This window comes from Oncorhynchus mykiss, chromosome 7 (genome assembly GCF_013265735.2).
Source record: "Oncorhynchus mykiss isolate Arlee chromosome 7, USDA_OmykA_1.1, whole genome shotgun sequence".
NCBI lineage: Eukaryota > Metazoa > Chordata > Actinopteri > Salmoniformes > Salmonidae > Oncorhynchus > Oncorhynchus mykiss.
Genome location: NC_048571.1, coordinates 83,230,045 through 83,374,223, shown reverse-complemented (window position 1 = coordinate 83,374,223; position 144,179 = coordinate 83,230,045). Strand labels below are relative to the sequence as shown.

General features: G+C 43.7%; 1 protein-coding gene across 1 annotated transcript; it reads right to left on the bottom strand.

Annotated features, from left to right (window-relative positions):
* Positions 1-63,851: 63,851 nt before the first annotated feature.
* On the bottom strand, positions 63,852-108,688 carry LOC118965370 (repetitive proline-rich cell wall protein 1-like). Its single transcript, XM_036984464.1, has 3 exons — positions 108,669-108,688; positions 108,229-108,373; positions 63,852-64,355 (listed from the first exon to the last, which is right to left on the bottom strand). The coding sequence occupies exons 1-3, from the start codon at positions 108,686-108,688 to the stop codon at positions 63,852-63,854; spliced, it is 669 nt and encodes a 222-aa protein (XP_036840359.1).
* Between the last annotated feature and the right edge of the window lie 35,491 nt (positions 108,689-144,179).

Sequence of the window (144,179 nt, the reverse complement as noted above, 5' to 3'; positions counted from 1 at the left end):
CAGACCTACAGACACAACTCAGCCATACCTAACAACACAGACTAACCTAAGACAACTCAGCCACACCTAACAACACAGACCTACCCCATACAATTCAGACCTACCTAACAACACAGACCTACCCTATACAACTCCGACACACCTAACAACACAGACCTACATACACAACTCAGCCATACCTAACAACATAGACCTACATACACAACTCAGCCATACCTGGGGCGGCAGGTAGCCTGGTGGACAGAGTGTTGGGCCAGTAACAGGTAAACATATTTTGTTCTGCCCCTGAACAAGGCCCACTGTTCCTTATACAACTCAGCAATACTTAACACAGCCCTACCCTATACAACACAGACTAACCTTGTACAACTCAGCCATACCTAACAACACAGACCTACAGACACAACTCAGCCATTCCTAACAACACAGACTAACCTCACACAACTCAGCCATACCTAACAACACATACTAACCTAATACAACTCAGCCACACCTAACAACACAGACTAACCTTATACAACTCAGCCATACCTAACAACACAGACCAACAGACACAACTCAGCCATTCCTAACAACACAGACTAACCTCACACAACTCAGCCATACCTAACAACACATACTAACCTAATACAACTCAGCCATACCTAACAACACAGACCAACAGACAGAACTCAGCCCTACCCTATACAACACAGACTAACCTTGTACAACTCAGCCATACCTAACAACACAGACTAACCTTATACAACTCAGCCATACCTAACAACACAGACCTACAGACACACCTCAGCCATACCTAACAACACAGACTAACCTTATACAACTCAGCCATACCTAACAACACAGACCTACAGACACACCTCAGCCATTCCTAACAACACAGACTAACCTCACACAACTCAGCCATACCTAACAACACAGACTAACCTTATACAACTCAGCCATACCTAACAACACAGACCAACAGACACAACTCAGCCATACCTAACAACACAGACATACCCTATACAACACAGACTAACCTTGTACAATGCAGCAATACCTAATAGGTTTCACTGTGTTGTTAGGTATCAAGATCTGATTTCTGTTTTTGTGTAACAGCACACCAGCCTGGCCACATCATTGAGTTCTGACCAACATATTACTGGCCATATAATGGAGTTTAGACCAACACCAGCCTGGCCATATTGGGGAGTTACGACCAACACCAGCCTGGCCATATAATTTAGATCAGACCAACACCAGCCTGGCCATATAATTTAGATCAGACCAACACCAGCCAGGCCCTATTGGGGATTTACGACCAACACCAGCCTGGCCATATAATTTAGATCAGACCAACACCAGCCAGGCCCTATTGGGGATTTACGACCAACACCAGCCTGGCCATATAATTTACATAAGACCAACACCAGCCTAGCCATGGCATTGAGTTCAGACCAACATATTCCTGGCCATATCATTGAGTTCAGACCAACACCAGCCTGGACATATTTGGGATTTACGACCAACCAGCCTGGCCATATAATTTAGTTACGACCAACACCAGTCTGGCCATATAATTTAGTTACGACCAACACCAGTCTGGCCACATCATTCATTTCAGATCAACACCAGTCTGGCCACATCATTCATTTCAGATCAACACCAGTCTGGCCACATCATTCATTTCAGACCAACACCAGTCTGGCCACATCATTCATTTCAGATCAACACCAGTCTGGCCACATCATTCATTTCAGACCAACACCAGTCTGGCCACATCATTCAGTTCAGACCAACACCAGTCTGGCCACATCATTCAGTTCAGACCAACACCAGTCTGGCCACATCATTAATTTCAGATCAACACCAGTCTGGCCACATCATTCATTTCAGACCAACACCAGTCTGGCCACATCATTCATTTCAGACCAACACCAGTCTGGCCACATCATTTAGTTCAGACCAACACCAGTCTGGCCACATCATTGATTTCAGACCAACACCAGTCTGGCCACATCATTCAGTTCAGATCAACACCAGTCTGGCCATATAATTTAGTTCAGACTAACACCAGTCTGGCCACATCATTCATTTCAGACCAATACCAGTCTGGCCACATCATTCATTTCAGACCAACACCAGTCTGGCCACATCATTCATTTCAGACCAACACCAGTCTGGCCACATCATTCACCACCTAACCCTAACCCTGTGATAATGCCATGGAGTTCAGACTAACACCAGCCTGGCCATATCATTGCCTGTGATAATGCCATGGAGTTCAGACCAACACCAGCCTGGCCATATCATTGCCTGTGATAATGCCATGGAGTTCAGCCTCAGTTCTAGTCTGCTGTACAGGAGAAAGACATCAGAATGTAACTACTGTTCTATTTAGTTCCATAACAACACAAATATTATAGTTGCACTTTCCGCTGTCACCGGTGCACATTTCTTTAGAAATATCTCACCGCACCAAAAAACAACATTCCTTTCATTGACACTGCCTGTGATAATGAACCAACTCAAGGCTTCGTTTTGTCTTGTGTATAATGGAATAACATGATGATGTGCCTACGCTGTTGTTGCTTCCCTTGGACCCCACTTTCAGATGGAAAAGGCCATACAAACGGACAGACAGCGTTCTATGTCGTTACTGTTCTACTGAGACAGTGTTCTATGTCCTTACTGTTCTACTGAGACAGTGTTCTATGTCCTTACTGTTCTACTGAGACAGTGTTCTGTGTCATTACTGTTCTACTGAGACAGTGTTCTGTGTCGTTACTGTTCTACTGAGACAGTGTTCTGTGTCGTTACTGTTCTACTGAGACAGTGTTCTGTGTCATTACTGTTCTACTGAGACAGTGTTCTATGTCCTTACTGTTCTACTGAGACAGTGTTCTATGTCATTACTGTTCTACTGAGACAGTGCAATCTATGAAATCTATGTAAATACTGTTTGGTTGGAAGCTTGACATTTTATATTTCCAATCGATTGGACATGAATTCATTATTTATTAGGACATGTAAGTGGATCACCAGTTTAGGTTGAGCCATCAGCCTCGGCCACATTGGCTGAAGCGCCTGGTACTTTTCCAGTGCTTTTCACTCAGCCACTACCAAAGGAAAGGTACGTGGAGGTGTTTGAATCATAAATGCTGGTCCAGGTGATTTAAATCACGACAGGGCTGGTATGTCACTTCTCCGGAACACAAACAAACACACACTATTATGAGTTACTAGAAGGTCAGACGGGAGATGACTCTGGGTAGCTCTCCGGCTGGCTAGTTCTCTGTACTCTGGCTGGTAAAAACAGCTCTAACAGCAGCCTGGTTGAAAACTTGGAAATATAATAAGGTCAGAGAGGCTCTGGGACCTTGTGTCCTGGCTGTCTCTATAACACTCCCAACACCCCAATCTAACCATAGCTAAAGTAGCCAGTACAACACTCCCTAAACTCCTTGTTCTAACAAAAAAACATTCTTTACTCCATACCACAATATTTCTCTGGTTCTCTGTGCCCTGGCTGCAAAAAATTATAATAATAAAAAATGTTTTTTATATACAGTATATACAGTTTATATGTATATATATATATAATTACTGGAATGGTCAAAACTTCTCAGACCACAGCAATTTGATTGGAACACTGATTGGTACTAATTCCATTTCTATGCTAATAACAACATTTACAATATCCTTGTCGAACCATCTTTACCAAGGCCAGAGACATGAAGAGATTAGTTCAGACTAATCAGAGAAAAGTAGGGGCTCTATTCAATCCGCATCGCCGAAGTTCAACTTTACAGCAGGGGTTTTGAAATTTAAAGGCAACGTTCCCATGGTAGAGGAGACCTCGTTCACCGTAAATGCTGCATACGTCGGCTCAATCGGAAAATCCCTTTAACGTTACTGTGGTGGAATCTGTAAACGCTTCAACTTCACAAACTGAATAAAGCCCTACACTATGTCTGATTGGGTCAGTAGGACATGGACTTCAGAGCGTCTTCATTCCTGCTTTCATAATGAGACCTGCGATAGGTTTGGTGACAGACAGTCCAGATCACAGAGCTGTTGTGTGGAACGAAGGATGCCTAGAATAGTTCTAATGTATCCCTCCCTTTAGGAATATTTCATCCTGCTCGCGTCTCCCTCTCAAAAACCCACAGGAGGAAAAGTTCAGAGGGAAAGGAACCTCTGGCTTCCTCGTCCAATGGATTCTGAGAAGGAGTCGAGGAAAGACGAGAGAGGACACGAGGAGGATGCAATTTGAGATCGTCCCTGTGTGTATTGGAACAACCCCCCAACACTCCAAGTTGAGGAACTTCAGAAGGCAGCATTGTAAGGATCATTGGCAATAAGACATGACTTTTAATCAAACGTGTATCCTTTTTGATTGAGAAGTCTGTCATGTCTGTCAGCTCTCTGTGTAAAACATCAACCTTCATACTCTAGATGTTAGTGAGATGATGTAAAGAGAGGCACTGCGAGAATGAATAGAATAATTGATCGATCCAAATATGCGATTAGTTCGGTGAGAAATCAATATCTACTGTGGTAAACACTGTATACTTTATTTACATAGTATGTTTGTCTTCTTTAAAAAGCTGAAAGGAGTTGGTGCTTTCAGCTTTTAATAATCAAAGTGTTGTCTGTGCTCAGTAGGACGGACACTCTTACATTAGGATGATAGTTATAGCTCATGAGCAAACAAAATATGATTGGATGAGGGGACAACAAAAATAAAAACTACTGGGCAGAAGTATGGGATATGGCGTCCTCTTGAACTGTTCAGTTCTCAACTTTGGTATAGTCAGTCGATTTATAGTCAGTTGATTTACAGTAAAATGTCAATAGTCAATTTATTTTTGGTCAGTTGATTTACAGTTTGTTGATTTACGGTCAGTTGATTTACGGTCAGTTGATTTACGGTCAGTTGATTTACGGTCAGTTGATTTACGGTCAGTTGATTTAGAGTAAGTTAATGTATGGTCAGTTAACTTATGGTTAGTTGATTTATGGTCAGTTGATATACAGTCGGTTGATTTAGTCGGTTGATTTTTGGTACGTTGATTTAGTCAGTTGATTTACAGTCACACACACATGCACACACGAACAACCCCCCCCCCCCCCCCCCACCACCACACGCATACACGTACACATACACACACACAAACACACAACCACTAAATTCAGCTATACCAACCAACAAACATACACACTCTCTACACTGCTATCATGGCTCTGCGTGTGTGTGTGTGTGTGGATGTGCATACCTGCATGCAGGCGTGTGTAGTGTTTCTGCATTTGTGTGGTTGTGTGTGTTTCTGCGTGTGTGTGTTTTCTGTGGCGCAGAGCGGTGGGTTCATAGAGTGGCGTTTTTGATGGGGAGAAATTGTCCCTGCTCTCCGGTACGGTGCAGACCACGGGGTATATTTTTAGACATGGTTAATATAGGGAAGCTATTCACTCAGTCAGTCATCTCTCATTCCTCCGTGCAGACCGGGGCTTGTGCAGGCATCGAGGCAGACAGGCCGATCTCTTCACGATGGAACTCGTAAAAATTATAATACCGTGATGATGCTGCTCAAATGGCCAGCAGTTAAATTGAGGATGACGTGAGATAAGGACAGAGAGAGAGAGAGAGAGAGAGAGAGAGAGAGAGAGAGAGAGAGAGAGAGAGAGAGAGAGAGAGAGAGACAAATAGAGAGAGACAAATAGAGAGAGACAAATAGAGAGAGACAAATAGAGAGAGAGAGAGAGAGAGCGAGAGAGAGGGAAATAGAGAGAGAGAGAGAGAGGGGGAGAGAGAGAGGGAAAAAGAGAGAGAGGGAAATAGAGAGAGAGAGAGAGAGAGAGAGATAAAGAAGAGAGGTTGAAGATGGCAGTTGTCTTCTTCTCAAATGTCTTTTATAGTATTTACAGTGTTGGAACACGTGCAGAGAGAACATTAACATTAACATGTCGGTGTGTTAATGGAATGAAGGGAGAGAAAATGTATTTGAATGGAGCAGTAGAATTCCACGTGATGGGAGTGCTCGGAGTGACAGAACACTGCAACGGAGACACTCTGTACCTCACACCACTAGAGAAACACTCCTACAGATCTATAATATCTCTGTACCTCACACCACAAGGGAAAACACTCCTACAGATCTATAATATCTCTGTACCTCACACCACTAGAGAAAACAGATCTCCTATAATATCTCTGTACCTCACACCACTAGAGAAAACAGATCTCCTATATATCTCTGTACCTCACACCACTAGAGAAAACAGATCTCCTATAATATCTCTGTACCTCACACCACTAGAGAAAACAGATCTCCTATATATCTCTGTACCTCACACCACTAGAGAAAACAGATCTCCTATAATATCTCTGTACCTCACACCACTAGAGAAAACACATCTCCTATAATATCTCTGTACCTCACACCACTAGAGAAACACTCCTACAGATCTATAATATCTCTGTACCTCACACCACTAGAGAAAACACATCTCCTATATTTCTGTACCTCACACCACTAGAGAAACACTCCTACAGATCTATAATATCTCTGTACCTCACACCACTAGAGAAAACAGATCTCCTATAATATCTCTGTACCTCACACCACTAGAGAAAACAGATCTCCTATAATATCTCTGTACCTCAAACCACTAGAGAAAACACATCTCCTATAATATCTCTGTACCTCACACCACTAGAGAAAACACATCTCTTATAATATCTCTGTACCTCACACCACTAGAGAAAACACATCTCCTATTATATCTCTGTACCTCACACCACTAGAGAAACACTCCTACAGATATATAATATCTCTGTACCTCACACCACAAGGGAAAACACATCTCCTATAATATACGTAATGTCTCTGTACCTTACACCAAGGCAGCACATGGCACAGATATCCCAGCAACCTTCAAGCCTACCGTAGCACAGGGTAGTTTAAATCCGTCTCCGCTATAGGTTCTATAGAGGGTCTATGAGGTAAAAAAGAAATGACCTGTGCACTTGTTGCATTCATTCTTAGGTATTCGACAACTAGACATAACAGGTATTTGTGATTGGTGCCATTGTCTTGCACCATATGCCATTATTCTAACACAAAGCATCTCTAGGAGCCATCTGTCTGACCAATCATGAGCTTGCTCATCTGCCTAACACTACGACAAACCGTGCTCGATCAGCTGAGCAAACTTGTTCCAGCTAGCAGCCTCTAGTGCTACCTTGTTGGAATGGCCATTAGATAGATCGTTGGCCAGCTTGTTGTTGAGGTTGTATGGCACTTAAATTATGGGTACTGTTCTCAGAAATCAACATATTTGACTCTGACAGCTGGCACGGTGGTTCGCTACATTTACCGTAACATCAAAGCTAGCGCAGAACTCGGCGAACTAAAATTACGACAGAACAGAAACTACCTGACAGACACACCAGTATAACACACCAGTCTAATACACCAGTCTATCGACTTCCAACATTTACTAAACAACTTCCAGAGCAAAGAGGACTTCAAGGTGAGTCTGACCTGTAGCTCACACTTCCTCCGGGATACAGTACACTTCCTCCCGGTTACAGTACACTTCCTCCCGGATACAGTACACTAACCTCCCGGATACAGTACACTTCCTCCGGGATACAGTACACTTCCTCCGGGATACAGTACACTTCCTCCGGGATACAGTACACTTCCTCCCGGATACAGTACACTTCCTCCCGGATACAGTACACTTCCTTCCGGATACAGTACACTTCCTCCCGGATACGGTACACTTCCTCCCGGATACAGTCCACTTCCTCCCGGATACAGTACACTTCCTCCCAGATACAGTACACTTCCTCCCAGATACAGTACACTTCCTCCCGGATACAGTACACTTCCTCCCGGATACAGTACACTTCCTCCGGGATACAGTACACTTCCTCCCAGATACAGTCCACTTCCTCCCGGATACAGTACACTTCCTACCGGATACAGTACACTTCCTCCCGAATACAGTACACTTCCTCCCGGATACAGTATACTTCCTCCCAGATACAGTACACTTCCTCCCAGATACAGTACACATCTCCCTTTTATAGACACACCTCCATCCATCCCCCTTTCATAGACACACCTCCATCCATCCCCCTTTCATAGACACACCTCCATCCATCCCCCTTTTTATGTTTTTTCTTCAAATGATTCAATTCAAGATGTATGTGTTATGATGTATTGCTGGTCTACATAAAGCATGTGGAACAGAACCTCGTTCTCTCTATCATCAGACAGGATGGAAGAAAACATGTTCTTAATCCTGGATGCTAACTTTAGACTGGTACCCAGGCTATGACTGTAGACTGGTACCCAGGCTATGACTTTAGACTAGTACCCAGGTTATGACTTTAGACTGGTACCCAGGCTATGACTTTAGACTGGTACCCAGGCTATGACTTCAGACTGGTACCCAGGCTATGACTTTAGACTGGTACCCAGGCTATGACTTCAGACTGGTACCCAGGCTATGACTTCAGACTGGTACCCAGGCTATGACTTTAGACTGGTACCCAGGCCATGACTTTAGACTGGTACTCAGGCTATGACTTCAGACTGGTACCCAGGCTATGACTTCAGACTGGTACCCAGGCTATGACTTCAGACTGGTACCCAGGCTATGACTTTAGACTGGTACCCAGGCTATGACTTTAGACTGGTACCCAGGCTTTGACTTTAGACTGGTACCTAGGCTATGACTGTAGACTGGTACCCAGGCTATGACTTTAGACTGGTACCCAGGCTATGACTTTAGACTGGTACCCAGGCTATGACTTTAGTATTGTTTTATTACCCCCTCTAGCATCATAGTGACGACAGCCCAGTGTCTGTCCCCGGCTCTGACCAACAACTTCACCGAAGCTGACTTTGATTTCAAGGTTTGTGATTTTGACAGAGTGACACACACACTCACACACACACACACACACACACACACACACACACACACACACACACACACACACACACACACACACACACACACACACACACACACACTCTCTCTCCTCTCCTCTCCTCTTCCCTCCTCTCCTCCTCTCCTCTCATTCCCTCCCTTTCCCTCCATTCCTCTTCTCCTTTCCTTGCCTCCCTGTCAAAGCCCCTCTCCTCCTCATCCTCATCCTCATCTCCTCCCCTCCTCTCCTTCTCCTTTCATTTCCTTTCCTTTTCTCCTCTCTACTGCTAAGTGATTAGTGATTTTTGAGCTTGGTTCGCTTTCAGTTAAATTATTAAAACAATATCATGGTTTGCAATTTTGATAATTGTGGGTTGAATGCTGTAACTACACAGACTAAAACAATATAAGTCCCATGATGGTAGTGACTGTCCATTACTGCTCATCACTTATTAGCCATCATTTCTTCACATTACTTTAACAAAATATTTCAGTTGTTGTTGATTTGTTTTATTTGATAACTTTATTATGTTATTTCCAAGTCATCATCTCATCTCTATAGAGCTGCTGTCTGACAGAATCACTAAGTCATCTCATCTCTATAGAGCTGCTGTCTGACAGAATCACTAAGTCATCTCATCTCTATAGATCTGCTGTCTGACAGAATCACTAAGTCATCATCTCATCTCTATAGAGCTGCTGTCTGACAGAATCACTAAGTCATCTCATCTCTATACAGCTGCTGTCTGACAGAATCACTAAGTCATCTCATCTCTATAGAGCTGCTGTCTGACAGAATCACTAAGTCATCATCTCATCTCTATAGAGCTGCTGTCTGACAGAATCACTAAGTCATCTCATCTCTATAGAGCTGCTGTCTGACAGAATCACTAAGTCATCTCATCTCTATAGAGCTGCTGTCTGACAGAATCACTAAGTCATCTCATCTCTATAGAGCTGCTGTCTGACAGAATCACTAAGTCATCTCATCTCTATAGAGCTGCTGTCTGACAGAATCACTAAGTCATCTCATCTCTATAGAGCTGCTGTCTGACAGAATCACTAAGTCATCTCATCTCTATAGAGCTGCTGTCTGACAGAATCACTAAGTCATCTCATCTCTATAGAGCTGCTGTCTGACAGAATCACTAAGTCATCTCATCTATATAGAGCTGCTGTCTGACAGAATCACTAAGTCATCTCATCTCTATAGAGCTGCTGTCTGACAGAATCACTAAGTCATCATCTCATATCTATAGAGCTGCTGTCTGACAGAATCACTAAGTCATCTCTATAGAGCTGCTGTCTGACAGAATCACTAAGTCATCATCTCATCTCTATAGAGCTGCTGTCTGACAGAATCACTAAGTCATCTCTATAGAGCTGCTGTCTGACAGAATCACTAAGTCATCATCTCATCTCTATAGAGCTGCTGTCTGCTGTCTTACAGAATCACTAAGTCATCTCATCTCTATAGAGCTGCTGTCTGACAGAATCACTAAGTCATCTCATCTCTATAGAGCTGCTGTCTGACAGAATCACTAAGTCATCATCTCATCTCTATAGAGCTGCTGTCTGACAGAATCACTAAGTCATCTCTATAGAGCTGCTGTCTGACAGAATCACTAAGTCATCATCTCATCTCTATAGAGCTGCTGTCTGACAGAATCACTGAGTCATCTCATCTATATAGAGCTGCTGTCTGACAGAATCACTAAGTCAACATCTCATCTCTATAGAGCTGCTGTCTGACAGAATCACTGAGTCATCTCATCTATATAGAGCTGCTGTCTAACAGAATCACTAAGTCATCTCATCTCTATGGAGCTGCTGTCTGACAGAATCACTAAGTCATCTCTATAGAGCTGCTGTCTGACAGAATCACTAAGTCATCTCTATAGAGCTGCTGTCTGACAGAATCACTAAGTCATCTCATCTCTATAGAGCTGCTGTCTGACAGAATCACTAAGTCATCTCATCTCTATAGATCTGCTGTCTGACAGAATCACTAAGTCATCATCTCATCTCTATAGAGCTGCTGTCTGACAGAATCACTAAGTCATCTCATCTCTATAGAGCTGCTGTCTGACAGAATCACTAAGTCATCTCATCTCTATAGAGCTGCTGTCTGACAGAATCACTAAGTCATCTCATCTCTATAGAGCTGCTGTCTGACAGAATCACTAAGTCATCTCATCTCTATAGAGCTGCTGTCTGACAGAATCACTAAGTCATCTCATCTCTATAGAGCTGCTGTCTGACAGAATCACTAAGTCATCTCATCTCTATAGAGCTGCTGTCTGACAGAATCACTAAGTCATCTCATCTCTATAGAGCTGCTGTCTGACAGAATCACTAAGTCATCTCATCTCTATAGAGCTGCTGTCTGACAGAATCACTAAGTCATCATCTCATCTCTATAGAGCTGCTGTCAGACAGAATCACTAAGTCATCTCATCTCTATAGATCTGCTGTCTGACAGAATCACTAAGTCATCTCATCTCTATAGATCTGCTGTCTGACAGAATCACTAAGTCATCATCTCATCTCTATAGAGCTGCTGTCTGACAGAATCACTAAGTCATCTCATCTCTATAGATCTGCTGTCTGACAGAATCACTAAGTCATCATCTCATCTCTATAGAGCTGCTGTCAGACAGAATCACTAAGTCATCTCATCTCTATAGATCTGCTGTCTGACAGAATCCCTAAGTCATCTCTATAGAGCTGCTGTCTGACAGAATCACTAAGTCATCTCTATAGAGCTGCTGTCTGACAGAATCACTAAGTCATCTCATCTCAATAGAGCTGCTGTCTGACAGAATCACTAAGTCATCTCATATCTATAGAGCTGCTGTCTGACAGAATCACTAAGTCATCTCATATCTATAGAGCTGCTGTCTGACAGAATCACTAAGTCATCTCTATAGAGCTGCTGTCTGACAGAATCACTAAGTCATCTCATCTCTATAGAGCTGCTGCCTGACAGAATCACTAAGTCATCTCTATAGAGCTGCTGTCTGACAGAATCACTAAGTCATCTCTATAGAGCTGCTGTCTAACATAATCACTAAGTCATCTCTATAGAGCTGCTGTCTGACAGAATCACTAAGTCATCTCATCTCTATCGAGAACAGTAGTTCTTCAAAGTAGATAAGTTACTTTATGACCGCTGGATACCAACTGTCAATCACTTAGATGATGTATTTTCAGGTAGAGATACCTCACGGAGAAACTGCTTTCCATCCCTGTCAATCACTTAGATGATGTATTTTCAGGTAGAGATACCTCACGGAGAAACTGCTTTCCATCCCTGTCAATCACTTAGATGATGTATTTTCAGGTAGAGATACCTCACGGAGAAACTGCTTTCCATCCCTGTCAATCACTTAGATGATGTATTTTCAGGCAGAGATACCTCACGGAGAAACTGCTTTCCATCCCTGTCAATCACTTAGATGATGTATTTTCAGGTAGAGATACCTCACGGAGAAACTGCTTTCCATCCCTGTCAATCACTTAGATGATGTATTTTCAGGTAGAGATACCTCACGGAGAAACTGCTTTCCATCCCTGTCAATCACTTAGATGATGTATTTTCAGGTAGAGATACCTCACGGAGAAACTGCTTTCCATCCCTCTCAAAGGCGTGTTCTCTCAGACCAGACAAGTAGAAGGGCACAATTGATCATGGCTATTGTAGTTAATTACCACCTTTTCTGTGCTAAACTAGGCATAATATTGTCATGCTGGAGACTAGAACACCCTACTACAGATCATTGCACATTTCGAGCTTGATCTGATTTATCTTTAGAGAAACGGTGTATCGAGCTTACAGAAAAGAAAGAATGAAATTGAATTCAATTATTTGTTTCATTAAAAAACTAAAAATAACCAACATTTTGGTTAATCGCTCAACACTACTCCTCTCCTCCTCATCCCCCTCTTCTCTCTTTCCCTCCCTCCCATCCCCTCCCCTTCTACTCTCCCCTTCTCCTCTCCTCCTCTCATCCCCCTCTCCTCTCCTCTCCTCTCCTATCCTCCTCATCCCCCTCTTCTCTCTTTCCCTCCCTCCCATCCCCTCCCCTTCTCCTCTCCCCTTCTCCTCTCCTCCTCTCATCCCCCTCTCCTCTCCTCTCCTATCCTCCTCATCCCCCTCTCCTCTCCTCTCCTATCCTTCTCATACCCCTCTCCTCTTCTCTCCTATCCTCCTCATCCCCCTCTCCTCCCCTTCTCCTCTCCTCCTCATCCCCCTCTTCTCTCTTTCCCTCCCCCCCTCCCTCCCTTCCCCTCCCCTTCTCCTCTCCCCTTCTCCTCTCCTCCTCTCTTCCCCCTCTCCTCTCCTATCCTCCTCATCCGCCTCTCCTCTTCTGTTTTCTCTCAATCGCTCTATTTTTCTCTCTCTCATTCGCTCTCTCTGTCGCTCTCTTTCCCTCCCTCCCCTCTCTATCTTTCCCTCCCTCCCCTCTCTCTCTTTCCCTCCCTCCCCTCTCTCTCTTTCCCTCCCTCCCCTCTCTCTCTTTCCCTCCCTCCCCTCTCTATCTTTCCCTCCCTCCCCTCTCTTTCCCTCCCTCCCCTCTCTCTCTTTCCCTCCCTCCCCTCTCTCTCTTTCCCTCCCTCCCCTCTCTCTCTTTCCCTCCCTCCCCTCTCTCTCTTTCCCTCCCTCCCCTCTCTCTCTTTCCCTCCCTCCCCTCTCTATCTTTCCCTCCCTCCCCTCTCTCTCTTTCTCTCTTAGACGGTGTGTTAAAAGCTGAGTAAAGGAGAACGGTTCAAAGGGAAGATGAACAAACATAACCTACATACAAATGAACCTCCCTGCTTAAAACAGGTCAATAACTTCAATCAACTCCTTTACATTTTAATTAGAGGAAAGAGGATAAAAACGATGCCCGAAACTTCATGAAAAAAACTGACGTTCCCATGAATTGCTGCTTGTGTTAAAAAAAAAAACACACACTTTCCATTGATCTGACATGGTATGTCAATATCAACTGAACTGACATGGTATGTCAATATCAACTGAACTGACATGGTATGTCAATATCAACTGAACTGACATGGTATGTCAATATCAACTGAACTGACATGGTATGTCAATATCAACTGAACTGACATGGTATGTCAATATCAACTGAACTGACATGGTATGTCAATATCAACTGAACTGACATGGTATGTCAATATCCAGTGAACTGACATGGTTTGTCAATATCAACTGAACTGACATGATATGTCAATATCAACTGAACTGACATGGTATGTCAATATCCAGTGAACTGACATGGTATGTCAATATCCAGTGAACTGACATGGTTTGTCAATATCAACTGAACTGACATGATATGTCAATATCAACTGAACTGACATGGTATGTCAATATCCAGTGAACTGACATGGTTTGTCAATATCAACTGAACTGACATGGTATGTCAATATCAACTGAACTGACATGCTATGTCAATATCAACTGAACAGGAAGTAGGGTCACGGATCCCTCTGGAACTTTCGTTGCGAACTCCTGGCTCCTATTCCCACCGATTGTATTTGTATATATGTGCCGTTTGTTCACCATGCGCCTGTCGATTATTGCCCCGATGCCCGTTGATCGTGTGACCACCTGTATTTCCTTTACGTTGATTAAAAACCAAATTTACTAGAAAAAGATTCACCGTCCATGGCTTTATAGTGAGAACGTACATGGCTCGAATGCAACGCAATTTCGTCTGCTATTATCAGAGAAGAGAATATATGATCCGTAGGGTGGTTCCATGACGTTTATTAAAACAGCACAGTACAACGGTGAATGGACATTCCCTCTTTCTACGTGGATCTCTATCCAGCTCCTGATAAATGTTTGGATGTGCGTAAAACCCTCCGTAGTCTTGCCACGTCTGTATTGTTTGCCCACAGGGAGCAATTATGGTGCCTGTTACTGTATTCTGACACAGCCTACTTAAAACACGTTGTTGTTTAGTTTTATTAGAATTTTAGGCCAATCGATGAGGAGGCAGGGTAGCCTGGTGGTTAGAGCGTTGGACTAGTCGCTGAAAGGTTGCAAGTTCAAATCCCCAAGGTACAAAATCTGTAATTCTGCCCCTGAACAGTCAGTTAACCCACTGTTCCTAGGCCGTCATTGAAAATAAGAATTTGTTCTTAACTGACTTGCCTAGTTAAAATAAACTGATATCTTTCTTATTGTCTATATTTGGCAGGTCCATGTCCAGACTGTAATTTACAGTAGGCCTAGACCCTATATCCGTGTGAATACTATTGCCCATGTTTAACCATGTATTTCCGTATCTAAGCAACCCATTTAGAGCAATGTGGACTGCAAACGTTCAAAATATTCAGCAAATATGGGACACGCTATTTAACAAACTTTGCTGTAAAGGACTAAGATTCAAAATGGCGTTGGTGAAAAGGTAACACGTAATAGACCGTAAATACTCAACTTGAAGCAGCCACATAGTTAGACATGGAGCTCGTTCTGATTGGCCAGTTAGAGGCAATGCTTCGACAGAGCCACAACTTGTTTATTTTTCAAAACTCAAGTCTTTAGCAACACCGACCGCATAATTCCAGTTGTGAAAATAGGTCAAATATTATCTGATACACCCTCGAACCTATAACACTAACCTGTAACGCTAACCTATAACGCTAACCTATAACGCTAACCTATAACGCTAACCTGTAACGCTAACCTATAACGCTAACCTATAACGCTAACCTATAACGCTAACCTGTAACGCTAACCTATAACGCTAACCTGTAACGCTAACCTATAACGCTAACCTGTAACGTTAACCTATAACGCTAACCTGTAACGCTAACCTATAACGCTAACCTGTAACGCTAACCTATAACGCTAACCTATAACGCTAACCTATAACGCTAACCTGTAACGCTAACCTATAACGCTAACCTGTAACGTTAACCTATAAGGCTAACCTGTAACGCTAACCTATAACGCTAACCTGTAACGCTAACCTATAACGCTAACCTGTAACGTTAACCTATAACGCTAACCTGTAACGCTAACCTGTAACGCTAACCTGTAACGCTAACCTATAACGCTAACCTGTAACGTTAACCTATAACGTTAACCTGTAACGCTAACCTATAACGCTAACCTGTAACGCTAACCTGTAACGCTAACACCAGCGCTAAAATGTACCATCGCCTTACGTTTGCTAAAATAGATTCCTTTTACTCAAGTGGTAGTTTGCTGGGTGATTTTCACTTGATTAATTTTCTATTAAGGTATCTTTACTTTTACTAAATTATGATAATTGGGTATTTATTTTACACCACTGCCATATTACACCGAATAAAAAGATAAACGCAACATTCAACAATTTCAAAGATTTAACTGTGTTACAGTTCGTATAAGGAAATCAGTCAAGTGAAATGATTCATTATAGGCTGGCGTGGTTTCACGTCGTTTGTGGTTGGCCGGTTGGACGCTAAACTCTTTGAAACGACAGGCGGTTTATGGGGAAAGGAAATGTGAAGAGAGGAGAAAACATGGATCTGAGGAAACACCATATGCAGCTGGACCTTCATTCTTCCCAGCATGCACACCTTTTTGACTGACAGTTGATGGACAGATATTGTCATAATATTGTCATAATATTTATTTACTTCTGTACCAACAGAGGTAACAAAGCCTTCACTCAACAGAACTGCCTGAAGCCTACACAAAAAAAAGGCATTTTGAAATGGTCAGTCTACCCATGTCTCCCTTTACCCAAGGGGCTTCCTCTCTGGCCATAAAGAAAATAACCTATTTTGTACAGAGCCCCTTGATTTAATACCATAGATGATGATTATTTTGTTATTATTATTTCACAAATTATTTGACTGGAGTCTGATGTGACACGCCACTGCCTAGCTGCAGTTGGGATTCCTATCGTAATAGTCTATTATATCAGCCAAAAGAACAACAGTGGCAAAGCGAGGGGACATAGAGTTTTTATATGCCATAGCAGAGTAATTGAGTAATTAGCTGATATGATACAGGAGAGTCATCGTGAATAGATTTCTCCATCTAAATCTCACATTCTTTTGGACTGACTCAATTTACCTAGCTACATTTCCAAAACAGCTGCCATAAATGGCACATCTGGTGACATATAACTAACAGTGGTTACATTTTACAATTTTTTTTTTCATATTCGAATGAAAACACGTCTTCTTTCTAAATCGAAATCTAGAAGCAAGAAAGAAAAAAACAAACTAATACATCCCTCAGATCACCACCTTTTACTTTTTTACTAAAACAGTGCTGAAGCACGTCTAGGTAGTGCACTCTCATTCTATTACGATAAAAACAGCTACATTTATCTCTTACTTAGAGCAGCTTATTGTAGATCAATGAGAACCGGTCTAATCAAGGTCTCCATCTTTTTAAATAGTATTATTTGCTGCTTACACGTCTACTGTGTAACAATGATATAGGCGAATCCACCCTGCAATTTACTATTGTCACCAACCCCCCTTCAGCCAGCAAATTACTGATGTTTTATTTGTATCAAACTTTTTAGCACATCCTGTTGTCTGTCTTTGTGAGGGGGTTTCCATAGTAACCACAGACATATAAAGAAAGTAGTCCCTGTCTCTTGGTGACTTGGTGGGTACTGAGATGAGGTGAGGCATGGTGAAGCACAGACCAACTGATCTATTAATCGCCTAAACTTCTTCCAAACAACAACGTTAACACTTTACATTTATGAGAGAGGGAGATGGGGAGAGAGAGAGAGAGAGAGAGAGAGAGAGAGAGAGATGGGGAGAGAGAGAGAGAGAGAGAGAGAGAGAGAGAGAGAGAGAGAGATGTGGAGAGAGGGAGATGGGGGGAGAGAGAGATGGGGAGAGAGAGAGAGAGAGAGAGAGAGAGAGAGAGAGAGAGAGAGAGAGAGAGAGATGGGGGAGAGAGAGAGAGAGAGAGATGGGGAGAGAGAGAGAGAGAGAGAGAGAGATGGGGGAGAGAGAGAGAGAGAGAGATGGGGAGAGAGAGAGAGAGAGAGAGAGAGAGAGAGAGAGAGAGAGAGAGAGAGAGAGAGAGAGAGAGAGAGAGAGAGAGAGAGAGATGGGGAGAGAGAGAGAGAGAGAGAGAGAGAGAGAGAGATGTGGAGAGAGGGAGATGGGGGAGAGAGAGATGGGGAGAGAGAGGGAGAGAGAGAGAGAGAGAGAGAGAGAGAGAGAGAGAGAGAGATGGGGGAGAGAGAGAGAGAGAGAGAGAGAGAGAGAGAGAGAGAGAGAGATGTGAATATATCTGCACAGCACCTACGTAATCCGAGCCAAGGTCTCATGCAGAGAGGCTATTCATCAAGGGCTTTCTCTCTTTCTCTTTCTATCTCTGTCTCTCTCTGTCTTTCTCTCAATCAAGACAATATATTTTATAAAGCCCTTTTTACATCAGCAGTTGTTGCAAAGTGCCATACAGATACCAGCCTAAAACCCGAAACAGCAAGCAATGCAGATGTAGAAGCATGGTGGCTAGGAAAAACTCCCTAGAAAGGCTGGACCTAGGAAGAAACCTAGAGAGGAGCTAGGCTCTGAGGGGTGGCCAGTTCTCTTCTGGCTGTGCCGGGTGAAAATTATAAGAGTACAGAGCCATAGAGGCCATTCATGTTCAAGTGAAATAACAGCCACCACTTTACTTGGGCGTTGTCTCTTCCTTTTCAGTGCCAGCTAGATATGTCGGCAGGAAGTTAGGTTCTATCAGCCCTCGCTGTTCGTTCAGGGTGAACAAAGAATCTCCAGCTGTGTTGTCAGTTGGGTTCTATTTTTCCTCCCATCCTCCCCCTCTTCATCCGTGGCTTTTTCACTGTGCTGTTAACACACAGGCTGTTAGACTTGGCAGTACATTCTGTCCACTTTAACTGCTTCAGTTCTCAACCAGATTATCCCAGTAGGTGAGTGGTGAGGTGAGCTGATCAGAGAGAGGAGTGTGTCTGGACTAGTGAGATGAGAATGGGGTCTTCTCATCCAGAATAATACAACATCTAGAGCAGGGTTCCCCAATTGGCAGCCCCGCCAGTGTTTTTTAGGGGGGGGATATAAAAGACTGTAAAAACACAAGGAAATCTGTTCACAAATACTCCAACACATAATAGACACGTGGTCGTATTCAAATGTAAGCCAGGTCAAATATGATATCTGTTTGGGCTCCTTACGGTCAATTTGCAGTCTGAAAATTATTTGCAATTATGTTCTGGTCCCCCTACCATCCGCTAAAGAAAATAACTCTAGTTGAGACGGAGTATTGTTCCAGATTTAAAACATATTTTAAATACGAAAGAAGAAGGGCTACTTTCTTAAAGATGACATGGGAATGTTGGTTTTCAAAGGAGGTTTGGTTTGTGACACTGAATAAATAAGAGAATAAGCCTAAAGCCTAAAATAGATGTTTCTAGGGGATGGCATAGCAGATAAGACACTCCGAGAGAGAATAACACAACAAAACCCTAGTTCAAAACAACTATACCTTAACAAGATGGGGCTACCTCTAGGGGTTTGCAGATTGATAGTGGGCAAAAGTGGTTTGTGAAATAGAGGACTGGACACTCAGAGTCCTCCTGTAGCCAATTCTGTCCATTCTGTCCACCATACTTAATCGCCTGGCTAGGGACTTAACTTAGTGACCTTCCGGTTCCTCATGAGGGTCTCATGTTTTGTACCATGTACTCTTTCAAAATAGGTAAACCACTCTTACATCTGAGTCGGCTTGCTGCAGGTGTGTGGGAATAGTTTGATGGAATCTTTGAAGAAATGAAATAAAGTGAAAGAATGTGGATTTTTCTTTTCTCAAAGGATTCAATAATTTTGAAAATGTTCTTGACAGGCAGTAAATGATGGATAATGACTTCTTTCACTCGTCTTAATGTACAATGGCAATGAGAAAAATGAACATGTTATTCAATCCCGATAACCTTGAAAGTAAATTCATTGCCAGCCTAAAGTTCTTTACCTAACATCTCTCAATAACCACTACTTTACCTAACATCTCTCAATAACCACTACTTTACCTAATATCCTACACTAAAGTTTAACTTAACTAACATCTCTCAATAACCACTACTTTACCTAATATCTCTCAATAACCACTACTTTACCTAATATCTCTCAATAACCACTACTTTACCTAACATCTCTCAATAACCACTACTTTACCTAATATCTCTCAATAACCACTACTTTACCTAATATCTCTCAATAACCACTACTTTACCTAATATCTCTCAATAACCACTACTTTACCTAACATCTCTCAATAACCACTACTTTACCTAACATCTCTCAATAACCACTACTTTACCTAATATCTCTCAATAACCACTACTTTACCTAACATCTCTCAATAACCACTACTTTACCTAATATCCTACACTAAAGTTTAACTTACCTAACATCTCTCAATAACCACTACTTTACCTAATATCTCTCAATAACCACTACTTTACCTAATATCTCTCAATAACCACTACTTTACCTAACATCTCTCAATAACCACTACTTTACCTAATATCTCTCAATAACCACTACTTTACCTAACATCTCTCAATAACCACTACTTTACCTAATATCTCTCAATAACCACTACTTTACCTAACATCTCTCAATAACCACTACTTTACCTAATATCTCTCAATAACCACTATTTTACCTAATATCTCTCAATAACCACTACTTTACCTAATATCTCTCAATAACCACTACTTTACCTAACATCTCTCAATAACCACTACTTTACCTAATATCCTACACTAAAGTTTAACTTACCTAACATCTCTCAATAACCACTACTTTACCTAATATCTCTCAATAACCACTACTTTACCTAATATCTCTCAATAACCACTACTTTACCTAACATCTCTCAATAACCACTACTTTACCTAACATCTCTCAATAACCACTACTTTACCTAATATCTCTCAATAACCACTACTTTACCTAACATCTCTCAATAACCACTACTTTACCTAATATCTCTCAATAACCACTACTTTACCTAATATCTCTCAATAACCACTACTTTACCTAATATCTCTCAATAACCACTACTTTACCTAACATCTCTCAATAACCACTACTTTACCTAATATCTCTCAATAACCACTACTTTACCTAACATCTCTCAATAACCACTACTTTACCTAATATCTCTCAATAACCACTACTTTACCTAACATCTCTCAATAACCACTACTTTAACTAACATCTCTCAATAACCACTACTTTACCTAATATCTCTCAATAACCACTACTTTACCTAATATCTCTCAATAACCACTACTTTACCTAATATCCTACACTAAAGTTTAACTTAACTAACATCTCTCAATAACCACTACTTTACCTAATATCTCTCAATAACCACTACTTTACCTAATATCTCTCAATAACCACTACTTTACCTAATATCTCTCAATAACCACTACTTTACCTAATATCTCTCAATAACCACTACTTTACCTAATATCTCTCAATAACCACTACTTTACCTAATATCTCTCAATAACCACTACTTTACCTAACATCTCTCAATAACCACTACTTTACCTAATATCTCTCAATAACCACTACTTTACCTAACATCTCTCAATAACCACTACTTTACCTAACATCTCTCAATAACCACTACTTTACCTAATATCTCTCAATAACCACTACTTTACCTAACATCTCTCAATAACCACTACTTTACCTAATATCTCTCAATAACCACTACTTTACCTAATATCTCTCAATAACCACTACTTTACCTAACATCTCTCAATAACCACTACTTTACCTAATATCTCTCAATAACCACTACTTTACCTAATATCTCTCAATAACCACTACTTTACCTAATATCTCTCAATAACCACTACTTTACCTAATATCCTACACTAAAGTTTAACTTAACTAACATCTCTCAATAACCACTACTTTACCTAATATCTCTCAATAACCACTACTTTACCTAATATCTCTCAATAACCACTACTTTACCTAATATCTCTCAATAACCACTACTTTACCTAATATCCTACACTAAAGTTTAACTTAACTAACATCTCTCAATAACCACTACTTTACCTAATATCTCTCAATAACCACTACTTTACCTAATATCTCTCAATAACCACTACTTTACCTAACATCTCTCAATAACCACTACTTTACCTAATATCTCTCAATAACCACTACTTTACCTAATATCTCTCAATAACCACTACTTTACCTAACATCTCTCAATAACCACTACTTTACCTAATATCTCTCAATAACCACTACTTTACCTAACATCTCTCAATAACCACTACTTTACCTAACATCTCTCAATAACCACTACTTTACCTAATATCTCTCAATAACCACTACTTTACCTAATATCTCTCAATAACCACTACTTTACCTAATATCTCTCAATAACCACTACTTTACCTAATATCTCTCAATAACCACTACTTTACCTAATATCTCTCAATAACCACTACTTTACCTAATATCTCTCAATAACCACTACTTTACCTAATATCTCTCAATAACCACTACTTTACCTAACATCTCTCAATAACCACTACTTTACCTAATATCTCTCAATAACCACTACTTTACCTAATATCCTACACAAAAGTTTAACTTACCTAACATCTCTCAATAACCACTACTTTACCTAACATTCTATACTAATGTTTACCTTATCTAACATCCTATAAAAACATTTACCTTATCTAAAAATCTATACTAACGCTTACCTTTTCTAACAACCTATACAAACATTTTCAGTTTTTGATTTGTTAAAAAAGTTTGAAATATCCAATAAATGTCGTTCCACTTCATGATTGTGTCCCACTTGTTGTTGATTCTTCACAAAAAAATACAGTTTTATATCTTTATGTTTGAAGCCTGAAATGTGGCAAAAGGTCGCAAAGTTCAAGGGGGCCGAATACTTTCGCAAGGCACTGTACCTTATCTAACATTCTATACTAATGTTTGCCTTATCTAACATTTTATAAAAACATTTATCTTATCTAATATTCTATATTAACACTTACCTTATCTAACATCCTATACAAACGTTTACCTTATATAATATCCTATAACATTTACCTTATCTAACATCCTGTACTAATGTTTACCTTATCTAACATCTTGTATTAATGTTTACCTCATCTAACATCATTTATCAACGTTTGCCTCATCTAACATCACTTCCAAAGAGTCCGTTCGTAAAATATCTGCCCTACTAGAACTGCCCCGGTCAAATGTAAGTGCTGTTATTGTGCAGTGGAAATGTCTTGGAGCAACGTCGGCTCAGCCGCATAGAGGTAGGCCACACGAGTTCACAGAACGGGACCTCCGAGTGCTGAAGAGCGTAGCGAGTAACAGTAATCTGTCCTCGGTTGCAACATTAACTACCAACTTTTAAACTGCCCTTGGCAGCAATGTAAGCACAAGAACTGTTCGTCAGGAGCTTCATGAAATGGGTTTCCTTGGCTGAGCAGCCGCACACAAACCTAAGATCACCATGGGCAATGCCAAGCTTCAGCTGGAGTGGTGTAAAGCTTGTCGCCATTGGACACAGGTTTTCTGGAATGATGAATCACACTTTACCAACGGCTGTCCAACGGACGAATATGGGTTTGGCGGATGCCAGGAGAACATTACCTGCCCAAATGAAGAGTGCCAACTGTAACGGTTGGTGTATCAGGAATAATGGTCTGGGGCAGTTTTTCATGGTTAGGGCTAGGCCCCTTAGTTCCAGTGAAGGGAAATATTAATGCTCCAGCATACAGTAACATTCTAGACGGTTCTGTGCTTCCATCTTTGTGGCAACAGTTTGGGGAAGGCCCTTTCCTGTTTCAGCATGACACATCCCCCATTTACAAAGCGAGGTCGGTACAGAAATGGTTTGGTTGAGATTAGTGTGGAAGAATTTGACTGGCTTGCCCAGAGCGCTGACTTCAACCCAATCGAACACCTTTGTGATGAATTGGAACGCCGACTGCGAGCCAGGCCTAATCGCCCAACATCAGTGCCCGACCTCACTGATGCTCTTGTGACTGAATGGAATCAAGTCCCCGCAGCGGTGTTCCAACATTTAGAGGAAAGCTTTCCCAGAATAGTGAAGCTTGTTATAGCAACAAATGGGGGGACCAACTCCATACTAATGCCCATGATTTTGGAATTCAATTTTCGATGAGCAGGCGTCCACATACTTTGGTCATGTAGTGAACTTCACTGTATACCGCAAAGTACTTCCTGGAGTATGAAGGACAACAGTTATACAAACATACTTCATACATACATTTATTGCATGTCTTTTATGTCTTTTATAACTGCTGTCGGATGTGGAGTTCATTCATTTGACCGATTGTTCATTCATTCGTTCGTTCATTCATTCGTTCATTCATTCATTCATTCATTCATCCATTCAATCATCTATGCATTCAATAATGAATTATTCCGTAAATGTGTGCATTAATTCATTCATAATTGCATTGATTAACAACATCTGTATGGAGATTATCTTACAGAGGTGTCTATCCTTTCATGGGGCGGCAGGGTATCCTAGTGGTTAGAGCGTTGGACAAGTAACTGGACGATGGCAAGATCAAATTCCAGAGCTGACCAGGTAAAAATCTGTCGTTCTGCCCCTGAACAACCCACGGTTCCTAGGCTGTCATTGAAAATAAAAATTTGTTCTTAACTGGCTTGCCTAATTAAATAAAGGAAAATATATATATATTCCCCCTCAGAACCTCGGGAGCTAGATATTTGTATATATCCCCATAACTAAGCACAAGAACTGCTTACTTGCTCCGGTGACCTTTCAATATATCCGATTCTAAAACAGTCTGCTCTTTGTGTGAGTTAAGTTTAGAAGACCACTAGAAGGTCTGCATCAGTGTTTCAACTAAAACAGAACAGAGCTACCGTATGGCTTGAGTCAGAGGGAACGAGAGAGAGAGATGGAGTCACTGGGGGAGGCAGAGATCTAAAGCTGTCAGCTGTTGTGTCCCAAATGGCACCCTATTCCCTATATAGTGCACTACTTTAGACCACTAAATAGGAAATATGGTACCATTTGGGATGGATGCAGGGCTGTGTGGGCAGGCTTGTTGCTGGGAGGTAACAAACTCTAAACATTCAACAGCTCTCTGGGTCTCCATGGAGACAGGGTGCCCCCCCTGTAGAATGCCTTGAGAGTGACGGACGACCCTTGTTCCATTCAGTTCCTCCCTGCCTCCCTACAGTGTCACTCAGCCTCTTAACCCAGAGCCCCCTGCCTTACCCCTGCACCCCGGTCTTACCCCTAACTCCCCCAGGACACTCGCTAGTCAGGCCCTATTCCCATTCAGCTCCTACCTTCCTCCAACTACCTCATCCCTGCCTCCCCCAGCCTCCTCCTGCCTCCTCTAGTCCCTGCCTCCTCCCTGCCCTCGCTGCCTCCCCCAGTGCCTCCTCAACAGGCTCCCACAGTCATGACGCCAGCTCAACTCTGACTCCATCCTCACAGACAGCAAAGCCAGCTTGGGTAAATCAGATTGGTTCTGGAAACAAAGGGGGACTGGGAATCTCACGCCCTCGCCTTAAGGAGATTACACTAATGGGTTGTGATTCCAAACCAATATAATGGTTATGGCGTGGACATGAGTAAGAGGGAAAGTTGAGTGTGTGTTGGTATGTGTGTGTGTCCATCCCTTATCACATGTGACAGTGCAAAAAATAAACTTATATATCCAATGGTGAAAAGTACTTAAGTAAAAATACTGTAAAGTACTACTTATTCAGTTTAGGGTATCTGTACTTAATTTTACTATTTATATTTTTGACAACTTTTAACTTTACTTCACTACATTCCTATGTACTTTTCCATGACGCCCAAAAGTAGTCATTACATTTTGAATGCTTAGCAGGACAGGAAAATGTCCAAATTCATGCACTTATTATGAGAACATCCCTGGTCATCCCTACTGCATCTGATCTGGCGGACTCACTAACACAATGCTTCGTTTGTAAATGATGTCTGACTGTTGGAGTGTTCCCCTGGCTATCCGTCAATAAAACAAGAAAATTGTGCCATCTGGTTTGCTTAATGAAGAATTTGAATTGATATAATTTGAGCAATTACATTAACTTTTGATACTTAAGTATATTTAAAACCGAAATGCTTTTAGACTTTTACTCAAGTAGTATTTTACTGGGTGACTTTCACTTATACTTGAGTCATTTTCTAAGAAGGTATCTTTACTTTTACTAAAGTATTGTCACGCCCTGACCATAGAGAGCCTTGTTATTCTCTATTTTGGTTAGGTCGGGGTGTGACTAAGGGGGTGGGGTGTTCCTATCTAGGTAGTTTAGTTCTATGTTGGCCTGGTATGGTTCCCAATCAGAGGCAGCTGTTTATCGTTGTCTCTGATTGAGGATCATATTTAGGCAACCATTTCCCCACTGTGTTTTTTGGGATCTTGTTTTTGTGTTGTTGCCTTTAAGCACTTCAATTACATCACAATTCGTTGTTTCTTTATTTTGTCTTGTTCAAAGTTTCACTTCAATAAATATGTGGAACCGAGATCACGCTGCGCTTTGGTCCGAATGTGATTACGATGATCTTGCCAGAAGATCCCACCACAACAGGACCAAGCAGCGTGCCCAGGAGGAGAAGGTATCCTGGACTTGGGAGGAAATCCTGGCAGGACAGGATCGCCTTCCTTGGCGGCAGACGCAAGGAGAGAAGGGAGGACAGCGACATCGCCGGGGTTCGCGGCCACTTAGAAAACCCAAAAAACAGCCTGAAATAATTTTTTTGGGGGGGACACATGGGGTGGTCGGCGGAGTGAGCCAGAGCCTGTGTGGAAGTAGATAGAGGAAGGTAATGAGAGATACCGGAGAGAGGTTTTGGCAAGGAGTATGCTGCAGTGCAGGCGCGCTGAAGAGCGCCTTCTCAGGCAGGCACCATCTGTGCCAGCTCCACGCACCAAGTCTCCAGTGTGCCTCCGCAGCCCAGTATGTCGTGTGTTTGCTCCCCGCACTCACCGTGCAGAGTGTGTCATTGTTCCGGTACAATTTGTGCCGGCTCTACGCACCAGGTCTCCAGTGCGCCTCCACAGCCCAGTATGTCCTGTGCTACCTCCCCGCACTCACCGTGTGGAGGTTGTCATCTATTCGGTACCAGTTGTGCCGACTTCACGCACTAGGCCTCCAGTGCGCCTACCCAGTCCGGTACGTCCTGTGTCTCCTCCTCGCACTTGCCCTGAAGTGCGTGTCACCAGTCTGGTGCCACCTGTGTCGGCTCCACGCAACAGGCTTCCGGTGACGGTCCCCAGTCCAGAGCTTCCGGCGACGGTCACCAGTCCAGAGCTACCGGCGACGGTCCCCGGTCCAGAGCTTCCAGCGACGGTCCCCTGTCCAGAGCTTCCGGCGACTTCAGGGCAACACTTCATGTAATTGTCAATAAAAGCCTCTGACACTTATGAAAAGCTTGTAATTATACTTCAGTTTTCAAAAGTAACGTCTGATACAAATATCTAAAGTCAATGAAGCAGCAAACTTTGTGGAAATTAATATTTGTGCAATTCTCAAAACCTTTGGCCACGACTGTACAGTATATGAATTGAAAAGCTGTGTAGAGCCATAGTTATATAGGATGACCCTCAACTGGAATACAGTATATACATATAAAGTAGGTAAAACAGTAAGTAAACATTGTAAACATTATTAACGTGCCCAGAGTTCCATGACTTAATGTACATTGGGCACAGCAGTCTCTAAGGTGCATGGTTGAGTATCGGGTGGTAGCCGGCAAGTAACAGTTACTAAGGTTCAGGGCAGGGTACTGGGCAAGGGCCGGCTTATGGTGACTGTTAAACAGTCTGATAGCCTGGAGATAGAAGCTGTTTTTCAGTCTCTTAGTCCCAGCTTTGATGCACCTGTACTGTCTCCACCTTCTAGATGGTAACGGGGTGAACAGGCACTGGCTCGGGTGGTTGAGGTCCTTGATGATCTTCTTGGCCTTCCTGTGACACGTTTGGCTAACCATATCACATGCTGGAGATCTCTTCGGTTGCGGACAGTGCAGTTGTCGTACCAGGCAGTGACACGATGCTCTCAATGGTGCAACTGTAAAATTCTGTGAGTCTTAGGGGCCAAGCCAAATTTCATCAGTCTCTTGAGGTTAAAGAGGCACTGTTGCCCCTTTACCACACTGTCTTGTGGATGGACCATTTCGGTTTGACATTGGTGTGCAGGCTGAGGAACATGAAGCTTATGATCAGGGCCTAAAAATGTACTTTTTGGTACGCCAGCCACCATGGCAGTTAGACTTCAAAATCCATCAGCCAATCAGCTCCTTAGTTTTGTTGACATTGAGGGAGAGGTTGTTTTCCTGGAACCACTCTTTCAAGCTTTAAACATCCCAAGGAGCACTGTGCAAGCGATAATATTGAAATGGAAGGAGTATCAGACCACTGCAAATCTACCAAGACCTGGCCGTCCCTCTGAACTTTCAGCTCATACAAGGAGAAGACTGATCAGAGATGCAGCCAAGAGGCCCATGATCACTCTGGATGAACTGCAGAAATCTACAGCTGAGGTGGGAGACTCTGTCCATAGGACAACAATCAGTCGTATATTGCAAAAATCTGGCCTTTATGGAAGAGTGGCAAGAAGAAAGCCATTTCTTAAAGATATCCATAAAAAGTGTTGTTTAAAGTTTGCCACAAGCCACCTGGGGGACACACCAAACATGTGGAAGAAGGTGCTCTGGTCAGATGAAACCAAAATTGAACTTTTTGGCAACAATGCAAAACGTTATGTTTGGCGTAAAAGCAACACCCTGAACACACCATCCCCACTGTCAAACATGGTGGTGGCAGCATCATGGTTTGGGCCTGCTTTTCTTCAGCAGGGACAGGGAAGATGGTTAAAATTGATGGGAAGATGGATGGAGCCAAATACAGGACCATTCTGGAAGAAAACCTGATGGAGTATGCAAAAGACCTGAGACTGGGACGGAGATTTGTCTTCCAACAAGACAATGATCCAAAACATAAAGCAAAATCTACAATGGAATGGTTCAAAAATAAACATATCCAGGTGTTAGAATGGCCAAGTCAAAGTCCAGACCTGAATCCAATCGAGAATCTGTGGAAAGAACTGAAAACTGCTGTTCACAAATGCTCTCCATCCAACCTCACTGAGCTCGAGCTGTTTTGCAAGGAGGAATGGGAAAAAATGTCAGTCTCTCGATGTGCAAAACTGATAGAGACATACCCCAAGCGACTTACAGCTGTAATCGCAGCAAAAGGTGGCGCTACAAAGTATTAACTTAAGGGGGCTGAATAATTTTGCACGCCCAATTTTTCAGTTTTTGATTTGTTAAAAAAGTTTGAAATATCCAATAAATGTTGTTCCACTTCATGATTGTGTCCCACTTGTTGTTGATTCTTCACAAAATAATACAGTTTTATATCTTTATGTTTGAAGCCTGAAATGTGGCAAAAGGTCGCAAAGTTCAAGGGGGCCGAATACTTTCGCAAGGCACTGTATATCCCCTGAATGCAGCTCACTCTCCCGAAACAAATCACCTGAATTCTGATCACCTGTTCACACACATGTATGTCATTATCACACACTATTTAGTTCAGTTATTTGCACCCCATCTTTGTGAGATATTGTTTTTTTTGTGACACACTTCTATTCGGAGATCTGTTTTTCCCGTGCTTTACTCCTCCCGTGTATGATCGTTTTTTGCCCGCCTCACTAATGCTGCCTTTTGCCTGTACTTTAGCATATCGGATTTCCTGTTATCAACCTATTGTCTGACCTCCCGGTCGACGTTACTAGCCTTTTCCCTGCCTGTACTGTTGCCTGTTTGGACCCCCTGTGTATGACCTTCTGCCTACCCCTGAACCCAGCTACCTGCCTCCTCCTGTGTTCCTTCACGGATAAACACCTGCTGCATCCCTGCGCTTGAAACCAGCTCTCTGTCTCATTACAGTAGCTATAAAAAGTGATTTAGGCTGCATAGATTTCATGACTAGAAGCTCAAAAGATGAAAATGCAGTCGTTATTTATTTTATTTGATGTCATAAATGTTAGCAACAACTCTGCCTTTGCAGCAGGCCTGGGGGATATGGTCACTAGGGTAACCAGGAGGAAAGGCCTCATTTAACACAGTAAACTCATCAGGCTTGAGCAATGTTTCAGTCCAATCACATCAAGATTATGATCAGTGATTATTTCATTGACTATGACTGCCTTGGAAATGAGGGATCTAACAATAAGTTACCCTATTTTGAGATGTGATATATCACAATCCCTTTTCAATAATGACACGAGTGGAGGATGTCTTTGTTCCAGTGAGATTGCTAAGGAAAACACTGCCATGTTTTACTCAACCTAGATCGAGGAACCGATACGGTCTCAATGGGGATAGCTTAGCTGACTACACTGACTGTGCTAGTGGCAGACTCCAATAACCTGGCAGGCTGGCTAACAGCATGCTGCTTGGCCTGCACTCTACCTTATTGTGGAGCTTGAGGAGTTAGAGCCTGTTTATGTTCATAGATAAGATGAACACTCCTCGGCAGGCCAGTCGTGGTCCTGTTTGTGGGTGAGTCCCAGAAAGAGGGCCAATTATCAAAGAATTTTCAACCCTATACACTCTAAACTCGCAAGTTTTAGCCTTAGCCAGCACTGTCTTCAAATTGGTCTTTACGTCGGTAGCACAGCCCCCTTGTTAAGAGTGTATGATTGCTGGATGATTATTTTTAAGTCTAATATTGTGGATAATAGAGTCGCAAATGACTAGGGTTTTCAATTTGTCATAGCTAATGGTGTGAGGATCTTCATCAGATGACACTCATAGGACTTCATGTTACACAATACATGTATGCTTTGTTCGGTAAAGTTCAGATTTACAGTATATCCAACAATCTGAGTTTACATTGGCGTGTTATGTTCAGTAGTTCCAAAACATCCAGTGATTTTGCAGAGAGCCACATCAATTTACAGAAATACTCATAATAAACATTGCTAAAAGATACAGCTGTTATGCATGGAATTTTAGATCCACTTCTCCTTAATAATAAACAACTTGGAAAATTCAAGAAAATTAGGTCATTACTTTAGAAGCTTCTGATAGGCTAATTGACATAATTTGAGTCAATTGGAGGTGTACCTGTGGATGTATTTCAAGGCCTACCTACAAACGCAGTGCATCTTTGCTTGACATCATCGGAAAATCAAAAGAAATCATCCAAGACCTCCGAAAAACTATTGTAGACCTCCACAAGTCTGGTTCATCCTTGGGAGTAATTTCCAAACGCCTGAAGGTACCACGTTCATCTGTGCAAACAATAGTACACAAGTATAAACACCATGAGACCACACAGCTGTCACACCACTCACAAAGGAGACGCATTCTGTCTCCTTGAGGTTGAACGTTCTTTGGTGCGAAAAGTGCAAATCAATCCCAGAACAACAGCAAAGGACCTTGTTTAGATGCTGGAGGAAACAGGTACAAAAGTATCTATATCCACAGTAAAACAGATTACTGCACCTGTACATAGCAGATCTATAATTTAGCACAAACAACTACCTCTCCCCCTACTGTATTTATTTACTTATTTAGCTCCTTTTCTCCCCATTATTTCTATCTCCACTTTGCACATTTTTTTGCCTTTACCTCCCTTATCTCACCTCATTTGCTCACATTGTATATAGACTTATTTTTCCACTGTGTTATTGACTGCATGTTTGTTTTACTCCATGTGTAACTCTGTGTTGTTGTATGTGTCGAACTGCTTTGCTTTATCTTGGCCAGATCACAATTGTAAATGAGAACTTGTTCTCAACTTGCCTACCTGGTTAAATAAAGGTGAAATATATATATATATATATATATATATATATATATATATATATATATATATATATGTGTGTTTTTTTAACCTGAATGGCCGCTCAGCAAGGAAGAAGCCACTGCTCCAAATGCAATTGGGTCTTCCAAATGGACAATGACCCCAAGCATACTTCCAAAGTTGTGGCAAAATGCCTTAAAGAACTTGTTAGGGCCCATTTTTCAGAATTTCTGCCTGACTGACGTGCCCAAAGTAATCTGCCTGTTACTCAGGCCCAGAAGCCAGGAAATGCATATAATTGGCACCATTGGAAAGAAAACACTTTGAAGTTTGTAGAAATGTTAATAATGTATGAGACCATAACACAATTGATATGTAAGGAGAAAATCCAAAGACAAAGACAAACCAACCGAGAAAATAAAATTGAGATCCCATACTCTTATTGTCATGTATTGTCATGTTGTGTCTTTCTGTCCTTTCCTTTCACCCTGTCTCCCTCTGCTGGTCGTATTAGGTTACCTTTTCTCCCCCGCTTTCCCCCAGCTGTTCCTTGTCTCCTCCTAACTACCCATTCACCCCGTTTCCCACCTGTTCCCTTTTTCCCTCTGATTAGGTCCCTATATCTCTCTCTGTTTCTGCTCCTGTCTTTGTCGGATTCTTGTTTGTTGTGTTTCATGCCTGAACCAGACTATCGTCATGTTTGCTGTAACCTTGTCCTGTCCTGTCGGAATCTGCCGGTCTGTCTGAACCTACCTATGTTTGGTTATTAAAGAAGCTCTGTTAAGTTAATTCGCTTTTGGGTCCTCATTCACTCACCGTGACAGAAGAATCCGACCAAGAATGGACCCAGCGACTTCGGATCCTCTCCACTCAGCCGTCGAGATCCAGGGAGCGATGCTAGGCAGACACGAGCAGGAATTGTCTGCTGCTCGACATGCCGTTGAGACCCTGGCCACCCAAGTCTCCAACCTCACAGAACAGGTTCACCATCTCCGCCTCGATCCACCGGCCACTTCCAGGGCTTTCGAATCTCCGGAGCCCAGAATCAATAACCCGCCGTGTTACTCTGGGGAGCCCACTGAATGCCGCTCGTTCCTCACCCAGTGTGATATTGTGTTTTCTCTCCAGCCCAACACTTACGCCAGGAGCACTGCTCGTGTCGCCTACGTCATATCTCTCCTTACTGGACGGGCTCGTGAGTGGGGCACGGCAATCTGGGAGGCAAGGGCTGAGTGTACTAACCAGTATCAGGACTTTAAGGAGGAGATGATACGGGTTTTTGATCGATCTGTTTTTGGGGAGGAGGCTTCCAGGGCCCTGTCTTCCCTATGTCAAGGCAATCGATCCATAACTGACTACTCTATTGAGTTTCGCACTCTTGCTGCCTCCAGTGGCTGGAACGAGCCGGCCTTGCTCGCTCGTCTTCTGGAGGGTCTCCGCGCAGAGGTAAAGGATGAGATTCTCTCCCGGGAGGTTCCTTCCAGCGTGGATTCCTTGATTGAACTCGCTATTCGCATTGAGCGACGGGTTGATCTTCGTCACCGAGCTCGTGGAAAGGAGCTCACGCTCTCCGTTGCCCCCCTCTCCGCATCACTACCATCTTCCTCTGCCGGCTCGGGAGCTGAGCCTATGCAGCTGGGAGGTATCCGCATCTCGACTAAGGAGAGGGAACGGAGAATCACCAACCGCCTCTGTCTCTATTGCGGTTCTGCTGGTCATTTTGTCACTTCATGTCCAGTAAAAGCCAGAGCTCATCAGTAAGCGGAGGGCTACTGGTGAGCGCTACTACTCCTGTCTCTCCTTCAAGATCCTGCACTACCTTGTCGGTCCATCTACGCTGGACCGGTTCGTCAGCTTCCTGCAGTGCCTTAATAGACTCTGGGGCGGAGGGCTGTTTTATGGACGAGACCTGGGCTCGGGAACATGACATTCCTCTCAGACAGTTAAGGGAGTCCACGGCCTTGTTCGCCCTGGATGGTAGTCCTCTCCCCAGGATTCAGCGTGAGACGCTACCTTTAACCCTCACTGTTTCTGGTAATCATAGCGAAACCATTTCTTTTTTAATTTTTCGTTCACCTTTTACACCTGTTGTTTTGGGCCATCCCTGGCTAGTTTGTCATAATCCTTCCATTAATTGGTCTAGTAATTCTATCCTCTCCTGGAACGTCTCTTGTCATGTGAAATGTTTAATGTCTGCTATCCCTCCTGTTTCCTCTGTCTCTTCTTCACAGGAGGAGCCTGGTGATTTGACAGGGGTGCCGGAGGAATATCACGATCTGCGCACGGTGTTCAGTCGGTCCAGGGCCACCTCTCTTCCTCCACACCGGTCGTATGATTGTAGTATTGATCTCCTTCCGGGAACCACTCCCCCCCGGGGTAGACTATACTCTCTGTCGGCTCCCGAACGTAAGGCTCTCGAGGATTATTTGTCTGTAGCTCTTGACGCCGGTACCATAGTCCCCTCCTCCTCTCCCGCCGGAGCGGGGGTTTTTTTTGTCAAGAAGCAGGACGGGTCTCTGCGCCCCTGCATAGATTATCGAGGGCTGAATGACATAACAGTGAAGAATCGTTATCCGCTTCCTCTTATGTCTTCAGCCTTCGAGATCCTGCAGGGAGCCAGGTTTTTCACTAAGTTGGACCTTCGTAACGCTTACCATCTCGTGCGCATCAGGGAGGGGGACGAGTGGAAGACGGCGTTTAACACTCCGTTAGGGCACTTTGAATACCGGGTTCTTCCTTTCGGCCTCGCTAACGCTCCAGCTGTCTTTCAGGCATTAGTCAATGATGTCCTGAGAGACATGCTGAACATCTTTGTTTTCGTTTACCTTGACGATATCCTGATTTTTTCACCGTCACTCCAGATTCATGTTCAGCACGTTCGACGTGTCCTCCAGCGCCTTTTAGAGAATTGTCTTTTTGTGAAGGCTGAGAAGTGCACTTTTCATGCCTCCTCCGTCACATTTCTCGGTTCTGTTATTTCCGCTGAAGGCATTAAGATGGATCCCGCTAAGGTCCAAGCTGTCATTGATTGGCCCGCCCCTAAGTCACGCATCGAGCTGCAGCGCTTTCTCGGCTTCGCGAACTTCTATCGTCGTTTCATCCGTAATTTCGGTCAGGTGGCAGCTCCTCTCACAGCCCTTACTTCTGTCAAGACGTGCTTTAAGTGGTCCGTTTCCGCCCAGGGAGCTTTTGATCTCCTCAAGAATCGTTTTACATCCGCTCCTATCCTTGTTACACCTGACGTCTCTAGACAGTTCGTTGTCGAGGTTGACGCGTCAGAGGTGGGCGTGGGAGCCATTCTTTCTCAGCGCTCCCTCTCTGACGACAAGGTCCACCCATGCGCGTATTTTTCTCATCGCCTGTCGCCGTCGGAACGTAACTATGATGTGGGAAACCGCGAACTGCTCGCCATCCGGTTAGCCCTAGGCGAATGGCGACAGTGGTTGGAGGGCGCGACCGTTCCTTTTGTCGTTTGGACTGACCATAGGAACCTTGAGTACATCCGTTCTGCCAAACGACTTAATGCGCGTCAGGCGCGTTGGGCGCTGTTTTTCGCTCGTTTCGAGTTCGTGATTTCTTATCGTCCGGGCTCTAAGAACACCAAGCCTGATGCTTTATCTCGTCTCTTCAGTTCTTCAGTAGCCTCCACTGACCCCGAGGGGATTCTCCCTGAGGGGCGTGTTGTCGGGTTGACTGTCTGGGGAATTGAGAGGCAGGTAAAGCAAGCGCTCACTCACACTCCGTCGCCGCGCGCTTGTCCTAGGAACCTTCTTTTCGTTCCCGTTCCTGCTCGTCTGGCCGTTCTTCAGTGGGCTCACTCTGCCAAGTTAGCCGGCCACCCTGGCGTTCGGGGTACGCTTGCTTCCATTCGCCAGCGTTTTTGGTGGCCCACCCGGGAGCATGACACGCGTCGTTTCGTGGCTGCTTGTTCGGTCTGCGCGCAGACTAAGTCCGGTAACTCTCCTCCTGCCGGCCGTCTCAGGCCGCTTCCCATTCCCTCTCGACCGTGGTCTCACATCGCCTTAGATTTTGTCACCGGACTGCCTTCGTCAGCGGGGAAGACTGTTATTCTTACGGTTGTCGATAGGTTCTCTAAGGCGGCTCATTTCATTCCCCTTGCTAAGCTTCCTTCTGCTAAAGAGACGGCACAAATCATCATCGAGAATGTTTTCAGAATTCATGGCCTTCCGTCAGACGTCGTTTCGGACAGAGGTCCGCAATTCACGTCTCAATTTTGGAGGGAGTTTTGCCGTTTGATTGGGGCTTCCGTCAGTCTCTCTTCCGGCTTTCACCCCCAGTCTAACGGTCAAGCAGAACGGGCCAATCAGACTATTGGTCGCATCTTACGCAGTCTTTCTTTTCGCAACCCTGCGTCTTGGTCAGAACAGCTCCCCTGGGCAGAATATGCCCACAACTCGCTTCCTTCGTCTGCGACCGGGCTATCTCCTTTTCAGAGTAGCCTTGGGTACCAGCCTCCGCTGTTCTCATCTCAGTTCGCCGAGTCCAGCGTCCCCTCCGCTCAGGCTTTTGTCCAACGTTGCGAGCGCACCTGGAAGAGGGTCAGGTCTGCACTTTGCCGTTATAGGACGCAGACTGTGAGGGCTGCTAATAAGCGTAGAACTAAGAGTCCTAGATATTGTCGCGGTCAGAGAGTTTGGCTCTCCACTCAGAACCTTCCCCTTAAGACGGCTTCTCGCAAGTTGACCCCGCGGTTCATTGGTCCGTTCCGTATTTCTCGGGTCATTAATCCTGTCGCAGTTCGACTTCTTCTTCCGCGATACCTTCGTCGCGTCCACCCGGTCTTCCATGTCTCCTGTATCAAGCCCGTTCTTCGCGCCCCCGCTCGTCTTCCCCCCCCCCCCCCATCCTTGTCGAGGGCGCACCCATCTACAGGGTCCGCAGGATTTTGGACATGCGTCCTCGGGGCCGTGGTCACCAGTACCTCGTAGATTGGGAGGGGTACGGTCCTGAGGAGAGGAGTTGGGTTCCCTCTCGGGACGTGCTGGACCGTGCGCTGATCGAGGATTTCCTCCGTTGCCGCCAGGTTTCCTCCTCGAGTGCGCCAGGAGGCGCTCGGTGAGTGGGGGGGTACTGTCATGTATTGTCATGTTGTGTCTTTCTGTCCTTTCCTTTCACCCTGTCTCCCTCTGCTGGTCGTATTAGGTTACCTTTTCTCCCCCGCTTTCCCCCAGCTGTTCCTTGTCTCCTCCTAACTACCCATTCACCCCGTTTCCCACCTGTTCCCTTTTTCCCTCTGATTAGGTCCCTATATCTCTCTCTGTTTCTGCTCCTGTCTTTGTCGGATTCTTGTTTGTTGTGTTTCATGCCTGAACCAGACTATTGTCATGTTTGCTGTAACCTTGTCCTGTCCTGTCGGAATCTGCCGGTCTGTCTGAACCTACCTATGTTTGGTTATTAAAGAAGCTCTGTTAAGTTAATTCGCTTTTGGGTCCTCATTCACTCACCGTGACACTTATAATGGAAAGCTATGGGTTCTATGCAATTCCAGCTCACAGATTTCAATTCCAATGGCGTTCACTAGATGTCAACATTCTTTGTTCAAGGTTTCATGCTTGTTCCACAACTAGTAAGAATTTTGAGTTTTGCACCAGGGTGTCACACTTGGAAATCAGTCTGTGGGAATTTGACGAAGAGGACGCGCAATTGCTAATTTGACTTTTCTATTGAACATACTTATTTCCATATGAAATATTATAGTTAATTTATATAGGGTACTTGAGTGTTAAATAGAAACATAGTTTGACTTGTTTTAAGTCACAAAGTTTAGCGATAGCTTTTTGGATTCATGTTGTCTGCATGTTGAACGATTACTGAAATGGATGGCGCCAACTAAACAGATTTTTAGGATATAAAGAAGGATTTTATCTAACAAAACGACCATGCATGTTGTAGCTGGGACACTTTGGATTGCAAACAGAGGAATATTTTCAAAAAGTAAATGAATATTTAATCGGTATTTTTGATTTATGAAGCTTGTGCAGGTTGAAAAATATGTTGATATGAAGCACCATCGTCAAACAATCGCACGGTATGCTTTCGCTGTAAAGCCTAATGTAAATCGGACAATACATTTAGATTATCAAGAATCTAAGCTTTTAACCGATATAAGATACTTGTATGTTCATAAATGTTTAATATTACGATTATTTATTTGAATTGCCCGCCCTCCAATTTCACTGGATGTTGTCGACAGGTGTTCCGCTGATGGGTCGCCTAACCCTAAGGGATAGGCGTGCCGCTAGCGCCCCACCTCAACAACATCCCAGCTACATAACAAATGGTCCTTTTGTTTGATAAAGTCCTTCTTTATATCCCAAAAAAGTCAGTTTAGTTGGTGTGCTTGACTCAGTAATCCACCGGTTTCCCTCGTTCAAAATGCATACAAATGAATCCCGAAAGTTACCAATAAACTCCATCCAAAACAAGTCAAATAATGTTTCTAATCAATCCTCAGGTACCCTAATATGTAAATAAACGATAACATTTAAGACGGAGAATAGTATGTTCATTACCGGAGATTAAAAAAAATGAAATACACACCCTCACCAACACTACAGCCAAAATGGGAGCCACTTAGAAAAACTACAAATTGTAGCTAATTTAAAAAAAAACAAGCCTGAAACGCTTTCTAAAGACTGTTGACATCTACTGGAAGCCCTAGGAACTACAATCTGGGAGGTATTCCATTCACATTCCTATAGACAGCCATTATAATGAGTGGTGAGCTCAAAAAAAAAGATTTTCGGATGGATTCTCCTCAGGTTTTCGCCTGCAATATCAGTTCTGTTATACTCACAGACATGATTTTAACAGGTTTGGAAACTTTAGAGTGTTTTCCATCCAATACTACGAATTATATGCATATCCTAGGTACTGAGCCTGAGTAACAGGCAGTTTACTTTGGGCACCTCATTCATCCACACTTCCGAATACCGGCCACTATCCATAAGAAGTTGTTAAAGGTATTGCACCAAATACTAATTGACTGTATGTAAACTTCTGACCCACTGGGAATGTGATGAAAGAACAACAAGCTGAAATAAATAATTCTCTACAATTATTGACATTTCACATTCTTAAAATAAAGTGGTGATCCAAACTGACCTAAAACGGGGAATTATTAATTGGATTAAATATCAGGAATTGTGGAAAAAAACGAGTTTAAATGTATTTGGCTAAGTTGTATAGGTGTATGCAAACGTCCGACTCCAACTGTACATGATCTAATCAACTATTAAATAATATTAAATATATTAAAATAGTTCATTAATATTAAAAAACCTGAATTCAATTATTTTAATGAACTAAAGTACAAAATACAAACCCTCCAAACCAAAAAAGTCCTGTGGTGTTGATGGTATCCTCAATGAAATGATAAAATAACAGACAACAAATTCCAATTGGCTATACTAAAACTTTTTAACATCATCCTTAAGCTCTTAGCATCTTCCCCAATATTTGGACGTGCATATTTATTCACCGCCATTGATATGAAGCGCCTAAATAAGATCTGGTGCAACCAATTACCTTCAGAAGTCACACAATTAGTTAAATAAAGTCCAACTTTGCGCAATCTAAGTATCACATGATTTGTCTCGTGATCTCAGTATAAATACACCTGTTCTGAAAGGACCCATAGTCTGCAACACCACTAAGCAAGGGGCACCACCAAGCAAGCGGCACCATGAAGACCAAGGAGCTCTCCGAACAGATCAGGGACAAAGTTGTGGAGAAGTACAGATCATGTTTGGGTTATAAGAAAACTTTGAACATCCCACGGAGCACCATTATATCCATTATGTCCATTATTAAATAATGGAAAGAATATTTCACCTCAACAAACCTGCCGAGAGAGGGCCGCCCATCAAAACTCATGGACCAGGCAAGGAGGGCATTAATCAGAGAGGCAACAAAGGGACCAAAGATAACCCTGTAGCTGTAAAGCTCCACATCGGAGATTGGAGTATCTGTCCATTGGACCACTTTAAGCCGTACACTCCACAGAGCTGGCCTTTATGGAAGAGTGGCCAGAAAAAAGCCATTGCTTAATTAAGAAGAAAATAAGCAAACATGTTTGGTGTTCGCCAAAAAAGCATGTGGGAGACTCCCCAAACATATGTAAGAAGGTGCTCGCTCTGGTCAGATGAGCCTGAAATTGAGCTTTTTGGCAATCATGGAAAACGCTATGTCTTGCTCAAACCCAACACCTCTCATCACTCCGAGAATATCATCCCCCCCAGTGAAGCATGGTGGTGGCAGCATCATGCTGTGGGGATGTTTTTCATCAGCAGGGACTGGGAAACTGGTCAGAATTGAAGGAATGATGGATGGCGCTAAATACAGGGAAATTGTTGAGGGAAACATTTTTCAGTCTTCCAGAGAATTGAAACTGGGACGGAGGTTTACCTTTCCAGCAGGACATTGGCCCTAAGCATACTCAAGCAACATTCAAGTGGTTTAAGGGGAAACATTTAAATGTCTTGGAATGGCCTAGTCAAAGCCCAGACCTCAATCCAATTGAGATTCTGTGGTATGACTTAAAATTGCTGTATATCAGCCGAATCCATCCAACTTGCAGGAGCTGAAGAAGTTTTGTTTTGAAGAATAGGCAACAATCCCAGTGATTAGATGTGCCAAGCTTATAGAGACATACCCCAAGAGACTTGCAGCTGTAATTGCTGCAAAAGGTGACTCTACAACATATTGACGTTTGGGGGGTAAACAGTTATGCACACTCAAGTTTTCAGGTTTTTTGTCTTTTTTTGATTTGTATCACAATAAAAAAATATTTTGCATCTTCCATTTCTCATCACCATTTGTCGCAATAAATAAAGTTTGACAAAAGAAAAATCCACCCCTTGTCCTATATCTGCCGTTTCCAATAAACATAATTTAATGATAATCAAATTGTTTGTCAGATGTAAAAGCTACTTGCCAAGACTGTTGATTCACTTAGTGGAGATTTTGGCTGATAGCCTTTGTTTTGTGCCTCACGAGAAGCATAAGACAAACAACATATGACAATTTACTGAAACCTAAATATGAAAAATATAAAGATGTTAGTCATGGAACGTATCATATTGACAAAAACTTTGTCTAAACTTCAATTGAAAAAAAACAAACATCCTTGACGGTAATAAACATTCTTGAGGTATTTATTTCAGTTCCTTTAAATTGGGCTGCATCACTTTCTCACTTCCCCATTCATCAAATCAATAAATCAATTTCATTTTATAAAGCCCTTTTTACATCAGCAGTCCTAGAATGGCAGGAACCTAGGAGGAAACCTAGAGAGAAACCATACTCTGAAGGGTCCAGTCCTCTTCTGTCTATGCCGGGTGGAGATTATAAGAGTACATGTCCAATAAAGCCAGATTGTTCTTCAAGATGTTCAAACGTTCATAGATCACCAGCAGGGTCAAATAATCAGTGCTTATAGAGGGTGCAACAGGTCAGCACCTAAGGAGTAAATTACATTTGGCCTTGAATAGGTGAGCATTCAGAGGTCAAGACAGCAGGTGTGGTAGTGCGTGAGAGAGAGAGAGAGGAATATGGTCGAAACAGCAGGTCCGGGGTGAGGTACCACGCCCGGTGTACAGGTCTGTGTTCCATATCCACACAGCCCCCATACGACGGGATGTCAACAGACCGGGTAGCCAGAGAGGAGAGCATTTCAGTAGTCTAATCTTGAAGTTACAAAAGCATGGATTAGCTTTTCTGCATAAATTATTTTTTTACCAAAAGATTTACATTTTTGCCAATGTTACAGAGATGGAAAAAAGCTGCTCTTGAATGAATCTGCTTTTGATGTTTGTCCAAAAAAAAAAGAGATCAGGGTCCACAGTAATGCCGAGGTCCTTCAGCGTTACTGCCATAAAGAATGATTGTCAGATCAAATAGCAGTTCTCTTTGTTTCTTGGGACCTAGAGCTAGCATCTCTATTTTATCCGAGTTCAAAAGTAAAAAAATTAAAACAATTTGCGGCATCCACTTCCTTATGTCTGAAACTTCCAGATAATTTTGGGGCTTCACCATCCTTTATTGAAATGTTCACCTGTGTGTCATAGCAGTGAAAGTTGACTTTGTGTTTCTGAATGACATCAACTGTGCATTCGGAAAATATTTAGACACCTTGAGTTTTTCCACGTTATGTTACAGCTTTATTTAACATTAAATTGATCAGAAATACAGTGTAGACATTGTTACTGTTGTAAATTACTTTTGTAGCTGGAAACGGCAGATATTTTTATGGAATATCTACATAAGCGTACAGAGGCCCATTATCAGCAACCAGCACTCCTGTGTTAGATAATCCAAGTTTATCATTTTAAAAGGCTAATTGATCATTAGAAAACTATTTTTCAATTATGTTACCACAGCTGAAAACTGTTATTCTGATTAAAGAAGCAATAAAACTGGCCTTCTTTAGACTAGTTGAGTATCTGGAGCATCAGCATTTGTGGGTTCGATTACAGGCTGAAAATGGCCAGAAACAAACAACTTTCTTCTGAAACTCGTCAGTCTATTCTTGTTCTGAGAAATGAAGGCTATTCCATGCGAGAAATTGCTGAGAAACTGAAGATCTCGTACAACACTGTGTACTACTCCCTTCACAGAACTGCGCAAACTGGCTCTAACCAGAATAGAAAGAGGAGTGGGAGGCCCCGCTGCACATTCTGAGCAAGAAGAAAAATACATTAGCGTGTCTAGTTTTCGAAACAGACGCCTCACAAGTCCTCAACTGGCAGCTTCATAAAAATAGTACCCGCAAAACACCAGTGTCAACGTCAACAGTGAAGAGGCGACTCCGGGATGCTGGCCTTCTAGGCAGAGTTGCAAAGAAAAAGCCATATCTCAGACTGGCCAATAAAAAGAAAAGATTAAGATGGGCAAAAGAACACAGACACTGGACAGAGGAACTCTGCCTAGAAGGCCAGCATCCTGGAGTCGCCTCTTCACTTTTGACATTGAGACGGGTGTTTTGACAATAGTCATTTACGACATTAGCAATGTCTACACTGTATTTCTGATATGTTTTATGTTATTTCAATGGACAAAAAAATGTGCTTTTCTTTAAAAAACAAGGACATTTCTTAAGTGACCCCAAACTTTTGAACAGTAGTGTATAACATGTTTTTTTAAATTTTAAAATTAAAGAGGCACTTTTATCAACTTCTACGGTCCTCTTATAGTTAATACATTTCATCTTCACTGGCAAGCGAGGTAGTGGCAGTCACACGTGAATGAGAAGCAGAAAAGAGAGCGAGGGGAGTAAAAACGAGTTCAATGACCACTGGAAAATGAAATAGTCACCTGGAATGTCAATGGAGTACAAAGCCCTAAGAAACATACCATTCTTGTTTGCTAGCACTCTAAAAGTAAAATAGAATAATTAAAATCACAACAAATACATCAATTCTCTTTTAACATTGGATACCTATTGCCTCTATTTCCTGTGTATAATATATTATTGACCATCTCATCCTCGTTTACAAACCAGAGTGGCTAATTGCAACGCAGCAATAATTCTAAATACTTTAAAAGGTCAAAATGCATTATTCATCTGGTGAATTAGCAGGTTGGTTTTAAGCTGTGTGGACTAATTTACTAATTAGAGAAAGGGGAATTTGTTATGTATTTGTGGAGATTGTAGTAAAATGAGGTGGAGATGACTTGATCATAACAAAAGTTACAGTATATCAAAAGTATCTTTGATAAATATCTATAAATGTTATGTCTGAAACACATGTACAAACATGTTATTTCACTCTCTCTTCTGCTCCCCACTTTTATCTCCCGCACCGTTCATAGCCCTGAAGCCTGTAGTTTTCTCTCACTCGCCATTGAGACTTAACGAGAGAGACACAGAGAGAGAGAGAGAGAGAGAGAGGCAGAGAGAGAGAGAGAGAGAGAGAGAGAGAGAGAGAGAGAGAGAGAGAGAGAGAGAGAGAGAGAGACAGGCAAGCAGGCAGGCAGAGAGAGAGAGACAGAGAGAGACAGACAGGCAGGCAGAGAGAGAGAGAGAGACAGAGAGAGACAGAGAGAGAGACAGACCGGCAGGCAGAGAGAGAGAGAGAGAGAGAGAGAGAGAGAGAGAGATCCCAGTGGCCGGGAGGATGCAAATATTTCTCAGAACATACACTCAATATTCATTGCATTAGCATATGCCACCACCAATACTGCTTTAATTGAAAACATCTCTTAAAAAATGTTAAGTTCTGCCCTTTGAGCGTCCCACTGGCTAATTTCAAGCCTTTTGGCCTTTAAAATGACAAATTTCACACACACACAGACACACACACTTCCAAATGGAACATTTGACTGGGATTTCCCTGAACGGGGCGTTTTGGTAGATTGGTCTATAGATGATTTGGAGGTACTCATTTCCCTGAACAGGGCATTTTGGTAGATTGGTCTGTAGATAATTTGGATTTTCTCATTTCCCTGAACAGGGCATTTTGGTAGATTGGTCTGTAGATAATTTGGATTTTCTAATTTCTCTGAACAGGGCATTTTGGTAGATTGGCCTGTAGTTAATTTTGTTCTATCTATTTCTTTCTTGCTCTTTCTCTCTCCCACTATCTCTCCCCCTCTCTCTCTATCTCTCTCCCTCTCTCTTTCTCTCTCCCACTATCTTTCTCTCTCTCTTATTATAAATGTTTCTGTTTTACATTCACGGAGTCAGTCACTGAGTCACTAGTTTATCTCTCTCTCTCTCTCTCTCTCTCTCTCTCTCTCTCTCTCTCTCTCTCTCCAAGCTTCTTACTATTCTCAGTCCACCTTTGGCACTATCCCATTATTTTCTGACCACCTGCAAGTGGAGTCATGTTAGTTAGCTTTACCCTCAGGCTTCCCTGTGAGTCTGGCTGTAGTCACTTCTCTGTGAAGGCTCTGTGAAGGCTCTTTGAAGGTACTGAACCCCATACTGCACTACTTCTTTCCAGAGTCCTCTTGGATACCCTACGGGACATTCTAAAACAACCTGAAGGACTTAAGATCTTCCGCATGGCTTTCCCACTGCTAGTGACTTCTGCCCTTTCAAGAGCTCACCATCCCTCCTGACCCGCTTTCCCAACAGCACACTGAGTGTGTGTGCGCTTGTCTGTGTGAGTGTGTCTGTGTGTGTGTGAGTGTGTGTTTCAACAAAGGTTCTGAGGTTCCAGAGTTCACATCCAACTGGTGTGAAAATGAGCAGTGTTCCGCTGTGGCTGTGTTTTAGTGTGTCTCTGTTTGTGAACGTGTGTGTTTGTGTTGCATTGTGAGCCCAGGAAGAATCCAATCCAAGCTAACAGGTAGGTTTGTAGATGCTTGCCAACCGTATGCAGCTCTATCATTAACATAACACAATGTCTGCTTCAGCGAGCCCTGCAGGATGCTCTCTGTGTGTGTGTGTGTGTGTGTGTGTGTGTGTGTGTTTGTGTGTGTGTGTGTGTGTGTGTGTGTGTGTGTGTGTGTGTGTGTGTGTGTGTGTTTGTGTTTGTGTACAGGTTGCCAGTAACAGCTCTTCTCCAATGCTATCTCTGTTCTACTGAATGTGAGGCAAGCTTGATTTCCGATATTTGCTTCCTGCGGTTGTTCAGTACTGACTGAGAAGCATATAAATACATATACATATAAATACATATACATATAAATACATATACATATACATACATATACATATAAATACATATACATATAAATACACATAAATACATATACATATAAATACATATACATATAAATACATATAAATACATATACATATAAATACATATACATATAAATACATATGCATATAAATACATATACATATAAATACATATACATATAAGTACATATAAATACATATACATATAAATACATATACATATAAATACATATACATATAAATACATATACATATACATACATATACATATAAATAGATATGCATATACATATAAATACATATACATATAAATACATATAAATACATATACATGTATATGTATTTATATGTATATGTATTTATATGTATTTATATGTATATGTATTTATATGTATATTTATTTATATGTATATGTATTTATATGTATTTATATGTATATGTATTTATATGTATATGTATTTATATGTATATGTATTTATATATAAATACATATACATATAAATACATATACAGTGCCTTGCGAAAGTATTCGGCCCCCTTGAACTTTGCAACCTCTCAATTCAACGGCTCAGACACAAGAGGCGTGTGGCAGGGTCTACAGTCAATCACGGACTACAGGAAGAAATCCAGCCCAGTCACGGACCAGGATGTCCTGCTCCCAGGCAGACTAAATAACTTTTTTGCCCGCTTTGAGGACAATACAGTGCCACTGACACGGCCTACAACGAAAACGTGCGGTCTCTCCTTCACTGCAGCCGAGGTGAGTAAGACATTTAAACGTGTTAACCCTCGCAAGGCTGCAGGCCCAGACGGCATCCCCAGCCGCGCCCTCAGAGCATGCGCAGACCAGCTGGCCGGTGTGTTTACGGACATATTCAATCAATCCCTATACCAGTCTGTTGTTCCCACATGCTTCAAGAGGGCCACCATTGTTCCTGTTCCCAAGAAAGCTAAGGTAACTGAGCTAAACGACTACCGCCCCGTAGCACTCACTTCCGTCATCATGAAGTGCTTTGAGAGACTAGTCAAGGACCATATCACCTCCTCCCTACCTGACACCCTAGACCCACTCCAATTTGCTTACCGCCCAAATAGGTCCACAGACGATGCAATCTCAACCACACTGCACACCGCCCTAACCCATCTGGACAAGAGGAATACCTATGTGAGAATGCTGTTCATTGACTACAGCTCGGCATTCAACACCATAGTACCCTCCAAGCTCGTCATCAAGCTCGAGACCCTGGGTCTCGACCCCGCCCTGTGCAACTGGGTACTGGACTTCCTGACGGGCCACCCCCAGGTGGTGAGGGTATGCAACAACATCTCCTCCCCGCTGATCCTCAACACTGGGGCCCCACAAGGGTGCGTTCTGAGCCCTCTCCTGTACTCCCTGTTCACCCACGACTGCGTGGCCACGCACGCCTCCAACTCAATCATCAAGTTTGCGGACGACACAACAGTGGTAGGCTTGATTACCAACAACGACGAGACGGCCTACAGGGAGGAGGTGAGGGCCCTCGGAGTGTGGTGTCAGGAAAATAACCTCACACTCAACGTCAACAAAACTAAGGAGATGATTGTGGACTTCAGGAAACAGCAGAGGGAACACCCCCCTATCCACATCGATGGAACAGTAGTGGAGAGGGTAGCAAGTTTTAAGTTCCTCGGCATACACATCACAAACAAACTGAATTGGTCCACTCACACAGACAGCCTTGTGAAGAAGGCGCAGCAGCGCCTCTTCATCCTCAGGAGGCTGAAGAAATTTGGCTTGTCACCAAAAGCACTCACAAACTTCTACAGATGCACAATCGAGAGCATCCTGGCGGGCTGTATCACCGCCTGTTACGGCAACTGCTCCGCCCTCAACCGTAAGGCTCTCCAGAGGGTGGTGAGGTCTGCACAACGCATCACCCGGGGCAAACTACCTGCCCTCCAGGACACCTACACCACCCGATGTCACAGGAAGGCCATAAAGATCATCAAGGACATCAACCACCCGAGCCACTGCCTGTTCACCCCGCTATCATCCAGAAGGCGAGGTCAGTACAGGTGCATCAAAGCTGGGACCGAGAGACTGAAAAACAGCTTCTATCTCAAGGCCATCAGACTGTTAAACAGCCACCACTAACATTGAGTGGCTGCTGCCAACACACTGACACAACTCCAGCCACTTTAATAATGGGAATTGATGGGAAATGATGTAAATATATCACTAGCCACTTTAAACAATGCTACCTTATATAATGTTACTTACCCTACATTATTCATCTCATATGCATACGTATATACTGTACTCTATATCATCGACTGTATCCTTATGTAATACATGTATCACTAGCCACTTTAACTATGCCACTTTGTTTACATACTCATCTCATATGTATATACTGTACTCGATACCATCTACTGTATCTTGCCTATGCTGCTCTGTACCATCACTCATTCATATATCCTTATGTACATATTCTTTATCCCCTTACACTGTGTACAAGACAGTAGTTTTGGAATTGTTAGTTAGATTACTTGTTGGTTATTACTGCATTGTCGGAACTAGAAGCACAAGCATTTCGCTACACTCGCATTAACATCTGCTAACCATGTGTATGTGACAAAACATTTTTTTTTGATTTGATTTGATTTGATTTGACCTTTTGCCACATTTCAGGCTTCAAACGTAAAGATATAAAACTGTATTTTTTTGTGAAGAATCATCAACAAGTGGGACACAATCATGAAGTGGAACGACATTTATTGGATATTTCAAACTTTTTTAACAAATCAAAAACTGAAAAATTGGGCGTGCAAAATTATTCAGCCCCTTTACTTTCAGTGCAGCAAACTCTCTCCAGAAGTTCAGTGAGAATCTCTGAATGATCCAATGTTGACCTAAATGACTAATGATGATAAATACAATCCACCTGTGTGTAATCAAGTCTCCGTATAAATGCACCTGCACTGTGATAGTCTCAAAGGTCCGTTAAAATCGCAGAGAGCATCATGAAGAACAAGGAACACACCAGGCAGGTCCGAGATACTGTTGTGAAGAAGTTTAAAGCTGGATTTGGATACAAAAAGATTTCCCAAGCTTTAAACATCCCAAGGAGCACTGTGCAAGCGATAATATTGAAATGAAAGGAGTATCAGACCACTGCAAATCTACCAAGACCTGGCCGTCCCTTTAAACTTTCAGCTCATACAAGGAGAAGACTGATCAGAGATGCAGCCAAGAGGCCCATGATCACTCTGGATGAACTGCAGAGATCTACAGCTGAGGTGGGAGACTCTGTCCATAGGACAACAATCAGTACATTGCACAAATCTGGCCTTTATGGAAGAGTGGCAAGAAGAAAGCCATTTCTTAAAGATATCCATAAAAAATGTCGTTTAAAGTTTGCCACAAACCACCTGGGAGACACACCAAACATGTGGAAGAAGGTGCTCTGGTCAGATGAAACCAAAATTGAACTTTTTGGCAACAATGCAAAACGTAAAAGCAACACAGCTGAACACACCATCCCCACTGTCAAACATGGTGGTGGCAGCATCATGGTTTGGGCCTGCTTTTCTTCAACAGGGACAGGGAAGATGGTTAAAATTGATGGGAAGATGGATGGATCCAAATACAGGACCATTCTGGAAGAAAACCTGATGGAGTCTGCAAAAGACCTGAGACTGGGACGGAGATTTGTCTTCTAACAAGACAATGATCCAAAACATAAAGCAAAATCTACAATGGAATGGTTCAAAAATAAACATATCCAGGTGTTAGAATGGCCAAGTCAAAGTCCAGACCTGAATCCAATCGAGAATCTGTGGAAAGAACTGAAAACTGCTGTTCACAAATGCTCTCCATCCAACCTCACTGAGCTCGAGCTGTTTTGCAAGGAGGAATGGGAAAAAATGTCAGTCTCTCGATGTGCAAAACTGATAGAGACATACCCCAAGCGACTTACATCTGTAATCGCAGCAAAAGGTGGCGCTACAAAGTATTAACTTAAGGGGGCTGAATAATTTTGCACTCCCAATTTTTCAGTTTTTGATTTGTTAAAAAAGTTTGAAATATCCAATAAATGTTGTTCCACTTCATGATTGTGTACCACTTGTTGATTCTTCACAAAAAAATACAGTTTTATATCTTTATGTTTGAAGCCTGAAATTTGGCAAAAGGTCGCAAAGTTCAAGGGGGCCGAATACTTTCGCAAGGCACTGTACATATACATATAAATACATATACATATACATATAAATACATATACATATAAATACACATATAAATACATATACATATAAATACATATACATACAATTACATATAAATACATATACATATAAATACATATACATATGAATACATATACATATAAATACATATACATAGAAATACATATACATACATATACATAGAAATACATATACATAGAAATACATATAAATACATATACATATAAATACATATACATACATATACATAGAAATACATATACATAGAAATACATATAAATACATATAAATACAAATACATATAAATACATATACATATAAATACATATAAATACATATAAATACATATACATATAAATACATATAAATACATATAAATACATATACATATAAATACATATACATATAAATACATATACATATAAATACATATACGTATAAATACATATAAATACGTATACATATAAATGTTTCACAACTGGATTAATCCACGTTCAATAAAAAGGCATATTTATAACTGCGATGTGGAAATGAGCTAAGAAAGGCATGGAAAAGAGACAGAGAGGAGTTAGAGAGGACATAGAGAGGAGACAGAGAGAAGGCAGAGATTAGTTAGAGAGGCATAGAGAGGAGAGAGAGAGAGAGAGGATACAGAGAGGAGTAAGACAGGAGTTAGAGAGGACATGGAGAGGAGAGAGAGAGAGAGAGAGGATACAGAGAGGAGTAAGACAGGAGTTAGAGAGGAGACAGAGAGAAGGCAGAGATTAGTTAGAGAGGCATAGAGAGGAGAGAGAGAGGAGAGGGAGAAGATAGAGAGAGATACAGAGAGGAGTTAGATAGGAGTCATAGAGGCATGGAGATGAAATAGAGAGGAGACAGAGAGGCATAGAGAGGAGATAGAGAGGAGACAGAGGGGCATAGAGAGGAGATAGAGAGGAGAGATAGGCACAGAGAGGAGATAGAGAGGCATAGAGAGGAGATAGAGAGGAGATATGGAGGCATAGAGAGGAGATAGAGAGGAGATATGGAGGCATAGAGTGGAGATAGAGAGGCACAGATACATAGAGAGGAGATAGAGAGGAGACAGAGAGGCATAGAGAGGAGATAGAGAGGAGATATGGAGGCATAGAGAGGAGATAGAGAGGAGATATGGAGGCATAGAGTGGAGATAGAGAGGCACAGAAACATAGAGAGGAGATAGAGAGGAGACAGAGAGGCATAGAGATGAAATAGAGAGGAGATATGGAGGCATAGAGGAGATAGAGAGGAGATATGGAGGCATAGAGAGGAGATAGAGAGGAGATATGGAGGCATAGAGAGGAGATAGAGAGGCACAGAGACATAGAGAGGAGATAGAGAGGAGATAGAGAGGCATAGAGAGGAGATAGAGAGGCACAGAGAGACATAGAGCGGAGATAGAGAGGAGATAGAGAGGCATAGAGAGGAGATAGAGTTTCATTTCCAAAGGTTGTCAGACTGCTATGCTGTGCAATTTGACATATCATTTATCGAATAGAAAACAAATTATATGTCGAGGTATATTTTATATGTTTTTCCCAGTGGACATATTATATGTCAAGATGTTTCAATACATCTGTTTCTTCCCGTGAACACCACTGAATTATTGGCAGAGCTGTCTGTCATCATGTTCAATTCTGTTTGTTTTGGAAAAACACATACAGCTGAGAAAGCCAGGTACAATACCCTGCGTGTATGTCAATGCACATTATCAGCACCTCTCTTGGCAAACTTAATCATTGGGATTTCAAGTGTTGGATTTGTTATGGAATAGGGAGTAGTTAAGTGGGAGGCACATCGATAGACAACACACTACACTTCCACACCTCATCCCCAGGGGGCACATGGATAGACAACACGCTACACTTCCACACCTCATCCCCAGGGGGCACATCGATAGACAACACACTACACTTCCACACCTCATCCCCAGGGGGCAGTAGCACCCAGTTGAAGTGATGTGCTCTTCCAGGAAACCCGGTGTTGGTCTTAGTTTAGCCGGGCTAGAATAATAGAATCATAGAGATTAATAGGGAGATACTCTGAATGATAATTACTCAGGTGTTGGTCAATGAGGGTGATTAGCAGTCTGTGAGAGAGCGGAGGCCAGGAGCCTCTCAGCCGGCCTTTGTTTCTTTGTTTTAGTTTAGCCGGGATAGAATAACAGATTCATAGAGATTAATAGTGAGATACTATGAAAAACTATGAAAAACCACATATGTAATCATGTAGCAACCCAAAAAAAACAAGTTTTAAACGAATCAAACTAAATTGTATATTTGAGATTCCTCAAAGTAGCCACCCTTTTGCTTTGATGACAGCTTTGCACACTCTTGGCATTCTGGGGGCGGCAGGGTAGCCTAGTGGTTAGAGCGTTGGACTAGTAACCGGAAGGTTGCGAGTTCAAACCCCCGAGCTGACAAGGTACAAATCTGTCGTTCTGCCCCTGAACAGGCAGTTAACCCACTGTTCCCAGGCCGTCATTGAAAATAAGAATTTGTTCTTAACTGACTTGCCTGGTTAAATAAAGGTAAAAAAAAAAAAAAAAAAAAATTCTAATTCTAAAATGTTTAACACTTTTTTTGGTTACAACATGATTACATATGTGTTATTTCATAGTTTTGATGTCTTCGCTATTATTCTACAACGTCATGTACATTTTGTCAATACGAACGTATTAATAATCTGCTTGGACTGGCCAACCAGGAAGTCAAGACGGAGTTGGCCCTGAACTCAGTAAGTTTGTGTTTCCTGGGCATATGTACATACAACACGGAGTATGTGAGCGGGGCTGGAGTGGAGCGAGAAGGCGGATCGAGAAGGCGGAGCTGGAGTGCGTGCTCAACCCCCTCCTGTACTCCCTGTTCACCCACGACTGCGTGGCCATGCACGCCTCCAACTCAATCATCAAGTTTGCAGACGACACAACAGTAGTGGGCTTGATTACCAGCGACGACGAGACGGCCTACAGAGAGGAGGTGAGGGCTCTGTTAGTGTGGTGTCAGGAAAATAACCTCTCACCCAAAGTCAACTAAATAAAAGAGATGATCGTGGTCTTCAGGAAACAGCAGAGGGAGCACCCCCCTATCTACATCGACGGGACAGTAGTGGAGAAGGTGGAAAGTTTTAAGTTCCTCGGCGTACACATCACGGACACACTGAAATGGTCCAGGCCATAAAGATCATCAAGGACAACAACCACCTGAGACACTGCCTGTTCACCCCTGCAATCATGCAGAAGGTGAGGTCAGTACAGGTGCATCGAAGCTGGGACCAAGAGACTGAAAAACAGCTTCTATCTCAAGGCCATCAGACTGCTAAACAGCAATCACTAACTCAGAGAGGCTGCTGCCTACATTGAGAACCAGTCACTGGCCACTTTAATAAATGGATCACTAGTCACTTCATACAATGCACTCTAAATAATGCCACTTTAAATATTTTATCATTCTTTCTTACAGTACTCAGATCACATGTATAATACTGTATTTTTCACCATCTTATTGCACCTTGCCTATGCCGCTCGGCCTTCGCTCATCCATATATGTACATGTACATATTCTAATTCACCTCTTTAGATTTGTGTGTATGAGGTAGTTGCTGGGGAATTTTTAGATTACTTGTTAGATATTACTGCACTGTCAGAACTAGAAGCACAAGCATTTTGCTCCACTTACATTAACATCTGCTAACCATGTGTATGTGACAAATAAAATTTGATTTGAGAGGAGTGAGGAGTAGAACTGGAGTGGAGTGAGGTGTACAACTGGAGTGGAGTGAGGTGTAGAACTGGAATGGAGTGAGGTGTAGAACTGGAGTGGAGTTAGGTGTAGAACTGGAGTGGAGTGAGGTGTAGAACTGGAGTGGAGTGAGGTGTAGAACTGGAGTGGAGTGAGGTGTAGAACTGGAGTGGAGTGAGGTGTAGAACTGGAGTGGATTGAGGTGTAGAACTGGAGTGGAGTGAGGTGTAGAACTGGAGTGGAGTGAGGTGTAGAACTGGAGTGGAGTGAGGTGTAGACCTGGAGTGGAGTGAGGTGTAGACCTGGAGTGGAGTTAGGTGTAGAACTGGAGTGGAGTGAGGTGTAGAACTGGAGTGGAGTTAGGTGTAGAACTGGAGCGGAGTGAGGTGTAGAACTGGAGTGGAGTGAGGTGTAGAACTGGAGTGGAGTTAGGTGTAGAACTGGAGTGGAGTGAGGTGTAGAACTGGAGTGGAGTGAGGTGTAGAACTGGAGTGGAGTGAGGTGTAGAACTGGAGTGGAGTGAGGTGTAGAACTCGAGTGGATTGAGGTGTAGAACTGGAGTGGAGTGAGGTGTAGAACTGGAGTGGAGTGAGGTGCAGAACTGGAGTGGAGTGAGGTGTAGAACTGGAGTGGAGTTAGGTGTAGAATTGGAGTGGAGTGAGGTGTAGAACTGGAGTGGAGTGAGGTGCAGAACTGGAGCGGAGTGAGGTGTAGAACTGGAGCAGAGTGAGGTTTAGAACTGGAGCAGAGTGAGGTGTAGAACTGGAGTGGAGTGAGGTGTAGAACTGGAGTGGAGTTAGGTGTAGAATTGGAGCGGAGTGAGGTGTAGAACTGGAGTGGAGTTAGGTGTAGAACTGGAGTGGAGTGAGGTGTAGAACTGGAGTGGAGTGAGGTGTAGAACTGGAGTGGAGTGAGGTGTAGAACTGGAAAGGAGCGAGTTTCTCAAATGCTAGAGCGCCAGCCTTCTTGCCCTCTCCAAGTTTCGCTCCGGTGGCGCCCACTTCAAAAGCTCAGGACGCACCCGGCCCAGCATGCATTTTTGGTCTACTTGTGTGCTGCCATAGCCCCTTGATTTAGCCACTGTAATCTAGTATGCTAAATATTTTCATAAAGAAACTGATAAAACACACAGCTGATAAATCAAATTGACTTACAAAGATGAGGAGGACCGAGAGTATGAGAGTGAGTGTGGTGATGTGGTGTCCATAACTAAAGAACCATTGTGGATTCTGAAAAGACATGTGTCCTGAAATCATGACGATGTTCTTATTACCTGTACATGCTAACAGAAATTAAGGAAGAGGGTATCTAGCTGTGTGTGTCATTGTAGTATTGATAAACAAAAAATGTGATCTCTTCAAAAGTAGGCCATCATTGATTTTGGCCCAATATGCCAGGCATATTACTTCTTCAAGGAGTTTTCAGTTTTGATAGGGTTATTTTACCTAAAATACTTTAGGCATTGCTTAAAAATATATATTTAAAAAACACCAAGCAGCCCAGCACATCCTGAGGAGAGTGTTTAGCATCAACAGTGGCTCTGCAAGAGCTGAGGACATTTTCCGCTGCTGGCCCGCTCTCCTCAGGCACCATCGCATGAGCCTGAAGCCACAGATTTTGGCCAAATTCATACTTCAAAAAATGTATTCAGAAGCTAGATGGAGCATAATAAGACATTTATAATTTAATTTGAATTTAATTCAATGTAAGTCAGAGCCTATAGGTGCAATTTGTAGATCATAATGATTTAATATAATAAAATGTTTAAAAGCTGAACGTTGTCACTCCCGATCCTCCTCTCCGGCGTCCTACGTAAACACCGGTCCTGGCAACCATCACTACGCACACCTGCGCTTCACCATTAGGCACACCTGGACTCCATTACCTCACTCATTACATCCCCTTTGTCTGGCACTCTCTTAGGTTCATTCCTCAGGCAGTATTGACTATGTGTTTCATGTCTGTACGCTCTACTCGTGGTTCTTGTTATTGTGTCGTTTATTATTAAACTCACCACCTGCACTTGCTTTCCGACTCTAAGTGTATACTTTACAGAATACTGCCTCAACAAATGGAAGCAGTAGGAAATCAGGACATGTCTCAGGCTGTTGACGAACAGGCATACCTACTTTGTTATTAACACCATGACCAGCTGGCGCAACTTGGGAAGACTATGGAAGAGGTTCTTCAATGTCTCGAACATGCTCGAGAGGCATTGCCTTGATGGATACTCTGCCACCAATCGACCCAGTGAGCCAGCACACCAGTCCACTCACTAGTCCACCCAGGTCAGCGATGCCCGTCCATCCCTCCTGGATAAATGTGATAGAACCCCATATAAAGGCCGTGGCTTCTTACTCCGATTCTCCCTGTATTTTGCGCACCAGATGAGGGCCCCCACCACTGAGAGGTCCAAGGTTGCCACAGTTATTTCTCTGCTGACTGGGTGGGCGGTGGAGTGGGCTCTGACCATCTGGGAGAGGGGAGCTGGATTCGTATGAGGTGTTCATGGCTCTGTTCAGAGGTATCTTCGATCATCCACTGGGGGGCAGAGAGGGGGTTTTAAGCCTATTCCAACTACGGCAGGATGACCAGACCGTTGCTGAGCACGTGCTCACCTTCAGGACTGTAGCAGCATTCACACCACTCGCATCCATTCATCAAGAGAATATTCCCTTCTTCATCACTAGTGCAGCAGATCACAAGATCATCCTCTGCCTCCCATGGCTCCAAGGCCATAACCTCACCACTCACCATGGTCGAGGATGAAAATCATGTACTTGTCACCCGAATGCTGGAGGACCTGCTTTCCTTTTCTGTCTGGAGTCGTGGCCCTTGTGGTCTGGGTGGCAGATGTGAACATTAGGCAGGCTCTGGAGAGTGAACCCGCACCCACTACTTGTACTCCTGAGCGCATCTAGGTAAGGGAGCGGCTGCTGACACACAGCTATCATCGCTGGACATTCTGGAATCACTCGTACTATTCAATCTCTCTCTGAGAAGTATTGGTGGCACACCTTGGCGCAAGATGTTGTTTGATACATTGACTCCTTTTCTGTGTTTCTTAACTACGTAATGTTCCAGCAGGGAAGCTCCTTCATCTTCCTGTGCCTCAGTGTCCCTAGTCTCATCTGCCCATTAACTTTGTTACCGATCTCCGCTCCTCTGACGGTTTCACCACCATTCTGGTGGTTGTGGACTGATTTTCTAAATCATACCGGTTTATTCCTCACTCTGGTATCCCCACAGCTCTCCAGGTCACTGAGGCACTGTTCCATCAGGTTTTTCGGCAATTTGGCCTTCCAGAGGACATTGCCTCCGACCGTGGCCACCAATTCACGTCACGGGTATGAAGGGCTTTCATGTAGAAACCGGGGGTCACGGTCAGCCTCACATCTCGGTTCCGGCCTCATTCCAATGGGCAGGTGGAGAGGATGAACCAGGAGCTGGGGAGGTTCCTGAGGATCAAGGTTGTCCGGAGAGTCAATGAGGTGAAGTATAGGTTACAGCTTCCCAGAGACTACCATATCTCACCTTTTAATGTCTCCCTTCTCAGGCCGGTGAAGGGTACGGCCCAGAGGAGCCGGTTTCCGGTGGAGGACAATCTGGATCCCAACATCATCCGTGATTTCCATCTTTGCTTCCCGGGTACCGACAACGCTGGTTTACTAACCACCGGTCCTGTCACCCATCATTATTTCACCTGCACTTCATCAATAGGCCTGTACTCCATTACCTCCCCTTTAATCTGTTTGTCCCTTACGTTCATTCTCCAGGCCGCCTTTCATGTCTGTACGCTACTCGTGTTTCTTGTTATTGTTGTGTTTATTATTCAACTCCTGCAACTGCGTTCCATCTCCCAAGCGTATGCGTTACAAGCGCTTAATGTACCTGCCAGGCTATTGTGTCGCACTCGCAAATGCTTCAATGTATTTCTTTATACGCTACAGCCTTGAAATAATACAGCCTAAATAGTTAATTATTTAGCTCCCTGTCTGACCCTTGACCTTCAGTGTTTATATGCTGTTTAATATGACAGGTTAGTCCATTTGAAATAATGAGCGCTTCGTAAAGACATTTTTTAATGTTTATTAAAATACTTTTCTTTCAAATCACATGGTTTGGTTTCAATACTTCAAAACCAAATGGTAGATCCAGGTAGTCACAAGAGGAGCATTGCAAAATCAGCAATGAGTGGGATTTCCAACCGCTCAACACCACTCACATACTCTGACACAAGATGATCCTCATGCTGATTTCTTACATACTGTAGATGTGCATCTTAAATCAGGTTACAGACCAGTTAACTAGGTCTAAGACCACTGGACATAATGAGTGCAACAATGTTAAAAGACTAGTTAATTGGTTTCGTAACAGGTTAATTGTCGCTGGTGATAATTTCGGATATATTTTTCACATCTGTGAGTGTTCAGCTGCTTCCAGGCAGGACCAGTGTGGTGTGGTCTGTCCATCTTGTCTTCTCACCATGTAATCTGCTGTGTTTACCCAACTCTGCTCAGAGGATGAGACCCACACACACACACACACACACACATAATCACAGTACGGGAGGCAAAGCCACACAGCCGGATGTTGGCTTCTGAAGGACTGTCTAAATCCTTCCAGAAGCCTTCTAACAGGAGACAGGCCAGCACTCACACACAGAGCACCGCGACTAACAGTTAACTCCCCCAGAAACATTCTCACAGGACATGGACCAAACACCAGGCTGTGATGTGTCCCAGTCCAATGCAGATCACATGTGGCTCTGGCAGGACAGCAGTTTTTATCATTGTGTGACAAAGATATCCATTGAAATAGCTTTCTACGCTTAACATTTGCCTGAGAAACTGGCCCAGGATGTTCAGCCATTTTTAGATTAGCTTGAGATTCTGAAGAACTGCACTACTTGTATTTTATTGATGGTGTCTGTTTGATAGTTCCATCAGTCAGAGGCCCGTTAAACCCTGATAGTTCCATCACACATCGGTCTGGGTCACAATAAACCCTGATAGTTCCATCACACATCGGTCTGGAGTGGAGTGGAGTTAGGTGTAGAACTGGAGTGGAGTGAGGTGTAGAACTGGAGTGGAGTGAGGTGTAGAACTGGAGTGGAGTGAGGTGTAGAACTGGAGTGGAGTGAGGTGTAGAACTCGAGTGGATTGAGGTGTAGAACTGGAGTGGAGTGAGGTGTAGAACTGGAGTGGAGTGAGGTGCAGAACTGGAGTGGAGTGAGGTGTAGAACTGGAGTGGAGTTAGGTGTAGAATTGGAGTGGAGTGAGGTGTAGAACTGGAGTGGAGTGAGGTGCAGAACTGGAGCGGAGTGAGGTGTAGAACTGGAGCAGAGTGAGGTTTAGAACTGGAGCAGAGTGAGGTGTAGAACTGGAGTGGAGTGAGGTGTAGAACTGGAGTGGAGTTAGGTGTAGAATTGGAGCGGAGTGAGGTGTAGAACTGGAGTGGAGTTAGGTGTAGAACTGGAGTGGAGTGAGGTGTAGAACTGGAGTGGAGTGAGGTGTAGAACTGGAGTGGAGTGAGGTGTAGAACTGGAAAGGAGCGAGTTTCTCAAATGCTAGAGCGCCAGCCTTCTTGCCCTCTCCAAGTTTCGCTCCGGTGGCGCCCACTTCAAAAGCTCAGGACGCACCCGGCCCAGCATGCATTTTTGGTCTACTTGTGTGCTGCCATAGCCCCTTGATTTAGCCACTGTAATCTAGTATGCTAAATATTTTCATAAAGAAACTGATAAAACACACAGCTGATAAATCAAATTGACTTACAAAGATGAGGAGGACCGAGAGTATGAGAGTGAGTGTGGTGATGTGGTGTCCATAACTAAAGAACCATTGTGGATTCTGAAAAGACATGTGTCCTGAAATCATGACGATGTTCTTATTACCTGTACATGCTAACAGAAATTAAGGAAGAGGGTATCTAGCTGTGTGTGTCATTGTAGTATTGATAAACAAAAAATGTGATCTCTTCAAAAGTAGGCCATCATTGATTTTGGCCCAATATGCCAGGCATATTACTTCTTCAAGGAGTTTTCAGTTTTGATAGGGTTATTTTACCTAAAATACTTTAGGCATTGCTTAAAAATATATATTTAAAAAACACCAAGCAGCCCAGCACATCCTGAGGAGAGTGTTTAGCATCAACAGTGGCTCTGCAAGAGCTGAGGACATTTTCCGCTGCTGGCCCGCTCTCCTCAGGCACCATCGCATGAGCCTGAAGCCACAGATTTTGGCCAAATTCATACTTCAAAAAATGTATTCAGAAGCTAGATGGAGCATAATAAGACATTTATAATTTAATTTGAATTTAATTCAATGTAAGTCAGAGCCTATAGGTGCAATTTGTAGATCATAATGATTTAATATAATAAAATGTTTAAAAGCTGAACGTTGTCACTCCCGATCCTCCTCTCCGGCGTCCTACGTAAACACCGGTCCTGGCAACCATCACTACGCACACCTGCGCTTCACCATTAGGCACACCTGGACTCCATTACCTCACTCATTACATCCCCTTTGTCTGGCACTCTCTTAGGTTCATTCCTCAGGCAGTATTGACTATGTGTTTCATGTCTGTACGCTCTACTCGTGGTTCTTGTTATTGTGTCGTTTATTATTAAACTCACCACCTGCACTTGCTTTCCGACTCTAAGTGTATACTTTACAGAATACTGCCTCAACAAATGGAAGCAGTAGGAAATCAGGACATGTCTCAGGCTGTTGACGAACAGGCATACCTACTTTGTTATTAACACCATGACCAGCTGGCGCAACTTGGGAAGACTATGGAAGAGGTTCTTCAATGTCTCGAACATGCTCGAGAGGCATTGCCTTGATGGATACTCTGCCACCAATCGACCCAGTGAGCCAGCACACCAGTCCACTCACTAGTCCACCCAGGTCAGCGATGCCCGTCCATCCCTCCTGGATAAATGTGATAGAACCCCATATAAAGGCCGTGGCTTCTTACTCCGATTCTCCCTGTATTTTGCGCACCAGATGAGGGCCCCCACCACTGAGAGGTCCAAGGTTGCCACAGTTATTTCTCTGCTGACTGGGTGGGCGGTGGAGTGGGCTCTGACCATCTGGGAGAGGGGAGCTGGATTCGTATGAGGTGTTCATGGCTCTGTTCAGAGGTATCTTCGATCATCCACTGGGGGGCAGAGAGGGGGTTTTAAGCCTATTCCAACTACGGCAGGATGACCAGACCGTTGCTGAGCACGTGCTCACCTTCAGGACTGTAGCAGCATTCACACCACTCGCATCCATTCATCAAGAGAATATTCCCTTCTTCATCACTAGTGCAGCAGATCACAAGATCATCCTCTGCCTCCCATGGCTCCAAGGCCATAACCTCACCACTCACCATGGTCGAGGATGAAAATCATGTACTTGTCACCCGAATGCTGGAGGACCTGCTTTCCTTTTCTGTCTGGAGTCGTGGCCCTTGTGGTCTGGGTGGCAGATGTGAACATTAGGCAGGCTCTGGAGAGTGAACCCGCACCCACTACTTGTACTCCTGAGCGCATCTAGGTAAGGGAGCGGCTGCTGACACACAGCTATCATCGCTGGACATTCTGGAATCACTCGTACTATTCAATCTCTCTCTGAGAAGTATTGGTGGCACACCTTGGCGCAAGATGTTGTTTGATACATTGACTCCTTTTCTGTGTTTCTTAACTACGTAATGTTCCAGCAGGGAAGCTCCTTCATCTTCCTGTGCCTCAGTGTCCCTAGTCTCATCTGCCCATTAACTTTGTTACCGATCTCCGCTCCTCTGACGGTTTCACCACCATTCTGGTGGTTGTGGACTGATTTTCTAAATCATACCGGTTTATTCCTCACTCTGGTATCCCCACAGCTCTCCAGGTCACTGAGGCACTGTTCCATCAGGTTTTTCGGCAATTTGGCCTTCCAGAGGACATTGCCTCCGACCGTGGCCACCAATTCACGTCACGGGTATGAAGGGCTTTCATGTAGAAACCGGGGGTCACGGTCAGCCTCACATCTCGGTTCCGGCCTCATTCCAATGGGCAGGTGGAGAGGATGAACCAGGAGCTGGGGAGGTTCCTGAGGATCAAGGTTGTCCGGAGAGTCAATGAGGTGAAGTATAGGTTACAGCTTCCCAGAGACTACCATATCTCACCTTTTAATGTCTCCCTTCTCAGGCCGGTGAAGGGTACGGCCCAGAGGAGCCGGTTTCCGGTGGAGGACAATCTGGATCCCAACATCATCCGTGATTTCCATCTTTGCTTCCCGGGTACCGACAACGCTGGTTTACTAACCACCGGTCCTGTCACCCATCATTATTTCACCTGCACTTCATCAATAGGCCTGTACTCCATTACCTCCCCTTTAATCTGTTTGTCCCTTACGTTCATTCTCCAGGCCGCCTTTCATGTCTGTACGCTACTCGTGTTTCTTGTTATTGTTGTGTTTATTATTCAACTCCTGCAACTGCGTTCCATCTCCCAAGCGTATGCGTTACAAGCGCTTAATGTACCTGCCAGGCTATTGTGTCGCACTCGCAAATGCTTCAATGTATTTCTTTATACGCTACAGCCTTGAAATAATACAGCCTAAATAGTTAATTATTTAGCTCCCTGTCTGACCCTTGACCTTCAGTGTTTATATGCTGTTTAATATGACAGGTTAGTCCATTTGAAATAATGAGCGCTTCGTAAAGACATTTTTTAATGTTTATTAAAATACTTTTCTTTCAAATCACATGGTTTGGTTTCAATACTTCAAAACCAAATGGTAGATCCAGGTAGTCACAAGAGGAGCATTGCAAAATCAGCAATGAGTGGGATTTCCAACCGCTCAACACCACTCACATACTCTGACACAAGATGATCCTCATGCTGATTTCTTACATACTGTAGATGTGCATCTTAAATCAGGTTACAGACCAGTTAACTAGGTCTAAGACCACTGGACATAATGAGTGCAACAATGTTAAAAGACTAGTTAATTGGTTTCGTAACAGGTTAATTGTCGCTGGTGATAATTTCGGATATATTTTTCACATCTGTGAGTGTTCAGCTGCTTCCAGGCAGGACCAGTGTGGTGTGGTCTGTCCATCTTGTCTTCTCACCATGTAATCTGCTGTGTTTACCCAACTCTGCTCAGAGGATGAGACCCACACACACACACACACACACACATAATCACAGTACGGGAGGCAAAGCCACACAGCCGGATGTTGGCTTCTGAAGGACTGTCTAAATCCTTCCAGAAGCCTTCTAACAGGAGACAGGCCAGCACTCACACACAGAGCACCGCGACTAACAGTTAACTCCCCCAGAAACATTCTCACAGGACATGGACCAAACACCAGGCTGTGATGTGTCCCAGTCCAATGCAGATCACATGTGGCTCTGGCAGGACAGCAGTTTTTATCATTGTGTGACAAAGATATCCATTGAAATAGCTTTCTACGCTTAACATTTGCCTGAGAAACTGGCCCAGGATGTTCAGCCATTTTTAGATTAGCTTGAGATTCTGAAGAACTGCACTACTTGTATTTTATTGATGGTGTCTGTTTGATAGTTCCATCAGTCAGAGGCCCGTTAAACCCTGATAGTTCCATCACACATCGGTCTGGGTCACAATAAACCCTGATAGTTCCATCACACATCGGTCTGGGTCACAATAAACCCTGATAGTTCCATCACACATCGGGCTGGTCCCATTATACCCTGATAGTTCAGTGACACACCGGTCAGTCCCATTAAACCCTGAAAGTTCCATCACACATCGGTCTGGGTCCCAATAAACCCTGATAGTTCCATCACACATCTGTCAGTCCCATTTAACCCTGATAGTTCCATCACACATTGGTCTGGGTCCCAATATACCTTTATAGTTCCATCTCACATTGGTCTGGGTACAAATAAACCTTTATAGTTCCATCACACATCTGTCAGTCCCATTAAACCCTGATAGTTCCATCTCACATTGGTCTGGGTCCCAATGAACCTTTATAGTTCCATCTCACATTGGTCTGTCTCATTAAACCCTGATAGTTCCATCTCACATTGGTCTGTCTCATTAAACCCTGATAGTTCCATCTCACATTGGTCTGTCTCATTAAACCTTTATAGTTCCATCTCACATTGGTCTGTCTCATTAAACCCTGCTGATAATACACCGTCACATACCATTTAATAGCAGCAGACAATGGGTGACAAAAACCAAAATGCCAGTGACAACATCAGACCTGAAGCTGCCTGTTTATTTGATGTGTGTTCATGCTTGTGTGTTCATGTGTGTGTGTGTGTGTGTGTCACACATAGCTTTCCGCTGAGACTTGTCAATAGACTATGTCTGATGAGAACGATGGCCGGGTGTTTGATGGCCGGGGGTTAAATAGCCAGGTGTTTGATTGCCGGGGGTTTGAAGGCCCCCCTGGCCTTCAAACCCCCGGGAGCTTAATGGCCGGGGGTTTGATGGCCGAGGGTTTAATGGCCGTTGGTTTGATGGCCAGGGTTTTAATGGCCGGGAGGTTGATGGCCGGGGGTTTAATGGCCGGGGGTTTAATAGCCGGGGGTTTGATGGCCGGGGGTTTAATGGCCGGGGGTTTGATGGCCTGGAGTTTGATGGCCGGGGGTTTAATGGCCGGGGGTTTAATGGCCGGGAGGTTGATGACCGGAAGTTTGATGGCCGGGGATTTGATGGCTTGGGGATTGATGACAAGGGGTTTAATGGCCGGGAGGTTGATGGCCGGGTGATTAATGCCCCGGGGTTTGATGGCCGGAAGTGTGATGGCCGGGGATTTGATGGCCGGGGGATTGATGGCAAGGGGTTTGAAGGCCGGGAGTTTAATGGCCGGGTGATTAATGGCCGGGGGTTTGGAGGCCGGGGATTTAATGGCCGGGGGTTTGAAGGCCGGGGGTTTAATGGCCGGGAGTTTGATGGCCTGGGGTTTAATGGACGGGGGTTTGATGGCCGGGGGTTTAATGGCCAGGAGTTTGATAGCCAGGTGTTTGTAATCGCCAGAGTAAAGCTCTTTTGGCCTTCAGCACTGCTCCAGGGCTGGCTTCCCAGCATGCACAGGATTTTCTAGTATGCGCAAACACACTGCCATTTCACAACTGTAACTGCTCTCAGGGTGACTGGGAGGCCATCACGGTCAGAGCAAGGTATATGTTTATATGTGTGTGTCTTGGTCCGCATCTCTCACTGGGAGGCTATCGCGGTCAGAGCAAGGTATATGTTTATATGTGTGTGTCTTGGTCCGCATCTCTCACTATGACTAGCAGACGACTGATACAGAACAAGGGCACGCTGGAGTCTCACCTTTACAACTAAAAGTGATCTCTGACTGGGAACCCTGCATGGACCCAGCATGTGCCTAATTAACAACCGAAAGGTCAAATAGGGGCCCACATTCTGGAAGGTAAAGCACTGCATGTTGCCCCTTTCAACCCTAACTTTACTATACCACGGTGTCTGTTGGTTACAGCTGTTTTTCTCAAACCCTTTCAGTCAGAGCTCTCCTGGGGTTCGGTTCTTTCAGCACTGTGGTGTGTGTGCGTGCGTACGTGCGTGCGTGCGTGTGTGTGTGTGTGTGCGTGTGTGTGTGTGCGTGCATGCGTGTGTGTGCGTGCATGCGTGTGTGTGTGTGTGTGTGTGCGTGCGTGTGTGCGTGCGTGCATGTGTGTGTGTTTGTGTAACATGCCCTATTTCTCCCCTTGTTAGTCGGATGGAGGCCTTTCTTCTCAGACAACCACTGCAGGGGTTGTGGTTGTGGAAATGTCAGGTAATTGATTTCTGGTTGGCATGTTTTTGCTAAACACAATACAATCCCCTGATGGAGGAAAAAGTCAACTAGCTCTCACAGTCTCATGGCAGAATTAGATTTCTCCGTGTTACTCAAACTTTTCAAAGTCGTTGCAAATGTTCATTTCCATTTGTTTTTTTAAGGTTAAGGTTAGGCATGAACTCGTAAGGTTAGACATTAACTTTGAATGGTTAAGGTACGAGTTAAGGTTTGGGAAAGGGTTATGAATGGTTTATTTAAGGGTTAAGGTTTGGGATAGGGTTATGAATGGTTAAGGTAAGGGTTAAGGTTTGGGATAGGGTTATGAATGGTTGAGGTAAGGGTTAAGGTTTGGGATAGGGTTATGAATGGTTGAGGTAAGGGTTAAGGTTTGGGAGAGGGTTATGAATGGTTTATTTAAGGGTTAAGGTTTGGGATAGGGTTATGAATGGTTAAGGTAAGGGTTAAGGTTTGGGATAGGGTTATGAATGGTTTATTTAAGGGTTGAGGTTTGGGATAGGGTTATGAATGGTTTATTTAAGGGTTAAGGTTTGGGATAGGCTTTAAAACAAAAATCTCAAAAACAGCTTTCCATTGCTTGATTTGAATTTGCGACCTTTGGTATCAGAGGCATATGCTTATTTCCATCAATGTCCACAACAACATAGCAAAGCCAATACCCACTTAAAGATAACAGCACTCGCTGTTGCCCTTAGAGGCCAGTTTCCACATCATCACCCAACATCCTTGGACATGGATGGACTTTGAATACTGACTTGTATCATGGGGTGACCTGGGTTAGAAAAAAGAATACTGACTTGTATCATGGGGTGACCTGGGTTAGAAAAGAGAATACTGACTTGTATCATGAGGTGACCTGGGTTAGAAAAGAGAATACTGACTTGTATCATGGGGTGACCTGGGTTAGAAAAGAGAATACTGACTTGTATCATGGGGTGATACACACACACACACACACACACACACACACACACACACACACACACACACACACACACACACACACACACACACACACACACACACACACACACGCACACACACACACACACACAAAGACTCAAACACACCTGAACACACACACACAAGCACACTTCCTCCACTCTCTGAGGGTGTTCTGGGGGAGTCGGGATATGCTTAAATATCAGGGAGGCTTCTCCATTTTAAAGTCAGAGCTAGTTTAAAGTCAATGTCCCATAGAGGTCCCAAGAACATGTAGATTGGCCTTTAAAACCAGCCACTTGGGGCAACGGTGAGTGCTATTACGTTCAAAAAAGGTGTTATCTAGAACCTTAAAGGGTTATTTCGGCTATTTTATTTTGATTTGCAAAATGAAGAACCCTTTCTAAAGAGGGTTTTAACTGTAACCAAAAAGGATTCTCCCATGGGGACAGCTGAAAGACCCGTTTGGAACCTTTTTTGTTGTCCGAGTGTAAGCTGGCGGCTTGCATGAGACTTTTTCGGACAGAGATGGTGGATGGGTATAAAAGCCGCACTCTGGTGCCGAGGGTTGCGTTTTTTAATACAGTGCTTGGCAATCATATATTTTTTTCCAGTTTTAAACCCTTCCCAAACGTTAACCCTTGTCAAAACCACTCTATTTTTCCCAATCCTATTGTAAACACATTACAATAATAACAAAGGTTTCCTGATCTTACTTATATTATCTCAGATATAGAACAGATACTTCAGAAGAAAAAACATATTTTTTGGGGGGACAATCTGTTTATCCCGTGTATGAATCTATTATTTAAAGCATTTCTATGTGCTAATAGCAGTAAGGACAAATTCAATTAATTCCCCACCCCCTCCATTTTTTTTATGTACACACACACTACACTATGCAACACATGCACGCGGAACACACACGCACACACACACACTCACATACTCTAGCCGCAAAGGTCCAGATCCAATCTTAAGGAGAGAAGAGAGAGCTGTTATTATAATGTGTGTGTGTGTGTGTGTGTGTGTGTGTGTGTGTGTGTGTGTGTGTGTGTGTGTGTGTGTGTGTGTGTGTGTGTGTGTGTGTGTGTGTGTGTGTGTGTGTGTGTGTGTATGTTGTTGAAACTAACCTCCCCGGTAGTTTGTGCTGATGGCAACAGTTTTGTGTTATGAGTTTTTTTAGATTGTTGATCAGCCTAAAGCTGGATTTGCAAAAATTATAGAACTTCCATGGAAATCCAATATGCCCTAGGTGCTTTAAATTACCATGGAGTGTAGAATTTAGCAGGTATTTACTTATTGATGTTGTGGCTTAAAGAGAGAGGATAGAAGACAAGTTAACTGAACATTCTAGTAGCTGGGGAGCAAGGTGTTATGTACTGTAAATGTCAGTCACACACACATGCATACAAAGAGGAAAACACACACACACACACGTGTGTACCCCGTATGCTACAAGATCACACCGACAGACATGGTTGCCGTGTCCCCCTAGCCAACTTTGCAGTATTGATTACATTATTTGTTCACTATGTTTTCTTGCATTATTACCCTATGTACAGCTCAAAATAACCCCCCCCCCCTCTCCCTTCGGCCAATCAGTGGTCAGTCAACAGTATTTCAACCAAAAATGCATCTTTCCTGAGTTGCATCCATTCTTCGAACCCCCCCCAACCTGGAATTCAAATGGATTTTGGGGGGTTTGTATCATTTCATTTACAAAACATGCCTACAACTTTGATGATGCAAAATATTTTTCATTGTGAAACAAACCAGAAATATGACACAAAAAAAACAGAAAACTTGCGATTGCATAACTATTCACCCCCCCAAAGTCAATACTTTGTAGAGCCACCTTTTGTAGCAATTACAGCTGCAAGTCTCTTGGGGTATGTCTCTATAAGATTGGCACATCTAGCCACTGGGATTTTTGCCCATTCTTTAAGGCAAAATTGCTCCAGCTCCTTCAAGTTGGATGGGTTCCTGCTGGTGTACAGCAATCTTTAGGTCATACAGTACCACAGATTCTCAATTGGATTGAGATGTGGGCTTTGACTCGGCCATTCCAAGACATGTAAATGTTTCCCCTTATTAAACCACTTGAGTGTTGCTTTAGCAGTAAGCTTTGGGCTATTGTCCTGCTGGAAGGTGAACCTCCGTGACAGTCTCAAATCTCTGGAAGACTGAAACAGGTTTCCCTCTAGAATGTCATTGTATTTAGTGCTGTCCATCATTCCTTCAACTCTGACCAGTTTCCCAGTCCCTGCCGATGAAAAACATCCCCACAGCATGATGCTGCCACCACCCTGCTTCACTTTGGGGATAATTTTCCCGGGGTGATGGGAGGTGTTGAGTTTGCGCCAGGACTAGCGGTTGTGCGCCTGAAGGTACCATGTTCATCTGTACAAACAATAGTACGCAAGTATAAACACCATGGGACCACGCAGCCGTCATACCGCTCAGGAAGGAGATGCGTTCTGTCTCCTAGAGATGAGCGTACTTTGGTGCGAAAAGTGCAAATCATTCCCAGAACAAAAGCAAAGACCCTGTGAAGATGCTGGAGGAAACAGATACAAAAGTATCTATATCCACAGTAACATGAGTCCTATATCGACATAACCTGAAAGGCTGCTAAGCAAGGAAGAAGCCACTGCTCAACAACCGCCATAAAAAAAAGCCAGACTACGGTTTGCAACTGCACATGGGGACAAAGATCGTAATTTCTTTGGAGAAATGTCCTCTGGTCTGATGAAGGAAAAACAGAACTGTTTGGCCATAATGACCATCGTTATGTTTGGAGGAAAAATATGGAGGCCTGCAAGCCGAAGAATACCATCCCAACTGTGAAGCACGAGGGTGGCAGCATCATGTTGTGGGGGTGCATTTGCTCTAGGAGGGACTGGTGCACTTCACAAAATAGATGGCATCATGAGGCAGGAAAATTATGTAGATATATTGAAGAAACATCTCAAGACATCAGTCAGGAAGTTAAAGCTTGGTCGCAAATGGGTCTTCCAAATGAGCATTGACCCTAAGAATACTTCCAAAGTTGTGGCAAAATGGCTTTAGGACAACAAAGTCAAGGTTTTGGAGTGGTCAACCCAAAGCCCTGACCTCAATCCTATAGAAAATGTTGTGGGCAGAACTGAATAAGCGTGTGCGAGCAAGGAGGCCTAACAAACCTGACTCAGTTACACCAGCTCTGTCAGGAGGAATGGGCCAAAATTCACCCAACTTATTGTGGGAAGCTTGTGGAAGGCTACCCAAAACATTTGATCCAAGTTAAACAATTAAAAGGCAATGAAACCAAATACTAATTGAGTGTATGTAAACTTCTGACCCACTGGGTATGTGATGAAAGATATAAAAGCTGAAATAAATCATTCTCTCTGCTATTGTTCCATCATTTCACATTCTTAAAATAAATCGGTGATCCTAACTGACCTAAGACAGGGAATTTTTACTACGATTAAATGTCAGGAATTGTGAAAAACTGCAAGGTGTATGTAAACTTCCTTCTTCAACTGTATCCCAGTCCGTGTGATCAAAACAATCTTGAAGCATAGATTCCGATTGGTCTGACCAACACCAATCATATGACCACTGTTTCGTTGATTGACTGTATTTTAAGCCAATGACCACTGATCATCTTGAAAACTAGCTTGGTAGATAGCCAAGGAGCTGAGGTAAGCGGCAATATGTAATGGTTAGCTGTTGGAAGACAAGCCCATGTAGTTAACTCCGGCGTAAAGAGGGTCATTCGCCATTGAAGATTCATACTGGGTGGAGCTACGCGTGCTACGCACAGCAGTATTTCGGTTAATTAACCTTTTCTGACTAGGGGGCAGTATTTTCATTTTTGGAAAAATAACATTCCCTTAGTAAGCTTTGAATAGAAAACACTCTAATGTTTCCAAAACTGTAAAGATATTGTCTGTGAGTATAAAATAACTGATGTTGCAGGCGAAAGCCTGAGAAAAATCCAATCCGGAAGTGCCCCAGGTTTTGAAAGCGCTGCGTTCCAATGACTCCCTATTCAGCTGTGAATGTACCATCAACGAGCTTACGCTTTCTATATATATTCCCCAAGGTGTCTACAGCATTGTAACTTAGTTTTACGCATTTCTGTTGAAGAATAGCCGTAGGCAGCCACATTGCGTAAGTCGTCACATGGTGGCTCCGAGAGAGATTCTCGAGTAAAATACAGAGGTAGCCTTTACTCCAATCGGTCAGAGTGAAAAACGAATTGATATATTATCGAATAGATATTAGAAAAACACCTTGAGGATGGATTCTAAATTACGTTTGCCATGTTTCTGTTGAATATTTTTCGCCATTGTGGTGACCGCAATTTCCGGGCAATTTCTCAGCCAAACGTGAAGAACAAACGGAGCTATTTCTCCTACAAAAATAATATTTTGGGAAAAAATGAACTTTGGCTGTCTACCTGGGAGTCTCGTGAGTGAAAACATTCGAAGTTCATCAAAGGTAAACGATTGAATTTGAATGCTTTTCTGATGTCCGTGACAAGTTTGCCTGCTGCTAGCAAGGCATAATGCTATGCTAGGCTATGATAAACTTACACAAATGCTTGTCTAGCGTTGGCTGTAAAAGCATATTTTGAAAATCTGAGATGACAGGGTGATTAACAAAAGGCTAAGCTGTGTTCCAATATATTTCACTTGTGATTTTCATGAATAGGAATATTTTCTAGGAAGATTTGTGAAAAAAATCACAAAATAAGAGTCACTTCCTGATTGGATTTTTCTCAGGCTTTCGCCTGCAATATCAGTTCTGTTATACTCACAGACAATATTTTTACAGTTTTTGAAACTTTAGAGTGTTTTCTATCCTAAGCGGCATCTAGCATCTGGTCCTGAGAAATAGCCTGTACACTTTGGGAACGTTATTTTTCCAAAAATGAAAATAGTGCCCCCTAGCCTTAAGAGGATTTATATAACTCATAGAACTACCCATCCCGGATCCGGGAGAAGTGTCATCAACTGACACTAATTAGCATAACGCAATGGACAAAAAATATTACTATAAAATATTCCTATTCATGAAATCACAAGTGAAATATAGTGAAACACAGCTTAGCCTTTTGTTAATCACCCTGTCATCTCAGATTTTGAAATTGTACTTTACAGCCAAAGCAAGACAAGCATTTGTGTAAGTTTATCAATAGCCTAGTATAGCATTCTGTCCCTCTAGCAGCAGGCAACTTGGTCACGAAAATCAGAGAAGCAATCAAATTAAATTGTTTACCTTTGATGAGCTTCGGATGTTTTCACTCACGAGACTCCCAGTTAGACAGCAAATGTTCATTTTGTCCCATAAAGATATTTTTTTTATAGCCGAAATACCTCCGTTTGTACTTGCACGTGGTACTTACACGTTTGGTTGAGAAATCCACCGGAAACTGCGGTCATGACAAGGCCGAATAATATTCCAAATAAGATCCATAATATCGACAGAAACATGGCAAACGTTTTTTATAATCCTCAATGTGTTTTTCAAACAGGAGAGGGAGAGGCACAATGGCCGCCTTCGTGTATTATGCACAAATCACTCTGAGAGCCAAAAGCTGACCACTGACGTAATGTTGTCGTTTCCGCTCATTTTTCAAAATAAAATCCTGAAACTATGTCTTGTGACACTAGACACATTAGGGAAGCCATAGAAAAAGGAATCTAGTCTATATCCCATGCACTGCTCAATAGGGACGCGTAGAAACGCAGAGCTTTCTAAATAAGAGTCCCTTCCTGATTGGATTTTTCTCAGGCTTTCGCCTGCAATATCAGTTCTATTATACTCACAGACAATACTTTTACAGTTTAGGAAACTTTAGAGTGTTTTCTATCCTAAGCTGTCAATTATATGTATATTCTAGCATCTTGTCCTGACAAAATAGCCTGTTTACTTTGGTAACGTTATTTTTCCAAAAATGAAAATAGTGCCCCCTAGTTTCAAAAGGTTTTAAAGGCACAGTCAACTTAGTGTATGTAAACTTCTGACACACTGGAATTGTGATACAGTGAATTATAAGTGAAATAATCTGTCTGTAAACAATTGTTGGAAAAATTACTTGTGTCATGCACACAGTAGATGTCCTAACCAACCTGCCAAATGTATAGTTTGTTAACATGAAATTTGTGGAGTGGGTGAAAAACAAGTTTTAATGACCCCAACCTAAGTTTATGTAAACTTCCAACTTCAACTGTATATGTTTTTGCTGTTTTTGTTTGTTATAGAGCCAAAAATATTGTTTAAGTGGTTTCCCCACACATCTCCATTTTGGATAGGTTATTCTTTGTGTTGTTATTGGTTTAGTGTTTCCAATTTTCCAAGAAGTGGTTAGAGTCTATGGATTCTTCAATTTCATTGAGCTGATTTCTGACGTGCTGTTTCTTCTTTTTCCGTAGTGTATTTCTGTATTGTTTTACTGATTCTTTACTATATCTCTCTCTCTCTCTCTCTCGCTTGCTCTCTCTCTCTCTCTCTCTCTCTCTCTCTCTCTCTCTCTCTACAGTATCTCTCTCTCTCTCTCTCTCTCTCTCTCTCTCTCTCTCTCTACAGTATCTCTCTCTCTATATACAGTACCTCTCTCTCTCTCTCTCTATATATATATATATATATATATATATACAGTATCTCTTGCTCTCTCTCTCTGTCTCTAAAGTATATATCTCTCTTTATCAATTCAAGTCAATAGACTTTATTGACGTGGCAAGTTAAATTACTGACATTGTCAAAGTATACAAATAACAAAAATAGTAGTGGAACTGGATTACCATTAACAAAAACTACATCAACAATAATTAATGAGAATGAGAGTACATTAAAGCAATAGTAGTACACCAGTCTCAACATGACTGAGAATACACATGACATGGTATGAAAGCCCAAACTAAAATATACAGGAAATATCATTGACATTACATTGCACTTTTCACTGGCTGTCCTTCAGGTTGTGGCAGGAGGCTTTTGGCTTTTCACCCAATAAATATTAGATTTTTTAATTCATATTTTACAGTTTCAAATTCTTTGTACGGAATGATGATTTTGGGAAATAAATGTTTTCTTAATTCTGAGTATTTGTCACAGTGTAATAGGAAATGCTGCTCTACCTCTACATCTCTACCTCTACCTCTCGCACAGCCTGTCCTCTCTGAACAGCCAGGTTTGTCTGTGACGACCGGTCTCTATACCCAGACTGTCCTCTCTGGGCAGCCAGGTTTGTCTGTGACGACCAGTCTCTATAGCCAGACTGTCCTCTCTGGGCAGCCAGGTTTGTCTGTGACGACCGGTCTCAGTAGCCAGACTGTCCTCTCTGGACAGCCAGGTTTGTCTGTGACGACCGGTCTCAGTAGCCAGACTGTCCTCTCTGGACAGCCAGGTTTCTCTGTGACGACCGGTCTCTATAGCCAGACTGTCCTCTCTGGACAGCCAAGTTTGTCTGTGACGACCAGTCTCAGTAGCCAGACTGTCCTCTCTGGACAGCCAGGTTTGTCTGTGACGACCGGTCTCTATAGCAAGACTGTGCTCACTGAGTCTGTACCTAGTCAATGTTTTCCTGTTTTCTATCAATAACAGCGGTCAGATAGTCTGCCACCGTGTACTGTCTTTTTCGATCAGACATCTCTCTCTCTCTCTCTCAATTCAATTCAGTTCAATTTAAAGAGGCTTTATTGGCATGGGAAATGTGTTTACATTGCCAAATCAAGTGGAAAAAATAAAACTAAAACAAAGACAAAAAACGACAACAGTCAGACATTAACAGTCAACACCACACACAGAAAGTTTCAGGATAATAAAATGTTTACGATATTATGCTATTAGCGGGTCAAGGTATTTACATTGGAGTCTTTTTGTGGCTGCAGGTCATACATTTTGCTGCTGGGATTGAACACTGCAGTATTTCGTCTAACAGATATAGGAAGGTAGCTCTCCAGGAAAAGGGTTGGAGTTAAAGCCTACAGAATGGTAGCTCTCCAGGAACAGGGTTGGAGTTCAAACCTACAGGAGGATAGCTCTCCAGGAACAGGGTTGGAGTTAAAACCTTCAGGAGGGTAGCTTTCCAGGAACAGGGTTGGATTTAAAGCCTACAGAATGGTAGCTCTCCAGGAACAGGGTTGGAGTTCAAACCTACAGGAGGATAGCTCTCCAGGAACAGGGTTGGAGTTAAAACCTTCAGGAGGGTAGCTTTCCAGGAACAGGGTTGGATTTAAAGCCTACAGAATGGTAGCTCTCCAGGAACAGGGTTGGAGTTAAAGCCTACAGAATGGTAGCTCTCCAGGAACAGGGTTGGAGAACCCTGCCTCAGAGATACCAACCAAGAAACAGCAACAAAACATGCAAGGAGAAAGAGCTATTCTCAATGCTGTGTTTTTCTCAACAGCTCAGGTCCAAGCATTACATTACCATGGTTCAACCATTACACACTCGTACACAATACCAGGTACTAGGATAGCTCAGAGATGGTTACATAGGATATGTCATGCTATACTGGTACTCAGTGGTACAGAACCAGAATCTGGAGAGTGTAGCTAATAATAGGAATCCTGAAAGAGGAATCATGCCCTTCCAGACATATATACACCATTAACCACACAGTACCAGGGTAGAAGGATTGTTTGGGATACATCACTCGGAGAGATGGTGATGTAATTCTATCCAAAGGGAAGGGAGCCTAGGGAGTTTAGCTAATGAAATGAGATGATGCCTGCCTCATTACTCAGGTAAAATGATCTCAAGAGAGAGAGAGAGAGATGAGAGAGAGGGAGAGAGAGGTGAGAGGGGAGAGAGAAAGGATAGCAAGAGAAAGAGAAAGAGAGGGGAGAGAGAGAGAGAAAGAGAGAGAGGGGAGAGAGAGAGAGATGAGAGAGAGAGGGGAGAGAGAGAGAGATGAGAGAGAGAGAGGGCCTATAGGAGGGCCTACAGCAGCACCTAGATATTCTGCACAGATTCTGCCAGACCTAGGCCCTGACTGTAGTAAATCTCAGTATGACCAAAATAATTTTGTTCCAAAAAAGGTCCAGTCGCCAGGACCACAAATAAAAATTCCATCTAGACACTGTTGCCCTAGAGCACACAAAAAAATATACATACCTTGGCCTAAAAATCCACACGTAACTTCCACAAAGCTGTGACCAATCTGGGAGACAAGGCAAGAAGAGCTTTCTACGCTATCGAAAGGAACTTAATATTCAACATACCAATAAGGATCTGGCTAAAAATACTTGAATCAGTCATAGAACCCATTGCCCTTTATGGTTGTGAGGTCTGGGGCCCGCTCACCAACCAAGAGTTCACAAAATGGGACAAACACCAAATTGAGACTCTGCATGCAGAATTCTGCAAATATATACTCAGTGTACAACGTAGAACAACAAATAATGCATGCAGAGCAGAATTAGGCCGATACCTGCAAATTATCAAAAAAGAGAAAGAGACGTTAAATTCTACAACCACCTAAAAGGAAGCAATTCCAAACCTTCCATAACAAAGCCATCACCTACAGAGAGATGAACCTGGAGAAGAGTCCCCTAAGCAAGCTGCTCCTGGGGCTCTGTTCACAAACACAAACACACCCCACAGAGCCCCAGGACAGCAACACAATTAGACCAAACCAAATCATGAGAAAACTAAAAATTAATTACTTGACACATTGGAAATAATTTTTTAAAAACCCAGAGAAAACTAGAATGCTATTTGGCCCTAAACAGAGAGTACACAGTGGCAGAATACCTAACCACTGTGACTGACCCTGATTTCACCCATATCTAATGGGTGAAATACCACAGTGTGCCATCACAGCAGCAAGATTTGTGACCTGTTGCAACAAGAAAAGGTCAACCACTGAAGAACAAACACCATTCTAAAAACATCCCATATTTAAGCTTATTTATTTTCCCTTTTGTACTTTAACCATTTGTACATCGTTACAACACTGTATATATATATATAATATGACATTTGTAATGTCATTATTATTTTGGAACTGCTGTGAGTGTAATGTTTATTTCATTTTTGTATATTACAGTGGGGAGAACAAGTATTTGACACACTGCCGATTTTGCAGGTTTCCCTACTTACAAAGCATGTAGAGGTCTGTAATTCTTATCATTGGTACACTTCAACTGTGAGAGATGGACTCTAAAACAAAAAGGCTGAAAATCACATTGTATGATTTTTAAGTAATTCATTTGCGTTTTATTGCATGACATAATTATTTGATCACCTACCAACCAGTAAGAATTCCGTCTCTCACAGACCTGTTAGTATTTCTTTAAGGATTCCTCCTGTTCTCCACTCATTCATTACCTGTATTAACTGCACCTGTTTGAACTCGCTACCTGTATAAAAGACACCTGTCCACACACTCAATCAAACAGACTCCAACCTCTCCACAATGGCCAAGACCAGAGAGCTGTGTAAGGACATCAGGGATAACATTGTAGACCTGCACAAGGCTGGGATGGGCTACAGGACAATAGGCAAGCAGCTTGGTGAGAAGGCAACAACTGTTGGTGCAATTCTTAGAAAATGGAAGAAGTTCAAGATGACGGTCAATCAACCTCGGTCTGGGGCTCCATGCAAGATCTCACCTTGTTGGGCGTCAATGATCATGAGGAAGGTGAGGAATCAGCCCAGAACTATACGGCAGGACCTGGTCAATGACCTGAAGAGAGCTGGGACCACAGTCTCAAAGAAAACTATTAGTAACACACTACGCCGTCATGGATTAAAATCCTGCAGCGCACGCAAGGTCCCCCTGCTTAAGCCAGCGCATGTCCAGGCCCATCTGAAGTTTGCCAATGACCATCTGGATGATCCAGAGGAGGAATTTGGAGAAGGTCATGTGGTCTGATCAGACAAAAATAGAGCTTTTTGGTCTAAACTCACTCGCTGTGTTTGGAGGAAGAAGAAGGATGAGTACAACCCCAAGAACACCATCCCAACCGTGAAGCATGGAGGTGGAAACATCATTCTTTAGTCCAAGCAGTAGCAGTGAAAACGTGTTTTGTTCGTCCTCTCGTGTACTTTTGTATTTTTCGTATTTTTTGTATACGTACATATTTCAATTTTATTTTCAATCTCTTTTCGATTTTTAATTCCGGTAACCTGCCTCACCCAATCGCTATTATTTTACATTTTAAAACACATTGAAGAACCTCCAGAAGCTAACCATTGTTAGTCATTGTTAACCACTGCTAGCGGCTTTTATCTTCTGCACAGATAACAGCCCTGTTTTTAGCCTGGATAATACTCGCCTGTCTACCAGTATCGGACTGTCTCTCCACAACAACGCCGGATTCCTGCCGTAATCCCTGGACCACTACTTCTGATCTTCACAGCTAGCTTGCAGCTAGCTAGCTCACAGCTTGCAGCAAGCTAGCTCACAGCTAGCAGCTAGCTAGCTTGCACTCACCATGGCACCCAGTACCGAAGCTATCCCTGAGGCCCTCCTCACGGCCTACTCAGCTGTTCACCCAAACCTCACTCATACATGGCTAGAGCCCAATACTCCACCAGATCCTTGCTGTAAACTCTGGACCTTGGCACCAGATTACCGCTGCTACCGATTGGCTATAGTGGCTAACGCCATTGCCATGAAGCTAGCACCAGTTAGCCATGAGCCAGACACATCTCCCGGCTAGCAAACTAAATTCTACAATACCTCTTTCGCCATCTGGCTTGGATTCTCTGTCGACACGGCGCCCCGCCGCACCACCACGACTGGTCTGCCGACAAATACTCCATCCACTGTGCCTTCAACCGGCCTCCGTCGGAGCAGACCCTCCTACTTGCCCCGGGCTACTAACTTTAAACGCTGTGTCCCCCGCGTGCTAGCGTAGTGGTGGCTACCCTGTTCCATCTACTACTGCCCCCTGGACAATATGATCACTTGTCTGCATAGCTGATGCCTGCTGGACTGTCCATTAACCGCGGTACTCCATTCTGTTTATTTATTTTTTATCTGTCGGCCCCAGCCGCGAACTCAAGTTCTGTGTGTAGTTAATCCGACCCTCTCTGCCTAGTCATCGCCATTTTACCTGCTGTTTTTGTGTTAGCTGATTAGCTGATGTTGTCTCACCTGTTGTTTTAGCTAGCTCTCCCAATCAACACCTGCTATTACTTTATGCCTCGCTGTATGTCTCTCTCAAATGTCAATATGCCTTGTATACTGTTGTTCAGGTTAGTTATCATTCCACTCTTCATACCTCGGATACCTCCTTTGTCCCACCTCCCACACATGCGGTGACCTCACCCATTACAACCAGCATGTCCAGAGATGCAACCTCTCTTATCATCACCCAGTGCCTGGGCTTACCTCCGCTGTACCCGCACCCCACTATACCCCTGTCTGCGCATTATGCCCTCAATATATTCTACCACGCCCAGAAATCTGCTCCTTTTATTCTTTGTCCCCAACGCTCTCGGCTACCAGTTTTGATAGCCTTTAGCCTCACCCTCATCCTACTCCTCCTCTGTTCCACGGGTGATGTGTAGGTAAACCCAGGCCCTGCATGTCCCCAGACTTCTGTGATCGAAAAAGCCTTGGTTTCATGCATGTCAACATCAGAAGCCTCCTCCCTAAGTTTGTTTTACACACTGCTTTAGCACACTCTGCCAACCCTGATGTCCTTGCCGTGTCTGAATCCTGGCTTAGGAAGGCCACCAAAAATTCTGAGATTTCCATACCCAACTATGACATTTTCCGTCAAGATAGAACTGCCAATGGGGGAGGAGTTGCAGTCTACTGCAGAGATAGCCTGCAAAGTAATGTCATACTTTCCAGGTCCATACCCAAACAGTTTGAACTTCTAATTTTAAAAATGAATCTCTCCAGAAATAAGTCTCTCACTGTTGCCGCCTGCTACCGACCCCCCTCAGCTCCCAGCTGTGCCCTGGAAACCATTTGTGAATTGATCGCCCCCCATCTAGCTTCAGAGTTTGTTCTGTTAGGTGACCTAAACTGTGATATGCTTAACACCCTGGCAGTCCAACAATCTAAGCTAGATGCCCTTAATCTCACACAAATCATCAAGGAACCCACCAGGTACAACCCTAAATCTATAAACATGGGCACCCTCATAGACATTATCCTGACCAACTGGCCCTCCAAATACACCTGCGCTGTCTTCAATCAAGATCTCAGCGATCACTGCCTCATTGCCTGTATCCGCTATGGGTCCGCGGTCAAATGACCACCCCTCATCACTGTCAAACCCTCCCTAAAACACTTCTGCGAGCAGGCCTTTCTAATCGACCTGGCCTTGGTATCCCGGAAGGATATTGACCTCATCCCGTCAGTTGAGGATGCCTGGTCATTCTTTAAAAGCAACTTCCTCACCATCTTAGATAAGCATGCTACGTTCAAAAAATGCAGAACTAAGAACAGATATAGCCCTTGGTTCACTCCAGACCTGACTGCCCTCGACCAGCACAAAAACATCCTGTGGTGGACTGCAATAGCATCGAATAGTCCCCGCGATATGCAATTGATCAGGGAAGTCAGGAACCAATACACGCAGTCAGTCAGGAAAGCAAAGGCCAGCTTTTTCAAGCAGAAATGTACATCCTGTAGCTCTAACTAGTTCTGGGACACTGTAAAGTCCATGGAGAACAAGAGAACCTCCTCCCAGCTGCCCACTGCACTGAGGCCAGGTAACACGGTCACCACCAATAAATCCATGATAATCGAAAACTTCAACAAGCATTTCTCAACGGCTGGCCATGCCTTCCTCCTGGCTACTCCAACCTCGGCCAACAGCTCCGCCCCCCCCCCTCCCCCCCGCAGCTACTCGCCCAAGCCTTCCCAGCTTCTCCTTTACCCAAATCTAGATATCAGATGTTCTGAAAGAGCTGCAAAACCTGGACCCATACAAATCAGCTGAACTTGACAATCTGGACCCTCTCTTTCTGAAACTATCCGCCGCCATTGTCGCAACCCCTATTACCAGCCTGTTCAACCTCTCTTTTGTATCGTCTGAGATCCCCAAGGATTGGAAAGCTGCCACAGTCATCCCCCTCTTCAAAGGGGGAGACACCCTGGACCCAAACTGTTACAGACCTATATCCATCCTTCCCTGCCTATCTAAGGTCTTCGAAAGCCAAGTCAACAAACAGATCACTGACCATCTCGAATCCCACCGTACCTTCTCCGCTGTGCAATCTGGTTTCCGAGCCGGTCACGGGTGCACCTCAGCCATGCTCAAGGTACTAAACAATATCATAAACGCCATCGATAAAATTCAGTACTGTGCAGCCGTCTTCATCGACCTGGCCAAGGCTTTCGACTCTGTCAATCACCACATTCTTATCGGCAGACTAAGTTGCCTCGGTTTTTCTAATGACTGCCTTGCCTGGTTCACCAACTACTTTGCAGACAGAGTTCAGTGTGTCAAATTGGAGGGCATGTTGTCCGGTCCTCTGGCAGTCTCTATGGGGGTGCCACAGGGTTCAATTCTCGGGCCGACTCTTTTCTCTGTATATATCAATGATGTTGCTCTTGCTGCGGGCGATTCACTGATCCACCTCTTCGCAGACGACACCATTCTGTATACTTCTGGCCCTTCCTTGGACACTGTAGTATCTAACCTCCAAACGAGCTTCAATGCCATACAATACTCCTTCCGTGACCTCAACTGCTCTTAAACGCTTGTATAACCAAATGCATGCTTTTCAACCGTTCGCTGCCTGCACCCACACGCCTGACTAGCATCACCGCCCTGGATGGTTCAGACCTAGAATATGTGGACATGTATAAGTGCCTAGGTGTCTGGCTAGACTGTAAACTCTCCTTCCAGACTCATATCAAACATCTCCAATCTAAAATAAAATCTAGAGTCGGCTTTCTATTTCGCAACAAAGCCTCCTTCACTCACGCCGCCAAATTTACCCTAGTAAAACTGACTATCCTACCTATCTTCGACTTCGGCGATGTCATCTACAAAATAGCTTCCAATACTCTACTCAGCAAACTGGATGCAGTTTATTACAGTTCCATCCATTTTGTTACTAAAGCCCCTTATACCACCCACCACTGCGACCTGTATGCTCTTGTCGGCTGGCCCTCGCTACATATTCGTCGCCAGACCCACTGGCTCCAGGTCATCTACAAGTCCATGCTAGGTAAAGCTCCGCCTTATCTCAGTTCACTGGTCACGATGGCAACACTCACCCGTAGCACGCGCTCCAGCAGGTGTATCTCACTGATCATCCCTAAAGCCAACACTTCATTTGGCCGCCTTTCCTTCCAGTTCTCTGCTGCCTGTGACTGGAACGAATTGCAAAAATCGCTGAAGTTGGAGACTTATCTTATCTCCCTTACCAACTTTAAACATCTGCTATCTGAGCAGCTAACCGATCGCTGCAGCTGTACATAGTCCATCGGTAAATAGCCCACCTAATTTACTTTCTGCTCTTTTGCACACCAGTATCTCTACCTGCACATGACCATCTGATCATTTATCACTCCAGTGTGAATCTGCTAAATTGTAATTATTCGCCTACCACCTCGCCTTTTGCACACAATGTATATAGATGCTTTTCTGCAAAGGGGACAGGACGACTGCACCGTATTGAGGGGAGGATCGATGGGGCCATGTATCGCGAGATCTTGGCAAACAACCTCCTTCCCTCAGTAAGAGCATTGAAGATTGCTCGTGGTTGGGTCTTCCAGCATGACAACGACCCAAAACACACAGCCAGGGCAACTAAGGAGTGGCTCCGTACGAAGCATCTCAAGGTCCTGGAGTGGCCTAGCCAGTCTCCAGACCTGAACCCAATAGAAAATCTTTGGAGGGAGCTGAAAGTCCGTATTGCCCAGCGACAGCCCCGAAACCTGAAGAATCTGGAGAAGGTCTGTATGGAGGAGTGGGCCAAAATCCCTGCTGCAGTGTGTGCAAACCTGGTCTAGATCTACAGGAAATGTAAGATCTCTGTAATTGCAAACAAAGGTTTCTGTACCAAATATTAAGTTCTGCTTTTCTGTGTATCAAATACTTACGTCATGCAATAAAATGCAAATGAATTACTTAAAAATCATACAATGTGATTCTCTGGATTTTTTGTTTTAGATTCCGTCTCTCACAGTTGAAGTGTACCTATGATAAAAAATTACAGCCCTCTACATGCTTTGTAAGTAGGAAAACCTGCAAAATCGGCAGTGTATCAAATACTTGTTCTCCCCACTGTATGTATCTCACTTGCTTTGGCAATGTTAACATATGTTTTCATGCCAATAAAGCCCCTTGAATTGAATTTTGAGAGAGAGAGAGAGAGGCAGAGAGAGAGAGAGAGAGAGAGAGGCAGAGAGAGAGAGAGAGAGAGAGAGAGAGGCAGAGAGAGAGAGAGAGAGAGAGACAGACAGACAGACAGACAGACAGACAGACAGACAGACTTGTTGGGAGGAACTAGAATACAAGTAGAATCTGTATCTGCTCTTTCCCAAAATACTGCACATCACTGGGACGTAATAATGTAACTTCCCACAAAATACTGCACATCACTGGGACGTAATACAATATGTCTCCCTTTACAATGTGTTGTTGCCATATGTCTCCCTTTACAATGTGTTGTTGCCATATGTCTCCCTTTACAATGTGTTGTTGCCATGTGTCTCCCTTTACAATGTATTGTGTTGTTGCCACAGGTCTCCCTTTACAATGTGTTGTTGCCATATGTCTCCCTTTACAATGTATTGTGTTGTTGCCACAGGTCTCCCTTTACAATGTGTTGTTGCCATATGTCTCCCTTTACAATGTATTGTGTTGTTGCCACAGGTCTCCCTTTACAATGTGTTGTTGCCATATGTCTCCCTTTACAATGTATTGTGTTGTTGCCACAGGTCTCCATTTACAATGTGCTGTGTTTACATTGTGTTGTTGCTATGGGTATCCATTTACATTGTGTTGTTGCCATAGGTCTCCCTTCATGTAGTGTGGTGTCTCTTATGTCGTGATGTCTTTAGTTTCCCAAGTGTGAATGTTGCTGTTGCCAAGTGTTTTTCGTCTAATTTGTCTGTCTTGCCCCCCCAAACAATTCTCCGTCCCCTGCCCCACCGAAAGCATTTTGCCTGTTGTCAGGCCCTCATTGAATACTGAAAACAAATCTAAACGCAATGTGTAAAGTGTTGGGCCCATGTTTCATGAGCTAAAATAAAAGACCCCAGAAATTGTCCATACAGTGCCTTACAAAAGTATTCATCCCACTATGCGTTTTTCCTGTTTTGTTGCATTACAACCTGTAATTTATATTCCTGCCTACACACTTTTCTCACAGATCACCTGCAACTACAGTATATCAGGCTGACCTTCTCTTAAAAGGAGGATAACATTGATTAGAAACACCTCTACACTGGTCTACACTGGTCTACCCCTACACTGGTCTACACTGGTTTACCCCTACACTGGTCTACACTGGTCTACCCCTACACTGGTGTACACTGGTCTACCCCTACACTGGTCTACACTGGTCTACCTCTAAACGCTATCTATTGATACAGTAGCAATGTATTTCTGTATGTACAGTGCCTTGCAAAAGTATTAATCAGTATTGCATTACGACCTGTAACTTAAATAGATTTTTATTTGGATTTCATGTAATGGACATACACAAAATAGACCAAATTGGTGAAGTGAAATGAAAAAATGTACTTGTTTCAAAAAATTATAAAAAATATAAAATGGAAAGTTGAGCATGTATTCACACCCTTTGCTATGAGGCCCCTAAATTAGATCTGGTGCAACCAATTACCTCCAGAAGTCACATAATTAGTTAAATAAAGTTTACATGTGTGCAATCTAAGTGTCACATGATCTTTCACATGATCTTACTATATTTACACCTGTTCTGAAAGGCCCCAGTGTTTGCAACACCACAAAACAAGGGGCACCATCAATCAAGCTGCACCATGAAGACCAAGGAGCTCTCCAAGCAGGTCAGGGACAAAGTTGTGTAGAAGTACAGATCAGGGTTGTCTTATAAAAAATATCTGAAACTTTGAACATCCCACAGAGCACCATAAAATCCATTATTAAAAAATGGAAAGAATATGGCACCACAACAAACCTGCCAAGAAAGGGTCGCCCACCAAAAATCAGGGCATTAATCAGAGAGGCAACAAAGAGACCAAAGATAACCCTGAAGGAGCTGCTAAGTTCCACAGCGGAGATTGGAGCATCTGTCCATAGGACCACTTTAAGCTGTACACTCCACAGAGCTGGGCTTTACGGAAGAGTGGCCAGAAAAAAAGCCATTGCTTAAAGAAAAAAATAAGCAAACACATTTGGTGTTCGCCAAAAGGCATGTGGGAGACTCCCCAAACATATTCAAGAAGGTACTCTGGTCAGATGAGACAAAAATTGAGCAAACCCAACACCTCTCATAACCCCGAAAATGCTATCCCCACAGTGAAGCGTGGTCAGGCTTAAGCTACGAATAGTGATCCTGAGTCCCCGTTGTCGTGCCATTCATCTTCCTCCATCACCTCGTGTTTCAACATGATAATGCACATCCCCATGTCGCAAGGATCTGTACACAATTCCTGCAAGCTGAAAATGTCCCAGTTCTTCCACGGCCTGCATACTCACCAGACACGTCACCCATTGAGCATGTTTGGGATGCTCTGGATTGACATCTACAACAGCGTGTTCCAGTTCGCACAGCCATTGAAGAGGAGTGGGACAACATTCCACAGGCCGCGTCAAACATCCTGATCAACTCTTTGAGAAGGAGATGTGTCACACTGTGTGAGGAAAATGGTTGTCACACCAGATACTTACTGGCATTCTGATCCACTCCCATACTTATTTTTCGAAAGGATTCTGTGACCAACATACGCTGTCTGTATTACCAGGCATGTGGAATCCATAGAATAGGGCCAAATAAATTAATTTCAATTGACTGAATTCCTTCTATGAACTGTAACTCTGTAAAAGCATAGCTATTGTTGCATTCACATTTTTGTTGAGTGGTAAATAAGAACGTGTCATTAATTTGACCATCCTCGGTAAAATAATGGTAACATAAAGATGAATTACAATAGCATAGTTTGGAAAGCCACTCCATTGTTAGCTGGCCCAGGACTTAGCTAGCATAACCAGTGGTTATGGGACAGAGGTAAAGGCAGAGGTCAATAAGGGCGTGAAAACTTTGGATGGAAAGTACAGAGAAAATGGTTTGCTATGAAGCTGAAGGATGGGTATGGAGACATACAACCCATAGATGGCGCTGTGGACAGTGCAAGTTAAAAACTTGTCAAAAATGGTTTTGCTGTTTATAGCCTAAAATATATTATATATATATGTTGTTTTACGTTTTGTGCTGTGTGCACTATCTTCCTTATTAGTGGTTTTGGCTTGCACCTGTTGCCTTGCACCTGTTGCCTTGCACCTGTTGCCTTGCACCTGTTGCCTTGCACCTGTTGCCTTGCACCTGTTGCCTTGCACCTGTTGCCTTGCGGATGCGATGCTGTCTGATACAGTAATCACTAGTCTGATCTGCAGTCAGAAAACAAAGAGTTTGTTTGACCTTGAAAGAGTAGGAGGAACGACTCTAGGCTTGTGTGTGTGTGTGTGTGTGTGTGTGTGTGTGTGTGTGTGTGCGTGCGTGCGTGTGCGTGTGTGTGTGTGTGTGTGTGAAAAAGTTGACAAAACATAGCTAGCATAGGAGTGAGTTAGAAGAAGGACACAAGTTATTGCAGACAGGACGTTGCCACAGGGCTTAGATGTGAGGTGGATGTGGTTGCGAGTTATGCTTGCATACTGAGTTTAGTTCAGCAGGAACAACAAAGAGGACTCCCTTTGCAAGGCTGGGGGGGAAGGTTATTGCGTTGGTGGGTTTGGGGACTGTGTCAGCGTGCCGGTTTGAAGACCATCTCCAGCCTCAGGCAGATCATACAACCAGGGGGTTAGAGTACCTGGGGTATGAGATACATACAAACAGGGTGTTTGAGTACCTGGGGTACGAGATACATACAACCAGGGGGTTAGAGTACCTGGGGTATGATATACATAGAACCAGGGTGTTAGAGTACCTGGGGTACGAGATACATACAACCAGGGGGTTAGAGTACCTGGGGTACGAGATACATACAACCAGGGGGTTAGAGTACCTGGGGTACGAGATACATACAACCAGGGGGTTAGAGTACCTGGGGTACGAGGTACATACAACCAGGGGGTTAGAGTACCTGGGTACGAGATACATACAACCAGGGGGTTAGAGTACCTGGGGTACGAGATACATACAACCAGGGGGTTAGAGTACCTGGGGTACGAGATACATACAACCAGGGGGTTAGAGTACCTGGGGTACGAGATACATACAACCAGGGTGAAGGGAATATGATTAGTTATTTCGGTACCTTTTGGCATATTTACAATTGATGTGAACACTGAAACGTTAATAACTCAATGTGCACTGTCCTTAAATTCAAATGAATTCCCTGTATGATTGAAGATGTTCTCCAGCAAACATTTCCCACGGGAAGGTAAAGAGAATGTGATGATGCCTGTGTTATTTGAGCTCATTATCAGATGTGTACTCACACCCCTTGAATATTTCAATTACTTTTTCCATATTTTGTTGTGTTACAGCCTAGATTTAAAATGGATTAATACATTGAGACTTTGTGTCAAGGTTCTACACAAAAAAAACACAAAAAAACTAAAAAAACACAATAAAAGGTCAAAGTGGAGTAATGTTTTAAACATTTGTGACCCGATTCAGGAAACTAGGTGTATGTCGCAAGTCACAACTTCACAGGAGAGCCATTGAAAGATCTGCACCTACAGAAAATGTTTGGTTGAGGTTATTGCTGCCAAAGGAGGGTAAAACCAGCTATTAAAATCAAGGTTTCACATATTGTTTTTTCCAGCGTGCGCTGTGAATATTTAGACGGTGTGTTTTATAAAAACATGAAAACGTATAATTGTATGCGTTTTATTAGTTTCAGCAGACTGTGTTTGTCTATTGTTGTGACTTAGATGAAGATCAGATCAAATTCCATGACCAATTTATGCAAAAATCCAGGTAGTTCCGAAGGGCTCACATAATGTTTCTTGTCGCTGTATATGGACATATTATATCATTCACATATTACATTCACATTCATTCATGTTTTCTTATTTTTATCGTACCATGATATGTGTATGTATGTTTTATCATACTTTTATTGTGTACTAGATATATTAATATGTCCGCTTTTTGTTTACCCACCTACCAGTAGGTTCCCTTCTTTGAAAGGCATTGGGAAACCTCCCTGGTCTGTGTGGTTGAATCTGTTTTTTGAAGTTCACTTCTCAACTGAGGACCTTATACTTATTGACTCAAGACACTTCAGCTTTTCATTTTTTATTAATTTGTAAGACTTTCTAAAAAACATAATTCCCATTTGACATTATGGGTTATTGTGTGTGTGAGACACAATCATTATGGGTTATTGTGTGTTTGACACAAAATCATTATGGATTATTGTGTGTGTGACACAAAATCATTATAGGTTGTTGTGTGTGAGAGACACAATCATTATGGGTTATTGTGTGTCTGTGTCACACAATCATTATGGGTTATTGTGTGTGTGTGTGAAACAACATCATTATGGGTTATTGTGTGTGAGAGACACAAAATCATTATGGGTTATTGTGTGTGTGAGACACAAAATCATTATGGGTTATTAGGTGTGTGAGACACAAAATCATTATGGGTTATTGTGTGTGTGACACAAAATCATTATGGGTTATTGTGTGTGTGAGACACAAAATCATTATGGGTTATTGTGTGTGTGACACAAAATCATTATGGGTTATTGTGTGTGTGTGACACAATCATTATGGGTTATTCTGTGTGAGACATAAAATCATTATGGGTTATTGTGTGTGTGAGACGCAAAATCATTATAGGTTATTGTGTGTGAGACACAAAATCTCAGGCTGTAACACAACAAAATGTGGAAAAAGTCAAGGGGTGTAAATACTTTCTGAAGGCACTGTATTTTCAAGCATGCTGGTGGCTGCATCATGTTATGGGTATGCTTGTCACTGGCAAGGACTAGGGAGTTTTGGGGGATAAAAAAGAAACAGAGTAAAGCCAAGCACAGGCAAAATCCTAGAGGAAAACCTGGTTTGGTTTGCTTTCCAACAGACACTGGGAAATTCATCTTTCAGCAGGACAATAACCTAAAACAGAAGGTAAAATATACACTGGAGTTGCTTACCAAGATGACATTGAATGTTCCTGAGTGGCCTAGTTATAGTTTTGACTTAAATTGTCTTGAAAATCTATGGCAAGACTTGAAAAAGTCTGTCTAGCAATGACCAACCAACTTGACATATCTAGAATCATTTAAAAAAACAATAATGTGCAAATATTGTAGAGTCCAGGTGTGCAAATCTGTACAATCCAGGTGTCTAGGCTGTAACACAACAAAATGTGGAATAATAATTAAATGGGTATGAATACTTTCTGAAGGCACTGTACACAAAGTACAAATTTAACTGAACTATTAGCTAGCTATATGTGTCATAATAATCTAGCTAGCCAGATAATTTAGCAGGCAAAAATGACCTAAAATGAATTATATTTAATGTAGATGGCAATTCTTTGTAATTATCTAGCTAGCTAATTAGAGTGGGTGTTTTAGGCAGTTAAAGATGCCAAAATGAACACAGTATGTCTTTGTTAAGGTATCAAGATAATATGTTGTAGTCAGGCAAAATATGAGATGTGAATGGGAAACATTTTAATCCGAAGTCTGAGTTTTTCATTTCTCTTGCTTCAACTCAAATAATGCTATTGATTTCAATAAATTGTACATCATTTTTTTGTGTGGTTGCGTCATTTTTTCTGTTCATATATTCCGTTTAATGTTGCATTGATGCATGGGGGCGGCAGGTCGCCTAGGGGTTAGAGCTTGGGCCAGTAACTGAAGGGTTGCTAGATCGAATCCCCGAGCTGACAAGATAAAAAATCTGTCGTTCTGACCCTGAACAAGGCAGTTAACCCACTGTTCCTAGGCTTTTATTGTAAATGATAATTTCTTCTTAATTAACTGACTTGCCTTGTTAAATAAAGTTGAAATAAACAATTCTTAAAATTACATGTCCTGCATGCTCTGCTTCACATAGTTTGTTTTGGACTCATACACCCCCCCCCCCCCCCTCAATTCACCCTTTCTCACTCCCCCTCCTGCTTCAGGTCCATAACTACACTAGGGCTGAGTTCCAATTCCCCCTTTCTCTCTCCCACTCCTGCTTCAGGTCGATAACTACACTAGGGCTACGTTACAATTCCCCCTTTCTCACTCCCCCTCCTGCTTCAGGTCCATAACTACACTAGGGCTGAGTTCCAATTCCTCTTTTCTCAGTACCTTTAAATGATTTAGAATGGGGTAAGCATGGGGTTTGCAGTTGTTTCCAACATATGTTACGGGCGTTCCATTAAAATGTGCACTCCTCCTCATGCATTTAAAAGGACTGTATTGGAAAGGGAAAGGGTGTTTCCACTAGGCTATATTCCTTACATCATTCCATTCCTTTTAAATGTATGAGGAGGAGTGAGTAAGTGGAAACTAAGAGAAAAAGAGAATTGACAATAACTACCTGTTCAGAGTGAGCCTGTGAATCCTCTGATTAACTATAACTACCTGTTCAGAGTGAGCCTGTGAATCCTCTGATTAACTATAGCTACCTGTTCAGCGTGAGCCTGTGAATCCTCTGATTAACTATAACTACCTGTTCAGAGTGAGCCTGTGAATCCTCTGATTAACTATAACTACCTGTTCAGAGTGAGCCTGTGAATCCTCTGATTAACTATAACTACCTGTTCAGAGTGAGCCTGTGAATCCTCTGATTAACTATAACTACCTGTTCAGAGTGAGCCTGTGAATCCTCTGATTAACTATAACTACCTGTTCAGAGTGAGCCTGTGAATCCTCTGATTACCTTTAACTACCTGTTCAGAGTGAGCCTGTGAATCCTCTGATTAACTATAACTACCTGTTCAGAGTGAGCCTGTGAATCCTCTGATTAACTATAACTACCTGTTCAGAGTGAGCCTGTGAATCCTCTGATTACCTTTAACTACCTGTTCAGAGTGAGCCTGTGAATATTCTGATTACCTTTAACTACCTGTTCAGAGTGAGCCTGTGAATCCTCTGATTACCTTTAACTACCTGTTCAGAGTGAGCCTGTGAATCGTCTGATTACCTTTAACTACCTGTTCAGAGTGAGCCTGTGAATCCTCTGATTAACTATAACTACCTGTTCAGAGTGAGCCTGTGAATCCTCTGATTACCTTTAACTACCTGTTCAGAGTGAGCCTGTGAATCCTCTGATTACCTTTAACTACCTGTTCAGAGTGAGCCTGTGAATCCTCTGATTAACTATAACTACCTGTTCAGAGTGAGCCTGTGAATCCTCTGATTACCTTTAACTACCTGTTCAGAGTGAGCCTGTGAATCCTCTGATTAACTATAGCTACCTGTTCAGAGTGAGCCTGTGAATCGTCTGTCTGGCTTTGACAGTTGCACTTGGAAGAAAAAACCAAGATAAATAATCCATGGAACGGATGACTACCTTCACACTGCTTGACAACTCCAATTTGAAACAACAGAGGCTCTGTTCAATTCAGTTATGCTTGTGATATTGGAAACTACAGAGGCAATGTCAACTTCAGTTATCCTGGTGACATTGCAATTATTCATTGCAATAATTTGTTCATATAAACTCATCAAAAAAAAGAAATGTCTCTTTTTCAGGACCGTGTCTTTCAAAGATAATTCATAAAAATACAAATAACTTCACAGATCTTCATTGTAAAGGGTTTAAACACTCTTTCCCGTGGAACCATAAACAATTCACGAACATGCACCTGCGGAACGGTCGTTAAGACACTAACAGTTTACAGACGGTAGGCAATTAAGGTCACATTTGTGAAAGATTTGGACTTTCTACTGACTCTGAAAAAGACCAAAAGAAAGATGCCCAGGGTCCCTGCTCATCTGTGTGAACGTGCTTTCGGCATGCTGCAAGGAGGCATGAGGACTGCAAATGTGGCCAGGGCAATAAATTGCAATGTCCGTACTGTGAGATGCCTAAGACAGCACTACAGGGAGACAGGACGGACAGCTGATCGTCCTCGCAGTGGCAGACCACGTGTAACAGCACCTGCACAGGATCGGTATATCCGAACACACACCTGCGGGACAGTGATGGTAACAACAACTGCCTGAGTTACACCAGGAAGACACAATCGCTCCATCAGTGCTCAGACTGTCCGCAATAGGCTGAGAGAGGCTGGACTGAGGGCTTGTAGGCCTGTTGTAAAGGCAGGTCCTCACTAGACGTCACCGCAAACAATGTCGCCTATGGGCACAAGCCCACCATCACTGGACAAGACAGGATTGGCAAAAAGTACTCTTCACTGACAAGGCTGGGTTTTGTCTCACCAGGGGTGATGGTCAGATTCGCGTTTATCGTCGAAGGAAAGAGCGTTACACCGAGGCCTGTACTCTGGAGCGGGATCGATTTGGAGGTGGAGCGTCCGTTATGGTCTGGGACGGTGTGTCACAGTTTCATCGGACTGAGCTTGTAGTCATTGCTGGCAATCTCAACACTGTGCGTTACAGGGAAGACATCCTCCTCCCTCATGTAGTACCCTTCCTGCAGGCTTATCCTCACATGACCCTCCAGCATGACAATGCCACCAGCCATACTGCTCGTTCTGTACGTGATTTCCTCCAAGGCAGGGATGTCAGTGTTCTGCCATGGTCAGCGGATAGTCCGGACCTCAATCCCATTGAACACGTCTGGGACCTGTTGGATCAGAGGGTGAGGGCTAGGGCCATTCCCCCCAGAAATGTCTGGAACTTGCAGGTGCCTTGGTGGAAGAGTGGGGTAACATCTCACAGCAATAACTTGGAAATCTGGTGCAGTCCATGCAGAGGAGATGCGTTCCAGTACTTAATGCAGCTGGTGGCCACAACAGATACTGACTGTTACTTTTGATTTTGACCCCCCTTTGTTCAGGAACACAATATTCCATTTATGTTAGTCGCATGTCTGTGGAACTTGTTCAGTTTATGTCTCTGTTGTTGAATCTTGTTTTGTTCATACAAATATTTACACATGTTAATGCTGAAAATAAACTCAGTTGACAGTGAGAGGACTTTCATTTTTTTTCGCTGAGTTAATCAACATATCTCATGTGGTGATATACAATAGCTGGGAAACATTTGACACTGTCCTTTTCAATATAATATTTGTTAAAAACACCAAACTGTGGTGCAGTTTAAGATTTGATCCAGTCTACTAGGAAGGAGAGCGGACAGCTGATTAAGTCTTAAAGTGAAACTGTGACAGCAGTGTAGCTCTGCCTACTGCTCAGGTAATAAATTAGTGGTTCTGATTGATGTGCTGGTCAGATTTTAGCACACAAAAAAAAACAGAAATGGAGAGCAAAGAGAAAGAGAAACACAAAATCTACAACTAGAATTAATATCCTTGAGTATAGCAGGCTAGCTTCCTCTCCCTGAGTATAGCAGGCTAGCTTCCTCTCCCTGAGTATAGCAGGCTAGCTTCCTCTCCCTGAGTATAGCAGGCTAGCTTCCTCTCCCTGAGTATCGCAGGCTAGCTTCTTCTGCTTCTCCCTGAGTAAAGCAGTCTAGCTTCTTCTGCTCATCTTTCAGTATAGCAGGTTGACTTCTTCTGCTTCTGCCTGAGTATAGCAGGCTGACTTCTTCTGCTTCTGCCTGAGTATAGCAGGCTGACTTATTTAGCTGCTGCCTGAGTATAGCAGGCTACCTTCTTCTGCTGCTGCCTGAGTATTGCAGGTTAGCTTATTCGGCTCATCTTTGAGTGTAGCAGGCTAGCTTCTTCAAATGCAGCCAGACTATTGCAGGCTAGCTTCTTCTGCTCCTGCCTGAGTATAGCAGGCTAGCTTCTTCTGCCGCTGAGTGAGTATTGCAGGTTAGCTTCTTCTGCTCCTGCCTGAGTATAGCAGGCTAGCTTCTTCTGCCGCTGAGTGAGTATAGCAGGCTAGCTTCTCCTGCTCCTGCCTGAGCATAGCAGGCTAGCTTCTTCTGCTCCTGCCTGAGCACAGCAGGATAGCTTCTTCTGCCGCTGAGTGAGTATTGCAGGCTAGCTTCTTCTGCTCCTGCCTGAGTATAGCAGGCTAGCTTCTTCTGCCGCTGAGTGAGCATAGCAGGCTAGCTTCTACTGCTCCTGCCTGAGCACAGCAGGATAGCTTCTTCTGCTCCTGCCTGAGTATAGCAGGCGAGCGTCTACTGCTGCTGCCTGAGTATAGCAGGCTAGCTTCTACTGCTCCTGCCTGAGCATAGCAGGCTAGTAGCTTCTTCTGCTCCTGCCTGAGCACAGCAGGCTAGCGTCTACTGCTCCTGCCTGAGTATAGCAGGCTAGCGTCTACTGCTGCTGCCTGCTGCTGCCTATTCAGCATAACTGCTTCAAAAAGCCTAAACTTTTTGCTGTAAGCAAAGGACAGAGAGTAACAGAGAGAGGGGGAGAGAGAGAGACAGAGAGTAACAGAGAGAGGGGGAGAGAGAGAGACAGAGAATGACAGAGAGAGGGGAGAGAGAGAGACAGAGAGTAACAGAGAGAGAAAGAGACAGAGGGAGAGAAAGTCCTCCAACCATTGCCATCTCCATTTCGCAGCAGGCTGAACAGCAGTCGTGGAGGTAGGTAGCTGGCTGCTGTGCCCGACTGCCCAGGCTCCTGTCCCCCACACCCAGCCTCTCCTTTATCTCTCTCCTCTCTTTCTCCTCTCCTCCTGTCGGACAGATTAATGGTGCCCATCCCTCCATCCTAGGGCCTGCTCGTCTGGTCGAAAAGCTGCCTGATGGGCTGATGATGAGCAGTAAGTCTCATCCAGACAGGCCCACCCATCTCTCTCTTGGTCTATCCATCACTTCTCTCTCTCTGCGCTCTTTCTCACTCGTTGTCTCTTTCCTTTATCTCTTTGTCTCCCTGTCTCTCCCTCATCACCTCTCTCTCTCCCCTCTCTCTCCCCTCTCTCTCCCTCAATCTATCTCTCAATCTATCTATATATTTATCTATCTATCTATCTATCAATCTATCTATCTACCTATCTACCTATCTACCTATCCACCTACCTACCTACCTACCTACCTACCTACCTACCTACCTACCTACCTACCTACCTACCTATCTATCTACATATCTATCTGATTCAATTCAAGGGGCTTTATTTTCATGGGAAACATATGTTAACATTGCCAAAGCAAGTGAAGTAGATAATACACAAAAGTGAAATTAGCAATAAAAATGAACAGTAAGATTACACTCACAGAAGTTCTAAAATAATAAAGACATTACAATGTCATATTATGTATATAGAGAGGGTTGTTACAATGTGAAAATGTTTAGAGTACAAAAGTGAAATTAAATAAACACAAATATGGGTTGTATTTACAATGGTGTTTGTTCTCCCTTTCCTTGTGGCAACAGGTCACCCATTTTGCTGCTGTGTTAAAACACTGTGGTATTTCACCCTGTAGATTTTCAAATTCTTTGTGGATCTGTGTAATCTCTCTCTCTCTCTTGCTCACACACATACAGTACATACTAGTGTGTTTCTTCATGATCCAATATGTCTATTTGTTGTATTTCGTTTGTCACATATGTGTTTAGCAGATTATATTGCAGGTGTATTTAAATACTTGTGCCTCTAGTTCCGACAGTGGAGCAATATCTAACAAGTAACAATTTCACAACAAATATCCAATACTCCCATACACCCAATACACACACATCTAAGTAAAGGAATGGAATTAAGACTATATAAATATATGGACGAGCAATGTCAGAGCTGCATAGACTGAGATACAGTAGAATAGTATAGAATAAAGTATAAACATATGAGATGAATAATGCAAGACATATAAACATTATTAAAGTGACATTATTAAACTGTGAGGTGTATAATTTTGTTTCAACAAAGATTTTGTCTAGGACCTCCCAAAAAACATTCTGTGTGACCCTGATTTAACTGCAGTTAAAGGTTGTTAACCTAACTAACCATTCAGGCTATTCAGTCAATGACTCTGCTGATTTGCTGTATCGTACCACTAGTGGAATAGAAACACGTCCTGTGCTCAAAATTAAAAATCATTTTACCTAGTTCCTTCATCCAAGATTGTTGCTCTGGCTCATTTAAAAATGCACAACTTGATGGTCCTAAGAGAAGAATGTGAAACATAAACAATAAAATATGAACAGTAAATATTACACTCACAGAAGTTCCAAAAGTATAGAGACATTTCAAATGTCATATTATGTCTACATACAGTGTTGTAACAATGTGCAAATAGTTAAAGTACAAAATGGTAAATAGATACACTGGGGAGAACAAGTATTTGATACACTGCCGATTTTGCATTTTGTTTTCCTACTTACAAAGCATTTAGAGGTCTGTCATTTTTATCATAGGCACACTTCAACTGTGAGACAGACAATCACATTGTATGATTTTTAAGTAATTCATTTGCATTTTATTGCATGACATGGGTTGTATTTACAATGGTGTTTGTTCTTCAATGGTTGCCCCTTTCTTGAGACAACAGGTCAGAAATCCTGCTGCTGTGATTGCACACTGTGGTATTTCACCCAATAGTTAAGGGAGTTTTTCAAAATTGTGTTTGTTTTCTAAATCTTTGTGGATCTGTGTAATCTGATGGAAATATATGTCTCTAATATGGTCATACATTTGGCAGGTTAGGAAGTGCAGGTCGGTTTCCACCTCATTTTGCAGGCTGTATGCACAAAGCCTGTCCCAAGAGCCAGTTCTGCATACAGCAGCCTTTCTCAATAGCAAGGCTATGCACACTAAATCTATAAATAGCCAAATCGTTTCCTTATTTTGTTGGTGAGTCACAGTGGTCAGGTATTCTGCCACTGTGTACTGTCTGTTTAGGGCCAAATATCATTCCAGTTTGCTCTGTTTTTTAGTAAGTTCTCTGCAAAGTTTTTACCTCTATGGGATCAGTCATTCCCCCCCCCCCCCCCTCCCCAGTGAAAGAATACCATGCTATTGTTTGAGGAGAGTGCCAAATTATGAACTTGAACATTTATTAATAGACCAATTAGGCACATTTGGGCAGTCTTGATGCAACATTTTGAACAGATGCAGACTAAAACTTTGCCCGTACACTGCTGACATCTAGTGGCCAAAAGTCTAAAGTGCACCTGAGCTAGACATTATGGCCTTTCACTTACATTTCAAATATGTACAAAAAATCTAATAAATGCATGTTTTTTTTTGTTTTACCTTTTACCAGATATAATGTGTTATATTCTACATCATTCATTTCACATTTTCACAATTTTCAAAGTGTTTCCTTTCAAATTGTATCAATAATATGCATATCCTTGCTTCATGGCCTTAGCTACAGGCAGTTAGATTTGGGTTCGTCATTTTAGATTATTTTTGAATTTTTTAAGTGTCCTTAAGAGGTTTCAACAACACTTTTCTGGATTTTTTTAATTAGCTTGTGTCGGCCTAATTCTGCTCTGCATGCAGTGTTTGGTGTTATACATTGTACCTGGAGAATGTTTTTGCAGAATTCTACATGCAGAATCTCAATTTGGTGTTTGTACCATTTTGCGAAAATCTTGGTGGGTGAGCAAACTTCAGACGGGCCTGGACATCGCTGGCTTGAGCAGGGGGACCCTGCGTGCGCTGCAGGATTTTAATCCATGACGGCGTAGTGTGTTATTAATTTAGTCAGACCTCATAACCATAAAGGGAAACGGGTTCTATAACTGATTCAAGTATTTTTTGCCAAATCTTAACTGGGATATCAAATGTTTTGTTTATTTTGATGGCGTAGAATGCCCTTCTTGTCTTGTCTTAGATCTTTCACAGCTTTGTGGAAGTTACCTGTGGTGCTGATGTTTAGACCAAGGTAGGTATAGTTTTGTGTGTGCTCTAGGGCAATGGTGTCTCGATGGAATTTGTATTTGTGGTCCTGGCAAATTGATCTTTTTTGGAACACCATTATTTTGGTCTTACTAAAGATCTAGGTGCTGCTGTAGGACTTCATTGGTTGGGGACAGAAGCACCAGATCATCAGCAAACAGTAGACATTTAACTTCAGAATCTAGTAGGGTGTGTCCGGGTGCTGCAGACTTTTCTAGTTGCCCTCGCCAATTCGTTGATATATGTTCAAAAGGGTGGGGCTCAAGCTGCATCCCTGTCTCACCCCACGGCCCTTTGGAAATACTTTTTTATTTTTTATTTTAACTGCAAACTTGTTGTTTGTGTACATCGATTTAATAATTGTGTATGTCTCTCTGTCTCTCTTTGAATGAGCCTCGCACTCTCTCTAAGAAATGATCAAGTAATATTTAGGTAACTGTGTGTATGACACCAACCATTTAAGTAAACAAAAATTTGACCTTTCCACCAAATAAGAATAAATTCATATAACATAATTTCAGCTACTACCCACATACAAATAAATCTGAAAATGACTAAATTGGCCCCTTGGAACACAAGTACAAACTCTAAACACTTGTAATGCCAGAACTTCATAACTTTTGATTGTGCATTCATTGGGGTTTCATACACATTTCACCCCTGAGTCATTCACAATACAAGTTTTCCGTGAAATACCATGAGTTTAGACACCAATACAACATACTGTATAATGATTGGCTCACCATTTAGTCATTTTAAATATAATTTAATCCAATAACAAACCAAAAAAGTATAAGACACATTTCAAACTATTATTTTTTAAGTGCTGAATTAAAAGAATAGTAGATTATAAATATATTTTTCTGTACAGTGCTGTCATGTACTGTCATGTTGTGTCTTGTCTCTGTCCTTTCCCTTCACCCTGTCTCCCTCTGCTGGTCGTTGTTAGGTTACCTTTTCTCCCCCGCTTTCCCCCAGCTGTTCCTTGTCTCCTCTAACTACCCATTCACCCCGTTTCCCACCTGTTCCCTTTTTCCCTCTGATTAGGTCCCTATATCTCTCTCTGTTTCTGTTCCTGTCCTTGTCGGATTCTTGTTTGTTGTGTTTCATGCCTGAGCCAGACTATCGTCATGTTTGCTGTAACCTTGTCCTGTCCTGTCGGAATCTGCCGGTCTATCTGAGCCTACCTATGTTTGGTTATTAAAGAAGCTCTGTTTAAGTTAGTTCGCTTTTGGGTCCTCATTCACTCACCATAACAGAAGAATCCGACCAAGAATGGACCCAGCGACTTCGGATCCTCTCCACTCAGCCGTCGGGATCCAGGGAGCGATGCTAGGCAGACACGAGCAGGAAGTGTCTGCTGCTCGACATGCCGTTGAGACCCTGGCCACCCAAGTCTCCAACCTCACAGAACAGGTTCACCATCTCCGCCTCGATCCACCGGCCACTTCCAGGGCTTTCGAATCTCCGGAGCCCAGAATCAATAACCCGCCGTGTTACTCTGGGGAGCCCACTGAATGCCGCTCGTTCCTCACCCAGTGTGATATTGTGTTTTCTCTCCAGCCCAACACTTACTCCAGGAGCACTGCTCGTGTCGCCTACGTCATATCTCTCCTTATTGGACGGGCTCGTGAGTGGGGCACGGCAATCTGGGAGGCAAGGGCTGAGTGTACTAACCAGTATCAGGACTTTAAGGAGGAGATGATACGGGTTTTTGATCGATCTGTTTTTGGGGAGGAGGCTTCCAGGGCCCTGTCTTCCCTATGTCAAGGCAATCGATCCATAACAGACTACTCTATTGAGTTTCGCACTCTTGCTGTCTCCAGTGGCTGGAACGAGCCGGCCTTGCTCGCTCGTCTTCTGGAGGGTTTCCGCGCAGAGGTAAAGGATGAGATTCTCTCCCGGGAGGTTCCTTCCAGCGTGGATTCCTTGATTGAACTCGCTATTCGCATTGAGCGACGGGTTGATCTTCGTCACCGAGCTCGTGGAAAGGAGCTCGCGCTCTCCGTCGCCTCCCTCTCCGCATCACTACCATCTTCCTCTGCCGGCTCGGGTGCTGAGCCCATGCAGCTGGGAGGTATCCGCATCTCGACTAAGGAGAGGGAACGGAGAATCACCAACCGCCTCTGTCTCTATTGCGGTTCCGCTGGTCATTTTGTCACTTCATGTCCAGTAAAAGGCCAGAGCTCGTCAGTAAGCGGAGGGCTACTGGTGAGCGCTACTACTCCTGTCTCTCCTTCAAGATCCTGCACTACCTTGTCGGTCCATCTACGCTGGACCGGTTCGTCAGCTTCCTGCAGTGCCTTAATAGACTCTGGGGCGGAGGGCTGTTTTATGGACGAGACCTGGGCTCGGGAACATGACATTCCTCTCAGACAGTTAAAGGAGCCCACGGCCTTGTTCGCCCTGGATGGTAGTCCTCTCCCCAGGATTCAGCGTGAGACGCTACCTTTAACCCTCACTGTTTCTGGTAATCATAGTGAAACCATTTCTTTTTTAATTTTTCGTTCACCTTTTACACCTGTTGTTTTGGGCCATCCCTGGCTAGTTTGTCATAATCCTTCCATTAATTGGTCTAGTAATTCTATCCTCTCCTGGAACGTCTCTTGTCATGTGAAATGTTTAATGTCTGCTATCCCTCCTGTTTCCTCTGTCTCTTCTTCACAGGAGGAGCCTGGTGATTTGACAGGGGTGCCGGAGGAATATCACGATCTGCGCACGGTGTTCAGTCGGTCCAGGGCCACCTCTCTTCCTCCACACCGGTCGTATGATTGTAGTATTGATCTCCTTCCGGGAACCACCCCCCCCCGGGGTAGACTATACTCTCTGTCGGCTCCCGAACGTAAGGCTCTCGAAGATTATTTGTCTGTAGCTCTTGACGCCGGTACCATAGTCCCCTCCTCCTCTCCCGCCGGAGCGGGGTTTTTTTTTGTCAAGAAGAAGGACGGGTCTCTGCGCCCCTGCATAGATTATCGAGGGCTGAATGACATAACAGTGAAGAATCGTTATCCGCTTCCTCTTATGTCTTCAGCCTTCGAGATCCTGCAGGGAGCCAGGTTTTTCACTAAGTTGGACCTTCGTAACGCTTACCATCTCGTGCGCATCAGGGAGGGGGACGAGTGGAAGACGGCGTTTAACACTCCGTTAGGGCACTTTGAATACCGGGTTCTTCCTTTCGGCCTCGCTAACGCTCCAGCTGTCTTTCAGGCATTAGTCAATGATGTCCTGAGAGACATGCTGAACATCTTTGTTTTCGTTTACCTTGACGATATCCTGATTTTTTTCACCGTCACTCCAGATTCATGTTCAGCACGTTCGACGTGTCCTCCAGCGCCTTTTAGAGAATTGTCTTTTTGTGAAGGCTGAGAAGTGCACTTTTCATGCCTCCTCCGTCACATTTCTCGGTTCTGTTATTTCCGCTGAAGGCATTAAGATGGATCCCGCTAAGGTCCAAGCTGTCATTGATTGGCCCGTCCCTAAGTCACGCGTCGAGCTGCAGCGCTTTCTCGGCTTCGCGAACTTCTATCGTCGTTTCATCCGTAATTTCGGTCAGGTGGCAGCTCCTCTCACAGCCCTTACTTCTGTCAAGACGTGCTTTAAGTGGTCCGTTTCCGCCCAGGGAGCTTTTGATCTCCTCAAGAATCGTTTTACATCCGCTCCTATCCTTGTTACACCTGACGTCTCTAGACAGTTCGTTGTCGAGGTTGACGCGTCAGAGGTGGGCGTGGGAGCCATCCTTTCTCAGCGCTCCCTCTCTGACGACAAGGTCCACCCATGCGCGTATTTTTCTCATCGCCTGTCGCCGTCGGAACGTAACTATGATGTGGGTAACCGCGAACTGCTCGCCATCCGGTTAGCCCTAGGCGAATGGCGACAGTGGTTGGAGGGGGCGACCGTTCCTTTTGTCGTTTGGACTGACCATAGGAACCTTGAGTACATCTGTTCTGCCAAACGACTTAATGCGCGTCAGGCGCGTTGGGCGCTGTTTTTCGCTCGTTTCGAGTTCGTGATTTCTTATCGTCCGGGCTCTAAGAACACCAAGCCTGATGCTTTGTCTCGTCTCTTCAGTTCTTCAGTAGCCTCCACTGACCCCGAGGGGATTCTCCCTGAGGGGCGTGTTGTCGGGTTGACTGTCTGGGGAATTGAGAGGCAGGTAAAACAAGCGCTCACTCACACTCCGTCGCCGCGCGCTTGTCCTAGGAACCTTCTTTTCGTTCCCGTTCCTACTCGTCTGGCCGTTCTTCAGTGGGCTCACTCTGCCAAGTTAGCCGGCCACCCTGGCGTTCGGGGTACGCTTGCTTCCATTCGCCAGCGTTTTTGGTGGCCCACCCGGGAGCATGACACGCGTCGTTTCGTGGCTGCTTGTTCGGTCTGCGCGCAGACTAAGTCCGGTAACTCTCCTCCTGCCGGCCGTCTCAGGCCGCTTCCTATTCCCTCTCGACCGTGGTCTCACATCGCCTTAGATTTTGTCACCGGACTGCCTTCGTCAGCGGGGAAGACTGTTATTCTTACGGTTGTCGATAGGTTCTCTAAGGCGGCTCATTTCATTCCCCTTGCTAAGCTTCCTTCTGCTAAAGAGACGGCACAAATCATCATCGAGAATGTTTTCAGAATTCATGGCCTTCCGTCAGACGTCGTTTCGGACAGAGGTCCGCAATTCACGTCTCAATTTTGGAGGGAGTTTTGCCGTTTGATTGGGGCTTCCGTCAGTCTCTCTTCCGGCTTTCACCCCCAGTCTAACGGTCAAGCAGAACGGGCCAATCAGACTATTGGTCGCATCTTACGCAGTCTTTCTTTTCGTAACCCTGCGTCTTGGTCAGAACAGCTCCCCTGGGCAGAATACGCCCACAACTCGCTTCCTTCGTCTGCGACCGGGCTATCTCCTTTTCAGAGTAGCCTCGGGTACCAGCCTCCGCTGTTCTCATCTCAGTTCGCCGAGTCCAGCGTCCCCTCCGCTCAGGCTTTTGTCCAACGTTGCGAGCGCACCTGGAAGAGGGTCAGGTCTGCACTTTGCCGTTATAGGACGCAGACTGTGAGGGCTGCTAATAAGCGTAGAACTAAGAGTCCTAGATATTGTCGCGGTCAGAGAGTTTGGCTCTCCACTCAGAACCTTCCCCTTAAGACGGCTTCTCGCAAGTTGACCCCGCGGTTCATTGGTCCGTTCCGTATTTCTCGGGTCATTAATCCTGTCGCAGTTCGACTTCTTCTTCCGCGATACCTTCGTCGCGTCCACCCGGTCTTCCATGTCTCCTGCATCAAGCCCGTCCTTCGCGCCCCCGCTCGTCTTCCCCCCCCCCCCCCCCCATCCTTGTCGAGGGCGCACCCATCTACAGGGTCCGTAGAATTTTGGACATGCGTCCTCGGGGCCGTGGTCACCAGTACCTCGTAGATTGGGAGGGGTACGGTCCTGAGGAGAGGAGTTGGGTTCCCTCTCGGGACGTGCTGGACCGTGCGCTGATCGAGGATTTCCTCCGTTGCCGCCAGGTTTCCTCCTCGAGTGCGCCAGGAGGCGCTCGGTGAGTGGGGGGGTACTGTCATGTACTGTCATGTTGTGTCTTGTCTCTGTCCTTTCCCTTCACCCTGTCTCCCTCTGCTGGTCGTTGTTAGGTTACCTTTTCTCCCCCGCTTTCCCCCAGCTGTTCCTTGTCTCCTCTAACTACCCATTCACCCCGTTTCCCACCTGTTCCCTTTTTCCCTCTGATTAGGTCCCTATATCTCTCTCTGTTTCTGTTCCTGTCCTTGTCGGATTCTTGTTTGTTGTGTTTCATGCCTGAGCCAGACTATCGTCATGTTTGCTGTAACCTTGTCCTGTCCTGTCGGAATCTGCCGGTCTATCTGAGCCTACCTATGTTTGGTTATTAAAGAAGCTCTGTTTAAGTTAGTTCGCTTTTGGGTCCTCATTCACTCACCATAACAGAAGAATCCGACCAAGAATGGACCCAGCGACTTCGGATCCTCTCCACTCAGCCGTCGGGATCCAGGGAGCGATGCTAGGCAGACACGAGCAGGAAGTGTCTGCTGCTCGACATGCCGTTGAGACCCTGGCCACCCAAGTCTCCAACCTCACAGAACAGGTTCACCATCTCCGCCTCGATCCACCGGCCACTTCCAGGGCTTTCGAATCTCCGGAGCCCAGAATCAATAACCCGCCGTGTTACTCTGGGGAGCCCACTGAATGCCGCTCGTTCCTCACCCAGTGTGATATTGTGTTTTCTCTCCAGCCCAACACTTACTCCAGGAGCACTGCTCGTGTCGCCTACGTCATATCTCTCCTTATTGGACGGGCTCGTGAGTGGGGCACGGCAATCTGGGAGGCAAGGGCTGAGTGTACTAACCAGTATCAGGACTTTAAGGAGGAGATGATACGGGTTTTTGATCGATCTGTTTTTGGGGAGGAGGCTTCCAGGGCCCTGTCTTCCCTATGTCAAGGCAATCGATCCATAACAGACTACTCTATTGAGTTTCGCACTCTTGCTGTCTCCAGTGGCTGGAACGAGCCGGCCTTGCTCGCTCGTCTTCTGGAGGGTTTCCGCGCAGAGGTAAAGGATGAGATTCTCTCCCGGGAGGTTCCTTCCAGCGTGGATTCCTTGATTGAACTCGCTATTCGCATTGAGCGACGGGTTGATCTTCGTCACCGAGCTCGTGGAAAGGAGCTCGCGCTCTCCGTCGCCTCCCTCTCCGCATCACTACCATCTTCCTCTGCCGGCTCGGGTGCTGAGCCCATGCAGCTGGGAGGTATCCGCATCTCGACTAAGGAGAGGGAACGGAGAATCACCAACCGCCTCTGTCTCTATTGCGGTTCCGCTGGTCATTTTGTCACTTCATGTCCAGTAAAAGGCCAGAGCTCGTCAGTAAGCGGAGGGCTACTGGTGAGCGCTACTACTCCTGTCTCTCCTTCAAGATCCTGCACTACCTTGTCGGTCCATCTACGCTGGACCGGTTCGTCAGCTTCCTGCAGTGCCTTAATAGACTCTGGGGCGGAGGGCTGTTTTATGGACGAGACCTGGGCTCGGGAACATGACATTCCTCTCAGACAGTTAAAGGAGCCCACGGCCTTGTTCGCCCTGGATGGTAGTCCTCTCCCCAGGATTCAGCGTGAGACGCTACCTTTAACCCTCACTGTTTCTGGTAATCATAGTGAAACCATTTCTTTTTAAATTTTTCGTTCACCTTTTACACCTGTTGTTTTGGGCCATCCCTGGCTAGTTTGTCATAATCCTTCCATTAATTGGTCTAGTAATTCTATCCTCTCCTGGAACGTCTCTTGTCATGTGAAATGTTTAATGTCTGCTATCCCTCCTGTTTCCTCTGTCTCTTCTTCACAGGAGGAGCCTGGTGATTTGACAGGGGTGCCGGAGGAATATCACGATCTGCGCACGGTGTTCAGTCGGTCCAGGGCCACCTCTCTTCCTCCACACCGGTCGTATGATTGTAGTATTGATCTCCTTCCGGGAACCACCCCCCCCCGGGGTAGACTATACTCTCTGTCGGCTCCCGAACGTAAGGCTCTCGAAGATTATTTGTCTGTAGCTCTTGACGCCGGTACCATAGTCCCCTCCTCCTCTCCCGCCGGAGCGGGGTTTTTTTTTGTCAAGAAGAAGGACGGGTCTCTGCGCCCCTGCATAGATTATCGAGGGCTGAATGACATAACAGTGAAGAATCGTTATCCGCTTCCTCTTATGTCTTCAGCCTTCGAGATCCTGCAGGGAGCCAGGTTTTTCACTAAGTTGGACCTTCGTAACGCTTACCATCTCGTGCGCATCAGGGAGGGGGACGAGTGGAAGACGGCGTTTAACACTCCGTTAGGGCACTTTGAATACCGGGTTCTTCCTTTCGGCCTCGCTAACGCTCCAGCTGTCTTTCAGGCATTAGTCAATGATGTCCTGAGAGACATGCTGAACATCTTTGTTTTCGTTTACCTTGACGATATCCTGATTTTTTTCACCGTCACTCCAGATTCATGTTCAGCACGTTCGACGTGTCCTCCAGCGCCTTTTAGAGAATTGTCTTTTTGTGAAGGCTGAGAAGTGCACTTTTCATGCCTCCTCCGTCACATTTCTCGGTTCTGTTATTTCCGCTGAAGGCATTAAGATGGATCCCGCTAAGGTCCAAGCTGTCATTGATTGGCCCGTCCCTAAGTCACGCGTCGAGCTGCAGCGCTTTCTCGGCTTCGCGAACTTCTATCGTCGTTTCATCCGTAATTTCGGTCAGGTGGCAGCTCCTCTCACAGCCCTTACTTCTGTCAAGACGTGCTTTAAGTGGTCCGTTTCCGCCCAGGGAGCTTTTGATCTCCTCAAGAATCGTTTTACATCCGCTCCTATCCTTGTTACACCTGACGTCTCTAGACAGTTCGTTGTCGAGGTTGACGCGTCAGAGGTGGGCGTGGGAGCCATCCTTTCTCAGCGCTCCCTCTCTGACGACAAGGTCCACCCATGCGCGTATTTTTCTCATCGCCTGTCGCCGTCGGAACGTAACTATGATGTGGGTAACCGCGAACTGCTCGCCATCCGGTTAGCCCTAGGCGAATGGCGACAGTGGTTGGAGGGGGCGACCGTTCCTTTTGTCGTTTGGACTGACCATAGGAACCTTGAGTACATCTGTTCTGCCAAACGACTTAATGCGCGTCAGGCGCGTTGGGCGCTGTTTTTCGCTCGTTTCGAGTTCGTGATTTCTTATCGTCCGGGCTCTAAGAACACCAAGCCTGATGCTTTGTCTCGTCTCTTCAGTTCTTCAGTAGCCTCCACTGACCCCGAGGGGATTCTCCCTGAGGGGCGTGTTGTCGGGTTGACTGTCTGGGGAATTGAGAGGCAGGTAAAACAAGCGCTCACTCACACTCCGTCGCCGCGCGCTTGTCCTAGGAACCTTCTTTTCGTTCCCGTTCCTACTCGTCTGGCCGTTCTTCAGTGGGCTCACTCTGCCAAGTTAGCCGGCCACCCTGGCGTTCGGGGTACGCTTGCTTCCATTCGCCAGCGTTTTTGGTGGCCCACCCGGGAGCATGACACGCGTCGTTTCGTGGCTGCTTGTTCGGTCTGCGCGCAGACTAAGTCCGGTAACTCTCCTCCTGCCGGCCGTCTCAGGCCGCTTCCTATTCCCTCTCGACCGTGGTCTCACATCGCCTTAGATTTTGTCACCGGACTGCCTTCGTCAGCGGGGAAGACTGTTATTCTTACGGTTGTCGATAGGTTCTCTAAGGCGGCTCATTTCATTCCCCTTGCTAAGCTTCCTTCTGCTAAAGAGACGGCACAAATCATCATCGAGAATGTTTTCAGAATTCATGGCCTTCCGTCAGACGTCGTTTCGGACAGAGGTCCGCAATTCACGTCTCAATTTTGGAGGGAGTTTTGCCGTTTGATTGGGGCTTCCGTCAGTCTCTCTTCCGGCTTTCACCCCCAGTCTAACGGTCAAGCAGAACGGGCCAATCAGACTATTGGTCGCATCTTACGCAGTCTTTCTTTTCGTAACCCTGCGTCTTGGTCAGAACAGCTCCCCTGGGCAGAATACGCCCACAACTCGCTTCCTTCGTCTGCGACCGGGCTATCTCCTTTTCAGAGTAGCCTCGGGTACCAGCCTCCGCTGTTCTCATCTCAGTTCGCCGAGTCCAGCGTCCCCTCCGCTCAGGCTTTTGTCCAACGTTGCGAGCGCACCTGGAAGAGGGTCAGGTCTGCACTTTGCCGTTATAGGACGCAGACTGTGAGGGCTGCTAATAAGCGTAGAACTAAGAGTCCTAGATATTGTCGCGGTCAGAGAGTTTGGCTCTCCACTCAGAACCTTCCCCTTAAGACGGCTTCTCGCAAGTTGACCCCGTGGTTCATTGGTCCGTTCCGTATTTCTCGGGTCATTAATCCTGTCGCAGTTCGACTTCTTCTTCCGCGATACCTTCGTCGCGTCCACCCGGTCTTCCATGTCTCCTGCATCAAGCCCGTCCTTCGCGCCCCCGCTCGTCTTCCCCCCCCCCCCCCCCCATCCTTGTCGAGGGCGCACCCATCTACAGGGTCCGTAGAATTTTGGACATGCGTCCTCGGGGCCGTGGTCACCAGTACCTCGTAGATTGGGAGGGGTACGGTCCTGAGGAGAGGAGTTGGGTTCCCTCTCGGGACGTGCTGGACCGTGCGCTGATCGAGGATTTCCTCCGTTGCCGCCAGGTTTCCTCCTCGAGTGCGCCAGGAGGCGCTCGGTGAGTGGGGGGGTACTGTCATGTACTGTCATGTTGTGTCTTGTCTCTGTCCTTTCCCTTCACCCTGTCTCCCTCTGCTGGTCGTTGTTAGGTTACCTTTTCTCCCCCGCTTTCCCCCAGCTGTTCCTTGTCTCCTCTAACTACCCATTCACCCCGTTTCCCACCTGTTCCCTTTTTCCCTCTGATTAGGTCCCTATATCTCTCTCTGTTTCTGTTCCTGTCCTTGTCGGATTCTTGTTTGTTGTGTTTCATGCCTGAGCCAGACTATCGTCATGTTTGCTGTAACCTTGTCCTGTCCTGTCGGAATCTGCCGGTCTATCTGAGCCTACCTATGTTTGGTTATTAAAGAAGCTCTGTTTAAGTTAGTTCGCTTTTGGGTCCTCATTCACTCACCATAACAAGTGCTTTACTATAACTACAAGTAACAAAATATATATGTGTATCCAATGGCAGGTCGTGATGTTGAGCATGTTGAGAAATGTCAGTCTTAAAAATTAATTATACTCATACTGTACATAGATTAGGAAGTCGAGAGGGCAGGGTGGGGGCAGATTGTTGACTAGTGGTGGCTGTTCAGCAGTCTGATGATCTGGGAGTAGAAGTTATTGACCAGTCTGACAGGTTTTTTTTTGCCATGACTCTCCTATACTGCCCGCCTCTGAGTAATGGTTGCGGGGAGAACAGGCCAAGCCTCAGGTGGCTGATGTCCTTGATGATCTCCTTGGCCATCCTGCGACACCTGGTGTTGTAGGTGTCCTGGAGGGCAGGCAGTGTGCACCCCATGGCGTGTTCGGCTGAGTGTACCACCTTCTATAGTGCTTCGTGGTCAGCGGCGGTGGATTTGCCATACTGATAGTATGATCTCCAAGTTACACTTTGAGGGCCCTCTGGGACAGGCCGGAATTCTTCAGCCTCCTGAGGTAATACCTTCACTACTGCGTCCGTGTGATTTGAACATTTCAGCTCCTCAGAGATGTGTTTTTGACCATCTCCATGGCGACCCCGTTGATGAGGATTGGGGGCGTTCCCAGCCTGGTTGCTCCTGAAGTCCACAATCAGCTCCTTTGTTTTACTGAGAGGATAGGTTGCATCAGTCCTAGGGCCAAGAGCTTAAAGGGCACTACGGTATTGAAGGCCGAGCTGTAGTCAATGAACAGCATCCTCACATACGCATTCCTTTTGTCCAGGTGGGTGAGTACAATTGTGATTGCGTGGTCCATGTATCTGTCGGGCGGTAGGTGAATAGGAGAGGGTAGAATGTGTCAGGTAGGGATAATTTGATGTGGTCTTTGACTAGCCTCTTGAAGCACTTCATAATGATGGAATTGAGTACTACGGGTCAGAAGTCATTCAGTTCAGTTGCTTACCTTTTCTTGGACATGGGCATGATAGTGGAAGCAGATGGGAATATCTAGCCTGAGCTAGATAGAGTTTGCACATAACAGCTCGCTGGTCTGCACGTGCTCTGAAGAAGCGACTACTGATGCTGTCTGGGCCAGCAGCCTGCTTCATTTTTACATTAGCCAACTGGTTGGCAATACCCCTATTTCTGATGATTTGTTGATTTGTCCTACCTATGGATGCTGTTCCATGTACTGTACATACATGCAATACATAGTTGGTTACTGTAAAAACATAGCATAGTGTTATATGCCATTCCTGCCCCAATCACCATTGTCCAAGATCACCTTTTCTATAGAAAATTATAAACTGGGTGGTTCGAGCCCAGAATGCTGTTTGGCTGACAGCTGTGGTATATTGGACCGTATACCACAGGTACGACAAAACAATATTTTTTACAGCTCTAATTACATTGGTAACGTGTTTAAAAATAGCAATAAGGCGCCTCTGGGGTTTGTGGTATAACTTCTTTGGGGTAGGGGGCAGTATTGGGTAGCTGCCTGTAACTCAGCCGTAAAAGCTAGAATATGCATATAATTAGTCCATTTGGATAGAAAACCCTCTGAAGGTTGATGTCTGTGAGTATAACAGAACTCATATGGCAGGAAAAAACCTGAGAAAAAATCCAACCAGGAAGTGGGAAATCAGAGGTTTGTAGTTTTTCAACTCAGCCCCCATTGAAGATACAGGGTTATATTAGTTATGTTTCACTTCCCAAGGCTTCCACTAGATGTCAACAGTATTTAGAACCTGTTTTGAGGATTCTACTCTAAAGGAGGGGCTCATAAGGGCTCTTTGAGTGAGTGGTCTGGCAGAGTGCCACAGCCTCGGTCTGGCGCGCTCACGTGAAAGGTAGCTACTTTCCACTTAATTTGTACAGACAAAGGAATTGTCCGGTTGGAACATTAATTAAGTTTTGTGTTAAAAACATCGTAAAGATTGATTCCATACTTAGTTTGGCATGTTTCTACGGGCTGTAACGGAACTTTTTCAACTTTTCTTCCAACTTTTTTTTTGTTTAACAAACGCCCTAACAAATGAAGATATTTGGACATAACTGATGGACATTATTGAACAAATCAAACATTTATGGTGGAACTGGGATTCCTGGGAGTGCATTCTGATGAAGATCATAAAAAGTAAGTGAATATTTAAAATGCAATTTCTGAGTAATGTTGACTACCCAATATGGCGGGTATCTTTTTGGCTGCTTTGTTGTCTAAAGGCTGTACTCAGATTATTGCATGGTTTGCTTTCTCTGTAAAGTTGTTTTGAAATCTGACACAGCGGTTGCATTAAGGAGAAGTTTATCTAAAGTTCCATGTATAATAGTTGTATCTTTATAAATGTTTATTGTGAGCATTTCTGTAAATATATGTGGCTCTCTGCAATATCGGCGCATGTTTTAGAACTACTGACCGTAACGCGCCAATGTAAACTCAGATTTTTTTTATAGAACTATGAACTTTATCAAACAAAACATATATGTATTGTGTAACATGAAGTCCAATGAGTGTCATCTGATGAAGATCATCAAAGGTTAGTGATTAATTTTATCTCTATTTCTGCTTTTTATGACTCCTCTCTTTGGTTGAAAAAAAGGGCTGTGTTTTTCTGTGGCTTGGTGGTGACCTATCATAATCGTTTGTGGTGCTTTCGCTATAAATCCTTTTTGAAATCAGACACTGTGGCTGGATTAATGAGAATTTTATCTTTAAAATGGTGTAAAATACTTGAATGCTTGAGGAATTTTAATAATGAGATTTTTGTTGTTTTGAATTTGGCGCCCTGCACATTCACTGGCTATCCTAGACAGGATATGGCCAATATACCATGGCTAAGGTCTGTATTCAGGCACTCCGCATTGCGTCGTGCATAAAGACCAGCCCTTTGCTGTGGTATATTGGCCATACACCACACCTCCTCGGGCCTTATTGCTTAAATATATCACTCAACTGATAGAGTATCGCCTGTCTGCCCCAGGACGTCTTCCTGGGTCCTCGGAGGTGGTTCCAGATCTCTCCCCCATTCCTGCAATTCCCGTACCAGGATCTCTGGGAGGTGTTCAGCAAGTCCTGGCCCACTTCCCTTCCGCCGCTTGGCCCCTACGACTGTGGGATTGACCTTCTCCCTAGCACCACGCCGTCCCGGGATGTCTGTACTCGCCGTCGGGACCTACAACCAAGGCTATGAAGGACTACATTGGGGACTCCCTAGCTACTGGATTTATCCGTTCCTCTTCCTCTCCCGCTGGCGCAGGGTTCTTTTTCATGGAGAAGATGGACAAGACCCTGCGCCCGTGCATTGATTACCGGGGACTCAATGACATTACTCTTAAGAACCGTTACCTAATACTCCTAATTTCCTTGGCCTTCGATCCGCTCCAGGGGGCCACTGTATTCTCCAAGCTGTATCTACGTAACGCCTACCGCCTGGTGTGGATATGAGAGGGCAACGAGTGGAAGACCGCCTTCAACACGGCCAGAGGCCACTACGAATATCTGGTCATGCCCTTTGACCTCACCAAAGCGTGTTCCAGGCTCTGGTGAATGACGTTCTCCGCGACATGCTGAACCGGTTTGTCTTCATCTACATTGATGACATTCTCGTCTTCTCCCGCTCCCCCAAGAACACGTGTTCCATGTTCGGCAGGTTCTCCAGCGCCTTCTGGAGAACCAGTTGTTCGTTAATATCAGGCTAGGGTCCTTTTTTCTCAATTTCCGCCTGACTGATTTGCCCGAAGTAATCTGCGTGTTACTCAGGCCCTGAAGCCAGGATATGCATATAATTGGTACTATTGGAAAGGAAACGCTTTTAAGTTTGTAGAAATGTTTTAATAATGTAGGAGACTATAACACAATAGATATGGTAGGAGAAAATCCAAAGAAAAACCAACCAGATTTTTTCAAGTATTCGTATTTATTAAAAGTATTATGAATACTTACCACGCTGCACCTTGGTCCTCTTCTCCTTCTCCCGACGACAATCGTTACAGTGAGAGTTAATTATATTGTTAAAAAATGACAATAAATTCATATAAAAAATCCAATGAATATTGCATTTTCAAAAGCAGATACTTAGATTGGAATATCTAAATATCTGTATCCAAATTGAAAGAGTGACTGTTAATTTGTTTGATGAACTCAGTCAATTGACATTGTGGTTAGTTTTAAAACATGCAACATTTTTATGATCTGTTTAGATTAGAGTTTAGAAAAATGTTTCACATACTGTACTTGTAAAAAATGCACCAAAAGTTACAAAAAAAAATGTATACGTTTATGGAGAAAAACCTTTATTAAAAAGAAAGAGATTATACTTCCCGCATGTCTACAATTTCAGTGTAATTTAAACAGGCTAAGTGGTCAGTGAAAGAAGAGCTAGGTTATTAGCTAGCTGTGTATGTCAGTAAGATAGCTAGCTACAATAGTTAGCTACACAGCTGATCCAGACACTGGACTGGCGACCTTCGTCCTTGCAGGAGATAGCCACAGTTTTTTCCCTCCCAATTGCAAGCTATTAAATCACTGTCACACCATTTGTAATAATTTAGCTAGCTAGTTATTCTGCCTATTTCATGGAGAATCATACGAGAGCGCAGTGGTATAAAAAATGAGGAACTATGTTTTTCATTTTTTTGAATTGAGGATGCTCAATAGTCAAATTTTAATATGAGTTCCACGTTCTACAAGACAGATTGAAGGAGTGACAAGTGAGACAATGGAAAAATGGAAGAAGAGATTGCTAACATATTTCATATTACCTCAGATTTCCTACCATATTAACTGCCCTTCCAACAATGGTGGGGCCATCGAGAGCCCATCACATACACACTCACACATGCACACACACGCGCGCACACACACACAATCTCTGCCCATTGTGACACATTGATGATGTATATGTCCTGTCATGGTATTATTTATATGGTAAAGGGTAAATTGTATCTGGATTACATGAAGCACCTCTCCTGACACCAGACCACCCTGCAGCTGTCTCTGTGTATTTATATTACCCTCTCTCACACGGCAAACAAATTTAACACTGAACAGATTAAACAAATAGCCATATTGATCACTAAGTAATGGAATCTTATCCGGTACTCTCCCTGGCTTTCCACAACAAAGGTTTAATTTCCTTTCTCTGCTCCAACAGAGTCATTCATACTATCTGGGATGGTAATGCTTCTGAAATCGTAATGTAGAGACGGTAATGCATCTGAAATCGTAATGCCGAGACGGAAATGCATCTGTTATTGTAATGTAGAGACGGTAATGCATCTGAAATCATAATGTAGAGACGGTAATGCATCTGAAATTGTAATGTAGAGACGATAATGCATCTGAAATTGTAATGTAGAGACGATAATGCATCTGAAATCGTAATGTAGAGACGGTAATGCATCTAAAATCGTAATGTAGAGACGGTAATGCATCTAAAATCGTAATGTAGAGACGGTAATGCATCTGAAATCATAATGTAGAGACGGTAATGCATCTAAAATCATAATGTAGAGACGGTAATGCATCTGAAATAACAATAACTGCTGCAATAACTCCCTCCCTTCTGATCTTCTTTTCCAATGGGGTTTGAGAAGGAGGTGAGGAGAGAGGAGGTGAGGAGAGAGGAAGCGAGGAGTATGCAATTGAGGTTCTTCCTGAGACTCCAAATCCTTCACACACACATGCGCACACACACGCACCCATGCACCCACGCACACATGCAAACATGCACCCACCCACACACCCACCCACCCACCCACACACACACACACACACACACACACACACACACACACACACACACACACACACACACACACACACACACACACACGCACGCACGCACGCACACACACACACACACACACACACACACACACACACACACACTGATTGGCCACCTCCCCAGACAGATGTTACAGGCCGTTGTACCAGGCCGACATTAGTTACACTAAAGCCCAAAAGCCTCAGCCGATAAGAGATGGAACGTTTTGTTTTTCTTTGTTCTGAAGATTCACATGTCTAATCCTAAACAAATCCATTCATATTCAGCCCCGTTTGAGCCAGCCAGCATGGTACCATGCCTGCTGTCTCCTCTCTCTGTCCTCTCTCTCTATCTAGGACCCTTCAGAGCCAGCACAGAGCTATGTAGAAGCAATGGTGAGTTAGTGGAAAGCTGGGTAGAGGCTGTGTTGACTCTGTGAATATGAATAGGGGGCCTCCACACAGGGAAGGAGGAACTGCTTTCACTTGTATGCTATCTAACGTTTTGAAAACAGACAGACGGAGCGTTACATGATCACCGAGTAAAGGTGAACCTTGACGACACCAATGTGAAACAAAAACAAAATGCTGCAACTTTCTCGTTCTGGGTTTGGAAATGTATTTTGGATATCTAGCTTTTGTGGATATCTACAAGGGTTCGATTAAATTCCATTTCAATTCCAATTCATTCAGGAAGTACCCGGAAAATTGAATTATAATTCTCTTCGACGCTTGTCAATCAGGAAAATGTGGAATTGGAATTAGCTTTTTTTTTGAATGACTGGAATTTAAATGGAATGGACCACAACCATGATATATCCTAGTCAACCCATGACACACAACCTCTCAGTGCCAGGCAGGCAGGAAGGTGGAGTAGGTTGTTAATACCCCAGCAGATGTGAACTAGGCCTTATTTCTTTGAGTTAACATGCAGCTAAGGCCTTATTTCCTCCAGTTAACATGCCTTATTTCCTCCAGTTAACATGCGGGGGGGCTTATTTCCTTCAGTTAACATGCAGCTGAGTCCTTATTTCCTCCAGTTAATATGTGGAAGGGCTAATTTCCTCCAGTTAACATGCAGAGTTGCTTATTTCCCCCGGTTAACAGGTGGAGGGGCTAATTTTCTCAAATTAACATGGAGCTAAGTCCTTATTTCCTCCAGTTAATTAACATGTGGAGGGGGTAATTTTCTCCAGTTAATATGCAGCTGATGCCTTATTTTCTCCAGTTAACATGCAGAGGGGCTTATTTCATCCATTTAACATGCAGAGTTTCTTATTTCCTCCAGTTAACATGCGTAAGGGCTTAAGTTTTCAGTTAACATGCGGAAGGGAATATTTAAACTAGTTAAAAATGGAGGGGCTTATTTCATCCAGTTAACATGCTGAGTGGGTTATTACCCCCAATTAACATGTGGAGGGCCTGATTTCCTCCAGTTACAATGTGGAGGGGCTTATTTCCTCCAGCTAAAATGCGGAGGGCCTCATTTACTCCAGTTAACATGAGAAAGGGCTTAATTCCTCCAGTTAACATGTGAAAGTGGTTATTTCCTCCAGTTAACATGCAGCTAAGGCCTTATTTCCTCCAGTTAACCATGATGAGGTGTTAACGTCCACCAGTTAACATGTGGGGGAGCTTATTTCCTCCATTTAACATGTGGGGGTGGTTTTAAACTCCAGTTTAACATGCTAAGTGGCTTATTTCCTCCAGTTAACAAGAAGCTAAGGCCTTATTTCCTCCATTAAACACATGGAGGTGGTTTTATCCTCCAGTTTAACATGCAGCTAAGTGGCTTATTTCCTCCAGTTAACAGGAAGCTAAGGCCTTATTTCCTCCAGTTAACAGGAAGCTAAGGCCTTATTTCCTCCAGTTAACATTCTAAGCTAAGGACTTATTTCCTCCAGGTTAATATGTGGAGGGGCTTATTTCCTCCAGTTAACTTGCGGCCGGGCTAATTTCCTCCAGTTAACTTGTAGAGTGTCCTATTTCTTCCAGTTAACATATGGAGGTGGTTAAATCCTTCAGCTAACATTCAGCTAAGGCCTTATTTCCTCCAGTTAAAATGCAGAGTTTCTTACTTCCTCCAGTTAACATGCAGCCGAGGCCTTATTTCCTCCAGTTAACATGTAGAGGGTTTAATTCCTCCAGTTAACATTCGGAGGACCTGGTTTCCTCCAATTACAATGTGGAGGTGGTTTTATCCCCCAGATTAACATGCAGCTAAGTGTCTTTTTCTTTCAGTTATCATGAGGAGGGCCTTATTTCCTCCAGTTAACATGAAGCTACGGCCTTATTTCCTTCAGTTAACATGCAGCTAAGGCCTTATTTCCTCCAGTTAACTTGAAGCTAAGGCCTCATTTCCTCCAGTTAAAATGAAGCTAAGGCCTTTTTACCTCCAGTTACAATGTGGAGGGGCTTATTTCCTCCAGCTAAAATGCGGAGGGCCTTTTTTCTCCAGTTAACATGCTAAGGGACTTACTTCCTTCAGTTAACATGTGGAGGTGGTTTTATCTTCCAGTTAACATGCAGCTAAGTGGAATATTTCCTCCAGCTAACTTTCGGCTAAGGCCTTTTTTCCTCCAGTTAACATGCAGCTGAGGTCTTATATCCTCCAGCTAACATGCTGAGGGGGTTGTTTCCTCCAATTAACGTTTGGAAGGGCTTATTTCCTTCAGTTAACATGCAGAGGGACTTATTTACTCCAGTTAACATGCAACTGAGTCCTTATTTCCTCCAATTAAATTGTGGAGGGGCTTATTTCCTCCAGTTAACATGCAGAGGGGCTTATTTTTCTCCAGTTAACATGCGGGGGGAGGGGGGGATTTGTTCAGTTAACTTCTTGCTCCTACCTGAGACGCAGACTTCTCAACTAGACACCTGGAAATGCAAATGCGCTACGCTAAATGCTAAATGTACTCAAACGTTCATTAAAACACACATGCAGGGTATTGAATTAAAGCTACACTCGTTGTGAATCTAGCCAACAAGTCAGATTTTTAAAATGCTTTTCGGCGAAAGCATGAGAAGCTATTATCTGATAGCATGCAACACCCCGAAATACCTGAAGGCGACGTAAACAAAATAATTAGCGTAGCCGGCGCTACACAAATAGCAGAAATAAAATATAAAACATTCATTACCTTTGACGAGCTTTTTTGTTGGCACTCCTATATGCCCCATAAACATCACTATTGGGTCTTTTTTCGATTAAATCGGTCCATATGTACCCAAAATATCCATCTATGGAAACTGTGTGATTCAGAAAAAAACACTGTTTCAAAACGCAGCGTCATTTTTTTAAATAAAAAAAAAAATAATACTTTTGTAATCCAACTTTAGGTATTAGTAAACGTTAATAATCTATCAAATTGAACACGGGGCGATGTGTATTCAATAGCTCCACGTCTTCAAATCATGTTTGGGAAATCTCTCTTCCAAGACGTCCTGTCGGAGACCGGATGGAATGGAATCTCTCTCCTTTGTTTGACCAATAAATAACTCTCAGGAAAATGACAAGACTGGCGACATCGTGTGGAAGCTGTAGGAATTGCAATCTCGGCCCTATTTAATTTGGTGTCCCTTAAACAATACATGCAAGTGGCGCATGGATATTTTTTTCAGTTTTCAGTGACCAGTTTTTCTTGCGCTTTTCGATGAAACACACGCTCTGTTATAGTCACAGCCGTGATTTAACCAGTTTTAGGGTAGACGGAAGAGGTTTTAACATGCAACTGAGTCCTTATTTCCTCCAGTTAATATGTGGAGGGGCTTATTTCCTCCAGTTATCATGCATAGTGGCTTATTTCCTCCGGTTAACAGGTGGAGGTGGTTATAACCTCCAGTTAACATTCAGCTAAGGCCTTATTTCCAGTTAACATGCAGCAGAGGTCTTATTTACTCCAGTTAACATGCAGTGTGGCTTATTTCCTACAGTCAACACACAGCTTATTTCCTATTAATAAATAGATGGTCAACCGGAAGAGCTAAACTCCTTACCAAATTCCCCAGGGACAGAGTGCCACACTTCCATCTGCTGGGCTTCCTGTACTGTCTGATAAACACACACACACACACACACACACACACACACACACACACACACACACACACACACACACACACACACACACACACACACACACACACACACACACACACACACACACACACACACATACACACATACACACACACGCACACATACGCACGCACGCACACACACACACACACACACACACACACACACCACTTCAAGGGAAAGGCCATGGTCCCATCTGTTCATTTCAATTGATGTCCTTCTCACCCCTCACAGCTAGGTCACACCAGATCCAATGAAGTATCTATTCGCCCAGGCCCCCAGGATGTCGGGAGATGCTTTCTACACTGGCCAATAGGGGCAAAAGTGAGCGTTATTACCCTCAAGTAGGCTAGCGGCATGCTAGGACATGGTGGATGGGGATGGCGGATGGGCGTAAAGCCACGAGCTCCGGCTCCGAGCTAGGCACTCCTTTTATTAAAATGTTTTCCTATCTCAAACCTTAAACCTTAAATGGAATCAAGGCCTAAACTTTACTGTCAAACTTTATGTTTCTCCCCTCCGCCAGACAAACACTGAATACTGAAGTCAGACAATGAGATCTTGTTGGCTCTTGTCCCCTCCTCTCTTCTTATTCTCCCTGCTTCTCCCTCTCCTTCCCCTCTCCCCCTGCATTGCCACCTCACCTCTCCCTCTCTCCTCTCCATTTCTCCCCCCCATCTCCTCTTCCCCTCCCCTATCCCCCTCTCCTCTCCCCTTATCCTTGTTCCCCTCTCCTCTCCCCCTCTCCTCTCCCCTTCTTCTCCCTGCTCCTCCCTCCTTTCTCATCTCCTCTCCCCTTCTATTCCCCGCTCCTCCCCTCTCCTCACCACCTCTCCTCCCTCTCCTCTCCCCTCTCCTCTCACCACCTATCCTCCTTCTCTGCTCCCCCAACACCTCTCCTCCCTCTCTGCTCCCCCCTCTCCTCCCCCCTCACCACCTATCCTCCCTCTCTGCCCCCCCCACCACCTCTCCTCCCTCTCTGCGCCCCCCTCTCCTCTCCCCTCACCACCTCTCCTCCATCTCTGCTCCCCCCCACCACCTCTCCTCCTCTCTCCCTCCCTCTCCTCTCCCCTCACCACCTCTCCTCCCTCTCTGCTCCCCCCACCACCTCTCCTCCCTCCCCCTCTCTCCCCTCACCACCTCTCCTCCCTCTCTGCTCCCCCCCACCACCTCTCCTCCTCTCTCCCTCCCCCTCTCTCCTCTCACCACCTCTCCTCCCTCTCTGCTCAACCCAACCACCTCTCCTCCTCTCTCCCTCCCCCTCTCCCCCTCTCCTCCCTCTCTGCTCCCCCCACCACCTCTCCTCCTCTCTCCCCCTCCCTCTCCTCTCCCCTCACCACCTCTCCTCCTTCTCTGCTCCCCCCTCTCCTCCCCCCCACCACCTCTCCTCCCTCTCTGCTCCCCCCCACCACCTCTCCTCCCTCTCTGCTCCCCCCTCTCCCCTCACCACCTCTCCTCCCTCTCTGCTCCCCCCACCACCTCTCCTCCTCTCTCCCCCTCCCTCTCCTCTCCCCTCACCACCTCTCCTCTCTCCGCTGCCCCCCTCACCACTTCTCCTCCTCTCTCCCTCCCCCTCTCTCCCCCCACCACCTCTCCTCCTCTCTCCCTCCCCCTCTCTCCCCCACCACCTCTCCTCCTCTCTCCCCCTCCCTCCGCTGCCCCCCTCACCACCTCTCCTCCCTCCGCTGCCCCCCTCACCACCTCTCCTCCCTCCGCTGCCCCCCTCACCACTTCTCCTTCTGCAGGATAGCGATGAAGACAAAAAACCTTCACATTTTTTTTTTATTTTTTTACTTGACCTGTATTCACACACTGTGTCAAAGAAAAAACACTCAAAGTCCTCTTTAATACATTTTTAAAGGGGATGAAATGTCGTGCTTCCGTTCCAATCTGCCTCTGTGTGAGTAGAGCCACGTTCTGAGGAGGGCTTTTGCTACATGGTTACATATTACTATTAAATACATTTAGAGGGAAGTAGACAAATGGAGAACAGGGCTGCGTTCCAAATGGCATACAATCCCCTTTATAGTGCACTACTATGGGCCCTGGTCAAAAATAGTGCACTATATATGGGAAAAAAAAACTGCTATTTAGGACGCAGATCACATTCCCCGTCAGATTTTCTGCTGACCACCTCGACCGACGCCTCGGGAGAAGGAGGGGAAATTGAATTTTCAAATGGCCTTTTCCTTCTATCAAAGTGGTGAATGCATAAAATGACTGGAAATTGATATACATTCTTTATAAAGGGAAAAGAAGTAATGTAGTGTAGGCTATTGTTTTGATAAACTAGAGTACTGGCACTGCTTCCACATCTGTTGTTATTTGTTGCTATTAAGGATGCTCCCTACTGTTTTAGTAAAGACTCAGTAGGCATCCAGAATGGCACCCTATTCCATACTTTTCACTCTATGTAGGGAATAGGGTGCCATTGTGGATGCATCCACTGGCTCAGGTATGCAGATTAGATCTTTTACAATGCGGGACATATTTTACTATGATGTCAGTCAGCAAGGCATAGACCCGCCCAACTCAGAATTCAGAGGATCAGAGAGGAACAAAGGAGACACAAATAAGAGTTTCTCACTCACTAACCCTAGCCCTCCTCTTCACATCTCTAATGGGACTTTCACAAGGAAAGGATCTATCTTCCTTCATCTCATGGAATTATGAAAATAAACTACCTTTCCTTAAAGAGTCTGATGTGGAAGGCATTGTACGTTCAGCTACATTTCAACCGCCCTTGGTACCATGTAATGCGTGAAGACTGACCACCAGCAGATAGCTATGTGACTTGTTAGCAAAGATTGCGATAACTAGCCTAACCCGTTCATCTGTGGTGTTAGTTAGCTATATTAGCTACTATGCTACTAACCCGTTCATCTGTGGTTTTAGCTACCTAGTTAGCTATATTAGCTATTATCAAATCAAATTCGTTTATAAAGCCCTTCTTACATCAGCTGATATCTCAAAGTGCTGTACAGAAACCCAGCCTAAAACCCCAAACAGCAAGCAATGCAAGGCTAGGAAAAACTCCCTAGAAAGGCCAGAACCTAGGAAGAAACCTAGAGAGGAACCAGGCTATGAGGGGTGGCCAGTCCTCTCCTGGCTGTGCCGGGTGGAGATTATAACAGAACATGGCCAACATGTTCAAATCTTCATAGATGACCAGCAGGGTCAAATAATAATACTAATAATACTATGCTACTAACCCCTTCATCTGTGGTGTTAGCTAGCTAGTTAGCTATATTAGCTACTGTGCTACTAACCCCTTCATATGTGGTGTTAGCTAGCTAGTTAGCTGTATTAGCTACTGTGCTACTAACCCCTTCATCTGTGGTGTTAGCTGGATAGTTAGCTATTTAACTGCTATGCTACTCACCCCTTCATCTGTGGGGTTAGCCAGCTAGTTAGAAATATTAGCTACTATGCTACTAACCCTTCATCTGTGGTGTTAGCTAGCTAGTTAGCTATAATATAGCTAGCTAGTTAGCTATATTAGCTATATTAGCCATCGGACTTGAGGTGTAACGTTTTCTATCTGACCAGACGCAATCATGTCCATAGATTGAGAGTTGATAGATGATTTGTCTTAATATGGAAAAAGGGGAGTGTTTTTAAAATACCTAAATAAAGATTGACAATAGGTTTACCGACAGTAAGCATTTCCCTGCATGTTTAGACCAAGAAAGCTGCAGATCAGGAGCAACTGACGTGCACGTGTGACTGTGTGCACGCATTCACACTCCTCTATGACTTGAAGTGCATCGTTCTTCTGTCTTTTTTTTCTTACCCTCGCTCCCCTTGTTAGATATACGCATTGATGGTTTCCTAGCAAATGTCACTGAGCTACGTATCATAGAAGTAGCAATAGGCAGCTAGAAATTATCTGAGCTAAACTGACAAGTCGATGTAAAAGGAATGGGAATTACAGCCTCACTCTATCCAATCGTAGCAGTAGAATCAAGTTACAACCCGCCCATATCTTCACAACTAGCCAATTGAGTTGTTTAGAATTGTTCTGGAAGCTGAGTTGCTTACAGACGCGTCCTGGCAGCTTATTTTTTTAAATTATTAGATCAAGGACAATGGCTAGAATTACTAGTTTCATAAGCATCCGTTCTCACAAAACATGACGTTACGTCCCCCTTTGAATTTATGTTCTTCTATATTCTCAAACTAACAGCAGTGCCTACGTGATGTCATTCCATGCAGTCGATGACATGCTGGGGGGATGCATCTATGCAAATGTTGTTGATCGGTAGGCTAATATAAAGTCCCAACTGGAAGGTGAACAGATTGTTTGTCATCTGTAACACCATAGACTCCACTGATCAGCCAAAACAAGCTCAATAACTAAATGCACTCACACATTCTTATTTAAGATGCATTGACCTGTAATGTGAAAAGACCTAGGCTTGGCTACATCTTGATTTACCCAGTTTATCGATAGATTTACCATTCAAACACAAGTATGTTTGCTTGCCAAGTCAACCCCCCCCCCCCCAACAAAAAAAAAATGTTCCTTAATTAGTTGTCACCTTTGGAAAAAAGGAATGCATTTTTGTCAAGAATATTAACACATTTTGTTCACACGTGTTCAGGGATTTTCACCGTTTCGCTGTGGAGAAGAAGAAATACATCTGTTTTTTGATTAATCCCTGGGATTTCAATATGTTTAGCCAACACTGTTTCTCGTTTGTTCTTGTGTTATCGGTTCTCCTCTGGGTCTTGGTGAAACAGAGTGGAATACAGTAAATGCACAAACAGAACATTTACAATAAACTGCACAAACAGAACATTTACAATAAACTGTACAAACAGAACATTTACAATAAACTGTACAAACAGAACATTTACAATACACTGCACAAACAGAACATTTACAATAAACTGTACAAACAGAACATTTACAATAAACTGTACAAACAGAACATTTACAATACACTGTACAAACAGAACATTTACAATAAACTGTACAAACAGAACATTTACAATAAACTGTACAAACAGAACATTTACAATAAACTGCACAAACAGAACATTTACAATAAACTGTACAAACAGAACATTTACAATACACTGTACAAACAGAACATTTACAATACACTGTACAAACAGAACATTTACAATACACTGCACAAACAGAACATTTACAATAAACTGTACAAACAGAACATTTACAATAAACTGCACAAACAGAACATTTACAATACACTGTACAAACAGAACATTTACAATACACTGCACAAACAGAACATTTACAATAAACTGCACAAACAGAACATTTACAATAAACTGTACAAACAGAACATTTACAATAAACTGTACAAACAGAACATTTACAATAAACTGTACGAACAGAACATTTATAATAAACTGTACAAACAGAACATTTACAATACACTGTACAAACAGAACATTTACAATACACTGTACAAACAGAACATTTACAATACACTGTACAAACAGAACATTTACAATACACTGCACAAACAGAACATTTACAATAAACTGCACAAACAGAACATTTACAATACACTGTACAAACAGAACATTTACAATACACTGCAAAAACAGAACATTTACAATAAACTGCACAAACAGAACATTTACAATACACTGCACAAACAGAACATTTACAATAAACTGCACAAACAGAACATTTACAATAAACTGTACAAACAGAACATTTACAATAAACTGCACAAACAGAACATTTACAATACACTGCACAAATAGTACAGTAGGAAGCATTTACAGTAATTGTTGAAATATGTTTTGTAGCATCTACAACAGAAGAGAGAACCACCTTGATGACAACAGTGCTATCTACTAGGTTATTCTGACAATTCCTTCATCAAAAAACACTGTTTCGCAACGCATCAATGACATGGCAGGAGATGTTTTGGAACAATTACTGCTTTGCATACAAGCCAGTGAATTCTATGCATTACAGCTGGGTGAGTCAACAGACGTGGCGGGCCTGGCTTAGCTCCTGGTACGTACCAGTGACTCGCTCAATATGGAATGGGTCAGATGACGCAGATGCTACACGACAGGACTGTTGTGCTAGCACAGACTGGAATATGTTCCGGGATTCATCCAATGGCATTGAGGAGTACACCACCTCAGTCATCTGCTTCATCAGTAAGTGAATCGATGACGTTGTCCCCACAGTTACTGTACAAACATATCCCAACCAGAAGTCATGGATTACAGGCAACATCCGCTTCGAGCTAAAGGCTAGATCTGCCGCTTTCAAGGAGCAGGAGACTGATCCGTACGCTTATAATAAATCCCGCTATGCCCTCAAACTAACCATCAAGCAAGCAAAGCGTAAATACAGGATTAAGATTGAATCCTACTACACCGGCTCTGACACTCGTCGGATGTGGCAGGGCCTGAAAACTATTATGGATTACAAAGGGAAACCCAGACGCGAGCTGCCCTGTGACGTGAGCCTACCAGTTGAGCTAAATGTCTTTTATGCTCTCTTCAAGACAAGCAACACTGAAGCATGCGCGAGAGCACCAGCTGTTCTGGATGACTGTGTGATAATGCTCTCAGTAGCACATGTGAACAAAACCTTTTAACAGGTCAACATTCACAATGCCGCTGGGCCAGACGGACTAGCAGGACGTGTACTCAAAGCATGCGCGGCCCAACTGTCAAGTGTCTTCACTGAAATGTTCACCTCTCCCTGACCGAGTCTGTATAACCTACATGTTTCAAGCAGACCACCATATTCCCTGTGACCAAGGAAGTGAAGGTAACCTGCCTAAATGATTACCGCCTCGTGGCACTCGCGTCGGTAGCAATGAAGTGCTTTGAAAGGCTGGTCGAAACACCTCCCTCTGCAATTGGATCCTGGACTTCCTGACGGGCCGCCCCCAGGTGGTTAGAGTAGGCAACAACATGTCTGCCACGCTGATATTTAACACTGGGGCCCCTCAGTCCCCCTTTTGTACTCCCTGTTCACCCAAGACTGCGAGGCCAAACACGATTCCAACACTATCATTAAGTTTTCTGATGACACAACAGGGTCAACTCAACAGCCTATAGGGAGGAGATCAGAGACCTGGCAGTGTGGTGCCAGGCCAACAACCTCTCCCCCAATGTGAGCAAGAGTAAGGAGCTGATCGTGGACTACAGGAAAAGGCTGTCCGAACAGGCCCCCATTAACATCGACAGGGCTTTAGTGGAGCAGGTCGAGAGTTTCAAGTTCCTTGGTGTCCACATCACCAATGAACTATCACGGTCCAAAAATACCAAAACAGTCTTGAAGAGGGCACAACAAAACATTTTCCCCCTCAGTAGACTGAAAAGATTTGGCATGGGTCCTCAGACCCTCAAAAGGTTCTACAGCAGCACCATCGAGAGCATCCTGACCGGTTGCATCACTGCCTAGTATGGCAACTGCTGTTCATCTGACCGTAAGGGTCTACATAGGGTAGTGCGAATGGCCCAGTACATCAATGGGGCCAAGATTCCTGCCATCCAGGACCTACATAATAGGCAGTGTCAGAGGAAAGCCCATACAATTGTCAGAGACTCCAGTCACCCAAGTTGTAGACTGTTTTCTATTCTACAAGCGGTACCGGAGAGCCAAGTCTAGGACCAAAAGTTACCCCAAGCCATAAGACTGCTGTCCAATTAATAAAATTGCCGTCAGACAATTTACATTGATCCCCCAACTTCCTTTTTGTACACTGCTGTTTATTATCTATGCATAGTCACTTCAACCCAACCTACGTGTACAAATTACCTCAACTAGCCTGTACCCCCGCACACTGACTCGGTACCTGTTCCCCCTGTATGTAGCCCCGTTATTGTTATTCTTATTGTGTTACTTTTTATTAATACTTTTTATTTTAGTCTACTTGGTAAATATTTTCTTTTGGTTAAGCATTTCATGGTAAGTCTACAATAGTTTTACTCGGTGCGTGTGGCAAATAAAGTTTGATTTGATTTCCGTTACGTTTATGGGGTGTCAATTAACTTAAGGCTAGGTTTCAGGTGAAACTGGAGGGTGCGCAATTCAAATAAATAATCATAGACATTATGGATATTAAACATTTAGGTACATACAAGTGTCTTATATCAGTTGAAAGCTTAAATTCTTGTTAATCCAACTGCACTGTCTGATTTACAGTAGGCATTACAGTGAAATCATGCCATGCGATTGTTTGAGGACGGCCCCCCACATCAAAATCTTTTTCCACAGGCACAGGTTTCAGAAATTCACAAATAGCGATTAAATATTCACTTACTTTTCAAAAATCTTCCTCTGAGTTGTCATCCGAAGGGTCCCAGCTATAACATGTAGTGTTTTTTTGTTAGATCAAATCCTTCTTTATGTCCCAAAAAGTCTGTTTAGTTGGCGCCATCAACTTCAACATGCCAAGATAGGAATCTAAAAATCTACCACAAAATGTTGTTTCAACAAGTCAAAATAAGGTTATATTCAAGCCTCAGATACCCTAAAATGTAATTAAACTATAATAGTTCATAAGGAAATAAGTATGTTCAATGGGAAAACGATTTTAGCAGGTGCGTGTCCTCTTCATCGAGCACGTATAAACGAATTTCCAAGACTTTGTCCGTGTAGTAAAAGTCCTATTACTCATTTGGAAGAACGAAGACTGAATCCTGGAACGGAGACTACTGACACCTAGTGGAATTCATAGGAATTACATACTGGGAGCTAGATTATTTCCCTACACGGTCCATTGTAAGAGCATGGGCTCTCCAAAAAAAAACATTCTGGTTGGTTTTTCTTTGGATTGTCTCCTACCATATTAAATGTGTTTTAGTCTCCTACATTATTTAACATTTCTACAAACTCCAAAATGTTTTCTTTCCATTGATACCAATTATATGCATATCCTGACATCAGGACCTGAGTAACAGGCAGATTACTTTGGGCAGGTCAGTCAGGCGGAAATTGAGAGAAAAGGACCCTAGCCCTAACAATATTCATTAAGGAAACCACTGGAAACTAGGATTTTTTTTAAAGTGCTGTGACATCAAATGGACTTTGGTGGTCAAGATGTGTTGATATCTGTCATTAAAACTCATTTTTCAACCACTCTACAAATTTCCTTTTTAACCTCTCTTGGGTAGGGGGCAGCATTTTGACGTCCGGATGAAAAGCGTGCCCAAAGAAAACTGCCTGTTACTCAGGTCCGGAAGCTAGGATATGCATATAATTGGTAGATTTGGATAGAAAACACTCTGAAGTTTCTAAAACTTTAAGGATTATGTCTGTGAGTATAACAGAACTGAAACCCTGAGGACAAACCCCCCCCCCCCCCAAAAAAAAAAAATTCAGCCTACCTCTATATTTTCAATGGCTGTAACTATAATTCTAAGGCCAAGTCATCCCAGATTGCAGTTCCTAGGGCTTCCATTAGATGTCAATAGTCGTTAGAAAGAGTTTCAGGCTGGTTTTTGGAGAAATGAGACAGAAATTTTAGTTTTTCTAGGTGGCTCCCATTTTGGCTGTAGTGTTTCCAAGCACGTGGAAGAGAGTGCGTTCTTTGGTATTTTTCTCCGGTAAAGACAATAACGATTCTACGCCTTAAATTGTATAGTTTATTTACGTATTAGGGTACCTAAGGTTTGATTATAAACGTTGTTTGACTTGTTTGGAAAAGTTTATTAGTTTGGAATTCAATTTGTATGCATTTTGATGGAGGGAAACTGGGTGGATTATTGACAGAAGCACGCCAGCTAAACTGAATTTTTCTGGATTTATAAAAGGACATTATCGAACAAAAGGACAATTTGTGACCTTTTGTAGTGCCAAAAGGTACCATGTTCATGGAAGGTACCGAGCCCTGGATAATCATCCAGTAGGGACAGGGCTCGCACATCACATTACTGTTCCTGTTTCTTTGCTGACCCATGACACTCATTCAGAACAGATCACTTTCTTCATTATAGACACACCCACGCACCCCATTGTTTTAGTTCTTGGAACACAGGAGTAATGGTTGCTGATAATGGCCCTCTGTACGCCTATGTAGATATTCCATTAAAAAATATGCAGTTTCCAGCTACAATAGTCAATTTACAACATGAACAATGTTTACACTGTATTTCTGATCAATTTGATGTTATTTTAATGGACGAAAAATTGGCTTCTCTTTCAAAAACAAAGACATTTCTAAGTGACCCCAAACTTTTGAAAAGTAGTGTATATGACTGACCCATGGTGAACGCTAACCATCTGAGTGCCTTCAAAACCTCTCTCTGACACAGACACACAAACACACACACAAACACATACACAATGCACAAACACACAGACACTTTAAGTTCATACGTCTCTCTGGGACAGACACACAAACACACAGACACTTTAGGTTCATACGTCTCTCTGGGACACACCACAGAGACCTCGATCAGCTTTTTCTGTTCCATCCCAGAAGACAGTGTGAGTTACTCACGCTCACCACATCACCTGCTCAATGAACGCTATACAGAACCAACCAACCAGAACAAAACATAACTAACCTGTATGAAGATCTCAACCAGGGAAATGTTGGGGTGTGTAATCAAACCTCAACCAGGGGAATGTTGGGGTGTTTAATCAAACCTCAACCAAGGGGATATCGGGATACAGGGGTTTAGAGCAAAGTCAGAGCTAGTTAGTTTTAAATAGCAGAACCACATTCATGTCTTTAAGGGGCCTCTGCAACATGACCAGGGCCAGCCTTCACTATAACTAAGGTGAGCTTCTCCTCTTGCAGTTTGTTGCCATGAGAAGGTTTCTGTGTTTTGCTCTATTATGTGTCATGCCTGAGGTTTTGACATGAATGGAAAGCTTATCCATCAAATGGCCTCTACAAAGACAGAGCTAGCTAGCTGTAATTAGCAGAACTACCTCTCTGGCTTCCATGGCCCTTTTCAGTGGTGACCACGGCAACGGTTCCTTCTATATCCACCCCAAAACTAATGTCAGTGGCTCTGGATATGACCATCTGCAGCTAAATGTCTCAAATGTAAGAGGTAACCTCCTCTCTTATTGCCAGATGGAGCCTCCTCTCTTATTACCAGACTGAGCCTCCCCTCTTATTACCAGACTGAGCCTCCCCTCTTATTACCAGACTGAGCCTCCCCTCTTATTACCAGACTGAGCCTCCCCTCTTATTACCAGACTGAGCCTCCCCTCTTATTACCAGATGGAGCCTCCTCTCTTATTACCAGATGGAGCATCCTCTCTTATTACCAGATGGAGCCTCCTCTCTTATTACCAGACGGAGCCTCCCCTCTTATTACCAGACTGATCCTCCCCTCTTATTACCAGACTGAGCCTCCCCTCTTATTGCCAGACTGAGCCTCCCCTCTTATTACCAGACTGAGCCTCCCCTCTTATTACCAGAATGAGCCTCCCCTCTTGTTACCAGACTGAGCCTCCCCTCTTGTTACGAGACTGAGCCTCCCCTCTTATTGCCAGACTGAGCCTCCCCTCTTATGACCAGACTGAGCCTCCTCTCTTATGACCAGACTGAGCCTCCTCTCTTGTTACTAGACTGAGCCTCCCCTCTTATGACCAGACTGAGCCTCCCCTCTTATTGCCAGACTGAGCCTCCCCTCTTATTACCAGACTGAGCCTCCCCTTTTATGACCAGACTGAGCCTCCCCTCTTATTGCTCGACTGAGCCTCCCCTCCTGCAGCATGTTGCTGCCTCTTTCCCTATCTCCCTCTCTTTCTGTTGTTCTCTCTCTCTCTCCTTCCCCCTCTCTCTCTCGTTCCCCCTCTCTCTCTCATTCTTGCTCTCGTTCCCTCTCGTTCTCTCTCATCCCCCATTCCCCCACTCATTCCCCATCTCTCTCTCCTTCCCCCTCTCTCTTTCTTGTTCCCTCTTTCCCCCTCTCTCTCTCTTGTTCCTTCTCTCTCCCTCTCTCTCGTTTCCACTCTCTCTCACACTCTCTCTCTCTCTCTCTCTCTCTCTCTTTCTCTCTCTCTCTTTCTCTCTCTCTCTCTCTCTCTCTTTTTCTCTCCCTCATTTCCAAACCAGTGTGCTGAACGCAGCAGCATAACTCAGAGCCCCAGGGATATGTGGTGAGCATAAACAAACAAAAATCATCAGAATATCAAATGAATCATATATTTGCACGGCTGGTGGTGATCATTAACTAAATGTTATTGTATTATTTTGTTGGTACTACTGAAAGCAGAGGAAGTTTACAGAAGGGTTATCACCGTTATGAAAGATATGTAGGTCTCGTAAAGAAACTTGTGAACTCTTGATTATAAAAAGTTTAGTGTGTTGTTGCTATTCAATGATTTCCATGGTTACCTTGCCTTCCACCTGACCACTCTGACACACAGATACAGACATGCACTCTCTTTCTCCACAGGGTTTTCCTTTAATTCTCTATCCTTCCATCTTCCACTTTGCCACTCATACCTGTATGACTCTCTCTCTCTCTCTCTCTCTCTCTCTCTCTCTCTCTCTCTCTCTCTCTCTCTCTCTCTCTCTCTCTACTGTAGCTGAACCACTTTCTGTCCTTTAAATCTGTAATGCCAACATGTCTACCAATCTGTGTCCTGACCTTCCTAAGAGGGGAGGAATGTGAGCGGAATAATAAACCTGCCCGACACCACAAAGGTATCCCACGGGGGGAGAATAAAGGGGATCTGTGCCCCTCAGCCCGCCCCTGGCACCTCCTCGCCTCTTTAACCCATCCCCTTGGGCCCATCCCTTTAACCCATCCCCTTTCACCCATCCCTGTAACCCATCCCTTTAACCCATCCCCTTTAACCCTTCCCCTTTAACCCATCCCCTTGGGCCCATCCCCTTTAACCCATCCCCTTGGGCCCATCCCTTTAACCCATCCCCTTCTGCCCATCCCCTTTAACCCATCCCCTTGGCCCATCCTTTTAACCCATCCCCTTGGGCCCATCCCTTTAACCCATCCCCTTGGGCCCATCCCTTTAACCCATCCCCTTTCACCCATCCCTTTAACCCATCCCTTTAACCCATCCCCTTTAACCCATCCCCTTTAATCCATCCCCTTTAACCCATCCTCTTGGGCCCATCCCTTTAACCCATCCCCTTCTGCCCATCCCCTTTAACCCATCCCCTTGGGCCCATCCTTTTAACCCATCCCCTTGGGCCCATCTCTTTAACCCATCCCCTTGGGCCCATCCCTTTAACCCATCCCCTTGGGCCCATCCCTTTAACCCATCCCCTTGGGCCCATCCCCTTTAACCCATCCCCTTTAAAACATCCCCTTTAACCCATCCCCATTTTTCAGCCAACCACACAGTTGATTGATCTTTAACAAAATGAGAACCAAAACAAAGATGTAGGCTGTCTGTCTGGTGTTTTGATCCTTTTGGGGGTGGAGATGGGGAGGAGCGGTGAAGGGACAATTGGAAAACACTAAACAATAAACGACATGAAGAGTTATCTATCCAAAACTTCTCCAATCTTTTTCCATAGAATCTATCTATAACAAATACTAAAAATAAAAACATGATCATGATCAAATAAAAATCTTAGAATCAACTATTAACGACTACCAGAACCCACTGGATTCTCCAATTACATTGAATGAACTAGATGACAAAATACAAACCCTCCATTCCAAAAAGGACTGTGGGGTTGATGGTATCCTCAATGAAATGACACAATATACAGACAACAAATTCCAATTGGCTAAACTTAAACTCTTTAACATCATCCTCAGCTCTGACATCTTCCCCAATATTTGGAACCAATGACTGATCACCCCAATCCACAAAAGTGGAGAAACACTACTGTGTTTCTCCACTGTGTAAACACTATAACTACTGTGGGATATGAGTCAACAGCAACCTTGGGAAAATCATATGCATTATCATTAACAGCAGACTTGTACACTTCCTCAGTGAAAACAATGTACTGAGCAAATATCAAATTGGCTTTTTACCAAATTAACCAAAACAAAGGCAAAGTATCCTCATGCTCTGTTGGGACTGCGATACAAGTTGATGGAAAATTGTGTCTGGGGGAAAACATACAACATTACTTTTGCTCCTATGTGGCACAGCGGTCTTAGGCACTGCATCTTAGTGCAAGGGGTGTCACTACAGTCCCTGGTTCGAATCCAGGCTGTATCACATTTGGACGTGATTGGGAGTCCCATAGGGCGGTGCACAATTTGCCCAGCGTCGTTTGGGTTTGGCCAGTTAACTGCAGGGGCAGTATTGAGTAGCTTGGATGAAAGGTGCCCACATCAAATGACCTGCTCCTCAGTCATAGTTGCTAATATTAGCATATTATTATTAGTATTGGATAGAAAACACTCGGAAGTTTCTAAAACTGTTTGAATTATGTCTGTGAGTATAACAGAACTCATATACCAGGCAAAAATCTGAGAAATTCCACTTCCTGATATTTTTTCTGGAGGTGGCATATTTTCAATAAAATTACAACGAGAAATGGATGAGTTTTCACTTCCTACGCCTTCCACTAGATGTCAGCAGTCAATAGAACTTTGGCTGATGACTCTAATGTGAAGGGGGGTCGATTGACACAGGAAATAGTCAACACAGCCATCAATGGACCATGCTTTCACCAGGCACGTTCACAGGGGAAGGACTTGCGTTCCACCGCTCATCTGAAGTAATTCTAATTCTCCGGTTGGAACGTTATTCAAGATATATGTAAACAACATTCTAAAGATTGATTCAGTACATCGTTTGACATGTTGCTACTGACTGTTACGGAAATTTTGGACACTTTTGGACACTTTTGGACACTTTTGGACACTTCGTCACGTTATAGTGGACTTTTTTTGAAATCTGACACAGTGGTTGCATTAAGGAGAGGTATATCTATAATTCCATGTGTATAACTTATATTATCATCTACATTTATGATGAGTATTTCTGTTGAAACGATGTGGCTATGCAAAATCACTTGATGTTTTTGGAACTGTTCTATGGTTCTTCCAAGTGGATGTTTGTGTTGTAGTGGCAGTGACTTTTTTTTAAATGTATTTTATTCCACCTTTATTTAACCAGGTAGTCTAGTTGAGAACAAGTTCTCATTTACAACTGCGACCTGGCCAAGATAAAGCATAGCAGAGTGAGTGTTGTTCACTGGTTGCCCTTTTCTTGTGGCAACAGGTCACAAATATTGCTTCTGTGATGGTACACTGTGGTATTTCCTCCAATAGATATGGGAGTTAATAAAAATGGGGTTTGTTTTTCAAATTATTTGTGGGTCTGTGTAATCTGAGGGTAATATGTGTCTCTAATATGGTCTTACATTTGGCAGGAGGTAAGGAAGTGCCAGGTCTGCCTAAGGCGGGCTTTCTAAATAGCAAGGCTATGCTCACTGATTCTGTACATAGTCAAAGCTTTCCTTAATTTTCGGTCAGTCACATTGGTCAGGTATTCTGCCACTGTGTAGTTTCTGTTTAAGGTCAAATAGCATTCTAGTTTGCTCAGTTTTTTTGTTTATTCTTTCCAACGTGTCAAGTAATTATCTTTTTGTTTTCTAATGATTTGGTTGGGTCTAACTGTGTTTCTGTCCTGGGGCTCTGTGGGATCTGTTTGTGTTTGTAGACAGAGCCCCAGGACCAGCTGGTGGATTTGTTATGGAAGGTTTGGAAATTGCTTCCTTTTAGGTGGTTGTAGAATGTAACGGCCATTTTCTGGATTTTGATAAATAACGGGAATCGGCCTAATTCTGTTCTGCATGCTTTATTTGTACAGTGAGGATATTATTGCAGAATTCTGCAACCAAAAACTTAAAAATCATACAATGTGATTTTCTGGATTTTTGTTTTAGATTCCGTCTCTCACAGTTGAAGTGTATCTATGATAAAAATTACAGACCTCTACATGCTTTGTAAGTAGGAAAACCTGCAAAATCGGCAGTGTATTCAAATACTTGTTCTCCCCACTGTATATCTGTTCATGATTAAGATGCTGTGTACATTGATTCATTGTGATGTATTGATTAGGATTAGAATTTTAGTTGTTTTCATGATACGACTATTTCAATTATTGGTTTGTGCCTAAAGACAGCCAGGGATGCTGTTTAAACCATTTTAAAACAACCCTTGGTTTGTGCCTAAAGACAGACAAGGATGCTATATAAACCATTTTAAAACAACCCCTGGTTTATGCCTAAAGACAGACAAGGATGCTATATAAACCATTTAAAAATAACTATTGTAGTGTCTTCAGGTTGCAAATATTCTTTGTGCTGTTGTATCTCATCTCAACAGTAACACCTCATCTTAACAGTTAATGAAGGGTCTCTGTATGGATGAAAACAAACGATCAATTCAGATGCAGACGAAGGGCAATCAAAGGATAACTCATTTGAAGCATCGTAATAAGCTGGTTTTGGCTCGACACACACACACACACACACACACACACACACACACACACACACACACACACACACACACTGTAATTTGCTGCAGGCCAAAACAAAACGTCAGGTAATTCAGATGACAGGGCTGGATAAGTAATTGTATTTAGAAAAGAGGGATGGTTCATAACGAAGTGTTAGTTTTGTTATATCACTTCCCATTTTCATTACAGATGGGATCTTCACTGGGCAGATAGAACATTTGGTTAAGTCATGTCACTCATAATGACCAAAGAATTCAAACAATGAAATTACTTCCCAAGTCTATACAAAGAATAATGTTTAATAAGAAAGTCATGATCCCACATGAAGTTTACCTTGGTTAAATCAAGCATCAGCACTGGGGAAAACAACAAATCTTCACGGAATCTTTAAAATATATATACATATATACAGTATATATATATATATGGTACCAGTCAAAAGTTTGGACACACCTACTCATTCAAGGGTTTTTCTATTTTCTACATTGTCAAATAATAGTGAAGATCTTCACTCTGCGGTCCTACTCATCCCAAAACATCTCAATTGGGTTGAGGTCGGGTGATTGTGGAGGCCAGGTCATCTGATGCATCACTCCATCACTTTCCTTCTTGGTCAAATAGCCCTTACACAGCCTGTTGTTTTTGGATCATTGTCCTATTGAAAAACAAATGATAGTCCCACCAAGCGCAAACCAGATGGGATGGTGTATCGCTGTAGAATGCTGTGGTAGCCATGCTGGTTAAGTGTGCCTTGAGTTCTAAATAAATCACCAACGTTGTCACCAGTAAAGCACCCCCCCCCGACACAACATTACACCTCCTCCTCCATGCTTCACGGTGTGAACCACAGACGCATAGATCATCTGTTCACCAACTCTGCGTCTCACAAAGACATGTCGGTTGGAACCCAAAATGTAAAATGTGGACTCATCAGACCAAAGGATAGATTTCCACCGGTCTAATGTCCATTGCTCGTGTTTCTTGGCCCAAGCAAGTCTCTTCTTCTTATTGGTGTCCTTTACATGTGGTTTCTTTGCATTAATTCGAACATGAAGACCTTATTCATGCAGTTTCCTCTGAACAGTTGATGTTGAGATGTGTCTGTTACTTGAACTCTGTGAAGCATTTATTTGGGCTCCAATCTAAGGTGCAATTAACTCTAATGAACTTATCCTCTGCAGCAGAGGTAATTCTGGGTCTTCCTTTGCTGTGGCGGTCCTCATGAGAGCCAGTTTCATCATAACGCTTGATGGTTGTTCATAACGCTTGATTGTTGTTGCGACTGCACTTGAAGAAAATTTCAAAGTTCATGATAGTTTTCCGATTGACTGACCTTCATGTCTTAAAGTAATGATTGACTGTCATTTCTCTTTGCTTATTTGAGCGGTTCTTGCCATATTATAGACTTTGTATTTTACCAAATATGGCTATCTTCTGTAAACCACCAATACTTTGTCATAACACAAGTGATTGGCTCAAACGCATTAAGAAGGAATGAAATTCCACAAACTTTTAACAAGGCACATCTGTTAATTGAAATGCAATCCAGGTGACTACCTCATGAAGCTGGTTGAGAGAATGCCAAGAGTATACAAAGCAGTCATCAAGGCAAAGGGTGTCTACTTTGAAGAATGTAACATATATTTTGATTTGTTTGAAATATTTTTGGGGTTACTACATGATTCCTTCCATATGTGTTATTTCATAGTTTTGATGTCTTCAATATTAATCTACAATGTAGAAATTGTGAAAAATCTTGAAAAACCCTTGAATGAGTAGGTGTGTCCAAACTTTTAATGGTACTGTACACACACGCATGCGCACACGTGCACACTCACACACACACACACACACACTTCACATCTGGATTACCAACAGTCACACACACACACTCTCTCACACACACACACACACACACACACACACACACACACACACACACACACACACACACACACACACACACACACACACACACACACACACACACACACCCTGGTTCACAATTAATACCAATATCCTCTTACCCAGCAGACTGAAAAATTGGATCAACCCATTCTATTTAGTACAGAGATGCATAGCATGCCATAGTTACATTATCCATGTCACAGTGTTTCACTATCCATGTCACAGAGTTAGTTACATCAGCCGTGCCACAGTGTTACATTATCCGTGCCACAGTGTTACATTAGCCGTGCCACAGTGTTACATTAGCCGTGCCACAGTGCTACATTAGCCTCTGCACAGAGTTACATTATGCACGCCACAGTGTTACATTATCCGTGCCACAGAGTTACATTATCCGTGCCACAGTGTTACGTTATCCGTGCCACAGAGTTACATTATCCGTGCCACAGTGTTACATTATCCGTGCCACAGTGTTACATTATCCGTGCCACAGTGTTACATTATCCGTGCCACAGAGTTACATTATCCGTGCCACAGTGTTACATTATCCGTGCCACAGTGTTACATTATCCGTGCCACAGTGTTACATTATCCGTGCCACAGAGTTACATTATCCGTGCCACAGTGTTACATTATCCGTGCCACAGTGTTACATTATCCAATGTTACAGGGGAAGTGGAAGCATATATGTTTATTTCTGCTTTAGATTAAATAATGAGCTGTATGTTCTGATAGCCTAGACTAGACACAGACTTGGTTTCTAATTCTTTGAGAGCCAGGTGGGTAGGGATTACTTTACCCTGCCTGGAGAGCCAGGTGGGTAGGGATTACTTTACCCTGCCTGGAGAGCCAGGTGGGTAGAGATTGCAGTTGTTCTTTTGCAACTTTTCTATCTGTTCCATTGCATTCTCAATCGAGCACAGATAAAGTATTTGAAATGATTATAAATAGTATTTAAACTCAGGTCTGGACTACGATAGCACAGTATCCATGGCATCACCCAGGTAGGTGCTACACATTGTTTGGGGAAGCGGTGCGTCCCCCCTTACTGTGAACAGTAAAGCTCTTTGAGCATCTGGGGGGGAAAAAAATCACTACATACAGTAAATACAATGAATTATTCATATTTCTTAAGGTGTATAACATACGCTGTACTATACTGTTCCTCTGTTTATAATGCTCTATATCTCAGCCAGGAAGGCATTGCTGTTGAGTTTGCTAATAGACATGCTGTTAGTTTTTCAGAACGCTCTACTCAGTAAGTGAGCATAGATCTAATGATAAATACTAATTAAAAGCTTTGGAATTCAATTCAAAATAGTAGAAGTACACAATTTCCTATTGTAGCCATAGTGTCTTGTTTGTCCCAAATGACACCCTATTCCCTATTTGGTGCACTACTTTAGACCAGGGCGCATAGAGATCTGGTCAAAATAAGTACACTAGGTGGAGAATAGGGTTCCATTCGGTACACATCACAGCGAGTGTATTTAAATCTCTCTTGTATATGATTGAAGTGCATGTTGTAATGATAAGTGACATTATTAGAGGGTTTGGAACGTGTAAGGCTAGCAAACAAGCACAGCTGTAGTAGAGTCATCATCATGATCACGTTCCAAACGGCGCCCTATTCCCTTAATAAGTGTGTTACGTGTGTGTGAGACTGTGTAAATCTGTTCACGTGCGTGCTTTTCTTTTCTTTTGTGTGTATTTTCCGTGTGTGTGGAACCCCCTGTATAACACATGCGGTTAGTATTGAAGGCATAATTCCTTTCTGTGCCTCCTGGATATTTAACAACACTCTGAGAGCCATAAAGGGCTATTTGAAGACGCCGACGGGATTGAATAAAATGAAACGTCTGGAAGACCATCCCAATAGTACACACACACACACACACACACACACACACCGTCACACACACACACACACACACACACACACACACACACACACACACACACACACACACACACACACACACACACACACACACACTAGCAGGATAGAGGAAGTTACATTTTTAGTCACTCTAACAGGAAGAGCTGTCATAATATTAGTATTAAACCCTGCTGGAGTCATCTCTACCATTAAACTGATAAACACGAACATTAGGTATTGGTTTCCATACAAAACAGATGGTTTGGACTTAAAAGGCTTTAAATGTTGTTGTTTTTTTTTATTGTGCCCTTTGACCTTAGGTTGTCAGTCATAAAGGGAAGGGCTGAGAGGAAGGAACATCACAGGATCATGGAACTTACTCCTTTTCAGTTCTTGCCTGGCTACCCAAACTCTTTGCTCCAGCCAAACTCTACGCCACTCCCATGGAGGCTTGTTTCTTCTACTGCAATGAGTCTGGATCCGAGCACCTCCCTGACCTTTCACCGAATTGCGAACACATTTGGGGGCCTTCTGATCAAGTCAAGAAACCGATGGGTAAAAGCGTGGTTTTAAAATCCGTCATTGCTTTTGATTCTCTGATTGGTTAGAGACAATCCAATCGCTGATTACTTTATTTTGAACAACGCCCCTCAACACCACGAAGGACTTCAATGATGGCAGTCTCAGACTAAAGTGTGTAGCGACCGACGGAGCAGCGGAATAATTTAGTGTGAGTCGATGATGCGGTGCGGATGTAATACGTGATAAATCATCAGCTAATGTAGCAGTTGGGAAATAGAGCTCCGGGAAAGTAGGATGGACATGTAAAATACATTTAAGCTTTACACCCGATCTTACAGTAAATGTCTCAGAGATCAGTATCCAAAAAAACACACTTCTGGAGTCACAGGTTTTTGGTTTTTGCTTTGAATCTAACCTATGTTTCACACACACTACACCCTTCATTTTAACATGACAATATCAGTGTCTAATTGACATTAATTAAATGTATCTGTTGATAAACATCCTCCAGTGAGCAGTGGATTACAACAGCTCCTTTCATTTATACACTGCTCAAAAAAAATAAAGGGAACACTAAAATAACACACCCTAAATCTGAATGAATGAAATATTCTTATTAGATACTTTTTTCTTTACATAATTGAATGTGCTGACAGCAAAATCACACACAAATTATCAATGGAAAACAAATGTATCAACCCATGGAGGTCTGGATTTGGATTCACACTCAAAATTAAAGTGGAAAACCACACTACAGGCTGATCCAACTTTGTAAAACAAGTCAAAATGAGGTTCAGTAGTGTGTGTGGCCTCCACGTGCCTGTATGACCTCCCTACAATGCCTGGGCATGCTCCTGATGAGGTGGCGGATGGTCTCCTGAGGGATCTCCTCCCAGACCTGGACTAAAGCATTCGCCAACTCCTGGACAGTCTGTGGTGCGACGTGGCGTCGGTGGATGGAGCGAGACATGACGTCCCAGATGTGCTCAATTGGATTCAGGTCTGGGGAACGGGCGGGCCAGTCCATAGCATCAATGCCTTCCTCTTGCAGGAACTGCTGACACACTCCAGCCACATGAGGTCTAGCATTGTCTTGCATTAGGGGGAACCCAGGGCCAACCGCACCAGCATATGGTTTCACAAGGGGTCTGAGGATCTCATCTCGGTACCTAATGGCAGTCAGGCTACCTCTGGCGAGCACATGGAGGGCTGTGCGGCCCCCCAAAGAAATACCACCCCACACCATGACTGACCCACCGCCAAACCGGTTATGCTGGAGGATGTTGCAGGCAGCAGAACGTTCTCCATGGCGTCTCCAGACTCTGTCATGTCTGTCACGTGCTCAGTGTGAACCTGCTTTCATCTGTGAAGAGCACAGGGCGCCAGTGGCGAATTTGCAAATCTTGGTGTTCTCTGGCAAATGCCAAACGTCCTACACGGTAAGCACAACCCCCACCTGTGGACATCGGGCCCTCATACCACCCTCATGGAGTCTGTTTCTTACCATTTGAGCAGACACATGCACATTTGTGGCCTGCTGGAGGTCGTTTCGCAGGGCTCTGGCAGTGCTCCTCCTGCTCCTCCTTGCACAAAAGCAGAGGTAACGGTCCTGCTGCTGGGTTGTTGCCCTCCTACGGCCTCCTCCACTTCTCCTGATGTACTGGCCTGTCTCCTGGTAGCGCCTCCATGCTCTGGACACTACGCTGACAGACACAGCAAACCTTCTTGCCACAGCTCGCATTGATGTGCCATCCTGGATGAGCTGCACTACCTGAGCCACTTGTGTGGGTTGTAGACTCCGTCTCATGCTACCACTAGAGTGAAAGCAACGCCAGCATTCAAAAGTGACCAAAACATCGGCCAGGAAGCATAGGAACTGAGAAGTGGTCTGTGGTTACCACCTGCAGAACCACTCCTTTATTGGTGGTGTCTTGCTAATTGCCTATAATTTCCCCCTGTTGTCTATTCCATTTGCACAACAGCATGTGAAATGTATTGTCATTCAGTGTTGCTTCCTAAGTGGACAGTTTGATTTCACAGAAGTGTGATTGACTTGGAGTTACATTGTGTTGTTTAAGTGTTCCCTTTATTTTTTTGAGCAGTGTATTTAAACTGGCAAGTCAATTATAAGACAACATTTTTATTTACAGTGACGGCCTAGGAAACAGTGGGTTAACTGCCTTGTTCAGGGGTAGAATGACAGGTTTTTACCTTGTCAGCTCAGTGATTCGATCTATCAAAATGTTGGTTCCTGGCCAAACTCTCTAACCACTAGGCTACCTGTGCTCCTCAACAGTTCCTCGACTAACCGGTGCCCCCGCACATTGACTCTGTACTTGTACCCTGTATACAGCCTCCACATTGACTCTGTACTGGTACCCCTGTATATAGCCTCCACATTGACTCTGTACTGGTACCCTGTATATAGCCTCCACATTGACTCTGTACTGGTACCCTGTATATAGCCTCCACATTGACTCTGTACCGTAATACCCTGTATATAGCCTCCACAATGACTCTGTACCGTAGTACCCTGTATATAGCCTCCACATTGACTCTGTACTTGTACCCTGTCTATAGCCTCCACATTGACTCTGTACCGTAATACCCTGTATATAGCCTCCACATTGACTCTGTAACGTAATACCCTGTATATAGCCTCCACATTGACTCTGTACCGTAATACCCTGTATATAGTCTCCACATTGACTCTGTACTTGTACCCTGTATATAGCCTCCATATTGACTCTGTACTAGTACCCCCTGTATATAGCCTCCACATTGACTCTGTACTTGTACCCCTGTATATAGCCTCCACATTGACTCTGTACTTGTACCCTGTATATAGCCTCCACATTGACTCTGTACCGTAATACCCTGTATATAGCCTCCACATTGACTCTGTACTTGTACCCCCTGTACATAGCCTCCACATTGACTCTGTACCGTAATACCCTGTATATAGCCTCCACATTGACTCTGTACCGTAATACCCTGTATATAGCCTCCACATTGACTCTTTACCGTAATACCCTGTAAATAGCCTCCACATTGACTCTGTACCGTAATACCCTGTATATAGCCTCCACATTGACTCTGTACCGTAATACCCTGTATATAGCCTCCACATTGACTCTGTACCAGTACACCCTGTATATAGCCTCCACATTGACTCTGTACCGTAATACCCTGTATATAGCCTCCACATTGACTCTGTACCGTAATACCCTGTATATATCCTCCACATTGACTCTGTACCATAATACCCTGTATGTAGCCTCCACATTGACTCTGTACCGTAATACCCTGTATATAGCCTCCACATTGACTCTGTACCGTAATACCCTGTATATAGCCTCCACATTGACTCTGTACCGTAATACCCTGTATATAGCCTCCACATTGACTCTGTACCATAATACCCTGTATATAGCCTCCACATTGACTCTGTACCGTAATACCCTGTATATAGCCTCCACATTGACTCTGTACCGTAATACCCTGTATATAGCCTCCACATTGACTCTGTACCGTAATACCCTGTATATAGCCTCCACATTGACTCTGTACCGTAATACCCTGTATATAGCCTCCACATTGACTCTGTACCGTAATACCCTGTATATAGCCTCCACATTGACTCTGTACCGTAATACCCTGTATATAGCCTCCACATTGACTCTGTACCGTAATACCCTGTATATAGCCTCCACATTGACTCTGTACCGTAATACCCTGTATATAGCCTCCACATTGACTCTGTACCGTAATACCCTGTATATAGCCTCCACATTGACTCTGTACCGTAATACCCTGTATATAGCCTCCACATTGACTCTGTACCGTAATACCCTGTATATAGCCTCCACATTGACTCTGTATCGTAATACCCTGTATATAGCCTCCACATTGACTCTGTATCGTAATACCCTGTATATAGCCTCCACATTGACTCTGTACCGTGTCACGAACCGGCTCAAAGCCCGTAACAAAGGGAGACAACGTGGAGATAAGGAGTAACAAAAGATATTTATTAACTAAAGCAACTAAGGAAAATATACAATGATGTGTGTAATCAGTAATCAGTAGCGTAAGTGAGTGTTTTGCATGCATGAATGTGATAATGCAGGGTGTTGAAAGGTGCCAAAGCAAACAAACAAAAAGTCAACAAGAACCACAACACAATCTACAAATGTCTGCATGGAGAGAGTCTCCTCCATGAATGGGGAAGGGGTGTATTTATCCTGGGAAACACCTGGGCCCAGGTGTTTCCCATGTAGCTGACGACCCTCTCAACTCCGCCCACCGGCATCCTAATAAGGAAGGAAACAAGAACAAAGACAAAATACGGCAGACAGAGTGGGAGGGTCGTCACAACCGTAATACCCTGTATATAGCCTCGCTGTTGTTATTTTACTGCTGCTCTTTTAAATATTTGTTTGTTTTATTTCATTATTTTATTAAAAGTATTTTTCTTAAAACTGCATTACTGGTTAATGGCTTGTAAGTATTCAGCATTTCACTGTGAGGTCTACACCTGTTGTATTTGGCGCCTGTGACAAATAACACTTCATTTGATTTGATTTGGACTGGTATTTTTTGCCTCAAGGCTCCACATGGTAATGGAAGGATAGTTGCATACATGTATATCATGTAACGAGTCATGAGCCATGACCTTTCACCTATCACCTAACCTTGGAGTAGGCTACCGGAAACAGATCATGTGACGACGTTCAATGACGACGACGTACTAAAATCATATCTGTTCAAAAGTCGTCTGTTTAAAAACGTAGAATTTAGATTTAGAATATTAGAATCTTAGAAGGTCTTCTCTAAACGTTCTATTGGGTGAACATTCTCGAAGCCAACTCTAGAAAAAGATGGTGGTCAGTTCAGATTTCCATGCATTCCAGAGCAGGGTAGGAAAGAGTTTGGGTTTATCCCTATCCTGGCCATGGACAAGCAGACAGTCAGAGACAGAGACACACAGACAGGGGGGACATAGGAAGCCTGTACCCCCCCCCCCCCCCCCCCCCCCCCCCCCCCCCCCCCCCCCCCTCCTGGAGCCCCGGATGGTGTTGTGTTGCTGCACCCAGCAGGCCAGAGTGGGAGAAAGAGTGTGTGCGCACTCGCGTGTGTGTGTCACCGTGGCTCCTCACCCGTACAGACACCTACAGTTGACAGACCGCAGCAGCTGACCCTACAGGCACACAAAGAACTACTGTAGCATACTCTGTTGACAGGGTTAGGATACATATATCAACACACCCAAGCACACACAAACACACACACACGGTAAGGTGTGAGAAGGGACATTCACAGCAGGTTTTATGTGAGTAACAGCAGATTTTTCCCCATACAGTGTGTGTGTGTGTGTGTGTGTGTGTGTGTGTGTGTGTGTGTGTGTGTGCGTGTGTGTGTGTGTGTGTGTGTTGTTCCTGCGTGTACGTGCGTGAAAATCATCTCATGAAGTTCAAAATGAAGATATGAGGTGAGAAAAACAATGAATATAGATTTCACATGTCCATTTACTTCCATTTACGACTAACTTTGTTAGTCTACTCAATAATGGACTATCAACGTGTCAAAGACATCATGATGAGCCAATTTTGGCTTGGTATAGATATCTTTAAAAAATAAAAAAACTATTAACAATTCACTTATTTTGACTATTTAATGCTAATGATATAATCATAAAAATGTATCTTCTCCTGGACTAAAAGTCACATCCAGATTTGGTCTTTGCACAAGTCACTAAATATTTCAAGAAAATAACATTGATTCATTCAAAGACGGCCACACTATACCAGTAGATACATATTAATATGCTAAAATAAAAATACACACAAGAACGTTCAAAAGTTTGGGGTCAATGAAGAGGCGACTCAGGGATGCTGGCCTTCTAGGCAGAGTTCCTCTGTCCACAGGGATGCTGGCCTTCTAGGCAGA

What these genes read in the sequence shown, in the direction of transcription:
- LOC118965370 (XM_036984464.1), bottom strand. Translation starts at nt 108,688, where the DNA reads ATGCCCATGTCCAAGAAAAG. An exon ending in ATGCCCATGTCCAAGAAAAG is followed by an intron (nt 108,374 to 108,668) that starts GTAAGCAACTGA and finishes CTATCCTCTCAG; the next exon opens with TAAAACAAAGGAGCTGATTG. An exon ending in ACACGGACGCAGTAGTGAAG is followed by an intron (nt 64,356 to 108,228) that starts GTATTACCTCAG and finishes ATTAAACCCCAG; the next exon opens with GCCATCAAACTCCCGGCCAT.